Source organism: Emys orbicularis, chromosome 5, assembly GCF_028017835.1.
Source record: "Emys orbicularis isolate rEmyOrb1 chromosome 5, rEmyOrb1.hap1, whole genome shotgun sequence".
NCBI lineage: Eukaryota > Metazoa > Chordata > Testudines > Emydidae > Emys > Emys orbicularis.
In genome coordinates, this window is record NC_088687.1 from 11,144,083 (window position 1) to 11,286,736 (window position 142,654).

At 50.7% G+C, this 142,654-nt stretch overlaps 3 protein-coding genes across 3 annotated transcripts; 1 reads left to right on the forward strand and 2 right to left on the reverse strand.

The window, feature by feature from the left end:
- Nucleotides 1–2,645: 2,645 nt before the first annotated feature.
- DCTN6 (dynactin subunit 6) lies at nucleotides 2,646–12,525 on the reverse strand. Its single transcript, XM_065405123.1, has 7 exons — nucleotides 12,478–12,525; nucleotides 10,360–10,424; nucleotides 8,545–8,650; nucleotides 7,128–7,216; nucleotides 6,177–6,224; nucleotides 3,973–4,115; nucleotides 2,646–3,109 (listed from the first exon to the last, which is right to left on the reverse strand). The coding sequence occupies exons 1-7, from the start codon at nucleotides 12,498–12,500 to the stop codon at nucleotides 3,011–3,013; spliced, it is 573 nt and encodes a 190-aa protein (XP_065261195.1). The 5' UTR covers nucleotides 12,501–12,525; the 3' UTR covers nucleotides 2,646–3,010.
- A 6,905-nt stretch (nucleotides 12,526–19,430) lies between these two features.
- MBOAT4 (membrane bound O-acyltransferase domain containing 4) lies at nucleotides 19,431–25,071 on the forward strand. The gene is made up of 3 exons (XM_065405805.1): nucleotides 19,431–19,549; nucleotides 22,433–22,657; nucleotides 24,108–25,071. Exons 1-3 carry the CDS (start codon nucleotides 19,431–19,433, stop codon nucleotides 25,069–25,071), a joined length of 1,308 nt encoding a protein of 435 aa, XP_065261877.1.
- Nucleotides 25,072–42,872: 17,801 nt separating this feature from the next.
- Nucleotides 42,873–86,269, reverse strand: PRAG1 (PEAK1 related, kinase-activating pseudokinase 1). The gene is made up of 6 exons (XM_065405626.1): nucleotides 85,904–86,269; nucleotides 82,271–82,811; nucleotides 80,944–81,967; nucleotides 62,163–62,320; nucleotides 53,667–54,331; nucleotides 42,873–43,913 (listed from the first exon to the last, which is right to left on the reverse strand). The coding sequence occupies exons 1-6, from the start codon at nucleotides 86,267–86,269 to the stop codon at nucleotides 42,873–42,875; spliced, it is 3,795 nt and encodes a 1,264-aa protein (XP_065261698.1).
- Between the last annotated feature and the right edge of the window lie 56,385 nt (nucleotides 86,270–142,654).

A 142,654-nucleotide genomic window follows, 5' to 3' on the forward strand; every position in this document is an offset into this window, starting at 1 on the left:
TTGGAAGCTCTAACTGGCTTCGGACTTGGCTCTCCCCTTCCCGTGCCTGGCTGGGCCCCACTCTGTAACGAAGGTGCCACCCCTCAGTCATTCCCTCACCCCGCTCTGTACCAGCTCGGCAGGCTGCCGGGCTGGGACAGTTAAAGACAAAGCCACTGCCCTCTGAGGAGCGATGCCCAGGAAAGGTGGGGGAGAGTGATTTATGCCGCAGGTTACGTGGGGAATCTAGCACTTGGGGGGGCTGGGATTTTTAAACACCCACCAGCGGCCTAGAGTTCAAGAGAAATGCCTTGTTTTATAAACCCCAATTAGTCAACGAGGGCCTGGTGAGGGGTAATGCATCATGGACCTCAGACTCTCTCTCCTGCTGTTGCTCCCTTGGTACAGCTCCAAGGATCATTCAGTCTCATGCCCTGTGCGAGGGGAAGCCCTTTGGGCTGGATGTTGTCTAGGTTAGGACATCAGTGAGTTGGGGTACACTGACCTGGTGAACAGCTAGGACTCACTACCAGATAGCGCCTTGTCCTCTCGCACTGAGATGCTGTTAGGGTGACAGAGTGATTGGTGTGTGGCCCATCCCCTGTGGGTCTCCCCCCCGCCCCAATGGTTCTGCTGCCCCTCCCCAACGAGCAGGTCACTCGGTGACCTGCCACTGCCCTCTGAGGAGCGATGCCCAGGAAAGGTGGGGGAGAGTGATTTATGCCGCAGGTTACGTGGGGAATCTAGCACTTGGGGGGGCTGGGATTTTTAAACACCCGCCAGCGGCCTAGAGTTCAAGAGAAATGCCTTGTTTTATAAACCCCAATTAGTCAACGAGGGCCTGGTGAGGGGTAATGCATCATGGACCTCAGACTCTCTCTCCTGCTGTTGCTCCCTTGGTACAGCTCCAAGGATCATTCAGTCTCATGCCCTGTGCGAGGGGAAGCCCTTTGGGCTGGATGTTGTCTAGGAAAGGGCTAATCAAGAGACCGCTGACTGGGGTAACGAGCCCTGGATCCCTGATCTCAAGACAGTCTGCAGGTGAGATGTGAGCAATAGCTCGTGGGAGAACCATACAGATCCTGTACGGCTGTGTACGAATGTGAGCTCAGTGCAAGAAACCCATAGGCACATGGCTTTGCTAGCTCCTGTACCTGGAGCCAACAGCACCCTCCCGCCGTGACAATGGGACGCACTAGCGAGGAGCAGCGGTGGGAGGCGGTGAACATGAAGGACTGCAGCATTAGGACCGTCTCTGGGCTAGGCCAACTCCAAAAAACCCCTGGCTGCTGGGATCCACTTGCCTGGCACAGCTGGGATATGAGAAAGGGGTTTCTCAGCCCAGCCGTTCGCCCCATGGCAGCCAAGAGTGAATGCTGTTCTGCTGCTGATTAGCAGAGGGGCAAACTGCTGAGGAGTTGGCCCATGTGAAGTGTCCTGACACTGACTTTGGGTCTCCTCACACCATCTGCTTTAATGGCACTTGGGAAGCTTAGCCAGCCCCACTGACTCATGAGCGAGTTTGCTGAGAGGGGTCCACACTGGAACGTTGTACTGGTGTAACAGGGCAGTTCGGGGTGTGATTATTTACCTATGGAGTTATAGGAGTACAGCTCCTAGTATGCCTAACCCATCCCCAAAATGTCATTGACAAGGTGGCACTCCCTAAAGCATTCAGGTTGATAATTTCAGAACTGATTTAGGGTCTCAGACCCACAAATCCCATTAGAATTAACGTCCAGCTCCCCTAGGCAGCTCTCACCCTCTCTACTATTTTTAAATAAAGACAACTTTTCACCAAGAAAATGAATTCTGGTTTGAAGGATTGGTAAATGTCTGCAGGTCTCGGCTAAGGTTCTGTTCCAGGCTTTGGGCACTTTTCAATATTCACTCCTGAGGTCCTTCCTCTGAAGACTCCATTGTTCTACAACTCCCTGTGAGTGCTGACACGGTTCAGTACACACACAGGACAGGGCTCCTTTTGTTTTAGAAACAGTGTCAGAACAACTCATTGATTATCGAATACACCATTTCCTGAACTAACTTCTTTCCAGTGTTCTAACACACCGTTTAACACAAAGGTATTAAATCGTCAATCAGAAAGGATCGGAGATGGGGCTTTGGTTCAGAAAGACTGAACATTGAATGATGTTTTTGAAATTTCTGAAGTCTATTTAAAACAAACAGCAGAAACCTTTCGCCAGCCATTCTCTCCCCGCCACTAGAAGAGGAGACGTCCTCGAGGTTCTGCCAGGCCATAAGAGTCAGGGCAGCATCACAGTAAATAAATGGAGGAGCTGCCTCAAACACTATACCTGCCTCTGGAAATTTCCACCACGTGCGTCTGACGAAGTGGGTATTCACCCACGAAAGCTCATGCTCCAATACGTCTGTTAGTCTATAAGGTGCCACAGGACTCTCTGTCGCTTTAGGCAAACCAAGTGTCTTTTCCACCACCACCACCCAGGCGGCAATGTCAGAGCTGAGATAAGAGCACAGGAGTTAATCTATTTAGACTACAAACTGTGAGCCCCTGGATGTGCTAACATAACACCAGTAAATAAGAACTGGTATTATTGGCTCTCCCTGCGAGGCCAGGATGCCTCTAGTCATTTTGACATTCATCTTGAAGACTTTCAGCCAATAGGACCATTAAAATGAAAAAGTTGGGAGGGTAACACCTTTATTAATAGCATAAAATAAGCTGTGAAATATTTTCTAATCATCTGCCACTTTTGTGCCCCTTTGAAAGACAATTTCTGTCCTACATCACCAGAGTAACTGGTGACATTATTATCCAGAAGGAATTGTGTACAATATTATACCAAGGCAACCGCCAATCAGACTTCAGATCCAGATATTTTACTAAATATAAATAGTAAAAAACAAAAAACAAAAACCGTTTTCTCCCAATGGAACGCATGAGGAAGATCAGCTACTTCCTGTGTGTATGGAGTGCTAGAAATGGAGGGGAAATTCCCAAATCAACTCCTTTTGCAGATGAGGGAATGGTACCTTGGGGAGAAAATGCTCAGCTCTTTGCAGGAGTAGATGTCATCTTCATGGTCTTCTTTAGATGGTGATAATTTGGCAGGATTTTCATCAAGAAATCCAGCTGCAGTGTTTGTGGCTAGAAGGAACAACATATAATTAGACAAGCACTGGCAAGGGGTAAGAAACAAAGGCATGTTAAACACAGTGGAGTTGGCTCTGTAAGCAAGGCACCTAATTTAGACCCCAATCCTGCCCCAAGATGTGTATGGGCAGACTCCACTGATGCCACAGCACTCCAACCCAATGCAGGAGTCTGACAGTGCAGAGCCAACTGTGGGACTGGCACCCATCTGTGTAAAGCCAAGGCACCCGGACACTAACATGCTTTAGAGAGGTCCTGGGCCAAGGCACTTGGATTACTGTAACAGCACTGCAAGTTATGGAGACAAAAGGCTGGACGGTTAAACACAGACAAGTAAAGGGGCATATGCACAGAAGCTTAACCTGAGTGCAGAAGGCATATGTCTATGCTGTATTGGGCAGCTAGGGGGAGACACACTCCAGATATTTTCTAGGTGACAGGCTTTCAAAGTCCGGCCCAGTGAATTCTGACATACTGCAAACCAACTGTATGGAAGGAAATTAAATTGAAGCTCCCAGGGAAGGACCAGAGTATAGTTGGTTAAGAAGCTGTCAAGACTAAATGTGCTCCTGGAAGAGCAGAATAGTGAACCTCAAAGGGGGCCACTGGCTGCTGCCCCAGAGGGACTATGCAGGGTTGCTGAGGAGGGCCATTCTTTGGAGTGACACAGTGTGTATTCCTGCTGGAAGGAAGTTCTGCAAATCTGGCTCCCAGCCTTTGCTTCCCCCTCCTGGTTCCCATGTTTAGCAGCTCGTCTCTGCCCTGGAGTAGTGTGCCTGCTTCAGCTGAATGGAAATGAACTGCGTGGCTCAGTGAGGAGCGGCAGACCGCATGCCCTGGCAGTACAGGACACCCACCTGTGGCCGTTCGGTCTGCACTCGGCGAAGGCACTTCGCGTCATAGATCACGGTGTTCTCCGGGATCACTTCATGCGTGTTGATGTTGCAGCAGGCCCCGATGACGCAGCCACTGGTCAGAATCACATTCCGACCAACAACGGCTGCAAAACAGAGAAAAACACCCTTGCCGTGGCTGGAAAGGGGAGGCAGAGACAATCAAAGCAACCGGAGTGCTGCGAGCCAGGACGGGCAATAGTCACACACATTCGAACTGCCATCCTGGTCTCAAACACTCCTTTCGCTTGCCCAGCCCTCTCTATCCTGACTTCTACCAGCCTTCACGCCTGCTCCAATAGACCTGCCTCCACCCCGTTCCCTTCATGTAACTGCACAGTGCTCGCACTTCCATGCCCTGGTCTCTCAGGGCAACTCAGCCGCTTCCTCATCCGATTGTGCAGGAAAACCTTCCCTGCGCTGCGACCCTGGCACAGATCCTCTATACAACATGCAAATCAAATCTAATGTATATCACTTCAGTCTCACAGGGAGGAAGCTGCATTCACAGTTACCGAGTGTGCACACAGCTGCTCTGGAGTGAGTCAATAATCCTGTGAGGTGCACTCACTGCAGCACCCAAGGGGGGGGGGGTGCCACACAGCTGGCTTCATGCCATCTTTGAGCCCCTTCCCAATCCTGGGCACCGCCCAACTTAGTCTTCATTTCACTCCCACGTCTCCCTTGGTTACCAATCTCCGTTTCATATCTGTGCAAGTATCAGGAGATGGCCTGCAGGCAACAGAAGTTTAGCTTTCATAGACTAGCATCCAAAAGGCAAAGTCATTAGAAAATTCACTTGAAACTCTTTTGATCCCAATTCAGTAGCTCTGCGGCAGGAACAGAAGCCACCGCTGCATTCGGTCCCTCTTCACCACTTTGAAGGCCAATTAAACGTTGCTTTCAAATTGCTGGGCTCTGTGCTTTCAAATGGGAACGCTGCTAATGGACTGGCATCACAGGGGTTAGAGATGGCACAAGCCATTCAATAATGTAGTCCACCCCCCTGCAAGGGTAGGGAATAGTCCACTGGGAAAAAAGGTGTGGTGTTAACACCGGCATGTTACAATTCTAGTGCAGACAAAGGCAGTTGTAGTTTTAACACATGCTGCTTGGGCAGCTTCCTGACCAGGGTTTACCTTGACCAGCTACCATGTTAAAAAGCACACCTTTGCCCCTTTCCCTCCTACTGTACACATGGCCTGAGAGAAGACTTAACAGATGCCAAAGCAATGCTGCACTAGATCAGGGGTCTCAAACTCAAATCACCACGAGGGCCACATGAGGACTAGTACATTGGCCCGAGGGCCGCATCACTGAAACCTTTTCATACGATACAAACGTATAGTCAAAAATGAAAAAAAAATGAAGAGTAATATGGTATGCTATTAAAAGTCAATATATTAGCTTCTTTAAAACGGTAATACGAAGAGGGGTTTCAATACGATATAAACACCTGTAACTATTCCTTATGTGATCAGTAACACTGATGATGATCTACACTAACAATCTATCAACATAATGGCAGGAACTTTTTAAAGTAACTATTCATACAAAATACGTTGCCACTTTTAACAAACATTCTTCCCAACTGCTCACAGCAAAGAATCATACATGCTGAACTTCATACCTCAGACTGCTCGTCTAGTCCATGAGGCCCCGCCTCTTCCCACCCCTTCCCCACCCCCATTCCAACCCCTTCCCCAAAGTCCCCGCCCCAACTCCACCCCCTCCCTGCCCCTATTCCAACCCCTTCCCCAAATCCCCGCCCCTGCCTCTTCTCCGCCTCCTCCCTTGAGAGTACCGCATCCCCGCTCCCTCCTGGAAAGTCCTAAGCGCCGCCAAACAGCTGTTTGGCAGCGGCAAGTGCTGAGAGGTAGGCGGAAGAGCAGGGATGTGGTGTGCTCAGGGGGGGCCACGGCGCGCTCGTGGAGGGGGGCGGGGGGAGAGGAGCTTGGCTGCCGGTGGAGTCGGCGTCTATGGCGGGCCGCAGGAAATAAATGTGGCCTGCAGGCTGCATGTTGGAGACCCCTGTACTAGATCTTACGCAACAGGCAAGTACATAAACCCCCTGGCTTTAACAGAACACAACATAATGAAACAGGCATCTAACCTGCCAAAGAAGTGTTTGATGATTTCAGCATGAAGACACAATTAGTAACACTTACCTTTTGATTCAATTACGTTGTTATCTCCCATTTTCATTGCTTGTGAACCTACAAGTTATAGTTAAAGAAAATATATAATTCTAAGCCCATATCTCAAATTCCCACCAACAAATACCCACATAATCCCTCCTTCAAAAACATAAACCCACAACTCAGGAAGCAAGGAAGGTGCTCATGGACCTACGCGTGTGTGTCCTGCACTGATTTTCATTGCTTAGGGAGGACACTGAAGTTATGGCTATTGTATTCCAACAAGACACGCAGAAAGGCCTATAGTTTGACAACGTGTGGGAAATTACTGCTGCCTAATATTTCACCTTTTTCTTTTTAGTCACATTGAATCCAGAAAGATCTTGTACTTCCTGTGTCCTGAAAGCTATAAAGCCCCCATGTTATTTCATACAAAGATGTGTGTTTTCAAATGACTAACTTGAGTTTCAAATTCAAACCACAAGAGTCGCCCTCTTCTGACTGAACACAAATTGTCTCCAGATCCTTCAACACTGCAAACGAGAGCAGGTTGCGGCCAGTGCACATATTTGTTTTCCTTGTGGTTCTTCCTTCTAGCTCCCAAGCTGGTGTAAAAAAAAGATATGTAAGGACTTACACGGAATACAAACAAAACCCTTGGGACTGACACGAAATACAAACAAAATCCTTGGATACAAGTCCCAGATAGGTAGCTCATCATGAGATGCTACATGAGCTAATGGACTAAGGAAGGGACTTCAAAGCCCCAAATTCTAATCTTTGTTCTCCCATTGACTTGTTGTGTTAACTTGGGCAAATCACTTAACTCTTCTGCGTCCTTTTTTCCCCTCTGTAAAAGGGGAATAAAAGTTAACTGCCTCACAGGAATGGAATGACAGTTAACGTTTGTACAGTGCTTTGAAAATATAGAATACTAACGTTTTCAAGTTTGCGTTTTACATCACTGCTTAGCAAGGATACAACAGCCAACTTCAAAAACATTATAGGTGCCAATGACCATTGGTTTTGCTTCCACCTCCTCCATGTCTGGTGAAATATTTTCAGGATATCTGCAAGAGGATTGAAGAATACATTTAGAACTCGACATTCAAAGGGTAGTGTCTCCTTAGAGATCAAGTGAAAGGACAAAGGGTCCTTCCCTGGAATCTCTACAGCATTTTAGATTATTAAATCCTACCCATTTAAACAATCTCATTTAATTTTAAACATACAGTTGCTGGTTTACTTGTGCATTTCTCCCAGCCTGGACAATGAAGAGAGACTAGTCAGTTTCTAGATTCCCATGCAGTCACTGAATGCTGCAGCGTTTAAGATACAAACAGAGCAGAGGAAGGGGTTAGTCTGAAGGAGAGCTGGAAAAACTGGAACTTTAGATAACCATGGAAACATTTCTAATGAGCTTTGAAACTTTTGTAAAATGTTGTCTTGACCTCAAGCCTGCTGTGAGGGTTGAGATGAACCTCAAATTCAGCACAGCAAGCTTAAAGCCAGGTTTTGAATCTCAGTAGTGATGACATACTGAGGACACAAAGAGGGATGAAGAGGACTGTTTCCTAAATCATAACATCCTTATACGGCCTCTCCGAGAGGCCATTTCAGAGGGAAACACAAAGCAGGCAATAGTAACTTACAGACCCCAGCTTTGTGGTGTGACTGCTGCTCCACCATACTGCTATGAAGGCAAAAGCTGCTCAAGCCCCGGCCCTACCTACACTCCAGACAAATCTCAAGGAACGTGCTGCAACGTTTAAAGCTAGCTATTTCAAAAGGGCTGACCGTCTGGTTTTTGCGGCGTATCTCCCATTTTTATCATGAAGCTGAGGGAAGAATTTTGCAGGCAAATTTTTTTTTCTAGACAAAGTGACAAAGGTATTTTACAAGCACAAATGGGAATAATTTGTGTTTCTAACATGGTGATGAAGGTTTCTCTCCCTCTCAGGCCGTGTAAACATGACCTTGTGGTTGAGGAGGTGGGCAGACCAGAGTCTACAATGATAGCAGTACTGGGCTGAGAGAGTTTTAGGGCCCAATGTTGCATTGAAACCTGGGCCAGCTCTCTCCTGCCCCCAAAGATTATAACTGGTTCCAGACAGCTAATACTGTGCAGCTGTGGCAAGTGTCACCACTTTTGGTAAATGAATTAGAGTGACAGCTCAGGAGACTCCAGTCCTCTGCTTAACCCAGAACAGGTACAACACAGGGAGCCACAGCTGAGGTTTCCCACTCACTGCCCCAATCTGGAGGGACAAATTCTAGGGCTGAGAGATAATCTATCTTCTATGTTCTTTCAGTCCTGAGCCGCCTGCTGAGCCTGCCAGCGATGGTATTAAACATAGATATTTGTGTCTTCAGCAGCATTGGAAAGATTCTTACTAACCCATTTATGATCAGTGTCTGCTCTTCTATGAGATTGCCTTCACCAATCACTATTGGTCCTGCTTCTGCAATGATTCGCGCTTTAGGGTGAATCACTGTCCTAGGTCCTGTGGAAACAAGACAAGCTTGTTACTAGCAGAATCTAAACAACTGATATTACTAAAATCAGAGAGAAGGCTCCAAGCGGGGAAATCATTTGAAGATGTGTCATGTGTGTTTCAACACCACAAGAATTCCACAAACAAAGGAAAGGGACATGGACATGATTACCCGAAACATAGGAAAAATACATTTTAACTCAACTGAGAGGCAGGATGGACTTGTGGTTAAGGCACTGGCCTGGAACCAGATCTGCCAGTCTCCCTGTATGTCCTTGGACAATGAGTATGACCATTCAAGAATGTCAGAATTCAAAACAAAATCTAAATGTTAGAAACAGTTCAGGCTGTGCTTCTCAAATAAGAATGCCAAGCAATCTTAGCCCTGTTCCTATAGCTATGGCCTGAATAAATATGCGCACACCCCTATCTCCATCCACAACAGTTTCATTTTATCAGTGACCCCAGGAAAGCTAGACTACTACAACCTGAACTGGGTAGTGGGTGGGCTATGTGAAACTCTTTATGGTCAGACAAATACAAGATTCCTTCCTCAGCCCAAGTTTCTGATTGGCAAAAAGCACACTGAAGGCAATAACTGCTCACTCTGTATTAGAGGCCTAATCCTGCCAAGCGACATACATAGAGAACTGAACCCTACAATTCCAATGGCCATTACACACAGAGATGGCATGTCTCCATATACAGGATTCATGTGCCCAGTCCAGAAATTAAAGAACATGAGAAAAGCAAAGGCCAGGCACTGATCCTGCTTGCTGTTCTGCACATGCACAGGAATCTGCCTGCAGAAAAGCTGGGTGGATTGGGGGTTTAGGACTAGAGATGTATATACATGAATCAAATGATAAAAGCAATGTTCTGTGATGCGCATTTTTGATACTCTGCAAGAAGAGGTGTTAGGCTGACATCTCGACAGGGCCAGAGTTCGAGTTCTTGTTTGACAGCGCAAGCTTAATTCAGCATTTCTTGGGTTTCCAATTTAAAACACAACAGGACCCCACTAATTCTTGAAAGGCAGACTTCATGCAGATATGTGCATGCACCCTGAACTTTCAGTAAACAAAGGTTTTCTGTGGGGAATTATACTATGCGAACTGTGGTACCATAATATAAAGAACAAAAAAAGAAAGAATTTAACTCTCACTCCTAAAAATGCTTACATAAGTAGCTTTATGCATGTGACTAGTCCAATGGATTTCAATAGGACTGTGTGTAAATTATGCACGTGTGTATGAAAGCGGAGCCAGTTTGAAACCTACCACTTTTCTTCAAAATTGCCCTCTAGTCTAAACTATATATTCATGACTCGTGAGCAGCGCAGACGGTGAGGGCACTGCAAGTGGGTGCTCTGTGACAAGATGTCTAATGCATTTCACAGTGAGTCAGATTGCATGTGCCACTCCCGAGGTCTTCACTGTGTCAAAGGAAATATTGATAGCTGTGACACCAAGACAGAATTTACTGCACTAGTCTTCACTTTGCCCTAGATTTCCACCACAGAGGCCCAAGCATTCCACAGATAACTTACTGGGAAAACACATGGTCTTCTGTCACTAAATCCTGGGTAGTTACTGTCTACCAGAGACCTGGGGCTCCATACACTCCCTTCCGTTTTCAGAAGTACTGATTCAAATTCAATAGAGCAGTGCTTCTGGGGAAGAACAAGACAAAAGAAGCAGCACTGTAATCTCTCTTACCGATAGTTACATCTCCCCTGATTTCACTTTCCACGCAGACAACAGCTCCAGGAGCAATCTTCACACTGCAACCAAAAATTAATATTAAAAGAAATAAACATAATGCTTTTTAAGGCCAAGAAAGAAGCCTAAGAAAGCTGGGTAGATTTGTTCTAACGCAGGGGTCGGCAACCTTTCAGAAGTGATGTGCCGAGTCTTCATTTATTCACTCTAATTTAAGGTTTCGCGTGCCAGTAATACATTTTAATGTTTTTAGAAGGGCTCTTTCTATAAGTCTATAATATATAACTAAACTATGGTTGTATGTAAAGTAAATAAGGTTTTTAAAATGTTTAAGAAGCTTCATTTAAAATTAAATTAAAATGCAGAGCCCCCCAGACCAGTGGCCAGGACCCAGGCAGTGTGAGTGCCACTGAAAATCAGCTCTCGTGCCGCCTTCGCGTGCCATAGGTTGCCTACCCGTTCTAACGGATTCCATCCAACTTGCACCTATACGCTCAACATTTTCAGAGTTCCACAGTTCACAAGATCATACATACATTTAAAAAGACACTTGAGCATCCCAATTTATAACTGTATAAACCAATGAGAAAAAACTTCGGGGCTCTAAATGTGAATTTTTTAAATCTATCCTCTGCCAAGAAATGAAAGATAAAAATAGCCACTCTTTCTAGATTCATAAACACCTGTTTTGCATTTCCTCTCATCTCTGCAGCACTAACTAAATAGAGATGAGCCAAAAAGTCTGAGTCACGTGATTACAGGGAACATTTCATTCACACACAAAGAAAGGAGACACTGAACTGCATTGAGATGGCATGGGAGACAGTAGTAGTATTTAATATTGATCAGACTCAGGTCTTGAGGCTGTGTGATAATGCAGCACTTCAGCATCCACAGATAGGATGGGATTAGAAAGAAAGTGAACAAGACAAGAAATGGACCTGAAACAAGTTCACATCTGCAGGCAGGACTGTGACCAGCCAAACAAAAGTATATGTACACAGTGTGTCAGGGCATGCAGTGGCACATCTCTGGATTCCCCATCCCAATTTCTACCAAGATGGAGAATCTATATATACCGTTGGGGGTGGGTGGGGGGGAGGTTCAGGTGCTGACTAACCTGTGGAATTTTAGAAAACCCAATGGAATTTCCTACAGGATGGATGTCTAAGGACATTTAAAGACAGCGTTTATGCAATAGCTGTGAAGTCTCTCTCTTCCCCACACCCTATATGGGAGAGATAGTGAGGTGCGGGGGTCTCTTTCCTCCCCCCTTTTCCTGGCAGGGGAAGGGAACTGTAGTGGGACAGCTCTTTCGTTAGAGAAAGAGAAGCAAATGGGGTGCTCCCTGGCTAGGGCGCTTCTTCCTCCATCAACAGGAAAGGCTTGAAGCCCCACAGTTTCTTCCACCAACCACCCCCTCTCTTTGACCTGCTTGCATTTCAGACACCCCTAACTCACAGGGCCAGCACTCCCCCTTACCGAGAACTTTTCCCAAAAGACATTGGAAACATCTTTCATTACAAGGCACGTTTCCCAGTCCTTTAATCATTCTCAGGGGTCTTCTCCGAACCCCCCTGGACGGAGGAACAGCTTTCTTGAATGACGGACACCAGGGCCGGACCCAAGGAAGTCCCCGAACCCAGTGGGTCTCAGCCTTTCCAGACAGACTGCTGTGCCCCTTTCAGGAGCTGGATGGGTCTTGCGTCTCCCCCAGGGCCGCCTCCATCCAACCCGGCCGGCTCACAGACCCAGCGCCCGGCCCCTGACCCGCTGCTGTCTCCTGCCCCCCACGGAAACACGGGTCTGCCATTGCCCACAGCCCGAGCCCCGCTGCCCCGGCCTGGCGCCTGGCACCGTGCGGCCCCTGGGACGTGCGGCCGGGCCCCGGGCCCGCACTTGTGACCCCCCGTCCCGGGGGTGGCGAGGCTGAGAGACGCGGAACTAGGCCAAGCTCCGGGGACCCGCGCAGGCCCGGGGGAGACCCGGGGAGCGGGGCGCGGCGGCCGGGGCGTTACACTGGCAGGGCCGAGCTCGGGCCAGCGGCGGGTGTTTGCCCAGTGACCGCTCGCTCGCCCGGGCCGGGCCGGGCCGGGGTGTCAGCGGCCCCCTCACCTGCTCTGCGTCCTCTCCGCCATCTTCCCCGATCGGCCAGCGACTGCTCGGCCTGCGCTCCGGGCGGGGGGGGCGGCTCTCGGCGTCAGCGCTCGATTGGCCTTCCTGGCCGGGAGAGGGGCGGGGCCGGGGCGGCTCAGGGCGTCGCTCTGCGCGCTCGCCCTTGTGTGGGCGCGGTCCCGCCCCTGGGCGGTGTGGGGATTGGGGCGGGGCCTGCCTGCCGCGTGGCCTGGCGGGGGGCAGGCTGGGTGTCCCCAGCAGAGAGGGACCGCGAGGTGCCCAGGATGGGGGGGGGGCAGGCTGGGGGTCCCCGGCAGAGAGGGACTGTGGGGGTTCCCGTGAGGGGGGCAGGGTGGGGGTCCCAAGCAGGGAGGGGCTGCGCAGGGGGTCAGGCTGGGGGCCCCTGGCAGGGAGGGACTGTGTGGGGGTGCCCAGGAGGGGGACAGGCTGGGGGTCCCCAGCAGGGAGGGACTGTGGGGGTTCCCGTGAGGGGGGCAGGGTGGGGGTCCCAAGCAGGGAGGGGCTGCGCAGGGGGTCAGGCTGGGGGCCCCTGGCAGGGAGGGACTGTGTGGGGGTGCCCGGGAGGGGTTGAGCAGGGGGGCAGGCTGGGGGTCCCTAACAGGGAGGGGCTGCGCAGGGTGGCAGGTTGGGGGCCCCTGGCAGGGAGGGACTGTGGGGGTGCCCGGGAGGGGGGCAGGGTGGGGGTCCCAAGTAGGGAGGGGCTGCGCAGGGGGGCAGGCTGGGGGCCCCTGGCAGGGAGGGGCTGTGCAGGGGGGCAGGCTGGGGGCCCCTGGCAGGGAGGGACTGTGTGGGGGTGCCCAGGAGGGGACAGGCTGGGGGTCCCTGGCAGGGAGGGACTGTGGGGGTTCCCATGAGGGGGGCAGGGTGGGGGTCCCAAGCAGGGAGGGGCTGCGCAGGGGGTCAGGCTGGGGGCCCCTGGCAGGGAGGGACTGTGTGGGGGGCAGGCTGGGGGCCCCTGGCAGGGAGGGACTGTGTGGGGGTGCCTAGGAGGGGGACAGGCTGGGGGTCCCCAGCAGGGAGGGACTGTGGGGGTTCCCGTGAGGGGGGCAGGGTGGGGGTCCCAAGCAGGGAGGGGCTGCGCAGGGGGTCAGGCTGGGGGCCCCTGGCAGGGAGGGACTGTGTGGGGGTGCCCAGCATGCTGCTCTGCAGCACCCCCTCTGTCCTTCCCAGTCCCTGCCATGGTGCCCCTCTCACTTTCTCACAAACGGGGTATTCCCACGTGAGCCCCATGGCTCAGTGCTGCCCTGGGCTGCTCCGCCCTGTCTGCACCAGGCGACTAATTCTCAGACTCCCAATGCTGGCCAGGGAGGTGGACACTGCACACAGTACCGCCATGTGCTAACAGTCCTGGGGGGGATGACAATAGGAACTGGGGCTGGAGCTATTCAGGGGAAGTCTATACTGCACCTGGCAGCAAGCCTCCCGCAGACTTGTGCTTGTGCTGTTCAAGCCAGCATGCGAAAAATAGTGGGGATGTGGCAGCTTGGGCTCTCAAGCCCTCTGGGTCTGAGGTCAGTGGCTAGCCGAGCCTCTATTTCTGGCATGCTAGCGGGAGTCTGTCTGTCTGGGCTGGGGACCCAATCCCAGCCAAGGGCTCAGGTGTTGCAGTGCTGGATATAGAAACATCTAACTAAGCACCCTGCATCCCAGCAGACTCCTCAGTCCCAAGTTAAGTGCTCAGTGCCCTGTACAGTGCATGGGGAGAGAAAGGGATTTCCAAAGGCCAGGACATTAACTGGGGAGCAGCCTAAACTGGTCATTAGGAAATGCCAAGGAGGGGGTGGGGCCTGAGCCCTGCCTCTCAAGGAGAGTTGGTGCTGTACCTGCCCGGAGTCACAGCTGTGAACCCTCTCCTGGAGTTAGGTGTGTCAGGTCAGCCCTTTCTCTCACACACACAAAAAAAAAAGGGGGGGGGGGAGGTGGTGTCCTCTCTTATAACCTGTAGCTCAGTGGTTATTGCACTCACCTGGACTGTCAGAGAGACAGGGTAAGTCCCTGCTCTGCCATTCTCTTGCATGCCAGGTGGGTGCCATAACCGCCAGGCTATTGGGTATTATGGGCTGGGACTCTCTAAATCTCTCCTGTTGGTCATAGAATCTGAAATGTAGGGCTGGAAGGGACCTTGAGAGGTCATCGCTGTCAGCTCCCTGTGCTGGGGTAGGACCAAGTAAACCCAGATTGTCTCTGACAGGTGTTTGTTTAATCTGTTCTTAAAACCCTCCAGTGATGGGATTCCACAATCTCCCTTGGAAGCCTGTTCCAGAGCTTAATTTGTAGCCCACGAAAGCTTATGCTCTAATAAATTTGTTAGTCTCTAAGGTGCCACAAGTACTCCTGTTACTCTTAGAGTTAGGAAGTTTTTCCTAACATCTAACCTAAATCTCCTTCCATTGAGTCAACAATGTGATGCAGTTGTTGAAAAGGCTAATATCATTCTCTGGTGTATTATTAACAGGAGTGTCAGACACGGGAGGTGATTGTCCTGTTCTAGTTGGCACTGGTGAGGCCTCAGCTGGAGTACCGCATCCAATTCTGGGTGCCACGCTTCAGGAAATAGGTGGACAAATTGGAAAGAGTCCAGAGGAGAGCAACAAAAATGATAAAGGTTTAGAAAACCTGACCTATGTGGAAAGATTTAAAAAGTTGGGCCTGTTTAGTCTTGAGAAAAGACGACTGAAGGGGAACTGAAAACAGTTTTCAGCTATGTTAAGGGCTGTTATAAAGAGGAAGCCATCAGTTGTTCTCCATATTGACTGAAGGTAAGCCTACCTATTTCCTGAAGCGTGGCACCCAGAATTGGATGCAGTACTCCAGCTGAGGCCTCACCAGTGCCAACTAGAGTGGGACAATCACCTCCCGTGTCTGACACTCCTGTTAATACACCAGAGAATGATATTAGCCTTTTCAACAACTGCATCACATTGTTGACTCATTCATATGTGATCCAGTATATCCCCTAGATCATCCTTTTGAGCAGTCCTACCACCTAGCCAGTTATTCTTCATTTTGTAGTTGTGCATTTGATTTTTCCTTCTTAAGTACTTTACATTTGTCTTTATTTAATTTTATCTTGTTGATTTCAGATCAATTCTCTAATTTGTCAGTTGTTTTGAATTCTAAATCTGTCTTCAAAGTGCTCGCAACCTCTCCCAGCTTTGTGTTATCTGCGTATTTTATAAGCAGATTCTCCACTCCATTATCCAAGTAATTAATGAAAATATTAAATAGTATTCAACCCAGGACTGGCCCCTGTAGGACCCCACTAGATACACCCTCTTAGTTTGACAGTGAACCACTGATAATTGCTCTTTCACCAGTTGCGCACTCATAGTAATATTGTTAATAAACCCGTACTTCCTCGATAGGAACATTTAGAAACGGCGGCATTTCTAAAGCCTCCCTTTCACCCGAGTCTTCTTTTGGAATCACCTTTTGTGGCAGCCTAGACGACACTGGCATTCACATGAATTCTGTGCAGTCGGTTGTTCTGATAGTGAAGTTATAATTTGCCAGACAGGAAGCCCATGGTTGCTCCAATGCCCCTAGTTTGCGGTTTGCAAATATGTCAATGGGGTGTTCTCTGTAAAGACTGCAAAGGAGGCTGCGTAAGATAATGCTGAAACTTTTCTGTTACTGCCCAGACGAACGCTAGGAATTCCAATTGGAACAAATTGTATTTCCCGTCTTTTTTTTTTTTTTTTTTTCAGATCTCTTTAAGCCCTGACTTGCATAAGCAGTAACTCACTCCCTGCCATCTTGCTCCTGGGCAAGAATAGCTCCCAATCCTTTGTGGCTGGCATCAATGTACACTCCAAAGGGTAGTTCATAATCTGGATATACCAGGATAGGTGGTTGCACTAGGGGAGATTTCAGTTCTTCAAATGCTGCACTATGCCCTCCATTTTACCGGGGCAGCTTTAGAAATGTTCTTACCTCCGGTGTTTCTCTTAGCGGTTCACTCAATGGCAGAGCAACTTTAGCAAAGTGCTTAAGAAATCAACGGTGATAACTGACAAATCCCAAGAACGTCTTGTACTGTAGCAGCAGGTATTGGCCACTCCTCTACCACTTTCAGTTTCTCTGGATCAGTAGCCACCATATGTCCCAGATAGGTCAAATACCACATGCAAGTATTGCAAATGTTTCTCAAAGGATTTTGAATATATAGTGATGTCGTCTAGATACAATAAAACAGTATCAAAGTTCTCAGAGCCCAGGCAACGCTCTACCAATCTCTGAAACGTCCCTGGAGCATTACATAACCCAATGACATTCTTGTAAATTCATAAAGTACCACGGGTGTTACAAAGGCAGTTTTTTCTTGGTCTTCTGGCACCATGGGAATTTGCCAGTACACTTGCTACATCGATAGTAGGGAAGAAACTTGCTGACATTCATGCCAGTAAGGAATCATCAGTTCTAGGTAAGGGATAGGCATTTTATGGGTGACTTGGTTCACTTTTCAGGAATCTACACAAAAGTGCAGTTTCCTGTCTTTTGTCTTAACCAGCACAGTGGGCACAGCCCATAGACCGTGACCCTCTTTTGTTACATTAGCTTCCAACACCTCTTTTATCCTTTCCTACAGTAGCTGATCCAAAGCAGGAGCAATTGCTAACTGGAGGATGTACTGTGGTGGGTGTGGTGTCCAGTATCTGGGTGGCACACCTGAAATCCACAGGATGTTGTGAGAAAGCTTTTTCATGTTTCTTAATCAACTGTACTACTCTGCAGATGCTGAAGGCATTCCCAAGTCTATTTTCTTGGTCCAGGCTTATGGGTCTATCCCACCATCCTGGATCACTGTCTGCAGGTGTCCCACTTCCCCAATCTGTTCCTCAGGCACCAAGGTGTCATCCCAACCTATGCACATCAGATGCCTGGCCACATCCCAGGCAAATCCCCGCACTGTTGGGCATAATCAATAGCAGATCAGGCAGTTAGGTGTCTAAATCCTGTTGTGGAGCTAACCCTGGGAATATAACATCACCCTTCCCTAATACCACCTGCCATTGTCTATGCCAATCACCCTTCTGGTTCATCTCCTGCAATGGACCACTGCTGGGCCCCTGTGCAGCACCGCTGATCCAGGGAGTGCGTGTTGCTGCAGCTGGACAGCAGGGGAAATGCACTGTGATCAGCCTGAGGGACTGTGTAGTGCTCCAAGGGGGCACGCGGCTATGACACCTTAACTGTACGTTGCCTGGTTTGCTGATGTCTGTGTTTTGTTTGCTCTTGGAACGCTCACTTTTATCTTTGGGGGTCTTTCCTCTGCATGCCCTGGTTTGCCAGCCTTTGAGAGGGGTAATAAACTGTCCTGCTGTGGGAGGAGCACAGGGCAGTGCTGAGTGCCAATTACCTCCCCTCCATGGGGACAAAGTGATCTGTAAGTGAATGTGTAACCACTGTTAAACTGACCCTTAACTTACTGCAGATGTAGGGTGACCAGAGAGCAAGGGTGAAAAATCGGGACACTGTTTTCAGGGTAGGGGGTACAGGTGCCTATACAAGACAAGGCCCCTAATACTGGGACGTCTGGTCACCCTATGTATATGTGCACCTGGGGTTAGTGTTGGTGCAGGGTCCAGCTTTCAGAAATGCCTAATGGTTGCCCTGAAATTCCCAGTCCCGCAGTTGTGTTACCACCCAGGGATGGGAGCACCAGCACGTTTATTGCCCTGAAATGGCCTTTGGGGACCTCGCAGAGGGGAAGGCTCCTGTTCCATATTCTCATTTCTCACCTGTAGCTGCCAACAGCTTCCTGCCATCCCTGCGTGCTGTGAATCCCCCATGGAAATAAAGGCCTGGCCTGGACGAGGGAAGCCGGGAACAGCCAGCTCCACTGGCATGTCCCCTCACCCCCTTCGAAGGCATAGTCATCGCCACCACTTGGAGCTGAGGGATTCGGATGAAGCAGGACATCCACTATCCTTCTGTTACATGCAACAAAGCCAGCTGGCTAAAGGCGTGTCCAGGCCTCAGACGTTCCCTGGAGCGAGGGACTCTCAGGACGGCACTCGTGGGGAGCAGAACTACAGAACTGGCTGCACCATGGCTCCTGGGTGTGTGGCTCTTGCCTGCACATTTTGGAGCTCTCTGCTATACATTTAGGCCAATGTTTTAAAGCCTAAAGTTACACACCTGACACCATATTGAAGGTAAACTGGCCAGGGACACACCCAAGGCTGCTGTGACTGACCCTGAGATCGTGGGAAGGGAAAACCTGAGCCTGACGCATCTCAGGGTGCATGCAAGGAGCTGTTGTGTCTCTGTATTGCTTCTGAACTCCTCCTGCAGCCTTGGCAGCAGGCCTAGCTCATTTGCTGTCTTTCCACTGGCTCCTCCATGCCCTTCCAACGGCTTGAATGTGACGCCATCCAGCTGCAGGGCGGGGGTATGAGAACCCAGAGACAAAGCAAACGCGACTGCCCTGCTTTAGCCCTCGGATAATTGCTGAAGTCATTTCGCCCATCGTCAAGGTGTTCCAATAGCTTGGTATTTAAGCTGCCTGTTGGAAAAGAACGCTCGCTTATCTCTGCGTGTAACGCTCCCTGGGATCGGAAAGCAGGAGGTTGCTCAGGAACTTAGCAGCCCAAATATGAAGCAGCATGTTTTCCATGTGAGCTCAAGCCCTGGGACGAAGGCACTTAGCAGAAATAGCATTTATGAAAACAGAGAGAATATTTTCCTTTTCTTCTTGCATGTATCGCGGTGTGCCAGGCTCCCCAGTTCAGATAACCTTGTTTCCTGAGCACGCTGGCTTTGCTCTCTGACAGACACATTTACACTGCTTATCTGGGGTTTGGCTTTAACCCCGCCTTCCTGCCCCATATAAACAGAAGAGGGAAAGACGGGAGTTTCAGTTCTTCATCCAGGTGCCCCAGGAACTGAAGACCATTGCAGAATTAACTCTCTTGAAAAGCAGGCTCTCAATGGATTGGGCAAGTCCGCTTGCTCTTCACCCTATAGCTTTCTACCAGCTGGTTGCGTTTCCATTTGCCGTTTCCTTTCACTATCTCTGCACCTCTGGGTCTCTCTCGCTAAATGCCAGGTATGCTTTCATGTTTGCTTTAATTCCATGCTCATGAGCTTTGGTGGTGAATTCTAGTCTAAGTGCAGGTTTCACAGGTGAGGCAATTTTGCTAACCTCTTTCCTAGGGAAGGGGAATGGGCACAGCAAGGGTCTGGGAATCAAAACTCTCTGTATCTACTCATGATTGACCTTATCACAACCTCTGTGTGCCTCGGTTTCACCCCATGTAATTAATGTTTGTCAGGTATTTTGAGATATGTAGATGAACAGCCCTGGAGAATCACAAAGTATCATTAAATGCCTAAAGACCTGCGAGCTACAGCAGATCCAGCTTGAAGATGCAGAGATTATATGAATCCGAATCACAGGTCATGTTCCAAGGAATCAGTGAAGAACTTGTGACCCTCAGGTGGGATTTTCAAAGGCACCTAAGTGACTCAGAAGCACAAGTCTCCCTGACGTGCAGAGGGACTAGTGTTCCTGTTAGGTGATTTATAAAACCTCACCTCTGCAGTTGGGCATGAAGGCAGCAGTCACGGGTTATAATCTGAGGAAAGAGTGGGGAGAGGAAATCAACGCACCAAGTTCACTCAGGTCTTTTGGAGTTAACGGGACTTGCAGGTCAGTCAAGTGATACAGTAACTCCTCGCTTAACGTTGTTCCTGAAAAATGTGACTTTAAGCGAAACGATGTTAAGCGAATCCAATTTCCCCATAAGAATTAATGTAAATAGGGGGGGTTAGGTTCCAGGGAAATGTTTTTCACCAGACAAAAAACTATATATTATATAGATATACACACAATATACGTTTTAAACAAACAATTTAATACTGTTCACAGCTATGACAATTGTGAAGCTTGGTTGAGGTGGTGAAGTCAGAGGGTGGAAGGGGGAGGGATATTTCCCAGGGAATGCCTTGCTGCTAAATGATGAACTAGCATTTGGCTGAGCCATCAACGGTTAACACATTGTTGTTAATATAGCCTCTCACACAAGGCAGCACAAACACAGAGGGGAGACAGCATAGCAGACAGAGACAGACACACACCAGAGATGCACACTGCCCCTTTAAGTAAGCTGACCCACTCTTAAGTGCATTGTCTTTTTAAGTGGATCAGGAAGTTGAGACAGCAGCTGCTGCCCCAAGCTCTCTCTGTCTCTCTCCCTCCGTGTCCCCTCCCTGCTCTATATGGAGAAGGGGTAAGCGGGGTGCAGGAGCAGGGGGGAGGGGGACACCTTAACATTAGCCACCCCCTTCCCCCCCTGCACAGCAAGCAGGAGTCTCGGGGAGCAGCTCCAAGGCAGAGGGCAGCACATGGCGGGGGGGGAGGGACAGCTGAACTGCCGGCAATTGGTAGCCTGCTGGGTGGCTGCAGCACCGGGGAGCTGGTAGGGGGAGCTGATAGGGGGGCTGCCGGTCCACCCTGGTTCCAAGCCCCCACCAGCTAGTTGTAACGGGCTGCTCTTCCTGCAAGCAGTGGACAAGGCAGGCAGCTGCCAAACGACGTTAGAAGGGAGCATGGCACAACTTTAAACGAGCATGTTCCCTAATTGATCAGCAACGTAACAACGTTAACCGGGATGACTTTAAGTGAGGAATTACTGTACAATGAACCAAACAGAAAGCCAGCCGCTGGATTCAATGCACAAGCCTACATTTTCAGAGATGCCAAGCACCCCCTCTCCCACCAGCATGTGAGGGCTCTGCAGGTCACCGGTACTTTTAGAAATGAAGTCACTTTGGGTTGGACTCCCCGGTTGGACAGTTTGGGCCAAAGCCTCCACTGAGGATTTGCCAGCCTGGAGAACACATACAAAGTTCAAATCAGAGCGAGGACTTCACCGGAGCCCTTTCTGTGTATCTACCATGGACTACAGTCCTCTGGAATCTACCTGGCTGGCTAGCAGGGCAAACTCACAAGTGGCACCTGTCTCATTGGGAGGTTAGAATGTGGCATCCTCCACCCTGTCAGTCACAGCAGCGATCAGGTTAGATGCGTATCTAGGCTGCACAGGTACCCGGCCTCTAAAGGGTGGAGGGACAGGAAAAGATGGGCAGCTAACGCAGAGAAAAGCATAAGACGATCCTGGTGGTAGGTGAGTCCCTGGAGATCAGAGAGCTGGCAATGCTCAGCGCCTTCGTGCTTGTGACGATCAGCAGCATGGTGCTCTGTTAGGGTTAGGAAACTACCTAGGGAGGCACAGCTTCAAGTGCCCTGATGGGTTCCCTCTGCCCCTGGGTGAGTGCCAAGCTCTGCCAGGAAGAACGGAGCACAGCAGTGTGGGGAATGTCTCGCCTGCTGCCCAGGAGACATTGTCGGGTTCAGAGAAGAGTGTGTGGCCAAGAGGGGTGATGTCAAACACAGCCGCACTGGTGTGGGGAACTAAGCCTCCATTGGCCCAGGGACGATGTGGCAGGGCTGGCTAAAGAGCAGGGCTACGCTGGTGAGTTTGTGATGATTTAGAGACAAAATGTACTTAACCCTGAGAGTCACCAGCTATTGCTGGCATTGAAGAGCCTCCAAGGAGGGAATCCAGCAGGGCTTGGGTGGAGGCAGGGGAGAGGGCCTGGAGAAAATTCAGCACTTGGCCAGGTCTGCTTTGGGGTTGGTGGAGGGATGAGTCTGGAAATGAAGCAAGAGGAAGGCAGTGCCATGAGCTGTCTGGTCCTCAGGGACCCTTTGTTAGACCACGGAAGTGGCACTGATGAGGGAGGAGTGAGGGCAGTGGGAGGGGCAATCCGTACAAAGGCAAGAAGCTACAAGGGATGGCAAAGCCAGCCCAGGAGAGAATCGAGAGCCCCACCAAACCTGCAGGCTGTCTTAGTGCTGGGCAATGCCAAACCCACTGAACCTCCGCGGCCTCAGAAAGCCTTTGCAAACATTTCTGATTTCTTCTAGGTACGTCTTGCTCCTGGTGGGAGGCTGCCTTCTCGCGTGTGCTGCCATGGGATGGTACGCCCTGCTGCTCTTCATCCCCACCTTCTGCTCCGTGGCCATTTTCCACTCAGTCGGCCCACTGCAGGTCCACACGTGGGCATTCGTGCTCCAGATGTCCTGGCAGACTCTCTGCCACATGGGCCTGCACTACAGAGAACATTATCTGCAAGGAGCCCCGTGCATCAGGTATCAGGCAGCAATGCACAAGCCCACCTGTTTCCTCAAATGATACAGCCTGGGCCAGATTTTGCATCAAGACTTGTCCAGATTTTTCTGGGCATAACTGAGAGCAGAATCTGCGTGGTCCCTAGAGGCAGTCATACTCCCCTGAGGACAGTCCGTGTCCCTTAACACCATGCCCTCTCTTCTCACCTGAAATGCTATAGCAAGCTGTCCCGGTATTTCACAAAGCTTGTCTTCAGCATTCTAGGGAGAAGATTTCCCCCACCGTTTAACAGCCTGGTTCTTGCCTTTTCCGTCTCATGCTCAGCACCTTCCAGAGTCATTAAGGGCTAAAATCAGGTGGCCCCAACTTTTCCATATACCGGATGTGAAATGTTCATGACCTTTCCAGCATTCGCTCGCCAGGCCGGGCGCTCAGCCTCCCCCCAGGGCAGCACTGGAATCACTTCTCGTCCACCAGGATGCCAGTCTGCTCCCAGCCCTGTCCTGACTCAGCTGTCCCACTTGGGCATCCCACGCTCTGACTGCGCACTGGGTCCGGCCGGCTCCTCCTGGCAAGATGCAGGGACGGTGCCAGGCACGTTCAGGGGAACAGACGGAAGCAGAGCAGGCCCACCGCAAATAACCAGGCAGTCACTAAGCATGCTGAGGCTTCAAGGTCCGGGTGTGTGGCGTGGGTATTGAGGTTGGTGCCACATGGCTCGCGGAGTCCACTGGTTTTTGCAGACAGGCAGGAGCGGCGCCAGGGTTTTTGCCACCCTAGGCGGCAGCGCTCCTCCTCTGTGCATTCGGCGGCGGGGGGTCCTTCCGCTCCGCGTCTTCGGGGCACTTCGGCGGCGGGTCCCGGAGCGAGTGAAGGACCCGCTGCCGAATTTCCGCCAAAGACCCGGAGCGGAAGGACCCCCCGCCGCCGAATTTCCGCCAAGGGCGGCAAAATGCCACCCCCCAAATCCTGCCGCCCTAGGTGACCGCCTACGGTTGCCTAGTGGAAGCGCCGGCCCTGCAGACATGTAGCAGGCTTGGCTCAGCCATCCGTACAGCTGCATAAGGCAGGAAAATGGGAGGGGCAGGGCAGTGGTTAGTGGCTGCGTATTAAGTCGTGTTTGCAGCACAGAGAGGGAGGCCGAGGCAGAGCTCCGCCCGCTATGACCTGATGTTTATACAGGCCGAGTCCAGCCCCATGCAGCCAGTATGCGCCTCAATCCATGCCAGCACAGAAGGGGCTGATGCTGCAGCTGCCCCCTGGCAGTAGCGGAGCTGGAACGGAACCATGTTCCGGCACTTTCCCAAGGTCATGTCGCATGGAGGAGGCCATGTCGCTCTCGGGCGCCCTCCGCACAGCGTGACCTCGCACGCAGCACCGCTACGTGTCCATTCAGGGCGACACCAGCCCTGGTGTGCACTACGGGACCCCGTTCACCGCCACTCCGCTTGCTCTCCCCCCCCCTTGCAGGTTGACAATCGCCCTCTCGTCGCTCATGCTGCAGACGCAGAAGGTCACATCGCTGGCTCTGGATATCCACGAAGGGAAGGTGACTATGGCAGCTGAGTGGGGGGATGGGAGGGAGCCACTGCTGCGGGCGCTGCCTCTATGCAGCTACCTGCTGTTTTTCCCTGCCTTGCTGGGAGGCCCGCTATGCTCCTTTCGGAGATTTCAGGACCAGATCCAGGGCTCATGTGCTTCACGCCCCACACCTCCCTGGAGGGCTGCAGGCCAGAAATGCCTTCGTGCCCTGGCTCTGCACCTGCTGAGAACGGCTGTGAGGAGCTGCGTGGCCCCGCTGGCCTGCATGACGGACTGCACCGGCTTTGGCTGCGTGTACGTCATGTGGCATTCCGCCCTGCTCTTCAAACTGGCTTATTACTCCCAGTGGGTGCTCGACGAGGCTCTCCTCAGCGCAGCGGGCTTTGGGCTGGAGCTTGGCCACGCCCCCGGTGCAGAGGCTGCCTGCGGCGACCTCTCTGATGCAGACATATGGACCTTGGAGACCACCAACAGAATAGCCCTCTTCACCAGGACCTGGAACAAGAGCACTTCCCGGTGGCTGAGGAGACTCGTCTTCCAGCGCAGCCCGGCCCAGCCCCTCTTGGCCACTTTTGCCTTCTCGGCCTGGTGGCACGGGCTCCACCCAGGGCAAGTGTTTGGCTTCTTGTGCTGGGCAGCGATGGTGGAGGCCGATTACCGGATTCACCCTTTTCTCCGTTCACTTGCAAAGTCCTGGCACACCAAGGTGCTGTATCAGGCCCTGACCTGGGTCCAGACCCAGCTGATTATTGCGTACATCACGGCTGTGGTGGAGATGAGGAGCTTCTCTGCGCTCTGGCTGCTGGGCGCCTCCTACAACAGCTTCTTCCCTCTCCTGTACGGTGCTTCACTGCTGTGGCTGGTCATGAGAGCCAAAGAAAAATGTGTCTGACCCACACTATTCTCTCTCTCCTCCCCCCCCCCCCACTATTCACCAGGAGCCATAGAGCGTAGGAGAGATGGAGATTGCCCCCTTGGTAGGGAGAGGTTTTCTCTAGGTCTAGGTATGCCCCTAGTCCCCCCTAAACCCATCATCTCATCACATAAGATAGACTCTCACATTCTAAGGCCAGGAGGGACCATTAGATCATCCAGTCTGACCTGCTCCATAGCACACACCAGAGAACCTCACCCAGTGATTCCCACATCCGGCAAATAACCCAGGGTTGGATCAGAGCGTATCTTTTAGAAGAAGACATCCTGTCTTGACTTAAAGGGTCCAAGTGATGAAGAATTTAGCATAGAATCATAGAATCTCAGGGTTGGAAGGGACCTCAGGAGGTCATCTAGTCCAACCCCCTGCTCAAAGCAGGACCAATCCCCAACTAAATCAAAGCATGTCCCTAGGTAATCTGTGACGTTGATCAGACACCCTGACTGTTAAACATTTGCGTCTTATTTCCATTTTGAACTTTGTCGTCTTCACCTTCCAGCCACTGGCCCTTGCTAGAGGGGACAGATGGGGATTGGGGGAGGAGTGTCCATATTGTCCTTTCATTTGAACCAGTCCTCATATGGCAGGATTCAGTTTCATTTATGTGAGTGGAGCAGGTCTGCTAAATAGTTCGTGAAGAATGAAGGACCCCCAGGCCCGGGGTGTCTGAGCAAGGGGGCGTTATTAGCAGATAGGCCCCCCGAAAAAGCCCCGCTGATAACTTTGGGCACATCTATACTGCAAAAAACCACCCATGGCAGCGAGCCTCAGAAGCCAGGTCTCCAGACTTAGGCCTGGTCTACACTAACCCCCAAATTCGAACTAAGGTACGCAACTTCAGCTACGTGAATAACGTAGCTGAAGTCGACATACCTTAGTTCGAACTTACCGCGGTTCAGACGCGGTCCACACGCGGCAGGCAGGCTCCCCGTCGACTCCGCGGTACTCCTCTCGCCGAGCTGGAGTACCGCAGTCGACGGCGAGCGCTTCCGGGATCGATTTATCGCGTCCAGACCAGACGCGATAAATCGAACCCGGAACTTCGATTGCCAGCCGTCGAACTACCGCGGTAGTGTAGACCTGGCCTCAGGTTCACGGGGCTTGCGCTATGGTGCTAAAAATAGCAGCGTAGCCATTTCTGCTTGGGCTGGTGCCTGGGCTCTGAAACCGGGCAAAAGGGGTGGGTCTCAGACCCCGAGCTCCAGCCTGCGTGGGAACATCTACACAGTTATATTTACCACTGTAGCCTGATGCTGAGTCTGTATCCCCTGGCTCTGAGACTTATGCTGCTGTTGGGCTTTTCTTGCAGCACAGACATGCCCTTTATTTCTAGCTCCTGCCTAACTCGCCATGTGACCAGCAGAGCCCGCCCTTTTCAGCAAGAGATTCCAGTGTGGAGAAGTCCACATTCTGTCCTGGGCGCTAGCCATGAGTTCCCTGGGGCTGCACAACGTAACTGAGGGTGCAGGATGGCTGAGTGTCCAACGGCACCCCTTTTAGGGGTTCCTCTTAACAATACAAAACAGAACCTGCTCAAGTCCCAACCCAATAAACTGGGAAAATTAAACTAGGGTGACAGATGTCCTGATTTTATAGGGACAGTCCTGATTTTTGGGTCTTTTTCTTATATAGGCTCCTAATACCCTCCCACCCCCGTCCCGATTTTTCACATTTGCTGTCTGGTCACCCTAAATTAAGCACCACCCCAGGGTGACACTAAGAGGCGATATTTTCCCCCTCACAAGCACTGAGTCTGTGTATTGCAAAGAAAACGTTTAATAAAAAGGGGAAAGGAATCCAGCATTCATTTGGGAAAACATCACAACCATGATTCGAAAGTATGTGACCACGAATTAAGACCCACCCCAGAGTACATTGGGCCGTGTCCTTTGCCACAGTGTCTCCCCCTTGCAGTGTGAAAGTCAGAGGTACAAATGCTCCTTTAACCTGCCATTCCCCTCCCCCCCACGGCACCCCACTCACAGGTGCTGTCCTTGGTCAGCGAAGACCCAGAGTTCAGAGGTATGTTCACATGAATTCACCGCCCACCCCAGGCCAGGTAGGAGTTGAGCAAAGTCTCAGCTGCTGCAGTCACCACTACAACTGGCTCACAGCTGCCACTGTTCACGGAGCTGCCACTGTTATTAAACTCTGCCGCCGTTGGCCACGGCGCTATGCGTTGCTCCGCTGCCGTCATCCCTCTGCCACCATAGTCTCTCTGCTGCTGCCCTCTGCCACCACAGCGTCTCTGCTGCAACGTTACATTCTGAGGTTCCACCACTTAACCCCACTCTCAGAGATTTCAGAGGGCAGCGGGGAACCGCACTGCTACTGCAGGCTGCACAGTCTCTTTCACTGCAACACCATCCAACAGCAGGTGTAAGGCTCAGCACCTGGTTGTCAGTGATCCCAGCTCTAGTGATCATTGAACAAAACAAGGAATTTCAGTTGAACCTACTTAGTTGTCTTTAAACAGTGGAGAGGAGAGAATCAAATGGTGTCCTGGCTTCCTTAAATCAAAGCCCACCTCACCAGACAGGAACATCTGTTGTTCCTACCTTCTCTTTCCTTTACTGGCACTTGGCATCCTGCTTAGTGAGCGAGATTCAAGTCAGGGTGATCCCTTCAATCAGGGCAGGCGAAGTACAGTTCTGTCCCCCTTTACTCATACAATAAGGACAACAACATTTCATTACCCCTGCACTCGAGTGACTTGTAAAACCCAACACCAGCCAAAAGTGATCACTTTGGCAAAGCAGCCCCATCGTGCTGCGCGCCTAGGTAGTGTAAGTGTGTCTATGCAAACATGGGCTGTTCCTGAAGTCTTGTCCCTCAGCTCATCACTAGAGGTCAGGGGAGAGCTCATGCAGCCCCTGCTTACATTTAGATAAAGCAACGCTTTCTACTGCCATGTACCTGGTGTTACCCATACTGTTTGATGACAATAAAGCCATTCTGGGGCAAGTGAAGGCTATTGATAAGAAACCCATGAACCATCAGATCCCACCTTCAGACGCCCCTTGCCATGATGCCTGTGGAGCCCAGCCAGCCAGGGCTGACCCCCCACCCTCCTGTACCTCAGTAACTCCCCATTCCTGACACTCGCTCACCCCACCTCAGTCCCCATTACACATGTGCTCATGTGCATTCCAGCCCCAGCCCTACACCTGCGTGTGTGTTTTGACAGGAGCTAGAGGACTCCTTAGCTGTCTGGCACAGGTGGCTCCAAGTCCCCGCTTGTCATGCTAGAGTTAAGGCCTAAATTAACAAGAGTAAGCAGCAATTTTGGGGCCCCAACTTGAGTTACATTAAAGGGCCTGAGTTTCAGGAAGTGCTGAGCCCCCACCCTCTGAAAACCAGACCCCCAAACTTGAGGTACCCAAATCATCAGTCACTTGGTCACTTAGACATAGACACATATAGTGCCGGTCCTGCCATTGACCTGTTTGCCTGGTGCTAGGCCTGCTGTTGGCCCAGTTGACCCACGCTGGTCCTGACGTTGGCCTGTTTGCCCAGCGTTGGTCCTGACGTCAACCCAGTCTCCCCATGCTCGTCCTGCCATCAGCCCATTCATCCCTGCTGCTGGTCCTGTCATCGGCCTGTTTGCCAGGCACGGGTCCTGCTGTCGGCCCCATCGCCTCGTGCTGGTCCTGCCGTCAGCCCAGTCATCCCATGCTGGTCCTGCTGTTGGCCTAATAGACCCCTGCTGGTTCTACTGTCAGCCTAATTGCCTCCCTCCTCACAGGATTTTAGCCCCTTGTCTCTAGGTGGTACCCCTCTGCTATGGTTGCTGGTCTAGGGACCCTAAGCCAACGGGGAGCAATGTACTCTAACCCCACAACTGCCCGGCTTCACAGGCCCACGTCGGTGGTGTTTGGGCCTTCTCCCCAGCAGTCGCCCAAGGAGCCCGCCCTGGCTCCCTCCTTCTCCACAGGGAGCCACCACTGGCCCCTCACAAGCTGCCTAGCCAGGGGTGGCAGGTTTGTAGAAATTTTGGTGGTGCCCAGAACCCGCCCCCCCCCCCCAAACTCCGCCCCCCCCACCTGCCTAAGGCTCTGGGAGGGAGTTTGGGTGGAGGGAGGAGGTCTGGGGTGCAGACCCTGGGCTGGGGCAGGGGATTGGGGTGTAGGCTCTGGGAGGGAGTTTGGGTGCAGAAGGGGTGAGAGGTTGGGCTCTGGGAGGGGATCTGGGGTGCAGGCTCTGGGATGGAGTTTGGGTGCTGGATGCAGGCTCTGGGCTGGGGCAAGGGGTGGGAGTGCAGGAGGGGGTGAGGGGTGCAGGCTCTGGGAGGAAGTTTGGGTTCAGGCTCTGGGCTGGAGCAGGGTGTGTGTGTGGGTGTGCAGGAGGGGGTGAGGGGTGCAGGCTCTCGGAGGAAGTTTGGGTTCAGGCTCTGGGCTGGGGCAGGGTGTGTGTGTGTGCAGGAGGGGGTGAGGGGTGCAGGCTCTGGGATGGAATTTGGGGATGGGAGGAGGTGCAGGGGTGAGGGCTGTGGGGTGGGGCTGGGGATGAGGGGTTCATGATGCAGGAGGGGGTGCAGGGCTGGGGCAGAGGGTTAGGGTGTGGGGGGGTGAAGGCTCTGTCTGGGGCTCGGGATGAGGGGTTTGTGGTGTTGGAGGGGCTCAGGACTAGGGCAGAGGGTTGAGGGTGCGGTGGGGGGGTGAAAGCTCTGGCTGGAGGTGCAGGCTCTGGGGTGGGGCAGGGCTGGGGATGAGTTTGGGGTGCAGGCAGGCTGCCCCGGGGCTGGGACCAGAGAGGAGGACTCCCCCAAGCCCTTTCCCTGCCGGCAGCAGCAAGCTCTGGGGGAGGGGTCCTCCTCTTCCCTCGGCAGCACACTCACCCCCACCACTGTCACTGCATGTGCTCCTAGGGCCCCTCTCAGGTACAGGAAGCCCCCTTGTCTCCCCTGCGGTGGGTGCCGGGGAGGAGGGGCTGCCATCACATGTCCGCCTCCTCCCCTGCTGCTGCCCCTCACTGTAGCCTCACTGGGGGTGGGGCTGTCCCTTGCCCAGCAGGCGGGGGGGGGGGGAACCTGTGCTGGTGGAGGGTCCCGCCGGAAAAGGGAAGGGTCCGAGGCGGAAGGGCAGGGCCCTGGCATTAGGAGATGGGGGGCACTAGGACCCTGCAGCGGCAGTTGATACCAGCAGAGCGGAGTCAGCGTGGAGCTGCAGGGAGGGACCCGGGAGGGTGACCAGACAGCATGTGTGAAAAATCGGGACAGAGGGGAGGTGTGGGGGGGGGTAACAGGAGCCTATATAAGAAAAAGACCGAAAAATCGGGACTGTCCCTATAGAATTGGGACATCTGGGCAGCGGCGGCTCCGGGCACCAGCACAGCAAGCGCCTGCCTGGGGCGGCAAGCCGCGGGGGGCGCCCTGCCGGTCCCTGCGAGGGCGGCAGTCCGGCAGCCTTCGGCAGCTTGCCTGCGGGAGGTCCGCCAGTCCTGCGGATTCAGCGGCAATTCAGCACTGGGGACGCCGAAGCCGCGGGACCGGGGACCTCCCGCAGGCGTGCCGCCGAAGGCAGCCTGCCTGCCGTGCTTGGGGCGGCAAAAAAGCTAGAGCCGCTCCTGCATCTGGTCACCCTAGGGCCCGGGGAGGTGCGTGGGGGCAGCAAGTGGGGGTCAGGGGACACTCGGGGAAGGTGCGGGGTGGGGGGGCTGGCAGGTGGGGCTGGCGGGAGAGACCTGGCCCCAAACATTGGTGGAGCCGGGCCCCCGCGCCCTGAATATTGCTGGAGCCTGGGCACCACGGGCCCTTACAACTCGCCGCCCCTAGCCTCAGCAACCTACTGCCCTTTGGCAGGTTTCCCTGGCTTCTCCCATCAGGGGCCACTGCTGGCCCCCTCCAGTAACTGCAAGTCCCCCCCCAACTGCTGCTCCTGCCAGCTCTCCCCCCACTGCACCCCTCCCAACATTCAAGTGGCTAAAGCCGGCTGCAGCACCACTCTGGTTTGGCTTGTCTGCCGCTCCGCGACGGAGGGGTGGCCGGGCCGAAGCTGAGCGGCCCTGTGACCCCGCACGCCCGCTCTCAATGGTAACAGTGTGAATCTGTGTCACACCGTTCAGCGGCGAGGTGACGGTGTGTGTAACCAACCTTATTTAAAGCTAACCTCGGCCATAGCAGGCAGAGCGTGAAAGGATCTGCTGATGAAGACACCTGGTGTGTATAAGCGAGCTCTGTCACCAGGCCATATCTGCTACAGAAGCACGTGACATCACCATCGCTTGGTTTGGGTCCCGGGGCAAACCCCCCACCTCTAGGCAGCCCAGGTGCAGCGCTGTGTGGGCACCTTAGGAAAGGCACAGATGGGCTTTTGCCCCGGATCGCCCAGCAGATGGCAGCATGGACCTGCCTGCAGACTCGTCCCAGCACTGCGGCAAGCCACAGGCGCTGGGCAGGGGAAGTTAGAGCCCAAGCAGTCAGGCCCCTTGCAAGTGATGTGTGGGGCAGCCAGGGAGAGGAAAGCTACCCCTCAACGCATGGCCAGGGGTCAGGGCTAATGCACACCTCTCCTCTCCTCCCACAAATGGCTGCCAGTCTAAGGGCTGTATTGGTGACCGTAACCCCTCTGCCCTGGCTCTCGGGGGCCACATAAATATGACTGCCCATTGCTGAGAGTGGTTTCCTGCACCAGCCTGTATGGGGCTGAGCAGGACCAGTCCAAGGGGCAAGGGGCAAGCAGTATCCCTGTGTGGGGCGGGGCGGGAGCAGTCCACCCTGCCACGGACTGCCAGTCCGGTGTTTACCTGTTCCTGCCTTCTGATCCTGCCCTCCTGATGGCCTGACTCTTGGTCACTGCCGCCTGGTTCCTGCCCTCTGGTTTGGGTCTTGATTCTGATCTCCTGGCGCTCCACCCTGGCCCGGTTCCTGGTAACTGGCCTCTCGCCCCGTGCCCAACGCTAACCTTTAGGCCAGGCTGCCCACGCCTTGGCCCTGACAGCTCGTATGGACTATTGTAACCCACAGGAGCAGGCCTGGCGTGAGAGGAATGGATCCAGCAGCCCAGCCGCTGTCACTGGAAGCACCAGACTCACTCAAATGGACCACCCACCTTTCGGTGGTTAACCAAGTCCTGCAGGACTGATCATGCAGCTGACCATGGAGAACTAGCTCCTCCAGGAACAGGTAGGCCAGCTGTGTGCAGAGAATGCCACTTTCCAGGCACGCCTTGCAGGGTCTACCGGAACGTTTTCATGGGTCCTGCCAGCAGTTCCGGGGCTTTATGAATCAGTTTCTCCTCCTGTTCCTGACATGCCTCGAGGGCCCAGGTGAGCCTGGACGTCAGCGTGCTGACGGGAGAAGCGCTAGACTGGGCCTGCCCCCTGCTGGAGACGGACAGCCCTATACTGTTGAACGGGAATGGTTTCCGCCAGTCCATGGCGGTGACATGCCACGGCCTGTGCTGGGCTCGAATGGCTGAGGCTGCTCTGAGGAGACTCCAACAGGGGCAGGAGACGGCGGCCCCCTACGCGGCGCACTTCCACCAGCTCACAGCCGACACCGAAGTCAATGAGGCAGAGCAGCTGGGTCATCGTTTGTGCAGACAACCGGCTGTGTGGAAGAAGAGAATTAAAAGGGGGCTCCCTGCAACCTCCCTCAACACCTGCACTTCCCCCGGTGGCTACGTCCCGTTGGCGGCTCCCCCGAGGAAAGGGAACATCACCGTCAGCACCATCTGTGCTCCGATTTCAGGGAGTCGGGCCCCTCTATTTCTGTCGGTCCCAAGCGAGCCCCAAGGGGCCTGGGAAGAGGCAGCCCACACAGGCTAAGGGGGGCGGGCCAGGACAGAAAGGAGTTTCCCCACACCTCAGTCCTAACTAGCACACAGCCTGCGCCCCATCAGGAGGCATTTTAAGCCTCCTGCCCCGATTTGGCTGGGCAGTGTCCATGAAGGATGCTGATGCTGTTAGTGATGCAGAGCAGACAGTTCTGCGGGAGGGGCAGCGTTACTGTTTGTTAATCATGTGGGGCGCCATTGTGCTAGGTGCTGTCCTATGCCAGAGACAGTCCCTGCCCCCAAGAGCTCACAGAGAGCTGTGTGGCACTGGCTGTCCTGGGGAATCAGGAACTTCGTATGGAGAGAGGCTCGGGTGGAGGCTGGCACCCCAGGGGGACAGCTGCAAAGCTCCCTGCCTCACGTGATGATGTCAGCAGATGCACGAGGGGAGCCTCAGGGCATGTCCCGGCTTCCTGGGCGTGGTCCTGGGCAGGTGCCATGTGGCCCGCAGGCCTGGGCAGAACTCTGCCAAGCACTGGTGTGAACAGCACTGACTGCCTTCCCCCCAGCCATGGCAGGAGGGCGTGCCACAGCCAGGCTCCCTCCGCTCCACGCTCAGCGACGGCTTGGACTTTGGCCAGGAGCAGACCAGACACATTTCTAGCTTTTGTATCTCAGCCAAATATTCCCCACGTCGCTCCTTTCCCAACAATAACCCACCCACGTTTCCTTACCTTGTGGTCTGGCTCGGTGAGCAAACACCTCACCCGACCCCACCTTACCAGCTCTCAACACACAGCGAGCGTCAGAACCCCCGCACCCGCCCCCAGGCATGGAATATTGCGCAATGTTTGCCCTGGGGACGAGCTCCCGCACAGCCAGACCATGGGGACTGATGGACGTGCCTTTCAGTGCACACCCAAAGGTGTGCCCTTGGGTACTAGGCACTTATGCCAGTGCAAAGCGAGAGCAAAGCGGGGTGGGGGGACACTACCAAGTTAGAGGGGGGCAGGAGGCCTTGGGATCCCGCTGATTAAAGTCTAGGCAGCTGAGGCAACCTATGTCTTTCTGTGAACAATTTAGCATGTGGTAAGCGGTCGGGTTACAGTCTGAGCTAACATCACACCCTTTATTCTAGTCCAGACAAGGCCCAGCACGTGCTATAGCAACTTGTCTGAGCAGCCTTTCAGAAGGTGTTTGTTAGATCCCAGGGCAGGGCTCAAACAGGGGGTAGAGTAGGGGTGCATCTACCCTAGGCAAAAAGTGCTTATCTACCATGTGAGTGACCCCTGCCCGCCCCGCCCCCTTTCCGAGTGCAGACAAGGCCTCGGGGCAGAAACAGATGGCAATGAGTGACCTGTGAACCCCCAGGCACCCCCTAGACAAAGGTGCACGTGACAAATGACCAAACCAAGACAGCACAATAGAACCTGCCTCTTGCTAGGCCTCATCACCAATAAGTTGCTCATAGTAACGGGTGTAGAAGCACTTGAAGCTTTGCTCTCTGTGCTGTTTATGCCACACATCAGCGGTCTGACAGAGGGCATTGTTCAGTGACTTCCTTCCCCTTGGCACTTTCCCGGACTCACTTCTGGCCAGGCCGTTCTCTCCATCAATCCGATAAACGAAGTGCAAGGCCTGGGCTGCCAAGCGTGGACGATGTGGTGGGAAGAAGAGACCCTGACCGTTTCTGTTCCCCAGTCCGGCCACGAGACAGGACAGTCTCTCAGCCCAGCCGATGAAGGGCGAGTGCTTCTTTAAAGTCACCCTTTTAGCTGCAGTCATGTGTCATAAGAACATAGGACTTGCCAGACTGGAGCAGACCCGCCGACCACCTAATCCACCATCCTGCCTCTGGCAACGACTCGTGTCAGTTCAGGGCAACTGCTCCAGGCGTTCCCCGGCAGTGGTTCAGTAAGGGCCCCCACTCTTGGCTTTCCACCCCCCAGCTGGTGCCTCCCTTCGGTGGAGACGTGCGACTCTGTCTCCCTTCTGATCGGGCCATTTCCAGGCTGGACACTTCTCTTGCCTTCACTGAGTCATTCCCAGCACACACCGGTTGCTTTGCTTCTCTTCTCTTCTCTTCAGAGATGGGTCATAATGTAATTGCTCCACATATAAAGTTACCACACTGCTCTTTTTAAGCGACCCTACTTTAGTCAAAGTACAAAGCATTACAGAGAAAACATATTAAACAATAAAAGAACCAGATATAGTTTTGGCCTTCACAACATCCCCTGGCAACGAGTTCCACAGGTTGACCATGAGTCATCATACTTCATGTTTGTTTTAAACCTGCTCCCTTTTAATTTCATTGGGTGACCTCTGGCTCTTGTGTTATGTGAAGGGATAAATAACACTTCCTTATTCACGTTCTCCACACCAGTCATGATTTTATAGACCTCTAGCATATCCCCCCTTAGGCATCTCTTTTCCAATCTGAATAGTCCCAGTCTTTTTAATCTCTCCTCACATGGAAGCAGTTCCATACCCCCTAATTATTTTATTGCCCTTCTCTGTACCCTTTCCAATCCTAATACATCTTTTGTGAGATGGGGCAGCCAGAACTGCACGCAATATTCCAGGAGTGAGCATGCCATGGATTTATATAGTGGCATTATGATATTTTCTGTCTTATTATCTATCCTTTTCCTAATGGCTCCTCACATTCTGTTAGCTTTTTTGACAGGGGGTGAGGTTTTTCCAGCACCCCAGACGTAAGCACGGAATGAAATACTCCTCCCAAGCCCCAGAGTACAGTCAGACAGCCCTACATGTAGCTCAGAACAAGCCCACTCATACCGTGTTCAGATTCCTTTTTATACAGTTGAGGGGTCTTTGAACTGGAGTTTCCAGACACATGCAGTTAATATACAGAGGGTCTCTTTTTCTCTCCCCCCAGAGTGTATCATCAAAGAATTGTCTTCAGAGGGCGAGAATTTGCATTCCCCTCACCTCAAGGTATTTCCTAAGGAAATCCACCTCACACCTATTGTTCCAAAAGACCTTTGAACTTCCTCATACCTTCCAGATATTGCCTTAATCTTGTTTTCCTTCTGAAGAAGTTCCATACAATCTCTGAATGTACTTAAACATTTGCGTTTGTAATACAATGAATGCCAAGGGTGTTAACCCTAATTGGATAAGGTTTAATTAAATTCAGTAAAGTGAATCTTAATTCCATAAGGTTTGTTCAGGACATTACACGATATTGTTAGTCTGACACAACTGGCCCAGATGCTTCAGCGGAAGGTGTAAGTGGGTAGCTTTCCATCTCTGATAGTCAAAGGTCAGCTTAAGTCCTGAAGCAGGAGATTTAATCTCTCTTCCAGAATGTAGCGCCCCCTCTCCACCAGGTTACCTCCTTTAATGTCAATCTGCTTATGGGTTTTGATGGACAGGCCTGGGTTCTTCTGGATCCTGCCACCCACTTAGCAGGGTGTAACTTCTTTATTTTCTTTCTATACAAAATTATTTGGCAGTGCTCCACCCCCTTGCTCCTTCCCGGCAGGGTCACCAGGGCAGCTTGGGAGGAAAATTCTAACCACAGGGTAACCACCACTTACTTTCCAGATAGTGCGAGACTCCCAAGAAATAACCCAAACAAACACAGTAATGATGTTAAACAGGAGATCAATATAACATAACAGGGTAAAACACTATTCTCAGGGTGACTGGTGCCCACGCAGATAATACATGTGACCCGATACAGCACACGTAAAATTAGCATCCCATTGGTATGCGTACCTTGTAGGGGCCCTTGGTGACCTGTGACCACAATATCTTCTGTGCAGCAGTTAGCAACTTGGCTGACTGGGTTCAGTACAGCCCAAAAGACTCACAAGTGGGATAAGGGGGTCAGGTTTAGTAGGCAGCAGGTAATACAATCCCCAAACCCTGACCCCCTGGCTTGAGGACACAGTTCAGGGAGGAAGGGGTCTCCCAAACAATTCCCTGACTGGCTAACTAAAAGATGGCGCATTTACAACTCCGTGATGAATCCTCAGGTTTAGAGATGGCTCTGGACTCCTCAGTCACTGCAGAGGGCTGATTATCGCTGCTGGCAGGCGACCTCTTCATTCAGGAGTCAGGCTGCTTCTGGTCACCACCAAGGGATGCAGGGCTCAAGGGCTACCACTCTGAAACCAGAACCCTACTAAAATCCCAACTTTAGTCTCCGACCCCAGTGCCCAGACACACTCCCAGCAGCCCAGACACACTCAGGAGGCCCCTGCACGCAGGCCTGGGACTCGCCAGCCCCCCACGCAGCCAGTCCTGCCCTTTCCCTGGCTGGCTCCAGACTGCTCCAAAATCATTCCCCCCCCCCTCCTGAGTGCCCAGGGAAGGGCATCTCACTCCCTATTGGTTGCTGAGCAGACTGAGTCTGCCTTTGGCTTTGCCTTCTTACCAGGGCCAGCGTCACCTCCCTGAGCTACCAGCACCCAGAGCCCCAGGGACCTAGCTCAGCTCCTTGGGGGTTACTGGAATATTCGGCATTCGTTATGACAGGACCAGAAATGACTACAGGAACATTGGGATTATCATCCCTTTTTATGCGTTAGGGTCTTGTAACATGGAACATCAAATGCCCTTTTGAATTGTAAATTTGGCTCCAGCCACACGCTTACTCCTAAAAATAAAGGCCAAGATTTAAAAAAATAAAATAAAATGGGAGCCTAAAAGTAGGCTGCTGAGTTGGGTGATCTGATTTTCAAAAGAGCCGCGCACCCAACAGCGCCCGTTGGCCTCCCCCATCCGAGGTGCATGGAAGAGAGGGAGGACGTCCAAGTCAGCCATGATGAATGGAGCAGATGCTATAGCCCGGCTGCGTGGGGATTCCATTGTTCCACACCTTCCTCCTTGAGCAGATTGGCCCGATAGGTGTTTGAGGATTTCCTTCTTTCCGGTCACAGCTAGTTTACAAAGGACTCTCTTAATTGACAGGATGTGCACTCATTGCTGAGTAATGCTCTTGGCCGGGCCCGGCAAGTTTATTTTTGCTGCTGCAAACAGTTCTTGGGCGAGTTCATTCACTGCTGTGCCGGCACATGCAGCTCTGCGGAGTGAGCCCGCCAGAGAACAACGTGCTGAAAAGCGGCCAGCAAGCCAGCTAGGGGGGGATTTTCGTTAGCTTGGGGTTGCGCTTCGTCTACATGTAGATTTAAGGTATTTGAAAGATCAAATGCTTTTCAAACTGATACCATCTGTTCTAGCCCAACCAGATGTTATTGGCTTGACGCAGGAATCACGGGGGTTAGGTTCTCCTGTCTCCTGCAAGCAAGCACTGAATGCAACACTCCTCCAAGCACCCCCATTTCCCTAAGTGTCACAGACGCCCCTGCTTAGCCTCCGAGGGCATCAGCTGGCACAACACGCTTCAGGCTCTGGGCACTCCCGCTCGGGCTGCTCCTGCTGCAGGGCACAAGCCCATTACTCCATGGTGCCAGGGAGGAAGTGCCAGCCCCTAGACCCCAATGGCAGGCCCCTTATAGCTCTGTTCACCTTCCTCTGAAGGGCGTGGAGGGGGGCTTTGGGGGAGCTGAGTGAACAATGGCCTGGGGCAGCAGGGAGGGCATTTTGCACAGGCATCTCCCCAGCTGGAACTGGGCTGCAGGGAGGCCCCCTTGCTCCTGGCTGTAGCAGAGGCCTGATTCTGGTCTCGCTCTCACCAGGCCGGTACTGGATCAGTTCCTCTGCCTTGCCCGGAGTTCCTCCTGATCTAGAGCAGCGTCAGCGCGATCACAAGCGCGCCCAGACTGCGGGGTTTAGCTGTTCTATTTATACTGTAAAGCAATTCTCCCCTCTCCATGAAATTCCCCTGCTGCTTCCCAGAGAACAAGCAATCTCCACAATGCGCCGCTCTGTGACATCAATCATTATGTCCAGCGCTTGCAATGAGACCCCGGGGGCTGCCTGGGCGTGTACAGCTGAGGGGACGATGCTACAGGGATGGAGCCACGTACACGGTCACAAAACAAGGCATCGTGTGGTATAAATCGTCACACTGTATAAAGCTGGCTCCTCCCATAAATATGGCCTTAGATTGGAAGTAGGGAGCTGGCCTGTCTGCGTTTGCGTTAAAGAGGGTTCATTTTGGCATTCCCTTACCCAACACACCCCCAGCTTTGTTCATCCAATTTCCTTCCCCTGCTGCAGCCTGGCATGGCAATCGTGAGTTCTCTGGGGGTAAGGGCCATCTCGTTTGCTATATGTCTGTACAGCACCTAGCACCACGTGTCCCTGACCCACGGCTGGCTCCTTAGGCACTACCGTAGTACAAATGGTAATAAAGATCTCCAGTGAACCAGAAGGTGCCAGAGGGGGGTGGGAAAGTTCAGAGTTTTGTTAAAATTCACATTTGTGCCAAGTAGTCCCCACGGCCTGATTGCCAGGAGCTTTCAGCACTGAAATCTGGGCGTATTTCATTGTCACACAAGGCTTAAGTGCAGCAAGCCTGGCCATTAACAATGATCCTGAACTGCCTCCTTGTGCCTCGACCTTGTAGCACATCGGAGAGCGTACGCGAGATCGCTCTGGGCTCCGAAACGCCGGCAGCACTTGGGCAAAGCACACCACAGAGTGGAAGCTTTCCTGCCGAAGTTCCTTGGGGCTCACGATTTCAGACCGACAGAATTTTAATAACTGCTACGTTTTCATTCAAAGCGTCGCCGATTTAACTGGGCGGTTTCACGAGGCTCACTTGAAGGAATTTCGCAACAGCAGCAGAAATGTTGAGAAAACCAACGATTCTTTTGCATTGTTCTTTCATCACTCAGGAAGAGCTACAGGGCTGTGGGGAAGATGGGAACAAGTTGATGCACAGAGGAAAAAGCAACTCTTAAAAAAAAAAAAAGTGAGCAGTTGATGCAGAGAAGGTAAAAAGGTGCTGCCCAGCTATAAAAAAAAGTGTCAAATATCCCTGCACTAACCCTCGTTGTTTAAAAGCTGCTGGGTTTGGATACAAATGAAGGCAGACAGGAAATATATGGGAATTTCCTTAGAATTGTTTCCAGTGACGCAACATGGTCAAAGAGTTCCAGGCCAGAAAGGATCTAGTCTGCCCTCCCGCATGGCATAAGACACCACCAACCAGCGCCCGCACGCTAAACCCAACAACAGAGAGCGAGGTATCCCAGCCCACAGCTGACTGGACTAGGATGGGTGACGGGCAGAGAACAGGAGGGACTGAGGTGCCCAGTGCATGGCAGGGAAATGAGTAAGTCAGTGAGCTGCACCCCCATGCAGCAGAGGAGGGTGAAAAGCTGAACGGGTTTCTATCCGAGCCCTCTCTCCAAAGTAAAGTCTGACACTGGACTGCGGCATCTCTGTGTGTGCTGGATTCTGCTGCCCACTGCAACTCGTTCCACTGAAATCAGTGGGGCTGCTCACCCGTTATTCACCCATTTTACAGATGGCAGAATCTGGTGCTGGAGGAGGAATGACGAAGGGGGCCAACTCCTGCCCTGCATTTACCCCAGTGAGGCTGTAGAGGAGGGTAGGGGACAGCCCCCCGGTTTTATGAAACTCAGTCACCCAAGTCCTGGCATGGAAACACACTGATTTCGAGCCGCCTCGGTTCTTCATTTAAACAAAATACTATGTCTCGAGCATATGGCATGTTCGGCAGGGTTAAGCTGCAGCCCATCCTGTCTGAATGCACCGCACACAACCCAACCCTGAGGTCCCTGCGCTGGTCAGGAGCGTAAGCATGTGCCAATGAGGAGACACTGCCCAAAGGACAAAACGAAAATGTAGAGGGAGCGGCTGACAGACGAGAGAAGCCCTTTGTTCCTATCCACGTCTACACGTGGAAACGGAGCTCAGACAGAGTGTTGCTGTGAATGGCCTGCAGGAGTCCGCTGGCTCCCCACTTTGCAACGTACACTTCAATTGTCCCTTGTTCCCTCGGATACATTCAATCATGTGTGCGTCCAATGGGGGTTACAGCACCAACCCTAACCCTGCTCCCGGATTGGAGCCTCTCGCTGCGACCACAAAACAAAAACATAAATAATACTCAGCTCTTTCCAAGGGCATCTCAGCCACAGGTCTCCACAAGCAGGTATCATTCTTGAGGCATGCTAAACCCGGAGCACAGAGAGCAGTGACTTGCCAAAGGCCCCAGAGTCGTCCGTGGCAGAGCTGGGAACAGACGCCAGTTCACAGAGTCATAGAACCAGGGTTAGAAGGGACTGCAAGGGTCATCTAGTCTAACCTGGTGCCAAGATGCAGGATCTGTTGTGTCTAAACCAGCCAAGACAGATGGCTCTGTGCAGCCTCCTTTTGAAAACCTCCAGTGAAGGAGCTTCCCCGACCTCCCTAGGCGCCTGTCCCATTGTCCTACTTGATGCTCTGCACCACACAGTTCCCCAAATGAAAATTCTCCAGCTTTCCAGCCAGGGAATATTAGGAGCCGAGCTCCATCCACCCACACAGGCATTTCCAATGAGTATTATTTAGTATGCTAACTGCAGCAGCTCCTGGGGACCCCAAAATCAGGGCGCCATTGTACTAAGCACAGTAAGCCAACACCACAAAGAGAGCTTCTACCCCAGAGACAAACAGAGGGCGGTGGAAGGAGAAGGTTGTCGTGGAGACAGGCATATAAGCATTAGTCACAAGGGTGAGTCTATAGTGGCCAGGATGGGTAAGGAATGGTGTCCCATGCCTCTGTTTGTCAGAGGGTGGAGATGGATGGCAGGAGAGAGATCACTTGATCATTGCCTGTTGGTCCATTCCCTCTGGGGCACCTGACATTGGCCACTGTCAGTAGACAGGATACTGGGCTGGATGGACCTTTGGTCTGACCCAGTACGGCCGTTCTTATGGCTGGTGCTACAGCTCTGGGACATGTCACTATAGCTAGCCAAGTCCATTCAAACAGTTTTTAAACTCAGGCCAGTGAAAACAGAGCCATAGGAAAGTAAGATTCTGGCTAGGACCCCACTTTCCCAAGCCACTGGAGGTGGAGTTCCAGTCTCGTTAACTTTAAAAGGCTCACTGGCACTCAGTGAGAGCCCCCTTGCAGCCTGAGCATTAATCCACACTAACAGCCCATTGCCGGATGTTCCCCACTCTCACCAGGCGGATTAAAAAGCCGCGTGCGGCCTTGGCTTGGTTCTGGTATCAGATGGAGCCGAGCTGGTCTGGGATTTTGGTAACCCTTCAGAACGTGTAGTCAGATCCCAGACTTTATAAACAGCAGCACACCTCAGTGCCTAGCTGATGGGACTCCCTCATCACCCCCCCCAATGAACCTGACCTGGTGGTGGGAACACTGGGAAATTCTGGGCACGCCCCTCCTTCCCTGGGGTATGCAAAGATTAGCCTATGTATGACAACTCTGTGCTTGCTGGTTTACAGAAATGGGGGCTTGAAAAGGTTAGCAAAAAGAACTGTTCCTAAACGTACACACATCTGGGTGTTGAGGTCTGCTGCTCCGGAAACAGTCCTTTTAAAATCTGCAGCTTCTCTAGTCCCAGTCCCTGCTGGGGATGAGGAGCGTCCCATCCTCCCTGCTCCCGCGTAAAGCCTGAAAACCCACACACTGAGTCTGGCGCTTTTCTGCTGGCATTTTGCACTGCTGCGAGTTTGGTCGCATGGCCAAGAGAACCGTGTTGCAAACCTGGAGATCATTTAATAAGCAAATTCCCTCAAACATTCCATCTTTTATGGGGAATAAAGTTTGGTTCCAACGGGGATCGAGGTCTGCCATGAAATTCAACACAAACTCGTTCTGCTCGTTAGGAAACATACACACGCACAAGTTTTTATTTGCCCAAAGAGTTACCATACCAAAATAGCAGGCATCCCGGTTTTGTTTGTTTGCAGTTTACAGTATTCAAAACAATGCAATTAACCTGAAATGTACACAGATTTCACACCCCCCCCCGGGGGAGAAAAAGATTGCATCCTATTCTTAGTAAGTGATCTGCCATCAGTGTGAAAGTGATTGGTACCATTATCCGTGAGTGAACGTCCGCCTTAGAAACATCTTTCCTTTTCCTTGCTGCTGCTGCTGCTGGGTTTGCAATGCTTTTGAGATCAGAGCAGCTGAAGGAGTTTCAGTGTGTTAAAGAGGGAAGCTGGGTCTGCAGACGCTAAATACTGACAACAGAGCCAGTCCTCCAGTTCAACGCTCCGCTCAGTGTCCACTGCCCTCTCGGCAAATTTCATCATCAGCAGCGCCCGTTTCATGTCGATCCAGTTCTGGAGAGCACCATAGAGGGCTTCTTCGTGGTTAAGAGGCTGGTCTGTTAAATCTTTCCTGGGACCCCAGAGCAGACACTGCAGGATCCGTTTTGCCTCTGTGATGCGGACGCGTTTGATGGGGTCGGCTTCCAGCAACAGGTGAGCGAGCTGCTGGAGCCCGCGGGAGTAAATGGACAGGCTGGGGAGCGGGGGGAGGTCATCCTGGCTGTACTCCTGTTCCCTGAGATGGGCCCTCACCTCAAAAGGGTTGGGCTGGTGGAGAAGTTCATAGATGAGGATGCCCGTCTGAAATTCATCAAACTTTTTGTACTGAGAGGCCGACACAATCTCTGGGGCCAGCCGGGCCTGGCTCTTTTTCAGTTTGGAGTCCCCGGCACCCGGCTTTTGCTTGGCCTTCAAAAAGTTGCTCACAATGAGCCTGGGCAAGTGCTTTTCATCTTTGGTTTTACTGCAGCCAGTCAGAGGCTTGCAGTGAACTAGCAGCAAGTTTTCCAGACAAAGATCTCTGTGTATGATGCCGTGCTCCTTGAGATGCTCCAGGCCATGGCAGAGCTGGAGGAGCAGGAAGCACACGCGCCGCTCGTACACCTCCGGCTTGGTTTGATGGCAAGTTGCCGCATCCCTCATGAAGTCGGCTGCAGTTTGGTGGGGCACTTCGCGGGTGATGACGACCACACAATCCCGTTCGCTAGCAGAGCAGGAGAGGCTGGGGCCATCCGGAGGAGAAGTGCTTTTTGCTACGTCGGAGGAGAGCAACATGCTGAAGGGTACAGAGGCTACAAAGTGCCCACAGTCCTGCTGGATGTTGAAGTGAACTGGCACTGAGGGGCTGTGGTACGAAGCAGACACTTTGGATTCTTGAGTTTTACAAATCTGTGAAGAGAAAACAAGAGATAACAGGGTGGGTTAGGACGGTCACTCACCCAGTCTCCGACTGCTTGGCAAAATGTGCTCCAACAGCAGTGCCTCCAGCTTATCAGGAAATTGTTCCTTCAGAGCATAACAGATGGACATTAGAACGGCCATACGGGGGCAGACCCAGGGTCCATCCAGCCCAGCATCCCGTCTTCCAACAATGGCCAATGCCAGATGCCCCAGGGGGGATGAACAGAACAGGGCAATTATCACATGATCCTTCCCCTGTTGCCAAGTCCCAGCATCTGGCAGTCAGAGGTTTACGGACACCCAGAGCATGGGGTTGCATCCCTGACCTTCTTGGCTAACAGCCATTGATGGACCTATCCTCCATGAACTTATCTAATTCTTTTTTTTAACTCAATAACATTTGTGGCCTTCACAACTTCCCCTGGCAATGAGTTCCACAGATTGATTGTTCATTGTGTGAAGTAGTACTTCCTTTTGTTTGTTTTAAACCTGCTGCCCATTAATTTAATCAGGAGACCCCTGGTTCTTGTGTTATGAGAAGGAGTAAATAACACTTCCTTATTTACTTTCTCCACACCAGTCATGATTTTCTAGATCTCTATCATATCCCCCCTTAGTCATCTCTTTTCCAAGCTGAACAGTCCCAGTCTTACTAATCTCTCCTCAGAAGGAAGCTGTTCCATACCCCTAATCATTTTTGTTCCCCTTCTCTGTACTTTTTCCAATTCTAATATATCTTTTTTGAGATGGGGTGACCAGAACTGCATTCAGTACTCAAGGTGTGGGTGTACCATGGATTTATATAGTGGCATTGTGATATTTACTGTCTTATCTACTCCTTTCCTAATGGTTCCTCACATTCTGTTCGCTTTTTTGACTGCCGCTGCACGTGGAGCAGATGTTTTCCGAGAACTATCTGTGATGACTCCAAGAGCTCTCTCTCGAGTGGTACCAGCTAATTTAGGGCAGAGGAGTCCAGGGCTGTATGTACAACATGAAGATGGGCAATAGCCTGTTGTCCCTGCTCAGAACGTGTTTTCAGTTCAGAGCATTCACCCATCTTTCCCTGCCCCTCCTCATCTTTTGTGCTCACCATCCTTCTGGCCAGCAGCTGGATCCAGCTCCAGTTGGCTCCTGCTGGCCAAAGGGGCAGAAACAGGAGATGGGAAAAGCACGCTGAGTTTCCATAGCTGATAGAACACAATGGCTTCACCGGGTAATTGTAAGGAAAGTCAGAGACAAAATACGCAGCTTAAAAAGGGGGTCTACGAACAGTTTGTTCTATCGGTCACTAAACCGATCGTAATACCTAGTGCTTTACAGACAGTAGCTAATCCTCAGAACACTCCGGAGGGATGGCAATATGTAGCATTATCCCCATTTCACAGACAGGGAAACAAAGGCTAAAAAGTTGATGACGCAGTGATGTCATGGGACCTGGGTACATACACACTTCTCCTCGGACATGCTTAAAACCCCGTTTTGTCTTGCAAAAGAGGCAGGGCTTTAGCTATATTGAACCCGGATCCTCAGACAGGATTGATTTTGTAGTGAAGACAGGATCAGAGCGACCTGTTTAAAGACCACAGAGGGACTTGAGGCCAGTTTTTCAAAGGTACTTATGTCCTGAAGATATAGACAGGTGCCACTATCTGGCCAACCAGGATTAATCTCAAGGAGTTCCTGCCCCCAGAAATACATCTCTCTCCCATAAGCCCTAGAACTATTTTCACTGTTCCTTCTCCCACCACTTGTTTCACGTCTGCCTTGCACGTACTAGTGAAGCACTGAAATGGTGGCCAGAAAAGCCGGCGAAAGGCTCTGGTATTGGCACGATGACGAATCTAAGCAGCTAGCAGTACAAAGGCAGCTCAAGTCAATGGCCCAGCCTCACGACAATACTCGTGACAAAAAGAAAAATGAGGACTCTAAAGAGAAAATAAACGGCAATGGAGGACTAGGAATGATTGGCAAAGAGATGAACAAAAGACCCAACATAAAATGAAAAGGGAGAGCATTATGTAGGTTCCTGGCCCACCACCCCGGTCAAAGTTCACATAAATCTACACTCAACTTATTTTTTTAAATTTTAAACTTTCCCATTGTGACAGCATGAATAACTACAGAAAAATAGGTTTATCGTAGCAACATCCATTAGCTCCGCAACAATTACAGGCCTCTCAGCGTTTCCATTGTAAGCCCTTTTATGTAGGGATTTATTTAGACTTCAGCCTCGTGAATTTGCTCTGGGTTGGAACTTAGTACAGGAGGTTTCAAACCCTGGAGCAAATCTCTCTCTCTTGTAAAATGGGTGCAAACCTGGACACGACGACATCAGTTTACAGTGAGGGCAAAAATAACGAAGTAGGACTTAGAGGACTGAGATTCTCTCGTGCTCCTGGCAAAATACTTTCAAACTCAAATTCTGCAGGGCATTAACTCTAGTGACCGAGTACTGTGGGGAAGAGCTATTTAAAAATCAATTGTTTTCTTTCACTTTTCTAAGTAAAAAGGGTCTGACGTGCCTGCCCATTTATGCTGTTAAAGGATGGTTTCAAGGAAACTAGCCCATGGATATATTACAAATTAACACACGACCCTATAGAGCTTTAGCATCAAAGATCTATAAAGGAAGGACAGGGCTTTCAGTTTTCTATTCAATCAGTTTGCTACTGTAGGTGTACGTATGCCTTTTGCTATTCCTTTGTTATGTATTCTGTATAGCAGGGGTGGGCAAACTATGGGCCACAGGCCGGATCCGGCCCGCCAGCCGTTATAATCCGGCCCTCGAGCTCCCCTTGGGAACGGGGTCTGGAACTTGCCCAACTCCAGTGCTCCAGCCTGGGAGCAGGGTCAGGGGCCACGCTGCACAGCTCCCGGAAGCAGCAGCATGTCCCCCTCTCCAGCTCCTATGTGTAGGGGCAGCCAGGGGGCTCTGCTCTGCACGCTGCCCCCGCCCCAAGTGCCGCCCCCACAGCTCCCATTGGTTGGGAACCACGGCCAATGGAAGCTGCAGGGGCGGCGTCTGCGGATGGGGCAGCATGCAGCAGAGTCGCCTGGCTGCGCCTCCGCGTAGGAGCCGGAGAAGGGACATGCCGCTGCTTTCGGGAGCCACTTGAGGTAAGCACTGCCTAGAGCCTGCATCCCTGAGCCACCTCCACCCTGATCCCCCTCCCGCCCTCTGAACCCCTCAGTCCCAGCCTGGATCACCCTCCTACCCCCAAACTCCTTATCCCCAGCCCCACCCCAGAGCCTGAACTCCCAGCCGGAGCCCTCCCCCACACCACACACCCCGTGCCCCAGCCCAGAGCCCCCTCCTGCACCCTGAACTCCTCATTTCTGGCCCCGCCCCAGAGCCCTCACCCCCTCCCACACCCCAACCCCCAATTTTGTGAGCATTCATGGTGCGCCATACAATTTCCATACCCAGATGTGGCCTCGGGCCAAAAAGTTTGCCCACCCCTGCTGTATAGTTTAATAACTGTTATAAATAGCATACAGAAAAATGATATGGGCATTTCTTTTTTTATTGCAAGCACCTGCCTATCTGCTCAGGAACTAGACAACAACTTTTCCTACATGGAACTGCAAACCCAGGCACATTTTGCACAGACAACCAAGATTAGGCTCCGATCCGGTCACCTTTACTCCCACTGGAAGGGGTTATAGGACTGCTTACTGGAGTGAATGGAGGCAGCAAAATCAAGCCTCAATTTGGAGAATGTGTTAGGGTTTCTCCTGTGTCAATCAGGCCAGTTGTGCATAGACAGATCACAGCAGGGCCATCCCTAGCTATTTTGGTGCCCTACGCAGCCCCCCCACGAGGGGGGGGGGCTGGGTGGGGCCCCAGGCCTCCGTGGGGGAGGAGCTGGGGGGGCTGGTCCCAGGCCTCCACGGGGGGCTGTGTGGGGGCCCCCCTCCCAGGCCCCCACGGGATGGGGGGGGGCTGGCCCCAGGCCTCTGTGGGGGACGGGAGGGAGGGGGGCTGGCCACTTTGTGCGGGAAGTGGAGTGACCCAGCCCCAGCCTGCTCTGCTCTGCTCCCCGGCTTGGGGGGAAGGGGGAACTGCCCCCCAGCACTCGCCGGCGGCGCGGCTGGGAGCCAGGGGAGCAGAGCAGGCTGGGGGCGGGTCGCTCCACTTACCGGTGAGTGCAGGCCCGACCTTCTGGAGTCCTCAGGGGAGTGGGGGCCCTGGGGAAGAGCCGGAGCAGGGGCTGGAGCAGGTGGTACCCCAAATTTCCTGGTGCCCTACGCAGCTGCATACTTTGCGTATGGGTAACGACGGCCCTGGATCACAGAACTGTGTGTACGCCTGGTACGTTTCAGAGACACGGTGAGCAGGACATGAAAGATCGAGATGAGATCCTGTCTCTGGATTAGCACGGTGTGCCTGAACAAAAGCATAAGCCAAGGCAGGGAGCATATTCTGGCGTGATTTCCCAGCAGTCAGTGTGACCCCAGATGAGTGTGTGCACACAAGTGCTCGCACATGTGCGCTATAATCAATGCCAAGAGCTCTGCGCAAAGTTTTGGCTCTGACTGCTCGGCAGACACTTGGCTCCGCTAAACCTTTCAAACTGTCTGGCTTGTCCAGGTCTAATTTTAACTGCAGGTCTGTAGCCTCTTTCCTGTTTGAAACCCTGTGCAATACCACAATAGGCATGGGAAGGAACCAGCCAGCGGCTAAGCCTCCCTTCCTGTCTATCCGTCATATCCTAAGAATGAAAACGAAAGGACGCTGGGAAATTGCTGATACACACGTTGCTCTAGTGCACAGCATGGCTACCTCTGTCTGCTCTGGCCCAATCACAGCACCGTACTGTCTGCCAGGAGCACAGAATAAATGCACATTCGAGATGGGGACACAAGCACAGGCCTGTTATTCATAGATTCATAGATTCTAGGACTGGAAGGGACCTCGAGAGGTCATCGAGTCCAGTCCCCTGCTCGCATGGCAGGACCAAATACTGTCTAGACCATCCCTGATAGACATTTATCTAACCTACTCTTAAATATCTCCAGAGACGGAGATTCCACAACCTCCCTAGGCAATTTATTCCAGTGTTTAACCACCCTGACAGTTAGGAACTTTTTCCTAATGTCCAACCTAGACCTCCCTTGCTGCAGTTTAAGCCCATTGCTTCTTGTTCTATCCTTAGAGGCTAAGGTGAACAAGTTTTCTCCCTCCTCCTTATGACACCCTTTTAGATACCTGAAAACTGCTATCATGTCCCCTCTCAGTCTTCTCTTTTCCAAACTAAACAAACCCAATTCTTTCAGCCTTCCTTCATAGGTCATGTTCTCAAGACCTTTAATCATTCTTGTTGCTCTTCTCTGGACCCTTTCCAATTTCTCCACATCTTTCTTGAAATGCGGTGCCCAGAACTGGACGCAATACTCCAGCTGAGGCCTAACCAGAGCAGAGTAGAGCGGAAGAATGACTTCTCGTGTCTTGCTCACAACACACCTGTTAATACATCCCAGAATCACGTTTGCTTTTTTTGCAACAGCATCACACTGTTGACTCATATTTAGCTTGTGGTCCACTATAACCCCTAGATCCCTTTCTGCCATACTCCTTCCTAGACAGTCTCTTCCCATTCTGTATGTGTGAAACTGATTTTTTCTTCCTAAGTGGAGCACTTTGCATTTGTCTTTGTTAAATTTCATCCTGTTTAACTCAGACCATTTCTCCAATTTGTCCAGATCATTTTGAATTATGACCCTGTCCTCCAAAGCAGTTGCAATCCCTCCCAGTTTGGTATCATCCGCAAACTTAATAAGCGTCCTTTCTATGCCAATATCTAAGTCGTTAATGAAGATATTGAACAGAGCCGGTCCCAAAACAGACCCCTGCGGAACCCCACTCGTTATGCCTTTCCAGCAGGATTGGGAACCATTAATAACAACTCTCTGAGTACGGTTATCCAGCCAGTTATGCACCCACCTTATAGTAGCCCCATCTAAATTGTATTTGCCTAGTTTATCGATAAGAATATCATGCGAGACCGTATCAAATGCCTTACTAAAGTCTAGGTATACCACATCCACAGCTTCTCCCTTATCCACAAGACTCGTTATCCTATCGAAGAAAGCTATCAGATTGGTTTGACATGATTTGTTCTTTACAAATCCATGCTGGCTGTTCCCTATCACCTTACCACCTTCCAAGTGTTTGCAGATGATTTCCTTAATTACTTGCTCCATTATCTTCCCTGGCACAGAAGTTAAACTAACTGGTCTGTAGTTTCCTGGGTTGTTTTTATTTCCCTTTTTATAGATGGGCATTATATTTGCCCTTTTCCAGTCTTCTGGAATCTCTCCCGTCTCCCATGATTTTCCAAAGATAATAGCTAGAGGCTCAGATACCTCCTCTATTAGCTCCTTGAGTATTCTAGGATGCATTTCATCAGGCCCTGGTGACTTGCAGGCATCTAACTTTTCTAAGTGATTTTTAACTTGTTCTTTTTTTATTTTATCTGCTAAACCTACCCCCTTCCCATTAGCATTCATTACGTTAGGCATTCCTTCAGACTTCTCGGTGAAGACCGAAACAAAGAAGTCATTAAGCATCTCTGCCATTTCCAAGTTTCCTGTTACTGTTTCTCCCTCTTCACTAAGCAGTGGGCCTACCCTGTCTTTGGTCTTCCTCTTGCTTCTAATGTATTGATAAAAGTCTTCTTGTTTCCCTTTATTCCCGTAGCTAGTTTGAGCTCATTTTGTGCCTTTGCCTTTCTAATCTTGCCCCTGCATTCCTGTGTTGTTTGCCTATATTCATCCTTTGTAATCTGTCCTAGTTTCCATTTTTTATATGACTCCTTTTTATTTTTTAGATCATGCAAGATCTCGTGGTTAAGCCAAGGTGGTCTTTTGCCACATTTTCTATCCTTCCTAACCAGCGGAATAGCTTGCTTTTGGGCCCTTAATAGTGTCCCTTTGAAAAACTGCCAACTCTCCTCAGTTGTTTTTCCCCTCAGTCTTGATTCCCATGGGACCTTACCTATCAGCTCTCTGAGCTTACCAAAATCTGCTTTCCTGAAATCCATGGTCTCTATTTTGCTGTTCTCCCTTCTACCCTTCCTTAGAATTGCAAACTCTATGATTTCATGATCACTTTCACCCACTTATGTAAAACAAAGAGTTGTTTCCTTCTTTTACAACAACTCCCCCCATGCTAAGCACACACTGGGACTAAGAATCAAGTCAAACAACAGAAAGGTCTAAATTCTTCTTAGTAAATCAGCCCAGGGTGACCCCACTCTGTGCTATGCAATGAAAGGGGCTATTCCAATTCGCTGGACAGACTTTCCTTTAGGGGGAAAGGTACAAATGAACCTGGACTTATGCACGGTACAGTCAAACCTGCACGTTTCCACTGTAAGCATTGATCTAGGGGTAGTATGACTAGCATTCAGTCTATAACTATATTCTGCCTACTTAAAATCCTCCGGTTAAATTAGGTGATGAATGTTTGATTTGTTTGGAATGTTAAGTGCAAATGTATCTTTGCCCTTTTCAACTAAAACGTCCTCGGAGGTGTTTTCAGTCTGGGTAACTCTAGTGTGACACTCTTTTTTGGTCTGAGCATTATTTTCCCTTTTAAAAATAATGGTAGCAGAACAGTGTGTCGCTGGAGTTAAGGGCTCTATGGTTACGCTGTAACCCTGTCAGGTCAAATTTTAAGGCTGCTCGAGTGATCTTACACGTGTCGCGAGCTGGGGATTACTTTATATACTTCCCGAGAGTCTGAGCCACTGGAAAGACTCCCAATTGGCTGCTACGAGCTTTGGACCAGGCCTTACATTATGTTACCTTAACCGTGCCTTGAACGCTGCAGGGCTGTGAGCATCAAAGAAGCCTAAGGGAGTTAGACACCTCGTGTTCCTTTGAAAATCCCGGCCTAGGAGACCAGTAGAAGGACTGTTACCCAGAGCTCAGCAAGCTTGCAGGCTTGCGACAGGCAGAGGCCCTCAGGATCTGGGCTCCCTTTCTGAAGGCCTTAGGGACTGTGCAGCAGGGGCCAAATATCAAGATTATACAAGGAGAAAATTCAGTCCCCCTCCCCCACCACTTGAGTGCTTTGGGATGGGTGGGCCGCATCAGGCCGCATCTGTCTCGGATTAAGAAAGCCGAACTTTCTAGTCTAAAATCTGTCTCTCAAACAGGCACACTAGGATATGTGAAAAGAGACCGGCCAGTTTTTATGTTACGTGCGTAAACTTTTTATTTAGATGGTAAGTAAAGATCCCTCTATCAATTCCTGTGGTTCATAAGGTCTTAATACAGATGGTGCTGAGATAACATACGGACTCAAAGGTGTCTCGGACAGACGCTGTCAGCCAGAAAGGAAACAGCCTGTCTTTTATGGGACTTTTAATCAGCTTGTGTATGTTGGAGGCAGACAGGCCTAGCACAGAGTGAAAACTGATCCTCATCACTATGCAATAAACAGCGGTGGCTCCGGGCACCAGTGTTCCAAGTGCGTGCCTGGGGCGGCAAGCCGCGGGGGGCGCCCTGCCGGTCCCTCTGAGGGCGGCAGTCAAGCAGTCTTCGGCCACGTGCCCGCGGGAGGCCTGCCGGTCCCGCGGCTTCGGCGGCGGGTACACCGAAACCGCGGGACCGGCAGACCTCCCGCAGGCAGGCCGCCGAAGGCAGCCTGCCTGCCGTGCTTGGGGCGGCAAAAAAGCTAGAGCCGCCCCTGGCAATAAAGAGAAAATATCCTGCTAATTGAAGACCAAACTACTGCTACTATTTCATTTCAAGTCCCTACCAACGAATGTGTGACTGGCCTTTGTTACAACCACATGAAGCATGATTTCTCTGATATGAACTTAGCAAGGGAGATAATGTTGATGATGTATGAAGGGATTACTTAAACACTACACCCATTTGTGTAGTGTCACCCTGGTTAACTTTGACACCGACAAAGCCAACAATTCATAAAACGGGGGGAGGGATAGCTCAGTGGTTTGAGCATTGGCCTGCTAAACCCAGGGCTGTGAGTTCAATCCTTGAGGGGGCCACTTAGGGATCTGGGATAAAATCAGTACTTGGTCCTGCTAGTGAAGGCAGGGGGCTGGACTCGATGACCTTTCAAGGTCCCTTCCAGTTCTAGGAGATAGGATATCTCCATTAATTTTTATTTTATTTTATGACACCGTAGTCTGAGGGCAATTTACTAAGGTTTTACCATCTATTCTAACGTCCAGTCTTCGCTTACATCCAGAAATAGCCTCAGCATTCTAAACAGACAGCATGCTCTGGAGGACAGGCATGGAGAGGAGAATTCAGGAACTCCTGCATTCCAACCTAGCTCTGCTACTGACTTCCTCTGTGGCTGTGGATTGCCTCAGTTTCCCCACATATAAAATAGGTATATTATCACCTACCTCACAAGGGTGCTACGGTTGTAAAGAACTTGCAAGTGCGAAGTATTATTCGTGAACAGCAATGGAACTCTCTGAGGAACACTCCGTTATGCTATAGCTGTCCAGAAACGAATACAGCAACGAACCCTCCCGGAATTGCCTATTGGAAGGATTACTGTCTGGAAGTTAAAGCTATTGGCTTATACAGCTCTGCTTCACATGCTGTCAAGGCCTGGAATAATTTCCCAGAAATGGACTTCAATGGACCAGTGCCCAATTTAGTCCACAGTGTCCAGGGGGTATATTCCTGTTCACTACCACGTAAGTGATCAGAGAGACAGCAAAAAAGCCAACGCCAATAAAGTAAACGTACCTTCACTGCATAGGTGCTGGAAGGGTCCTTTGAACAGGTGGCACAGTAATAGATGGCATCTCCAGAAACACAGCAGGGCGTGTTGCATGCCAGCTTAAAGAGAGACCAGTTGTTCTCATTGAAATGCAGTTCATTTTTCTGATCACGCATAAAACAGTCTTCGCATTTTGCAACGAGGCGGCGCAAGGATTCGGCATAAAGCCCCCCTAATTTGGCGTACACCCCCTCCTTGCTGTCAAGATTGCTGAGCAGATTGTGGAGCTGAAGGGTGGAGACTGAGGAAACCTGGCTGGACACACTGAGCTGAGAGGATGAAAATGGCGGCAGGTTTCTGTTCTGGACGCAGGCGCTACTGCTCTTGTTTGAAGTCGGACCCCAATGGCTGTTTCCTTTGCAGGCGTTTTCCAGAGATTCCGAGGAGGAGAACGTGTGGTGGTTGCTTCCCACGTGAGAGGAGTAGCCGAACGGGGATTCCCTTCGGACACAGACGTTGCTTTCGGAGTGACTGATGTTCAGTCTGGGGCTGGTGGAATTCGCTGTTCTACCCAGAGAGGCTTGGCCCCAGCAAAAGCCATCAGGTGATGAAACCGTTCGGCTTACTGTTTTCTTCTGTGGCAGAGGAGGTGGCTGTAGCAGTGTGCCCTGAGACCTGTCCTGACTGGAGCCTGCAGGGAAAGGAACGGAAGAAAAGATTGGCTTTTCGGTGCAAAAGAGCGAGTGGCTCTGGTCAGATGATTGTCCCAGAAGACACAATAACAATAACTGGCTTTATGAACCAGTGCCCCCAGCTTGTCCCTTATTAGCATGGATGCTCCTGCTGTAAAACACAAGATGAGTTAGGCACCGTTACAAATCAATCAATGGGAGTTAGGGGGTCTTAGTATATAATTTACCACCCAAACGCAGAGTAATGAAACCAAAACGCTAGACGTTATGAGACGCATCACACGTCCTCAATCCACGCCATTATAAGCCTCCTCCAGTTCCTAGGAGTTGTCTTGTGTCCCTCATTTGGAACGCAGTAGGTCGAAAGCGCCTCTGTGTTTGCTGCAGGAGATCTGCTGTACAGTAAGTAGCCAGAGCGGAGGCTCAGTGCATGAGCAGCTCCAAATAGGGAGGTTCCTAAGAGAACAGGAAAGGTGGCTGTACAGGGAGCTTTGTACCAGAGCCAACAGCCATCGCCAGGAGGCGCAGGCTACCCTCGTGGAGTGATAATCAGTTCAGCGTGGCGCACGTGGACTCAGACTGTTCCTATGAGTGGCAGTGGCAGGGCTGGCCTGACCGAGGCCTGATGTGGCCAGCTCTTCACAGCATGTCACCAGGGTTACAAGCTTCGGCCTGAGCCTCTACTCTGGTTGGTACAGGCAGCCCCCTGCTCCCATACCCAGTACCACTCACTTCAACGGAGCTCTGAACAGACATGGGCGGCTTTCCGCACACAGCAGGGCTGTGGACTACATACGCACCCCGATGCATGCCTGGGGCAAGTAGGAGAGGAGAGGTGGGTCCACGGCTCTCACCCATCTTGCATGGTCCATGGAGCCAGCTCTGTTGTGGGCAGCTCTGGGACTGATTACGCCTTCCTTGTAGGAGGGAATAACTGACTGGGCAGCTGGGAAACACGCACGGGCCATGTGGCTTACAGAGAGCCAAAAGGAAACACACCATCCCCGTCTCCCCACAGCCTTCCCGAAGGCAATATACTGCTGTAACCACATACCCGGTTCCTCCCGCCAATCCGCAAATGCATGCGGTCACCTCCACCGGCACCAGGCAAGGAGAAATTCCCCATGGCGTTCTGTCCCCAACCAGCATAATCAGGGCTGGTCAGCATAATCAGGGCTGGTCAGCCTAGAGCAGAGCTGGCTTGTGCCAGCATCAGGGGCTCACATGCCTCTCAGCTATGAACAAATATGAGGCAAAGTTTGGCCCACTGTTGTCAAAAGACCTTGATAGCGCACATGGTATTGTAATGGAGAGTACAGAGGTGTAGCGGAGATAATGTAGCATGTGTTTCTCTATGTAATGTGAGATACTGCGCCACAGGGAGCCGACTTTTACAGCAGTATTTGTGTTTTACAGTGGGACAGTGTATTGTACCCACCAGCAATATACTGTTCATATAGAAACATTTAATATACGACAGTCCAGGAGCCACAGCTCAAAACTGCAGTTTGAAACGTGAAATCTCAATTGCTGGAGCAAAATGCCCTCCCGAGTACCTAGACTGGCTACCCCTTTTCAAATCTAGCCTTCTAATTGAACTGAAAAGAAATTTGCATCTGTCTTTGTTGCAAGCCGGCTAGTTAAATCATAATTACATCCCTTGTGGAGACCGTTTCTCAGATTTCTTGAAAGTCAGGTTAAAACAGCCCCAACAATACGTAAGCATCATTTGCATGGGTCACTATATATTGTCATTAAAACCCCAGAGGAAAATACAGGGCTGCAGAGTACAGCAGGCTCAGTTGATGTATTTTTCCCCTTATCTGCATCCCCCCACCCCCTGCAAGAAATGGGAACCAAAGATTGCTGTCAGGAAGGGGTTAATAATTTAATTGATCTGAAACAGTATTTTCTCTCTGCGTTTGTGTTACAGGCATCTGTTCCCCTATGACGTCCCAAAGAGAGTCCCAGCTCATACCCCATGTCTTTGCATGGAGAAAGCCTTCCATGTGCAGCTCTCCTTCCCTGTGCAGCTCTCCTTCCCTTTGCCTGCAAAGGGGGCTCTGCTGCGTATGCAGCAGCATTTCTTGCCCCTTAGTCCGGGGTCTAAGCTGGGGGAAGGGGGTGGAGACAGGACGGGTTGGAGGAGGAGTGGGCCGGGAAGTTACTCAGAGGATAATGCAGCCTGAAGCTTTATCATCTTTCCCATAGGGCACTTCACCCCACCACAGGGAGGCCCTGGTAGCATGGCACCACCTGAGCTGCACTGCTACGGACCCTGGGGTGGGCAGGGAGCCCGGTGCAGATACAGAACCTCCAAGCCTGGCTTCCCACAGGACCCGAGGGCCTTTCTACGGGAGGTGTTCATAGACGCTGGGACCATGCGGGATGGAGGTAGTGATTATCTCTGCCTGAGTCCCATGGACTTTGTTGTGGTGGGCATAGGTGCTCTGGGAACTCTCCTTGGGGCACGAATGGTAAATCTACACTGTGGAAAAAAAACCCAAACCACACACCACACCCTGCAGCAGTGAGACTCAAAGCCCAGGCTACACTCCTACATTTATCCCCATAGCAGGAGCCCCACGAGCCTGAGTTAGCTGACCCACCTCTGAGACTCACTGCCGTGGGGTTTTGTTTTGCAGTGTAGACGTACCGTAAGGGGTTTCTTAACCCGCTGTGGTTACGATGACTCGGGAGGTTTTTAAAACCTCAAGAAGTCCTACAAGATAGCTGGCTTTGAAACCCAGATGTGAACAATACGATTACACCCAAATCCAATGCACGTTGCCAATTAGTTAATTATTGCAAATCATGCATAATGGGATACCTACGGTGTAAGTGATTTTATCAGATTTAGTCAATGGTGTTTGAAAGGAAGAGGCTGATGTTCGACGGTAGTTTGAAGAAACACTGTGGCACTTTCCCCTGTGCTAGCTGCCAAGACAGTAGTAAAGCTGGTCGCTGGGAAATAGCTAACCTGTGAAGTCACTTGTGAGGAGTTCAGAATGAAATACTGAAGGATACTTGTTCAGCAACCACCATTCAAACAAAGCCGGTTTAGTTTTTACGCGACAGTGGCTCAGTAATTAAACAGGCTAGGCAAGGCAGAAGAAAGGAGAGCCTCACCCGTGTTACCCACAGTTCTGCACTGTGGATTAAGCATTGTCAGAGTAGCGCGAAAGAGATGACACACTGAACTCCACGGCTTGCCCCATGCAGGACAAGGTTCAAGTTTGGAGGGGGGGCCACATGATTCAGCCGACTCCACCCTGCTGCAAAGTCCTCCACTGACTCAGTCCGCACAGTCTCAAACCTATTTGCTTTAAGAATGGAGTTCTGTTCACATGCCGCCGCTGAACCATGTGCGCGCGCCAGATTGTGGATCTTGGCACGCGGCTCATTTCAGTCAGCTGTACTTGATGAATGTTTTCCCATCTCATTAAAACTGGCCAGGAGTAAGGCTGCTCGTTTGTCATGGGGAAAAAAGGGAAAAGTGTTTTATCATAGCAAAAAAATGTACGAGTAATAATGATCGTTTAGAAAAGATGAAAAATTATGGCACAGGATATTTGAATATTAAAATGTCGTGGGGAATTAGGAGAATAAATATCTGTACTGACAATATAAATATTTTGAAATAATTTAATACTAGGTTAAAAACTTCCTAAACCGCATAGCCCTCTACAATGTGTGTACACAGAGGCAGCTCTGTGAAACCTCATGGCAGAGTTTTGCTCACTGTGAGCTGGGCAGCAGTAAAACCTGTTTCCTCTTGGAACCTGGTTCCCGGGTTCCAATGCTGACATTAACAGATCATTTGCAGATTATCAAAGTGAAACACTGGGCACCTATTCATCACTGGCCTTTTCTATAAACAGCAATTCATGCAACTGGTGACACAGGAGACTGGTAATGAGATAGAGCACCTTTCACCTGTAACAGAGTAGCAGCCGTGTTAGTCTGTATCCGCAAAAAGAACAGGAGTACTTGTGGCACCTTAGAGACCACAAGTACTCCTGTTCTTTTCACCTGTAAGTTGCTGATTCAAGTGCAGCTAGTGACAGAGCGGTTACCTTTGATAGCCTTTTGGTGGCCTGTATGAAGTAAATTTAGCAGTCCCAGTTGTCTACTTTGCAGGTGCATCCCCCACCATAAGTGCTCACGGGTACTGGAACGATCATTGCAGGCCTGGAGATGGTACTGCTAGGTCCCAGGGAAGGCACATTGGGGGGGCACTGTGAACATTCATTCACAAGGCTGTAAATCCAGCAGCTTTCTGGACTCTCCGGAGGGAGTACAAATAGGCCAACACTTTTCCGGAGGAAAATCCATTTCCGTATTGATGATTTTAAAACGGCTAACCAACATGAGGCATGTTGACCTACACTCTCACATGTGTATGGGAAGCCAAACTTCAGAAAGAGAAGGCTTCCCGTTCACTTCCTTTGTGAAATGCAGGAACAGGTTTCCCTACCAGGGAGCGTTTGTGTCACCAGCCCCCCACATCACTTCTATAGGGACTAAACTCTGGCCTGTGTTATACAGGATGTCAGACCAGATGATCACAACAGGCCTGTCTGGCCTTGGAATCTATGCTGCCCTCCAGCTAATCTTGGCTACTAGATGGCTACTAGATGGTCTCATGGGTGCTGCTGCGGCCAAATGTAGTTTAGATTATTATCGTGGGTTATTAGTTATGTGGCAGTATTTCCTAGAAGCCCTGACCAGTGCTAGGTTCTGGACAAAGACGTCCCAGAGAGCTTACAATGTCAGTAGGGTAGAACAGGCCTGAGGCTGCTCTAAACTGAGCCAGGGGCTGGCTGGGAACCCAAATAGCCCAATAATCCGGGGAGCCAGAACCTGCTTAATGCTACCTTTGCCTCACCCTGTTGGGGCCTGTGGTGGACAAAGCTTGGCCGCACCCAGGAATCTGGCCCTAGGTTTCTTGCCCTTCTGATTGCAAAGAAATCCTTCAAATAGAGTAAACCAATGCAGTTAGGTCTGCCTGAGTCTGCAGACAGCCCGAAATCAGAGTTCTGAGAGGTGTGACCTGCCTCATTCACCATAAAGGGAGCTGTTCACTTTGAAAGCTAATGATGCAAATTTCAATGTCCACATGGTTTCCTATTTCACTGTAAAGTATTTTAACATCCAAATAACACACTGTGTCCACAACCACAAACTGCCTCTTAGACCTATCCCACGTGCCATAAAGGTCCATCTGGGCACTGCCTAACCACCCAAATCTCCAGCGTTCCCTTGACTACTTCCTTAACAGTCTTTAGTGCAAAATTCAACCACACACTGAAAATTCAACATGCAGAGGGAGTGTAAAATAAATCAAATTTAATACAGTAACTCCTCACTTAAAGTCGTCCCCGTTAACGTTGTTTCATTGTTACGTTGCTGATCAATTAGGGAACATGCTCGTTTAAAGTTGCGCAATGCTCCCTTATAATGTCGTTTGGCAGCCGCCTGCTTTGTCCACTGCTTGCAGGAAGAGCAGCCTGTTGCAGATAGCTGGTGGGGGCTTGGAACCAGGGTGGACCGGCAGCCCCCTATCAGCTCCCTGCTCCCCTAAGTTCCCTGTGCAGCAGCCGCCCAACAGGCTATCCATTGCTGGCAGTTCAGCCGTCCCTCCCCACCACTGCCATGTGCTGCTCCTGCCCTCTGCCTTGGAGCTGCTCCCCGAGGCTCCTGCTTGCTGTGCTGGGGGGAGGGAAGGAAGAGGGGGGCTAATGTCAGGGTGGTCCCTCTCCCCCCTGCTCCTCACTTACCCCATTCCCATAGAGCGGGGCGTGGAGGGGAAACCACAACAGGGCTCAGGACGGAGGGAGCTTGCTGGCAACAGGAGCTGTCTCAACTTGCTGATCTACTTAAAAAGGCAATGTACTCAGAGTGGGATCAGCGTAAAGGGGAAATGCGCATCTCTCTCTCTCACACAGGGTGTGTGTCTCTGTCTGCCCTGCTGTCTCCCTTCCCTCCATTCCTGCTGCCTTGTAGAGTGCGAGGCTACAATGTGTTAACCCTTGAGGGCTCAGCTGTTCTAGTTCATCATTTAGCAGTAAGGCATTCCCTGGGAAATATCCCACCCTCTGACTCCTCCACCTCAACCAAGCTTCACAATCATCATCGCTGTGTACAGTATTAAATTGTTTAAAACTTATACTGTGTGTGTGTATAGATAGATGGATAGATAGTCTTTTGTCTGGTGAAAAAAATTTCCCTGGAACCTAACCCCCCATTTACATTAATTCTTATGGGGAAATTGGATTCGCTTAACATCGTTTCGCTTAAAGTCGCATTTTTCAGGAACAGAACTACAACGTTGAGCGAGGAATTCCTGTATCCGGTAAATGGCACAGAGTATACTACACTGACTGGATTGTACACTTCAAAATGTTCTTTAATAAATACCTCATTCTTTTAATTTATCTGAAGCTGGGGCAGAGCCTCCGATTGATTGCACCGGACCACTGCAGAATGCATGGCTCTTGCCACTGAATTTTTGGTCAAGCGTGCCTGGAAATCAACTGGATGTTGATTATTCCTGCTCTGGCCAATGAGCCCTGCTCCTCATTTATATTAGCAAAAAAAAAAAAAAAAAAATCAAACATTTATTTTAAATTTCTTAAGAAAATTAAGATTCCTTGTGTCACTGGAGCGAACAAGGAAACCTCTTCCCCCTTCTGTTCACATCTGACAACTATAGGTCGGGGAAGCACAAGTCTGACATGCAAGACGATTTTTTTTCTTTTACAATTTCCTGGCACACTCTCCCTCTTAAATCCTGAGCTAGGACTGGAAAAATGTCATTTCCAGACAACTAGGTCTGAATTTTATTGCTATGAAATTGTTGCTTCTGGAGAGGCAGAACTTCCATTATATGAAGATGGCGATTTGGAAAGGAAATAGTTGCTGGACTGTGTAATGTGTCAGTACATGTCTAAGTTAAATATACTTAGGGAAAAAATGACTTGGTAGAATATCTACTTTTCAAAGAAAATCCAAACTAATGAAAGAGGGCATTTCCCCCCCCCCTCAAGAAATACTTGTGCGCTCCATGTCATGCTAACCCCTTTCCCTCTCCGTACATTTGGTCTCCTTTAGTAGAGCTACAGGAGGTACTCTGTTACCCCGGCAACCCACTGAGGAAATCACATGTCAAAGATTAACGACCCTCTGTACCTTTGGGAGGAGGTGTGGGATTGGCTGGTCTCGAATCTAAGAAAAACAGCAGCAAGAATGATTTTGGCATTGGTCAAACAGATTATAAAAACTGGTGCCGCTCTGACTCTGCCCAAGTTGTCTAGAGAGAATCAGTAAGAGAGTTAGGAGAATTGGACAGCGCAGAGGCTGGTAACGGGACACATCATCTTTCACCTGAGATCACCAGCTGCAAACCCAGCACTAGTCTGCTGTGCCAGAGCGTCATGGCTGCCTGGCGGGCCGGGACTGTGAAGACAGCAGGTGGCCTTCCTCCCAGACCATCGCAAGCAGCTTGGTCACCCTTGCCAGCAGGCTCAGCAGAGAGGGCACAGGCCAGATCCTGCTCGCACTGACATCAAGGGAAGCATTGCCACGGACTACAGTAGAAGCAGCATTGGGTCCCACATAGGTATGGAAGCTGAACTCTCTAAAGCTGGTTCCTCCAGGTCAGGGCTGAGCTATACAGACAGACAGCAGTGTAGGGGAAGCTTGTGCTGCCGATGTCGTACTTGTTCTATGGTCTAGACACTGCACGAACAAGGGATTTCAGCTTTCGAGCTGTGGAGAGCCCCCTCCATGAGCCCCCCCCACACCCACACCGGAGCAAGGTTTAATTACCTCCATCACTGGCAGTCCTTGTGTCAGAGTTGAGGCTGTCTGTGGAGCCAGCCACGAAGCTGACGTGGATCCCTCGGAAAGGTGGGCCGAGGCTCTCTGCGGAGCCATTGCTAACCTTCTCCAGCTCAGAGCTACTCTTGTTCATTTTCAAAGCGTGCCTAGAAAGTTAAACAACAAACGGAATCATTGCTTGTCTGGGGAAGACGCATCGCTGCACTGTTCGCAGACAAACATCAGCCCGGTTTGGTCTGACCTCTTGTTCCTGCAGTAAAACCGGGGAGGCAGGGTTGTCCTGTTCATTACTGTAGAAGCCATACTTGGGCACCTACACACGCACATTCCACATGTATTAGCTCCCCAATATAGAACGGACACGCTTCCCCTGCGGTGGGGATCTCTCTTTGGGGAGGATCTCTCCAGCATGACCACACTGCCGGGGAGGAGGTCAGAGCTGGCCTGCAGGCACAAGGCCCATGTGCGGAAGGCCCTGGACCCAGTGAGTACACCTGGCTAACATGGGCCCTTGTGCACATTGGAAAAAAACTAATTTTGTTATTGCCCTGGTGTGACGGAATGCAACCCCTGTATTCACACCCTACACACTATTGTAATAAACTTTGTGCAAAATAGGTCTTGTGAGCTATCATTTGAAAACTAGCAACATTCTATGTAAAGTTATGAATTCCCCCTGAATGGTTGTTGGTAGCACATGTTCAAATCCATGCAGCCCTGATTAGGCGGAACTGGTCAAGAAGGTCTTAAACAAAGGAATGTGTGTTTACCTCCATTTACATATATGTAATAAACAAGGTCCTTGAGCCAGCAAGGGGGAAACAAGGCAAATCTACATTTTAGCAAACAGCAGCATGAAACCTCTTTCACCACCAAACTCCTTGACTCCAACCTCACAGCGGGAATGAACTTTATCTAGGGGTAACCCTCAGGAAAAAGCATTTCAAAGGGTGACTGGACTATAAAAGTGAGGGGCAAAACCACCCCAAGTTCTCTCTCCCGATCCATCTCTCCCCTTTTCACCTAAGAAAACAAACGAAACAGCTGTTGGACATTGGGAGGGGATCTTGACCTCAAACTTTGTCAGCAATGTTACTGGGAATTTGCAAGAATTCCACCTTGAACCAAGTCTAGTTTAAGATTAGAAAGTGTCTTCTCTTGATTTCTCTTGTAACCATTTCTGATTGTAATGCCTTATACTTGTACTCACTTAAAACCTGTCTCCTTGTAGTTAAATAAACTTGTTTTATTCTTTAATTAAAATGAACCTAGTGTCGTGAATTATTTGGGTAATTCCATTTAAGGTAGCAGGCTGTCCTATACTGATCCCCGCAGAGGGGCAAGGGACCCAATATATCTGGATTATCCAGGAGGGGGCTGGACAGTGCAGAATACACGATTTGGGCAGAAAATCCAGGACTGGGAATGTGTCGGGGTCTCCCTGTAAGCAGTCACCAAAGGCTGCTGGAAGCCAGTGTGTGGTTGGTGACAACACCTCACTGCTCTGGATTGCACCCCGGAATGTCATGCTTTGCACAGCAAAATGGAAAGATTTACAGGCTCAGACCTGAGCCCACGGGTAGCTGCACACACATCAAGGCATAGGGGAGTTTGTTTAAAAAAATAAAATAAAAATGAGTTGTATCAAAACCCACTCGCTGTCAGTAAAATCTCTATCCCAGTCCTGGAAGCTGGTGTCAAAAAGCCTTTCAGTGTCAACACTCTGACATGGCAAACCTTTCATTGTCAACATAGCGCTACAGGGAAAGCTTCCAGCTTCCCAGCTCTGGCCCAAGAAACGCACTGTGCCAGCAGGTCAGTGCAAGGAGTCAACACAGACATGAGCCAACTCCAACACACACTGTGGTCCAGCACACAGAAACCAACGCACCGGACAACTAACACCACCCTCGCTCTAGTCTGCTTTTCCTTCCACCAGCTAAAACCAAGTCTGGGCTCCACGACCACATTGCATCACAGCTGACTAAGCCCTGGCAGTGTCTCTAAGGTCAGTGTCAGTCCACACTCAGAGTTCAAGTACTGGATGGACAGAGCAGATGGCACGAGTCTGGACCTTAAACCTGGCACTTGCCTTTCACAATGTTTTTGATGTGCAAGTCAAGAAATAATAATATCTAGTGCTTTTAATCAGGAGATCTCAAAGCACTTTACAAAGGAGGTGACTATCGTTAACCCCATTCTACAAATGGGGAAACAGACACTGAGCTAAAACACTGTCTGTTACTGATTCCATATTTCCATAACTGCGACTGGCTCTTGGGTCTGGCACTGAAAGCAGCCATGGTACTGATACTACTTAGCAGGAAGTGGAGTCTTCTCACCTGTTTTGAGACAAAGGAAATACTGCACAGAAAATGAAAGCATGAAAAAGATGAAGACTTAAAAAAAGTATTTTAAAGCAAGTTCCATTATTTTCTAGACACATTTTTATCTAGAAACATAAAAGCGCTGTTTACAGTATACCAAAGTTATAGTTTAGATGAATAATTTGTAGTAAGGCACAAACTATTATCTATTAACTTTTGTTTAAGATAAGCAACACCCATGCCTTTTCTACATTTTTTCCCCTGGCAAATAATAGAACAGACTTGAAAGTTGCTCATTTTACAATGGTGCAAATGCATCCGGCTCTGTTACAGTTCATACTTTCTGACTGTATCCACACAGACTGGTGAAGGTTAGATTATTTGTAAGTAATTGTCAAATGAAGTTAAAATGTAATTGTTTGATAAAATTCAATAGAATATTTCTTAAAATCAAAATTGGATAACAAGTCATTTACAAAAGGAGAACTGATTTCCATGGTGCCTGCTGTCTGACTAGTTAAAACCCCCTAAATAGTCTACCTTTCCTACTCAGAAAGCCGAATAGCTATTAAGAAACCCACAAAAGACAGATGTTTTCCTACCACCCTGAAACAGCCTAGTTCCATAGAATTTCTCTTCTGCATTGTACCAATGAGGCACTCTGAGGGAATGCAGGGACTGTTTTTTATATGGTTACTTTTTCTTTAGAAAAACTCTGAGCACAAGAAATGCTGTAAGCTGTCTAATTTTTTCATGCTTTTTAGAGAAGGAGAGGGAGAGAGGGAATGCTTACTACAGTCTTCTTCTAGCTATGCTGACCGGAAAATTAAAGAAAAGGACAGGAAGAAACCGTTGTCAGACTTCTCCTTTTGTAGGAGCATGCTTGATCTAAAAATATTAATGGGAAGTTAAGAGCTGAGTTCACCCTGGGCATAATTCCTCTGAAGACAACGACTATATGTCCAGGATGAATTTGGCACATACAGTTTGTCATTGCAGTAGGCTTCCTCTAGACAATTTAGGAAACTTCAGGGGTACCTTATAATTCACAATTAATAATTACACTTACAAATTTAAGTTAATTTACAATAAAACATGTAAAAATATCCACACACAATAAGTGTATTTTTACAGTCACTGTAAAATACCCCCTCCCCATACCTAGCAAAACTTAGCTGGGCGTTTCTGTCAACAGCATGATACTCATTCACTCATGCATACCCGTGACTCAACCTGTTTGGAAGTCTAAGTGATATTTTGGAAAAGCTCCAAAGGAAAAAAAATTTAAAGTGTAAAATTAGACTGAATTTCTTAATTTGTATAGAAGATAAATAAATGTCTTATTGTAACACAATCATGCTTTTAAAAACAAATTAGAAAACAAAGCTATTTAAAATCCTTCCTTAGATTTTTTTCAGTCAGCAAAACCAAAATATGCATAGGTATCTTACCATCCCGGTACAGAATATGAGATCAAACTTTGTTCAGCAGGGTCCAATGTCCTTGCATACAGCCACACCTATTCCTTCAGCATACTACAGGGACACCACAGAGTGTTCTGAGCCACCATTTTGGAACGGAGTGGTCCTGATGCAAAGGCAGTTGCATTCGCCCAACCCAGCACTGCGGTGAAGTCAGATGTACAGAGAGCTTTCTATTTCCTCTCGGTACCTCAGTGACCTATGTAAAATGCACTTCCTGAGTAGGCACAAAACTGAAATAGAAATTGCTGCTTCCTACATGGCATGCAACTCTCAGTCTCAGATGTGACTGCTAGGGCAGCAAATTATCTCCAATATGGTCTAGATGTCTCTGCTCCACATCCCCCTCTTCTGTAACCAGGGTTTGAAGAACAGCTCACCAGGCCAGTAGGGTCAGAGTGAAATAATGAAGGCTTATACAGACTATTGCAGAAAAACATAGGGCCAAATCCCTTCACTCAGGTACAATTTCCATTGAAGTTTTGCCCAGTTGAACTGGTCTGAATAACTCCCTGTTCTTTTAGGATATGTTCATGACACACACACAACCACAAGGGTGTCTGTTGCTGTTCCCTGGATGCTATTCCCATGGAAGGAAAATGATGTTGACAATAGTTAGTATCCACAGAAGGAACAATTACGACCATCTAGTGTGTCTCACCATAGCACAGCCGACAGAACGTCACTCAGGGCTACATCGGATTTACAAAGTGATTTAGGTGCGTAACTGATACTTTCAGCACCTAAATCCAAAACTTAGGTCCTCAAAATCCCAGCTCAGCTGCTGCCTAATCCTGTAGGTGCTTACGTTTCTGCCAATAAAGTTCCTGCGGTACCCAACAAATCTGCCACTGGGCGTGTGCACAACTGTCTTGGTCCTGATACCCATGCACCTATCTCACCCTAAGCCCCAGCGGGATCCTCAAACAAGGTCCCCCCCCCATCTATCTTACCTGTGGGGCTGCTCCAGCAGGAGTGCGCTGAGGCCACCCAGCAGTTCAGGCCTCGTACAAAATGGAGGAGTCTCCCCCTCGTCCCTCGTTTATAACTTTTAGCCCCCGGGTTGAGCAATTCCCCCCCTGCCACATCTCCCACCTCTCAGGAGTGCCCTAACCCGGATGAGGTATTCCGGGGCGGGTGTCTTTCAATCTCTCTCCTTGAAATCGTTCCACTGCGTATAAATAACGATTCACCGAGCCACTAGAAGGGAGAGCATGGCTGTCGCCCACTGATTACGGCACTCGCCGGGGAGGTGAGAGACCCACGTTCAAGTACCTGTTCCAAAGGCTATTTCTTTATATGTAGTAGAACAGTTTCGACGGGATAGATGGAGAGAGCCATAACCCAGTGTCAGGGCACTCTCCTGAGAGCTAGGCAATGAGGAATCAAAACCCTGCCCCACATCAGGCAGAGGCGGGAATTGTACCCCCGTCTCCCACATCCTGACTGAGTGCTCCAACCACGGGCGCCTCCTCTTCATATTTTTTCTTTTTATTGCAAGAAAGGGCTTAGGTGTGGTGCCTAATATCAGGACTACGGGTTCATTGCTGCGAATCCCAGGCAGAGACGTGCGCCTGCCTCTCACCTAGACTTAGGGCCACACCCCTCTCCTTGGTATCTCCCATTGCCTGGTTTAGGCAGCTCCCCGCTCAGCTTGCTGGCTTTTGGGGATCCCATTATCAGGTGCCAAACTCTCCCTGTGCACTGTGCCAGGAGCCTGGCCCCCCAACTTGGGCTTCTGGATTCCATCCCATGGCAGGGTGCCTAAAAGTTGTGCGCTGCAACACAGGCCTCAGCTCCCTTTGTGGGTCTCACCCTCAACGACTAAGCCCAGGAGCCGAACTTTGACAAAGATATCCATCTTCATTTAGACTCCCAGGGATGGAGAACACCATTTCCCCAGGCAAACTGCTCCAATGGCTAATTACCTTCACTCTAGACAAATTCAAACTGGAAATAAGGTGGACATTTTCAAGTTTCAACTTCCAGCCACTGAATCTCGTTATACCTTTGCCTGCTAGATTGCAGAGCCCTCTATAACCAGGTACAGGTGCTTACAGATTAAGAGGTGACCCAATCACAACCTTAAACACACTGTAAGGCAGGTTTTCCAGACCCTGAATCCTAAGAACAGATTGTGTGGTGTTGATCATTGTAGCAGTGGCGCTATGTCTGCAGGTTTTTCATCTGGTTCTGGCCGGGTCTGGTGCCGCTCTGAGTTGATGAGTACTGGTCTGTGGCAGTACAGGTGCTGGGGAGCTGCTGCACCCCTCGGCTTGAAGTGATTTCTATAATATACAGGGTTTACAGTTTGGGTCGATGGCTCTCAGCACCCGTGGGTGAGGAGCCTGCTTCTGATGATGAGCTTGGAGAGGTTGGAGGGTTGTTTGAAGGCCAGAAAAGGGGGTTCAGGAAAGATTTCTTTCAGGATGGGGTCCCCATCGAATGTGGGTTATAGCTGTTTGTGATACCCTGTATGCGTTCCAGTGTGGGGTGCTAGGTGACAATTAGGGGTGTGTGGTCGGATGAGGTTTTATTTCTGTATTGAAGCAGGTTCTTTCGGGGCATTTGAGAGGCCCATTCCATGATGCGATTTACTTCCCCGGTGGAATGTCCTTGTTTGGTAAAAGCGGTTTTGAGTGTGTTAAGGTGTGTATCCTGGACTCTCTCCTTGGAGCAGGTTCTGTGGTATCTGAGTGCCTGGCTGTAGGTAACAGATTTCTTGGTGTGTTTGAGGTGGTTATTGGATCTGTGAAGGTAGGTGTGGTGATCCATGGGTTTCTTATGTATAGTTGTCTGTAGGGTTCCATTGTTGAAGCTGATCGTGGTGTCTAGGAAGTTGATGCTAGCGTGGGAATGCTCCACAGAGAGTTTAATGGACGGTTGGTGTTTGCTGAAGCTGTGGTGGAAATCTATGAGGGAGTTTAAGTCATCCGTCCAGAGGATGAAAATATCATCAGTTTGTGGTGCGTCTGTCCAGACATTCTTCTTCAAGGCAGCCCATGAAGAGGTTGGCATACTGGGGAGCCGTCCTAGCACCCACAGCTGTTCTCACGGTTTGGACAAAGTGTTTGTTGTTGAATGTAAAATTGTTGTGGGTGAAGATGAAATGGATGAATCTGGCGATGTGTTTGGGGTGGATCTCAGAGGGCTGTCCATTGTCCTGTAAATATTAGAGTCAGGCAGCTATGCTGTCACTGTGAGGGCTGTTGGTGTATAGAGAAGTGACATCCATGATGGCAAGGACGGTGTTCTGAGGGAGGCTGTTAATGTTGTGGAGGAAGTCGGTTATGCCCTGGAGGAAGCTGGCCCTTTGGGTGGTCAGTGGTTTGAGGATGGTTTCTCTGAGTCCCAATAGTCCTTCTGTAAGAGTGCCACAGCCAGATACAATGGGTCTGCCTGGGTTCCTTACTTTGTGTATCTAGGGAAGCACGTGTGGATGTTGCGGCTCCAATGGTGGGTAAGGCGAGCTGCTTAAGTCCAAGCCCCTGGTCTGAGCTTGGGGGCTCGCCTAAGCTGCCACGTCCACACTGCTATTTTTAGCACACTAGCTCGAGCTGAGCTAGCACAAGTCTGTCTTCCGGCTCTGGGAATCACACTTCCCAGCTGCAGCACAGGCATTCCCTAAGGGTTTTGCACTGGTTTATTTAATCTGGTTTCAGAACCCACCTTTACTGAAACAGGTGCAGCTTTGAATATAGAGAAGGCCTCAGTTAGTGGCCTGCAATGTTAACATGATAGAAGGACACATTTCATTATACTAAGAGACAAATCCTTTTTGGTCTCTGTTTCTTCAACTTGTGGACATTTACTTTACCCCAAAGGGGATTTTGCAGGACTTTTTCTTAAAGAGCTGCTTTAAAGATTGGACCTAGAGTGATCAAGACAATGTTGATAAATAACACAGTAAGAAATGGAAAGAAAGAAAAACAAACAAAATCCCAGGACAAAACTGGTAGATATTTGTGCAAGGCATTCTCTTGAAAAAGGGGGGGAAATGAGCTGTACACGACAAAAGGGAAGAAGCAACCCGAATAAATTAGCCAGCACTATTACTCCAGTGCAGACCAGCACAGCCGTGGTGCAATCATTACATGAAAGGAAGCATTGTGCTGGTGAATGTTTGTCCACCTTGAAACATTCATACTTATTAACCTCCACCCCCTTAGCTGCTGCAGCTGCTGCTTTCCGTTTCGGTCAAGGTGTGCAACCCACTAAAAATCCATCAACCCACAATAGATAAGACAAAGAATATTGCAATCTATTTTCTACTAATATTGCAGTTTCACACATGTAGCCCAGAATGCAGGCACTGTGCAAAGGTCAAGAGACACGAGCACACTCGAATACAGGGCTGTCTGCAGTTCTGGGGTATGCAGCTGGGGGCCTGCTCCCCAGAGCAGGTAGACAGACATGCACTAGCGCTACACGAGCTAGCATGCTAAAAATCGCAGTGTGGCCACTGTGGCATGGGTGATGGCTCAGGCTACCAAGGGGGTTGGGTGAGTGTGCGTCAGACAGCAAGACCACAGCAACACTGCTATTTTAAGCCCACTAGCTCGAGCTGAGCTACTACATCTTGTTCGACCCGCGCTGGGAAGCACACCCCCCTGCAGCTGTGTAGACGTACCCTTGGAGACAAAAGGAGCGGATCGCAACTCTCAGGAATGGAATATGCAAGTTTTAAAGTATTTATAGTTCAGTCCTAAATTCTCTCCTTCTGCATAAATACACACAGAACTTGCACTGCACTTTCCTTCCGTTTGGAAGGGATTTACTGTAGTGTGGAAGAAGATACGAGGCGCACCAAGTGTATGGAGCATGAAGATCTAAGACACTTGCAAAACCTAGAAATATTGCAAAAATTAAATCCGTCTGCTTTCCAAAGGATGCAAAAACCACCACTCCCCAATGAGGCCAACAATTAGCAATTTCAAGCCACACTACTTTTTAAATGGCAAAAAAAGGATGGGAAACTTGAAGAAAAAGAAAAAAAGGCATAGCCTTCATTTACAAAGAAGTCATCTTTCCCAAATGACCTGTCTGATAAATCACAGATTTAAAACATAATCCTCTGGCAGAAACACGCACATGAAATCCCAGACTGAAATCAAAAGAGGAATCCAAAGAGTGGTTTAAACAGAAACCTAATCGCTACCTCCACTCTGGAAAGACAGTTAGCTCTCCATAACGGAGTGCAGCGCTCCCTTCTGGTTTGTTCATTTTGCCTAAACAGGGCCATACCGTTCTGCTGCTGTTCCTTTCTTCCGACAGACTGCATTGTGACACTGGGGCTCGGTTTTTAAAAGGGTCATAGCTTTAGGTGCTGTACATAAGAAATAATTGTCCGCCATCCCTGACAGGCTATTTTTTAGTGCTGTCTGCAGCACTCTGCTGTGTAATGCAGAACTGAACTGCAAAGGCCCATCTATTCAGCATAATACAAAGCCTCCAAGCTGGGAAGAAGGGGCTGGATGGTTACATTGTATAGTGCTATTGATTCATACGCTTAATATAACTGCTTGACAGTTCAGAATCGTAAGAGCTATACATATGTAATCTATGAAGCCAGGGAATGATTTTATTTTTCCATTTGCAGACAACTGAATTCAAGTTAGATGCAGACACTGTTACTGGTGAATACACTTTTCATGACCGCTACTTAATCTGAGGGCTTGTCTACGCCACACAGCTTTTAGCCACAGGGCTGTGTCGACCCAGCCTTGTCGCTAAAAGTCGGCATGTGTAAACGCTCTTTGTCGGCACTTTTGCCGACAAAATACTTCCACCCCCGCGAGCGGCGTTCAGTTTGTCGGCAGGAAAGCACTCCTGCCGACAAAGCCGTGTTCACACTGCCACTTGCTGCGGCAAAACTTGTGTCTTTCGTGGGGAGGGGGGAGCTTTTTTAAGCATTCGTGAAAGACAAAAGTTTTGTCGAGAACTTGGCAGTGTAGACAAAGCCTCAGCGTCAATATAAGTTGCAACAACATTTTAGGAAACATCTCCAATTTGACTATTACAAAATAAAACTCAAGCACAAACCTGACAGCAACATTAAAACTGAGTTAAACTGGCAAGAAAACACCATACAATTCAGAGGTCTCATTGGTTATCTAAACTTAACCTAGCCTATTGTAACTAGGAATAACAATAATGGAGCTATACTGTTAAAACACATGGCCAGCATTCAAATTCAAACAAGCTGCCTCATATCTGGGGTTTGATTTCAAAGGAACACCATCAACTTTAACAATTCATTTTTTACTGAGTTCTATTATTAATTATATCTTAGCACCTTTGATGCTTAGTCCATACCACAAACGACAATGATCCTAGCTACAAGCGTATACAGGGACCAATCACATTCAGCACGTTCCAGAAACCTGGTCAAATCATTACAAATCTTGATGGCTTGGAGCAGCTATAAGGATTTTCAGGCTGTGTTTGTGGAGGGGCACAGAGTGCACACTTGTGTGGGCACCATCTTTGCAGATGGGTCCTGCTCTCCTCCCGTTCACTCTCCAGGAATCGTATGTTATGGGGTGCCCCTGGTTTCCAGCACGGTGGAAAAGCAGGAGGTTATCGTTGTCCTGGGGCAGCCAGGACAAGGGTATATGAACAAACTCCCTCCACTTGCACAGGAACGAACATTTGAAAACAAGCTTTAAAACAGAGAATTACAAGTCTGCAGAAACCCCTTTCTGACACGGTGCTGAACACGGCTTGTGCTTGACTACATTCGTAGCATTAGCACGTTGAGCCCCAATTCAGCAGTACCCAGCGCTCAGCCTAGTTGTCAGCAATGCATAGTCTCGTTAGTGTAAATCAGGGGGAAGTGAAATTTGTATTCTCATCAGACGTGTCATTTTTGTGTTAACACCATGCTATTTCGCTGCTCTGGAAGCCACGGACATGCCCCGTTACCCAGCTCCTACAGAGGGCACGGAAGTAGAGCAGCTATTCAAACTAGGTCTGAGAGACAAGAACAGGGTGGCCCCATGTATCCCTTCTTTGCTGACTAGTAGCCCAAGTCAATAAAGGATGCATCTTTGTCCAGCATGCCAAGCAATAATCACGTGAAGAATCATACACAGAGATATCAACATATGATTTTCTATCGCACAGAAAACGTTGTGGGATGCTGAGCCTGAGAAGCGAGTTCTGTCCTGTGTCTGTCTGAGTTGTGCTTTCCTTTCTTGCACATGCCTGGCCACCATAGACACGAACGGAAGTAAAGTCATTCAATCGCTATTTCAATATGGGACTATTTTTAAAAGTAAGCATGTTTCCTGTTTCCATTTATTCTGATCTACGTTTGACACTACCCCAGCCCCCGCCAACAATCATCATTTTCCTTTAAACAAAAACCAAGATACTACTTGGATTTCTCCCCCCATCCAATCCCCTACCCGCAAACACACCATAGACACTGGTTTGCACTCTAACTCGACCCACAAACACGCACCCAGGGGCCGACTCTGCCAAGCGCTTATTTTTATGGGACTAAAATTCTCCAGTGTCCCAAATCCCCATCAAGTGACTGAGGGTTAATGTTCACCTTTATGATCAGTACATATGGATTCTTATTTGTATTTCTGTAGTGTCTCCATCTATCTAGTGACACCACATCCACAGAGACTACTGCAAATCAGCTATTTCACTGTCCTAGAACACCACGGATTCCCCTTTGGCCCTTCACGTCAGCAAGCGTCCCGACAAAGAGAATCTGACGACACAGCCACAGTGTCAGAAGCGTTCCTGGTTTTGGCGCTCATTCTGCAAAGCACTTACCCACATGCTGAAATGCACGTTTAACTGCCTGATGCTGCATCTGTGGCGCTCCGTGGCAAATCTTCCAGTGACTTCAGCAGAGCTGGATGAAGTCCTAAATGCTTTGCTGAGCTGGCCTCAGAAGCCACCTTGCCCCATGCAACACTCTCTAGTGCATGAGAAGTGCTTCCAGGTCAGCATCTGCGTGTTCTGTCGATGTATTTTGTTCTCTGCTTTCCTCACTATTACACATTTGCAGTACATTAGTTAAGGCTGTATATCTTAAGACTGCTTTAATGACCCCGGTTACTGTTCATGCATTTACAATGTCCTAGAAATATGAAGTTAAAAATAAAGTCAATTTCTATCATTCTTCCTTCTGACTTGAATAGACTTTGTATGCCTAAAAAAATTCAACAAAAAGGAAATTATAAAGAAAAGTGTACTGTAGCCAGAATAATACTTTATTTCAGCCACTTGATCCACTCACACAAACCCAAATGGCAGAAGCTGGCCCTATGGGGGGTTTGAAATAGATGAGAATTCTGAAAGCTAGCTTAGACACTCATGTAAAATCGTATACCAATTCATAAAAACCAGATCTAGCGTGATCATCCATTTGGCAATCATTTCCAGTTAGAAACAAATCTGATCTCTCTGCATCTTAAGCTTTTTCCTGGTGATTCTGTTTCTACCATCATCACTTTGTACCTCTCACTCCTTTTTTCGTGGTAAGACACTAAAGCCTCTGTCAAAAGCTACAACCCTCAAACAGGCAGCCTTTGTGGGCCCTGATCTCATTTATCTTGTCTGTTTTACAGCACAGACTAACAACAGAATTTGTCGAGCCATACTCGTCTATTACGTACACCATTCACTTTCAAAATATGAGTCATGTTATTAGAATATATGATGAAGATGTATTAATTATGTTGGAAACAATTAGAGAACTAATGCCAAAAATAACCTTAACCTAGAGATTTTGTAATGGCTTATAAAAAAAGATTAAAGAGTCACACATTTTAAGGCCAGAAGGGACCATTATGATCATCTAGTCTGACCCTGGTGCATAACACAGAGCAGAGAATTTCACCCAGGGATTCCTGCATCAGTCCCAATAACTTGTGAATGAAACAGAGCCTATCTTTTAGAAAGAGCTATCCAACGATGATTTAAAGACTCCAAGCGATGGAGAATCCACCACATTGCTTTGTAAACTGTTACAATGGCTAATTAATGTGAAACAGACTAAAAATCCCTTCCCCTTTCAATTAATCAGCTTTCAATCTCTTTTCTTGTGATGTCATAATTCAACTAGTTCTTCGGTTTTCCACAGAGTTCCAGGAGAGACAAGATCTAACAGTCTAGTTTCAAAACAAGCAGTACCCCTCCCCCTTAAACATACACAAGAGGTCCAGGACTTTTTGTATATATCCAAAAATACAAAAAAAGGGACACAACCCCATTATTTAAAACGTGTCTGTAAATGTGCTTGCAGCTACCTTGGAGATAACTCTCATTTCAGACCACAGCCTTATTTGCACCATGAAAATACTGCAGATAAGTTGTTGGTTTGTTTTTTAAACTGTTATAGCTGAGGGTGAACAACCTTAACACATTACATGTTTGGTCTTTGTTTCTCCGCTTTGAAATTAATATGAAAATATATTCTAGATTGCTTTAAAATAAGTAATTAAGTGTCACTAGAAAAGCCAATCAAATAGGTTTCGTTTTCCCGCACAAAACCACACGTGTTCAGTAAAGCACAAGATGTAAAAGGAAAAACGAATAAATTCAACTCTGGGAAGAGTGCGTGGGGCTTAACTTCAATATATAATGTCTTACTGTGACCCTCTTTTCCTGCACTGTCAGGGCAGATGGTTTACACTTGTTGAGTCTCAAGGTGACTCCTGCTTGAAGGCGCCACAGAAGTTAATGGGAAATTCCTTTTACCTTGAAAAGTCAGACATCTTCAAAGGACCATTCTTGCTTTTTATACCTTCATATTTATCTCTCACTGCTCCCCATTACTTTCCCCACACTTGGATAGATGCGCAAAGCTCCTTTCACCAAGGTACAGTTTAGGGCAACTATTTTCAAGCACTCCTTATCTACTCCCCAAAGAAAAGCCGTTTCCCCACTTGGTTCTATGATGTGCTCTGTCTTCTATTAGCCTAACTACCGAGTGAGAAAGCTCACTAGTCTCCCATGCCAATGTCTGTTTGGTTACTAGTGTGTAGCAAAGATCTGTTTACTATTATAACTAGACATTTAAATGAGCAAGAAATATTAAGGCCCAGATTCTCCCCTACACCGAGTCTGCTTTATACAGCTCTGCTAGCACAAAATGGCCCTAAACCATTTTAGCAGGCCATGGGAGGATCACTCCAATGTGGAAGGACCCTTCAGTGCCACAGAGCTGGCACAATGGCTCCTATGCCACCCTTCCTCCCTCAGGCTGGCGTAGGGGGCGTGGCTGGTGGACAGCGGGCATGCTCTGTGCCTCCCTGCACACAGGCAATGCATGGCTGCTATAGTGCCACTGACAGCGAGCATAACTGAGAGCAGCCTTTAGACAGTTCCAAAGTACGCTAGCCTAGGGCCAGATCTGCACACAGACTGCCCAGGATGAGGAGAGCGCAAAGCTGGCTTAAAGTCACTTTTGCACACACCTCTCCCCTCCCAGGTTGCACTGAGTGTTCCTCAGCCACAGGTAAGAATCTAGCCTCGCACCTCCACGCGAGTCTCAATGGTCATGGAAGCCAAAGAAACGGATTTTCCCATCTTCCATGACTAAGTTTTGACTGTGTTCTGACCATTTCAATCAATAATATTTATTAAGGTTTCATATATTAAGCAAATAAATAGTTTGTATAACTATTGCTTGCAGTATTTGTCACAGATCAAGACGAGTAATAATACACCTCTACCCCGATATAACGCTGTCCTTGGGAGCCAAAAAATCTTACTGCATTATAGGTGAAACCGCGTTATATCGAACTTGCTTTGATCCGCCGGAGTGTGCAGCCCCACCCCCCTGGAGAGCTGCTTTACCGCGTTATATCCAAATTCGTGTTATATCGGGTCGCATTATATCGGGGTAGAGGTGTATATACACCCACCCCGTACATACATCAGTGCACACATACAAATACGTACTGTGCATACCCACAAAGAAGAGTACAGCATCTTGTGCATGAAACATGCTCAAAGAAGTAGAGGTTAAAAGGAAAACGAGGGCACTCAAAAGTACCCCAATCTTTGTGAATTTATCCAACTGGTGCAGCTGTGCCCCTGATCGGGTAGCTTCTTGTGGTGGCTGCAAGAGGTTTGACAGCTGGGCAAGTCTGTGCTCTTTGGGTGATAAGCAGGTAGGTTTGGCAGGTTGGATCAAGGCATTTGCTAGTGAGACATAATACCCAATGCCTACTGTCATCCAGGTACAAGTGGATAGAACCACCCCCGTAATTAGGACTGATTTAAGGCTTGTCTAGGACCCGAGACATGGGAGTCATGCAATAAGAATGTCAGAATCGCAATACTTTTAAGTACTTTCTGGCCCTCAAAGATGTGAAGAAAAGCTTTAAAGGTGACTCAAGAGTAACAACTGCAGTAACCTCTGCCTGAGTGTTCAGAGAGCCTGAGACATTACCTCTACGAGCAGGGAGCTGTCTTCTGCCTCCAGAGGGCTGCTAACTCCAACCCCAGCCCAGCAGGAGGGGAAGAACGCAGCAGGCTTGACTCCCCCACCCAAGCAGATACCCCAGTAGCTGGGGTGTTAGAACTGAGGGGCCCTCCTGCCACCACCCCTGCTGCTCACAGGAGGAAGAGGACCACCCTTGCTGCTGCTTCTGCCTGGGAAAAGGGACTCCATATTTCTGCCTCTCTGGGCGTGGGAGGGAGCACCTTGCCACTCCAAATGGTCAGTGGGGCCACAATGGAGGGGCAGGGCCAGGGGGACTGATGGTGTTGAGGGACGCAGATTGCCTTCATCCGGCCCTGCTAGGGACTTCTGTTTCTCTCTCATAGGAGCCATTTCCTGTATGAATTCCAGCATGCTCAAGTGAGACTCAGGGAGGTCCTAAACTGTCCTTTCCCAACAGCAACCGGCCACCACAACCGTCTCTGCTTCTTAGGTCTGAACAAGACCAAATCGCAATCACAAACCACAGTTCAATGCAAGATACAGAGCGGGAACAGCCCTGAAAGGAAATTCATGGGCTCACAGCTAAACATGTCTCAGCTGAGATCTTGAAATGTTCAAAACAAAGCATGAACGCTCATTCTCTCTGTAGCCCCGTTCTTGCCTGTGCCTGCAACCTGGAGGTGCCCCAATTCACAGTCAGAGCGTTTGAACTTGGCTTTGCTTGGGGGCCACGTAAGGTTCAGAAAAGCTGCCATGCCAGGAACGCACTCTTGTCCCTCGGCCTGGGATGAGTTTTAAAGCTTTTTGTTCTTTGCACCATTCCTTCCCCCCCCGCCACACACACAAATGTCATTTGTTCACTATTAAACCATTTCAAAAAGCTCATTTCTTCTCTTCGTTACGCTGTAAGAAACCTTCGCAAACCCACATGAGCGAGGGAACCGGAGTCTGGCTCACAGCTTGTTCTCCGAGCCGCAGGACACCCCCTGACTCCGGCCACACTGTGAATCTATCATCTCGCACGCAGCCAGGCGGCTCAAACGTTACCACCCCCAAGCCAATTCTCAGGTGTGGCGGTGACCCTCACTCACATCCACTGATCGAAGTGCTTACATGGCCCGTGGCACTGCAGGGACCGAGCACCTGGCTGGCAGAGCTTTCAGTCTGTGCAATCGTACTGAGAGAGCTGGCATTGGGCTGAGTTGTTTCAAGTTGCTCTGACAAAGTGCTGACAGCCCTCCTCCACGGACATTTATCCCCAGAACAAGTACAGGGAGGGCACAGGCAGCAGGCCTGCAAGCTTCCCCGCTCTCTTCGGCCAATAAATATACCTGGGAGGGCAGCTCAGCCTCCATGCACTTGCAATACTTAGCTTCTCCGTTAACACTCACTGGGGATGTCCAGGTCTGGGTCTGGGTTTTGAGATGGGGTCACCTAGGCACTGAGATGGGACAGAGCCCACCAAAGGCATTTCCCAGGTCACCAGACAGCAATCAGGTGTTAGTACTTCAGTCGTTACTGACCTGGGCTGAATTCAACCAGTGACTGGAAAGAGAAAGTCACTACCCCTCATTACTTGATCTCCTGACTGGATTTCAATTTTGAGGGACACTCAGCTGCAGATAAAGAATTTAACGCATTTTGAGAGTGCCAGTTATATAGTGGAAGTCTAGTGTTATTTAATGCCTGGCACAACTATATCCTTCCCAGGTGGACAGTTTTCACTCATATTATTATCTATCCATATATACGTTTTTTTGGATATAGATATATATACACCTCTACCCCGATATAACGCTGTCCTCGGGAGCCAAAAAATCTTATCGCGTTATAGTGAAACCGCGTTATATCGAACTTGCTTTGATCCGCCGGAGTGCGCAGCTCACCCCCCCCCCCCCCCCGCCCAGCACTGCTTTACCGCCTTATATCCGAATTCGTGTTATATCGGGTCGCGTTATATCGGGGTAGAGGTGTGTGTGTGTATATATATATATATATATATATATACACACACACACACACACACACACACACACACACACACACACACACACACACACACACACACAAAAACCTATGTTAAAAAGAAATTTAAGGTCGCAAAGTCAAGCACTCAAAAGTTAGAATATGCCAGAATTAAGGTGGCTCGTGCAATCTTAATTCTCCCTTCTTGTGCATATACATCATGATACAGTCTTTAGTTACGTGATCACATACTGTACCACCAAATTTCAAGTCCCTGTTTCACAGCAGGGAGGTGCTAGAGCTTCTCAACCAGATGACTGCAATGCACTCACAAAACAAGGTATTTTCCCCTAACTTTGTTCTTGGGAACGTCTGAACCATTTTAGCTGAAAATTTCTAAACCAATTCAACTGAGGCAGACGCCCAACATGGAAAATGTCAGTGCAGATGGTTGAAGTGTGGCAAAGTTACAAGCAACTGAACATAGGGTCTTATTATGGAAAGAGTTGGGCAACCTTATCGACAGGCAGTGCTATAAGCTCCCTCATAACAGAGACAGATAAATCATCTAGGATCTTGTACCACGTTCATCAGTTTGTACCCGAGTATACCTGCACATGAGAGGGCTTCTCTGCCCATGTCAGACGTGGGAAATGCTCAATTTCCTGGATCTTTATGTGATTGGCATAGGAATACAATGATCAAAGGAGAAACAAAACAGGGGTTATTTCTTCATATGAGCCCTGACTCATTGCCATAACTAATCACAGCATTTGCACAGGGCTTACAAGCAATCTGGTATGCTGAGAAAGCAATTATACCACTACACAGCAATTCCCGGTGTTCCTGAAAGTCAGTTTTTATTGGGCTGTTTAGATTTTAAATAAGGACAAAAGGGGGAAGCTTCCTTCTAATCCAGGGGTGGCCAACCTGTGGCTCCGGAGCCACATGCGGCTCTTCAGAGGTTAATATGCGGCTCCTTGTACAGACACCGACTCCGGGGCTGGAGCTACAGGCGCCAACTTTCCAATGTACCGGGGGGTGCTCACTGCTCAGCCCCTGGCTCTGCCACAGGCCCTGCCCCCAACTCCACCCCTTCCTGCACCCTCCCCTGAGCCTGCAGTGTCCTCGCTCCTCTCCCCCCCCCCCCCCCCCGAGCCTCCTGCACGCCACAAAACAGCTGATTGGGAGGTGCGGGGAGAGAGGGGGAGGCGCTGATCGGCAGGGCTGCTGACACATTACTGCGGCTCTTTGGCAATGTACACTGGTAAATTCTGGCTCCTTCTCAGGCTCAGGTTGGCCGCCCCTGTTCTAATCTATCCCTGCAGCAGACACTTCTGCGGTGAGCATTTAGAACAGCGATTCTCAACTTGCAGCCCAATCAGCTCACAGCTGCGGCTCATGTGACAGCCACAGGGCCCTACAGGTAATGTTGGACACGGCCCACATAACCCATCGTTGGCCTCGTCTAGGGCCCACAATGGTAACTAGGTAGAGACCCACTGATTTAGAACATATAATTTGCGACTATCTACAGTATGTAAATTAGCACGTGCACACTCAGACACATCGGTCTATACCTGGGCTGTTTCTTTGGAGGTGGAGGTGGAGGTGCAAATTCCTCAGTTTCACTGCTGTCTTTAGGGAAATCAAAAGCAAAAGATGCTGATTTGCTCATCCCAGTCTTTTTTTCCTGCCCAGAGCAGTCTTCCACGGGATGGGGACAAGCTGTTCCATTCTCCACTTCCCTGGCCTGTGTGCAGGTTAAAAAGCCCTGTTCTTCCTCCTCTTCCTCCTCTATCCGGCACTGCCTGCTCCATCCTGCACCGTAGTATTTATGCCTCCTCTCATAGGACGAGGCTGGAGGACCCCTGTTGGGGTCCTCTGCAGAGACCCTGTTACTATGAGAGCAGAGAGAAGGCAGTGTCCCTAAGGCACTAGGATCTGTACAGTTCCTTGATGAGAATTGGCTGCTGGGGTCACCGTGGCCATTACTGTCACAGAGTTCTGCCCCGGGAGGCTTGACTGAAGGCATGGGAGTCCCCTCGCTGTCAGGCGGGCTGCTTGTGGACATCTTTGGGGGAACAGCGGGACTCTCATTAACGATGCCCTTGCTGTGCGTTTGCTGGTGAAACCTCGGGCTGCTTTCACCCGAACCCATCTCACTGCCGGCTTGAGAGCCCTCTCTGTGCCCAAAGGAAGGCGAAGGGATCGCAAAGTCTGGATGAGAGGTGGGGCTAGCGCAGGGCCATTGGACTCCAACAGCTGAGTCCGGGCTGCTCAGAAATATTGTCCTGTTATCCTCCTCTGTGTGCGCTGCCATAATGGTAATCCTTGCTGCTACCTGTGTGGCTGAATCCTGGTACTCCCTTTCGCTGCTCAGGTACCGCACCCCATCTCGCCACGGGCCATGGGCCTGCTCTTTGAGAGGGCTGCGGGCCGGCCCCTCTCGCTTTGTTTGCGCGCCAGAATGATTTAGCTGCGCCTTCTTTCTCTTGGTGCTCTCGGCATAAATGGGCTCACCGTGGGCAGGCTGTGTGTGAGGGGCATGGTGGGGTGCCGGGACGGTGCTTCGAGGGTCACCTGAGTTTTCCCCGGGGTGGTCTCGGACGAGACTCGATTGCTCAAGGAGAGGACAGCAATCGTCCTCCTGGGGCAAAGCCAGGGGACTGCTGCTACTGCTGCTGCTCAAGACACTGTCTGACAGGGTGGTAGTGCCAGAGAGAAGTGCTAATGTTTTTCGCTCCGAACGCGTCTTATTTTGTATAGAGTCCTGCAAACAGTGTTCCCTCAAGTCTAAGTTCAACAGCCTGCACGCATCTTCACAAAACTTGACTGCCCTCGTCTTTGCCCGTGGATTCACCGCAGCCTCCTGCTGCCCCCAGCACCTCGGGGCTGGCTTTTCACTGTCACGCCATGCCACCTGGCTCTCTGGACACGGCGCGTCTGGTGGGACAGGACTCTCTCTACAGTAGTCTGTGATCGAACAGTACTCCCCGCTCTCGCTCTCAAAGCCTGGAGAACAGCAGTTGTCACTGCTCTCCGAGGACAGCGTTGCTGTGCCTTCTCTTTGCCGAAAGGCTGGACGCCCAGTAGAGTCCGGGGTGGAATCAGTGCTTCGGTCAGCAAAGATGGAGGGTTGGTGGCAGAACCCTCTCTGTGGACAGGCGAACTTCTCCTTGTTACGAAGCATAGCTCTGTCCTCCCATCCACCCATCTCGCCCTCCAACACCAAACGGTTGAAGGGGATATTTTTTTCCCCTCTGCTTTCCAGGCCGGGCAGGCCCCCCCTGGAGCAGCCTTGGAGATACTGAGGAGCACAGTCATTCGGTGTATCATGAATGAAGGGCTTTCGCCCAGCACTGGTGCTGAAATGGTCGAGGCATGTCCTTTGTGCTTCTCCTGGCTTCACAATGAGGTGGCTTTCAGAGGCCATTCTCCAGCTGACCTACGTGGGCCAACGATAAAAACACATGTTCAGGATGTGCATTAAAAGAAAGAAAAAAGCAAATGCTGTTTTGTTGCCGACTCCCCTCAGGTGTGTGGTTAGTTCTGCTCTGCACCTGTGTACTCACCACACATGTGATTACTGCCACCTTGTCTGCTGAAGCTACACTTGTCCTACTTTCTGCACCCTTTGCAGTCCTTGCATTATTAATTATGTCAATCTAGTGAATAAGGTATCCCCTTTCCTTCCTAGTCAGGACAGGGAATAACATTTTCAACCTGTCGTACTGTATGTGTGTATTCTATTAGAGCAATCAACATAGAATTAAAGAGGCATAGATTACAAAGAGTATATCTTCCATGTGGCATTATTTTCCCTTTCCATTTTATAAACCAGCTTTACAGCTGTACATCTTACAGACTGGAACCCTCTTAAAATGAAGGGTTCCCCACGGGAAAAACACTGCATTATATGTAGAATTTCCACTGTAACAGGAAAGGGCCTACTTGGCAAAAGATCTCTTCTTCCATCTGGTTCCTTCCTGCCCTTGCCAGAGGCACTAGTAGCTACAGTAGAACCTCAGAGTTACGAACACCAGAGTTACAAACCGACCGGTCAACCACATACCTAATTTGGACCCAGAAGCATGCAAGCAGGCAGCAGCAGAAACAAACAAACAAAAAAGTAAATACAGTACAGTGCTGTGTTAAATGTGAACTACTAAAAAAATAAAGGGAAAGGTTTTAAAAAAAGATTTCACAAAGTTAGGGAACTATTTCTGTTTGTTTCATTTAAGGTGGTTAAAAACTGCATTTTACTTCTGCATAGTAAAGTTTCAAAGCTGTATTAAGTCAATGTTCAGTTGTAAACTTTTAAAAGAACCACCATAACATTTTGTTCAGAGTTCCGAACATTTCAGAGTTCCAAACAACCTCCATTCCCAAAGTGTTCGTAACTCTGAGGTTCTCCTGTACGTATCTGGGGGCATGCCCACCGCATTCGGGAAGACCTTATCTTTACTCCCATTGGAGAGCAGCTGTAGCAAGACCAGGGAATCAAGGATTCTTCCTTGCCACCTCCCTCCCCCATGAGATAGTGATAAATCTTCTTGTCCTCTGTTCAATAAGGGAAGAGAAGTGAGAATCCCATGGAATGCAGAGTGCAACCCATGCCTGTTAAATGCTAAGTTGTCGCATTCCTAGGGATTGGACATGGTAGAATCCGCTCATAAGGAACGGACGCTCCACCATCGGCCAAATTCTGCCGTCACTAACAGGAGGAAAACCAGTGTAACTCCATTGGCTTCAATGAAGTTTAAGCTGCGTTTACCTGAATGAGAATTTGGCCCTAAAAAGAAGCAAAGTAGAGTACTGAAACTCGAATAAAACGCATTGGAGCACTTTTATTCCACTTCACTCTAAAATGGTTCCCTATAGCCGAGTCTATTATTAGCAGCTCCCACTGTAGGTGGGGAGAAGGGCACACATCAGGAAATCCTCTGGCTTTCTGCCTGGGTGGGAGCAGTCTTTGTATCAAAGAAAGGGCTGGCTGGTGCAGGATGAATTCAACACAGCTATAATGATCAGCCCCCAGAGGAAGACCTTGTAATGCAGTTGTATCACTGACACACCTCCTCTGCTCACTGGTTAGTCAGTGGGGGTTAGCACGTAGGCAGGGATTTCAAGGATATCAGAGAAGCGGGTAGGATCGGGCAAAGATAAAACACACAGTATTCAAGCTACTAAGCAAGTATTTATCTGCCATAGCTAGAAAGGCTGTGAATCAAAACTCCAGAGCTGAACGCCCCCAGATTTTGGGAGAAATGCTGAGCTCAACTCTGCTGCTTGGTCTCATCTCTGGATGTAACCATAGCTTAATACACCGTTCTCCCTTCAGCCATCGGATTTAGGAAGATATTAAGGGGGACTGAATGGTTCAGGAGATTTACAATGGAACAAAGGCCTGGTCTACACTACGACTTTAATTCGGATTTAGCTGCTTTAATTCGAATTAACGCTTGACCCGTCCACACAACGAAGCCATTTAATTCGAATTAAAGAGCCCTTTAATTCGATTTCTGTACTCCTCCTCGACGAGAGGAGTAGCGTCAAAATCGGTATTGTTAATCCGAATTAAGGTTAGTGTGGCCGCAATTCGATGTTATTGGCAATTAGATGTTATTGGCTACCCACAATGCAACGCTCTGGAAATCGATGCTACTACGGTAGCTTGGACGCACACCACCGAATTAATGGTGCCTAGTGTGGCCGAATACATTCGAATTTATAAAATCGGTTTCCTAAATTCGAATTATATAAATTCGGATTAATCCTGTAGTGTAGACATACCCAAAGAAACACTCACTAGGCTGCCAGGTTATAAGCCCACTCTGACAGTGAACCATTAACAGCTGATGGTGGTTTGATGGTCTGTGTGAAATAAGTTGTTCAGTTACTAGTGAGCAGGTATCTACACCACAGCAATGGCTACATTTGGCAAACTTGCTCTCAGTCTCAGCAGAGAGGCCAAGGACTATCTGGGCATGAAGATCCTCTCACCACTACGGGTGGTCCCTCCCAATCAGGAACGAGGGACACACGGCGGGGCTGTGAGGGGAAGCAGGCCCTGTTTGCCCCATGCAGCATATAAACAGAGAATTTCAGTCCTCAGGTTGTCAAGCAGAAAATTTTCACCAGGAAAAAAAAACAATTAAAAACGTAACAAGATACTGAGCGACTAACATTATTTTAAAGTATCAGATTTATACATGATTCTTCAAGAATTGTTTGTGATCTTGGTCAGTATTATCTAATTTACACAAGGTCCCACTAGATTTAACGAGTAGCGTCGCAGGAAGCCAAGCATTTTGCATCGGAAACACAAACCTCTGGTGTCGAGGGGTTTAAAACCCAGCGGAAAGCAGATGAGGCAGGAAAGAAAGATCTTGGCTTACACCCCCCCAGAAATAAAAAGTAATGGAGGCAGACGCACAGTAGTCTTGTCATGGCAAATATCCTTATTGCGCCCCACCAAAAACAAATATTATAACGGGCGCAGCACCGTACAATACCACACCCCTTATTAATCATTACCTGCGAGATCTCTGCATTCATATTCACATCCGCCCAGACGTCAGAAACATCTGGGTTGATCATTGTTGGCTTCACTGCAATCGTTGGCTTCGAGTAAGGTGCGGCAATCACACACTCATCCTCCAGAGGCGTATCCTCAGCTTTGGCTCGAATTCCATTCAGGGTGCGTGAGGGCAAGCTACTAGCTTCCAGCTCCAGGGATGCCTGCAGCCTGTGGGAACGTTTGGGGTAGAAACAATTTTTGCAGGAGCCAGGCTTCCAAATGTGCTCCACAAAGTTACTGCACACAGACATTTTCAAGTCCTCCTGGTTCAGACAGATGGCCCTCTGCATCTTGTGTACTGAGCTCCGCTGTTCATTTTGCATTCACCCTTTGAAGATGGTCTTAAAGATTTAGACTGTCCTGCAGCTGAGCTACCTGGAAAGGCAGAACATTTTAGACATGACAATTGGAAGATTTTCATTTAAATTGGGGGGGGGGGGAGGTTATAATTACACTTACTCTACTTTCACTACAAAGACTCACTATTTCTAAGGCTTCTTTCACTGTTTAGGTAAAGGCTGTACAATCACCTAAAAAGCCTCAACTTCTACCCATAACTCTACAAGGACGGAGCATACATCAAACAAGCAACATTCCTTCGAGAATTAATTCATTGTTTACCAAGCACATGTAACCAGACTCATGCTGGGTCTAGACCAAGGGTAAGGGCAACTGATACAGAGGGTGTGTCTTGTAAATATCCATTCATGGTTGTGAAAGTGGGATTGGGGGGAGGAATTCCCTTTAAAAACAAAATTACTGCTGGAAGAAACAGGACTAGTGAAGCAAAGTCTAGAGCTCAGAGTTCTGTAACCCAGTGCTTTGGCAACCACCACATCCCCCTGAAATTTAACAGTAATTGCACCCTAAATCAGGATTATATGGGAAAGTAATAGAAACCATTTCCAAGAAAAGGGTGACACAGAAAGAAAGGCTGTTCATCTGCTGCTGGATCTGATAGGAGAGAAAAATCTGTGTTAACTTAAACTATTATTTGTAACTGCAGGTAACTGAAATAGCCTATTGTCTGCACGGTTGAAATGGAACACACAGATTAACCACTCTCTGCTCCTGGATTACTTGCAGTCGAGGAATCCAGTCCCTCTTTCCTCTCCAGTAATGGAAAGAGAAAATTCCCCAGGGACCGTTTTTCTATTTTGAGTCATTCTCCTTTCTTTACTGCCTAGTTTAACCAAATTCTCACAACAGCTACCTGAAACTAACCCCTTAGGGAAATCTTTAGGGACTGGAGTCCCAGAAAGCAGGGACAATTTAGCTGACCCCAGGAAAACCATGGGGTTGCTGAGAAGGGAAGATGTGCAGATAAAACATGTCTCTCAATGAAAATCCTTCCATACCGCGTTCTCCCTTAGCCCTTTTATTCCTAAAACTTTCCTTCGGTCAACAGATGCTAATGTAAAGCAACATGAAGCAACTCTTTTCCCTAGGAACTCTCATTAGTTTGGGGCATTCCAAGAATCAGGGCTCTAGGGAGCGAGAGAGAAATTCTGGGGTTTGAACCAATTCTCTGGATAGCAGTACCCCCAGGCCTCAGTACTGAATTCTGAATAAGAGCTTTTGTATACATCAGGGTAGGCAACCTATGGCACACGTGCCAAAGGCAGCACGCGAGCTGATTTTCAGTGGCACTCACACTGCCCGGGTCCTGCCCACCGGTCCGGGGGGGCTCTGCATTTTAATTTCATTTTAAATGGAGCTTCTTAACATTTTAAAAACCTTATTTACTTTACATACAACAATAGTTTAGTTATATAATAGACTTATAGAAAGAGACCTTCTAAAAATGTTAAAATGTATTACTGGCACGCGAAACCTTAAATCAGAGTGAATAAATGAAGACTCGGCACAGCACTTCTGAAAGGTTGCCGACCCCTGGTATACATTGTCCTCTGTGTTACAGTGTATTAACCCATCGCAACAGCTAGGTGTTATCAACAAAATCCCCTAAAGCAAAGAGCACTAGCTTTACCAGCCTTAGGCTGCAAATTGAGGCTCCAGTATCCTTTGGTGGCACTACAAAGACATCGTATTCTAGGTCTCAACCACACAAAAACATTATTAAAATGAAATGTTGTAGGCGCATATCGACATGGCCCTCCTGAGTGCTGAAGGAATCATCAGTCCCGTGCAAGCCTTAGGAGACTTGGCAGCTCCTGGGTTGTTTGGTTGAAAACCGATCCTTTTTACACTGACAAGACTCCCTAATAATCGGTTTGCATCCTGAAGTCTATCTCTGCAAGGAAAAGGGGCTAAAGATTGAGGGGTTTTTAAATAAAAGCTCAGCAGTCATTTGATGCATTATACTAAGCTCAGAAGAGTCAACAATTTTTAGCTGTGGTCCAAATTTAAAAGTTCACTTTTGAAATTAGACTTTGATCAACTAAACTTTGGTGCTCTGCACTAGTTCTGAGAGAGAGAGAGAGAAAGTCCAACAAACTATGTTCTATTTCTCTGCTGTAAAGTGGCAACAACATTTCGAATGTTAGGATATTATAATTCAGGAACCTCTTGTCTGATCTACTTCATTTGTTTTTAAAAAAGTCTACCTCAGCTCCAGGCCTAAGTTTACCAATTTTAAGTCAAATGTTACTTTTTGTGGATTCCAGGAGGCGGCAAAATATGGTATTAATGGAAATTCAATTGCAACATTAACTATGGGGTGAATGCCAGAGCTCCACAATTCAGTATAAGTAACACATTACTGTAGCCTATACATTTTTAAAAATAATATATTCCTGCTTTATTTTCCCTTCAGCTTTTTCAAATTGCTTTTGATTTATAACGCAGTAGTTAACTTCTTTAGAACTTTGAACGTCAGTACAGTCGGAGGGCAGAATTTCCCTTTTATACCAGTAGTGGGATCAAAAAGTAGGTAAAAGGATTATAATGGGAAACATGTTTAATACCATGACAAAAATTGCTAAATTTGCCAAACAAGGACTATTGTGTCATGTGACACTTAACTTAAAGACAAACTGTTACCACCATAAAAATAATTGGAGGGGAGGGCAGTAACAGTGAAATTAACTTAAATCCACATCAAAGTAGCTAGAAATTGCTTCTTTTCTAATTTTCATTTTAATGTTATTTAATTAAAATTCATTAATAACCACACTAAAGAATATACTAAGCTGAGGGATCCCTACCTTTTTTCACCTGATACACAAACCATCCACCTTTGTTCCTCTATATCCCCAAACCCTTTGCAGTGGGTTAGGCAAAAAGAAATTCTGCAATAGATGATAATTTGTTAATTTTTTAGCTCATTGTGTCACATATGGCCAAAGAGATCATTTAAGTGACTGCATGCACCTTTTATAATTTCACATTTGAAAATACAAGTGTGCATTCGTCTCAGAAATTTAATTAACTGCACATTCTGCAGCATTAAATGCTCAAAAGGTAAAGCTCTTTGCATCCATAAAGTTATCTGTGGCGCCAAAAGGACTAGAATGGACGATCACATTCTGATTTTGTTAGTTTGTGTGAAAAAAGCTTTCTGAATTGCTGCAGGTTTGTAACATCAACAATGAGAACAACTATTACTATATACAGCCACACTGCAGTAATTAAATTGTTAGCAAAACTTTACCTTGTGTCTACATTATGTAGTATATAATGACTATTTTTTCAAATCAATGGAAATTTACACCGTAAATTTTGATACTATCACAGGTCCAGAAGAGCAAAGATGGAAGTATCCCAATCACGCAGATTCTGCAAAAGGGTGACACCAGTCACAGACTTCGCTGTACTCCTTTTTTCCCCCCATGCAAAATCCACCTTATTCAACAGAAATCTCTCTATGAAAATTTGTTCATACCAGTTCCACTGATGACAAATCAAGTCACACCGAGCTGTGAAGCCAATACAATGCTAGAGGCTTTCCACAAATATAGATTTGCAATGTAATTTTAAATGTATACTTCTACCGTAAAATACACAAAAATTCCCAATACTGCAAAATACAGGAAATGAAATTCAAGCGACAGGTTGAAACTTGCTAAACCCAATGTTCCTGGAATCACTCAGTTCAAAGAATCAGAATTTTCAGTGAAATAAAAAGCCATTAAAAGACATCACACGCTTCTGGGTGATAGCAAATAGAGGATAGCTGGTTGTAAAGTATGTTAAACTAATGCCAAGGTGATAAGGGTCTGACTTCAGGCACCGCATAACCAAGGAAATTTTAACTCAGCCTAGCCATGTTTAGATATTTCGGAGGTAAGAAGCACATGTTGGCAAAGAGGAAGTGGCAGCCTTAGACTGGCTAAATCAAGTCCGGGAGTTAAGAGTCGAATCACGATTTTAAGACTCTTTGACACGTACTGGAATCCAATCAGTGGCAGGAATGCACTTTGAAACCAAGCTCAGTTTAAACAAACGGAGACCACATTTGTTTCACGGTTTCCAATGACACTAAAAGTGCTCTGGCCTTCGACAACTTGATGCAAAACTCCCGGTCTCCGTTTGCAAAGAGTTTGCATTTGCAAACCCTTCATTGTGTGTGTTTTAAACCGGGTTGTAAACACCGGGGGCTGGCCAGCTCGTCCCAGCCAGACCTTCGGGCTGTGCTCTCCGGTTGCTTTGTGGGAGCCATGTGCTGGAGGAGACTTACCTGCGCCGAGGGGAACATTCGCAATCAAGTCACTGACTTGCAAGGCAGGGCCGGATCTATCCCCCGGTAACCTGCGTGGAGATAACAGGAGCGCGGCTGGAGTGAATGAAATCCCTTTGTAAGCCTCGGGCAGCCCAGGCGCTCCCCCGCGAGCCGGACAAACCCTTGGCTGGCTGCAGATCGAGGCCCGCCACTGGAGAGGAACGGCAGGAAAACCCCCGGACAAGGGAGCCCGGGTGGCTGTTGAGTCCAAAGCAGAGCCCCAGGGGGGTGGGAGTCCCGGGCAGACCAGCCACCAGCCAAGCCCGCGCCCCGCCCGCCCCCGGCCTCCCGCCCCGGCTGTGCGGCACCAGCGCCCGGCTAGAGACGTGCCCGGGGCCCGGCCCCTACCCCGGGGCACACAAACCTCGCAGCCCGGCTCCGCGCAGCGCCCGCCCGCCCGGAGAGCGCCGCCGTGCGAGCCCGGGACAGCGGCACTGCGGGGCGGGGGCCGGGCTCCCAGCTCCTCCTCCTGGCACAGCGCTGCCGGCGGGCGGGCACTGAGCCCCCTCCCAGCGGCACCCCCCATAACCCTCCCCTACAGCCTCCCCCAGCGGCACCCCCGAGCCCCAAATCCTCCCCAGCCCCCCATAACCCTCCCCTACAGCCTCCCCCAGCGACACCCCCTGAGCCCCAAATCCTCCCGCAGCAGCCCCCCCAACCCCCCATAATCCTCCCGCAGCAGCACCCCCAGCCCCCCATAATCCTCCCCCAGCGGCATCCCCCGAGCCCCAAATCCTCCCCCAGCAGCTCCCCATAACCCTCCCCTACAGCCTCCCCCAGCGGCACCCCCTGAGCCCCAAATCCTCCCCAGCCCCCCATAACCCTCCCCTACAGCCTCCCCCAGCGGCACCCTCTGAGCCCCAAATCCTCCCCAGCCCCCCATAACCCTCCCCTACAGCCTCCCCCAGCGGCACCCCCTGAGCCCCAAATCCTCCCCAGCCCCCCATAACCCTCCCCTACAGCCTCCCCCAGCGGCACCCTCTGAGCCCCAAATCCTCCCCAGCTCCCCATAACCCTCCCCTACAGCCTCCCCCAGCGGCACCCCCTGAGCCCCAAATCCTCCCCAGCCCCCCATAACCCTCCCCTACAGCCTCCCCCAGCGGCACCCTCTGAGCCCCAAATCCTCCCCAGCCCCCCATAACCCTCCCCTACAGCCTCCCCCAGCGGCACCCCCTGAGCCCCAAATCCTCCCCAGCCCCCCATAACCCTCCCCTACAGCCTCCCCCAGCGGCACCCTCTGAGCCCCAAATCCTCCCCAGCCCCCCATAACCCTCCCCTACAGCCTCCCCCAGCGGCACCCCCGAGCCCCAAATCCTCCCCAGCCCCCCATAACCCTCCCCTACAGCCTCCCCCAGCGACACCCCCTGAGCCCCAAATCCTCCCGCAGCAGCCCCCCCAACCCCCCATAATCCTCCCGCAGCAGCACCCCCAGCCCCCCATAATCCTCCCCCAGCGGCATCCCCCGAGCCCCAAATCCTCCCCCAGCAGCTCCCCATAACCCTCCCCTACAGCCTCCCCCAGCGGCACCCCCTGAGCCCCAAATCCTCCCCAGCCCCCCATAACCCTCCCCTACAGCCTCCCCCAGCGGCACCCTCTGAGCCCCAAATCCTCCCCAGCCCCCCATAACCCTCCCCTACAGCCTCCCCCAGCGGCACCCCCTGAGCCCCAAATCCTCCCCAGCCCCCCATAACCCTCCCCTACAGCCTCCCCCAGCGGCACCCTCTGAGCCCCAAATCCTCCCCAGCTCCCCATAACCCTCCCCTACAGCCTCCCCCAGCGGCACCCCCTGAGCCCCAAATCCTCCCCAGCCCCCCATAACCCTCCCCTACAGCCTCCCCCAGCGGCACCCTCTGAGCCCCAAATCCTCCCCAGCCCCCCATAACCCTCCCCTACAGCCTCCCCCAGCGGCACCCCCTGAGCCCCAAATCCTCCCCAGCCCCCCATAACCCTCCCCTACAGCCTCCCCCAGCGGCACCCTCTGAGCCCCAAATCCTCCCCAGCCCCCCATAACCCTCCCCTACAGCCTCCCCCAGCGGCACCCCCGAGCCCCAAATCCTCCCCAGCCCCCCATAACCCTCCCCTACAGCCTCCCCCAGCGACACCCCCGAGCCCCAAATCCTCCCCCAGCCCCCCATAACCCTCCCCTACAGCCTCCCCCAGCGGCACCCCCTGAGCCCCAAATCCTCCCCAGCTCCCCATAACCCTCCCCTACAGCCTCCCCCAGCGGCACCCCCGAGCCCCAAATCCTCCCCAGCCCCCCATAACCCTCCCCTACAGCCTCCCCCAGCGGCACCCCCGAGCCCCAAATCCTCCCCAGCCCCCCATAACCCTCCCCTACAGCCTCCCCCAGCGACACCCCCTGAGCCCCAAATCCTCCCCAGCCCCCCATAACCTTCCCCTACAGCCTCCCCCAGCGGCACCCCCGAGCCCCAAATCCTCCCCAGCTCCCCATAACCCTCCCCTACAGCCTCCCCCAGCGGCACCCCCTGAGCCCCAAATCCTCCCCAGCCCCCCATAACCCTCCCCTACAGCCTCCCCCAGCGGCACCCTCTGAGCCCCAAATCCTCCCCAGCCCCCCATAACCCTCCCCTACAGCCTCCCCCAGCGACACCCCCTGAGCCCCAAATCCTCCCGCAGCAGCCCCCCCAGCCCCCCCAGCCCCCCATAATCCTCCCGCAGCAGCACCCCCAGCCCCCCATAATCCTCCCCTAGCGGCATCCCCCGAGCCCCAAATCCTCCCCCAGCAGCCCCCCATAACCCTCCCCTACAGCCTCCCCCAGCGGCACCCCCCAAGCCCCAAATCCTCCCGCAGCAGCCCCCCCAGCCCCCCCTAATCCTCCCCCAGCGGTACCCCCGAGCCCCAAATCCTCCCCCAGCGCCTCTCCCAGCAGCACCCCCATAACCCTCCCCTACAGTCTCCCCCAGCGGCACCCCCCGAGCCCCAAATCCTCCCCCAGCAGCACCTCCAGCCCCCCATAACCCCTCCCCTCCACCCCTCTCCCAGCAGCACCCCGAGCCCCAAATCCTCCCCCAGCAGCACCTCCAGCCCCCCATAACCCTCCCCTACAGCCCCCTCCCAGCGGCACCCCCCCAAGCCCCAAATCCTCCCCAGCCCCCCATAACCCTCCCCTACAGCCCCCTCCCAGCGGCACCCCCCAAGCCCCAAATCCTCCCCAGCCCCCCAAAACCCTCCCCTACAGCCCCCTCCCAGAGGCACCCCCTGAGCCCCAAATCCTCCCCCATGGCCTCCCCAGCCCCCCATAACCCTCCCCTACAGCCCCCTCCCAGCGGCACCCCCCACGGGCCTCCCCCAGCAGCACCCCCCACCCCCAATGGCCTCCCCTAGCAGCACCCCCACAGCCCCATCCCCAAATCCTTTCACAGCAGCACCCCCACGGCCCTGACCCAGAACCTCCCCAGCCCCCCACAGCCCTCCCCTACAGCCTCCCCCAGCAGCACACCCCATCCCCAATGGCCTCCCCTAGCACTCCCCCAACCCCTCCCCCAAGCACCCCCAATCTTCCCCCAGCCCCCCATGGCCCTTCCCTAGCAGCATCCCGCAACCACCTCCCTCAGCACCCCCACAGCCCGCCCCTAGCGCCTCTTACAGCAATTTAGTACATTATTTATTAAATACATAATTTAATAAAAATAAAATGTAAAGACAAGTTCAAAGTACTACACTGAGGAAGTTAAAAATCAAATCACAACTACAAACTGGGGAATAATTAGCGAGGCAGTAGTAGTGCTGAAAAGGAGGATCCTGGGGTTATAGTGGATCACAAATTGAATTTGAGTCAACAATGGGGGGGAAAAGGCTAATATCGTTCTGGGGTGTATTGATAGGAGTGTTGTACGTAAGACACGGGCAGTAATTGTCTAAAGTGGTGAGGCCTCCACTGGAGAGCAGTGTCCCATTTTAGCTACCACCTTTTAGGCCAGATATGGACAAATCAGGGAGACTGCAGAGGAAAGCAGCAAAAATGAGCAAAGGTTTAGAAAACCTGACCTCTGAGTAAAGGTTAAAAAATCTGGGCATGTTTTGTCTTGAGAACATAAGATTGAAGGGGGACCTGATAATAATCTTCCAATATGTTAGGGGCTGTTATAAAGAGGACTGTTATCAATTATTCTGCATGTCCAGTGAAGGTAGGTCAAGAAATAATGGGCTTAATCTGTAGCCAGGGAGATTTAGATTAGATATTAGGAAAAACATATAATGATAATGGTAGTTAAGCTCTGGAAAGGCTTCCAAGGGAGGTTGTGGAATCCCATCACTGGAGGTTTTTAAGAACAGGTTGGACCAAGACCTGTCAGGGATGATCTAGGTTTATTTGGCCCTGCCTTGGTGCAGGAGGCGGGACTAAATGAGCTCTCAAGGTCCCTATGACTCTGTTCTGTGATTCTATGAAAGCTGCTGATTCCCTCCCCCCCCGTAAAATATAAACATATAATAATGATAAAATGAGATTATAGCACCTCTGGTAACCCTGTCAGGTTCTCGTCTGATGCGTCATTTTCCTGAGTGCTGAATTAACAGTCTATCATAGGACCTAAAGCAATCCCAGAGACACTTTGTGTATGAAAACTCCAATATTCCGAGCACTTCACTTTTTACAAAAGGAGAGTTGATCACAAACTCTTTTTAGAGTATCAGAGGGGTAGCCGTGTTAGTCTGAGGCTACGTCTTCACTACAGGGGGGGTCGATTTAAGATACGCAAATTCAGCTACGCGAATAGCGTAGCTGAATTCGACGTATCGCAGCCGACTTACCCCGCTGTATGGACGGTGGCAAAATCGACCTCTGCGGCTTCCTGTCGACGGCGCTTACTCCCACCTTCGCTGGTGGAGTAAGAGCGTCGATTCGGGGATCGATTGTCGCGTCCCGACGGGACGCGATAAATCGATCCCCGAGAGGTCGATTTCTACCCGCCGATTCAGGCGGGTAGTGTAGACCTAGCCTGAATCTGTAAAAAGCAACAGAGGATCCTGTGGCACCTTTAAGACTAACAGAAGTATTGGGAGCATAAGCTTTCGTGGGTGAATGCCCACTTCATCAGACGCAAGTAATGGAAATCTCCAGAGGCAGGTATAAATCAGTATGGAGATAACGAGGTTAGTTCAATCAGGGAGGGTGAGGTGCTCTGCTAGCAGTAGAGGTGTGAACACCAAGGGAGGAGAAACTGCTTCTGTAGTTGGATAGCCATTCACAGTCTTTGTTTAATCCTGATCTGATGGTGTCAAATTTGCAAATGAACTGGTGCTCAGCAGTTTCTCTTTGGAGTCTGGTCCTGAAGTTTTTTTGCTGTAAGATGGCTATCTTTACATCTGCTATTGTGTGGCCAGGGAGGTTGAAGTGTTCTCCTACAGGTTTTTGTATATTGCCATTCCTGATATCTGACTTGTGTCCATTTATCCTCTTGTGTAGTGACTGTCCAGTTTGGCCAATGTATATAGCAGAGGGGCATTGCTGGCATATGATGGCATATATAACATTGGTGGACGTGCAGGTGAATGAGCCGGTGATGTTGTAGCTGATCTGGTTAGGTCCTGTGATGGTGTTGCTGGTGTAGATATGTGGGCAGAGTTGTCATCGAGGTTTGTTGCATGGGTTGGTTTCTGAGTTAGAGTTGTTATGGTGCGGTGCGTGGTTGCTGGTGAGAATATGCTTAAGGTTGGCGGGTTGTCTGTGGGCGAGGACTGGCCTGCCTCCCAAGGTCTGTGAAAGCGAGGGATCATTGTCCAGGATGGGTTGTAGATCACTGATGATGCGTTGGAGAGGTTTAAGCTGAGGACTGTAGGTGATGGCCAGTGGAGTTCTGTTGGTTTCTTTTTGGGGCCTGTCTTGTAGCAGGAGGCTTCTGGGTACACGTCTGGCTCTGTTGATTTGTTTCTTTATTTCCTTGTGTGGGTATCGTAGTTTTGAGAATGCTTGGTGAAGATCTTGTAGGTGTTGGTCTCTGTCTGAGGGGTTGGAGCAGATGCGATTGTACCTCAGTGCTTGGCTGTAGACGATGGATCGTGTGGTGTGTCTGGGGTGGAAGCTGGAGGCATGAAGGTAGGCGTAGCGGTCGGTGGGTTTTCGGTATAGGGTGGTGTTAACGTGGCCATCACTTATTTGTACGGTGGTGTCTAGGAAGTGGACTTCCCGTGTAGATTGGTCCAGGCTGAGGTTGATGGTGGGGTGGAAGCTGTTGAAATCATGGTGGAATTCTTCCAGGGTCTCCTTCCCATGGGTCCAGATGATGAAGATGTCATCAATGTAGTGTAGGTAGAGAAGGGGCGTGAGTGGACGAGAGCTGAGGAAGCGTTGTTCCAGGTCAGCCATAAAAATGTTGGCATATTGTGGGGCCATGCGGGTGCCCATAGCGGTGCCACTGGTCTGGAGGTATATATTTGTCACCAAATTTGAAATAATTGTGCGTGAGGATAAAGTCACAGAGCTCAGCAATAAGTTGTGCTGTGTCATCATCAGGGATACTGTTCCTGACAGCTTGTATTCCATCTGTGTGTGGGATGTTTGTGTAGAGAGCCTCTACATCCATGGTGGCTAGGATGGTGTTTTCTGGGAGGTCACCAATGCATTGTAGTTTTCTCAGGAAATCTGTGGTGTCACGGAGATAGCTGGGAGTGCTGGTGGAGTAGGGTCTGAGTAGGGAGTCCACATATCCAGACAGTCCTTCAGTGAGAGTGCCAATGCCCGAGATGATGGGGCGTCCAGGATTTCCAGGTTTGTGGATCTTGGGTAGTAGATAGAATAACCCCGGTCGGGGCTCTAAGGGTATGTTGATTTGTTCCTGTGTTAGTGTAGGGAGAGTCCTGAGTAGATGGTGCAGTTTCTTAGGGTACGTCTTCACTTACATCCGGGTCCGGATGTAAGCAATCGGTTTTCTGAGTTCGATTTATCGCGTCTGGTTAAGACGCGATAAATCGATCCCGGATCGATCCCGGAAGTGCCCCGGATCGATCCCGGAAGTGCTCGCCTTCGACGCTGGTACTCCAGCTCGGCGAGCGGAGTACGCAGCATCGACGGGGGAGCCTTCCTGCCGCGTCTGGACCGCGGTAACTTCGGACTAAGGTACTTCGAATTCAGCTACGTTATTAACGTAGCTGAATTTGCGTACCTTAGTCCGAAGTGGGGGGGTTAGTGTAGACCTGGCCTTAGTGTATTCCTCAGTGGGATCTGAGGAAAGTGGCCTGTAGAATTTGGTATTGGAGAGTTGTCTGGCAGCCTCCTTCTGGTAGTCAGACCTGTTCATGATGACAACAGCACCTCCTTTATCAGCCTCTTTGATGATAATGTCAGGGTGGTTTCTGAGGCTGTGGATGGCATTGCGTTCTGCACGACTTAGGTTATGAGGCAAGCGATGTTGTTTTTCCACAATTTCTGCCTGTGCACGTCGGTGGAAGCATTCTATGTATAGGTCCAGACTGTCATTTTGACTCTCAGGAGGAGTCCATGTGGAGTTCTTCTTCCTGTGTTGTTGGTGGGAGGGTATCTGTGTATCAGTGCGCTGTTCAGTGTTATCTTGAAAGTATTCTTTGAGTCGGAGGCGGCGAAAGTAGGCTTCCAGATCACCGCAATGGCAATATACAGGAATGGCAATATACAAAAACCTGTAGGAGAACACTTCAACCTCCCTGGACACACAATAGCAGATGTAAAGGTAGCCATCTTACAGCAAAAAAACTTCAGGACCAGACTCCAAAGAGAAACTGCTGAGCTCCAGTTCATTTGCAAATTTGACACCATCAGATCAGGATTAAACAAAGACTGTGAATGGCTATCCAACTACAGAAGCAGTTTCTTCTCCCTTGGTGTTCACACCTCAACTGCTAGCAGAGCACCTCACCCTCCCTGATTGAACTAACCTCGTTATCTCCATACTGATTTATACCTGCCTCTGGAGATTTCCATTACTTGCATCTGAAGAAGTGAGGTTCTTACCCACGAAAGCTTATGCTCCCAATACTTCTGTTAGTCTTAAAGGTGCCACAGGACCCTCTTTTTAGAGTGTCAGATATAACAAAGCTGAAAAATTAATGAGCAAACCAGGAGTTCCCAGCTGGCCAGGTTGGAGAATTAGAAAGCACTGATGAAGATCAGTTTCAAGGATGTTTGTTATCAGGTATTCTAACTCCCCTCCTTCCCCGAGAAGTATAAATCTATTACTAGTTAAACCAACTGTCCTATTAGCCCCCAAATGTGCAGGTTGGAACTCCCTGATTTCCAGTGCTTTTAGATGGTGAAGGTGATTTTTACAGTCCATCTTTTGCATTACAAAACTGAACCCCTGACAGAAAGTAGCATTAAAATGGCTGTCTCCATCCCAAGAGTCCCAACCTCTGAATGGAGATTTGGAGAGAGTGACAGATATTTAAATCTCTCTTAAAATTCCTTTTTAAATGCTCTCTCTACATTCTTATTTAGCAAATCCAGGATTTATTTACCTGTCAATGGTCAGTGGAGGGTGCCGAACACCACACAGCCATGGGCCTTAATGTAGTACAGCTCGACATGGGAAAAAAGCTCTGGCTGACCCTACACAGTGGCACTGGTCCATGCATCTGTGCTGTGTCTTCCCATGTCAGCTGAGAGCTTTGGGGTGAAAGTTCACTGGTGGGGCCGGTGCTAAGACGCAGTTTGCCTGAGCCACATCCCAGTCATAAAAATGTTATTGCGATTAAGTCAGAGGTAACAAAGTAGTGAAAGAACCTCCACCCACCAGCCTTATATAATAAGTGAGTAAATAACGGTAGCAGAATAATTAAGAATCTAAAAACGTCAGGCAATTTATCCTATGGGACTAGTTCCTTTGACGTCAATGGGCTTTGGATCAGATCCCTGGAGTGCTGTACGTTGACTGACAATTAAGGTCCCCTTTCACCTAAAATCATCGTGTGGGCAGTCACCCCAGTTCTCAGTTCATTCCTATTACATGCAAGTGGATCCTCACCATACCCGCAGAGCTCTTATCCTATCGCTTTCCCCCTCTCCGCAGGCTGGCTGCAGGAGCTGCACCCCAAGAACCGATAAGCAGCCCTCATGACTTCTCTCCAAGGCAGACAGGTCAGACCCGCCCAAATCTCACACACTTCCCCTCTTCCTGATTCCCAAGGGATTAGAACCTTGCTAACAAACTCCACATTTCTGAGCTGAGATTACTAAAATAAGACCTAAAAAGGGAAATCTTCAGTGGGTCTCTGAATCATCCCCCAACAAAGTTAACTCCCTATTAACATCTGCGGGCTCAAAGCATCAGCACTGTCGTTATCGATGCTTTGTATTTATGTAGCAAGTCCACGTAGTGAGTCACCAGGAGAGTTGGGATTAGAAACCAAAGCTCCTGACTGCCAGACCCACATCCAGTCCATCAGACCATGCTGCTTCTCAAACAGCGTTAACAAATTTGTCCCTGAAAATCCAAATTTCTCTCTATATCTGGCATTGGTTTAGTTTGCTTTGGGCACTGCTGCAACCTGTCCTTCACAGGACCTGGGCAGCATTACCGTTCAAAGAGTTGTGAGACTTCAGTTAAAATTTGGAGCTGGCTTGATGCAGCAACACTAGGAAGCCTGTTAGTTTAGATGAACTGAAGAGAAGAAGTAACAGCACTGATGGTCATAGTGGGTCATCTTACCAGTAACAAAGCCACTGCTTAATCCTTTGCCCAGATGACAATCCTATGAATTCCCATCTCTGCACAGAGTGTTGAGAATGAAGAAGTCGATCAGTGACCAATGCAGCAATTTCTTGGCTCGGGGGGACAGTATCCAAGAGGGACCTCTGCTCTGCTTGCTTAAGAAATTCTAGGATAATAGCTCTTTTGACTGGGTGTCCAGTTTTTGCTTGAGGTGGTGGCTGTGGGGGAGGGCACTAAACCACATACGATGGAGCTGACTAACAAGGGGTCTTTGTCAGCTGTTGGACACCTGCAGCTGTTTCGGCATGCCTCTCCCAGGAGGGGTGGTTTTGTTGGAGAATAGTCTACAAAAGATCGGGCAAATTGAGCATAAAAGAAAAGCCTTTACTGATTAAGTCACTGGATCTCCTTAAAATAAAGCTGTGTCATCTAATATGTTCCCTAGGGCCATGTGGTAACTCCTAAAACGCTGGAGAGGCCAGCCAGGTCATCCTAGATCAGCTGTCATTGGTAGATATCCTCTTGGAAAGGAATTTGCTGTTTTTAAACCCTGATAATTTTTGTTTATTTTTAACCGGCATTCTCTTCCAGTACATAACTGGCAAATAGTTACTCACCATGACAGGCAGCCACTCTTGACTGAATGCTACCAAGGAACAGGTGCCCAGAATGAAACATGGCTTTTAAAATCACTGCACAGTGCTGCTCTTGTCTGCTGGTCAATGACAAAAGCGACAATACTATTGTAACACAGAAAGAGCCAGCCACTGTCCTCAGAAGCACCAGCTCAGCATGTATTGTTCTCTTGTTGTCATGTTGATTTCAAGTGGTTATAATGCCCTCGAAAACCGCCGGGAGGATGGCACTGGAGACTGAGTCACTCAGCAGTGTACTGACGGCAATGCACTCAGCCAAGGCTTTACTGACACTATACTCAAAATGTCATCACTTGCGTGGCCTGATGTTCAGAGGTGTGGAGCACCCACAGCTCCCGCTGAAAATCAAAGGGAGCTGCTGTGTGCTCAGCACTTCTGATCCCTATTTAGATTTATCAGTAGATTGATTTGTGTGCCACTGCTTGGCACCTGCTTTGGGAAATGTTGGCCTGTTTCTGTAGACAAATTGTTACAGTTATCGGCATCTAGATATACTGTACTCTGCTGAGCCGCACATTGGAGACAGACAGATTAGATTCAGCTAGGCAAGCCATCAAATCACTTTCAGGGTGTGGTCAGCCACAGATACCTAGCACGTTCTGAGAGCTGATCAGCCCATTGTTGTGTCTTTTGCTCTGTATAAAACCAAGACAACATGAGGAACCACATGGGCACAGTGAGGAGGGCGGAGGGCAAATAACCATGTTTATTAAATATATAAAACGTGCAAGGCCTAGTTACATACTGCTGCTCCACCTGGCTTCTAAAACAGAGGGCATGTCCACAATGCAATTAGGGTGTGTGACATTCCCCAGGATACTATCTAGACAGATGGACAACTGTGTCCCCTCAATTCTCCAACCTGAGGTGCCTTTTACACTGCTTCGCTGCGAGAACTACCACTCCTGGTCTGCCCACACACAGCCTCCAGCATGTAAATCACTCCCAGCTATACTGTATGAGTGCTTGAGCCAGCCAGCCATGAATTACACTGCGGGCAACACCAGCAAATTCCCAGTCTTCCCCCCCAGAAATGTGTGTCTTGTATTACCCAGCATCCTCTGAGACAACGCAAGCTCATAGAAAGTCTGTCATTTTATTAATAGGAAATGATATGCACAAATCTTGTTATCTCAAATGGAGTTCCCCAAATACTTCAATCCAATCAAACTGGTTTAAATAAAACAAGGTTATTAACTACAGAAAGATAGATTTTAAGTGATTACAAGTAATGAGGCATAAAAATCAGAATTGGTTACTAAGAAATAAAAAGGTTAAATGCAATTAACGCCTAACTTAACAAGCGAAGTGATTCCAAAGCAAAAGTCTCTCTTACTACATGTTCTAGGAGTCTTACTGGCTGAATTCCATCTGCCAAGATGCCTTCCCAGTCCAAAGATGCTTCCTTTGTCCTTCAAGTGTGGTTGATGCCCTAAGTAGAGATGAAGGGAGAAATATTTTGGGGCGTCTGTTGCCCTTTCTTATAGTTCTCTTTTCCTTTGAAAATCATCTCCAACTGAGGCTCAGGAGACAGCAAGTCTGTGGGGATGGGAACCTTCAGCTGTTTCTTTGCCAAAATGTAGATTTCTCACTCACACCCTTTTTCCTGTCAAAGAATGGCCACTTAACCAGGTGATAGACCATTTGATTTTGTTGACATCTGGCTGAGGCATCAGTTTGCCTTTTGTCTCTGAGGAACTGGTTTGTGGCTGCTATTCTAAACTTGGAACATGTCTCAGTAATGTTATATAATAGAATCTTATAACTGCACATACAATGTTGCCAAATATATTTTACCAGGACAATAATGATCAGCGAACTATGAATTTTCAAATAACACCTCACAAGGAATACTTTGTACAAAATTTATCACAGACTTGGAAAAAGGGATGAACATAGGGGTACAGACTATCATTGTGTGTGATTGCAGCAGTAGCTTTAATCTAACCAGCACCAATAGCAGTGAAGCCACTCCAGCACAGACTTCAACGCAAGCTTTCCCTGGGACCCTGGTACATACTTGAGCAGCGAGCCTGTGCTGAAGTCCATGCTGCTATGGCCTCATTGCTATTGATACCTGAGCTACCTTGGGTATTCTACACATGCTGCAATCACACTTCCAGAAGCAGTGAACGCATACCAATGCAACACAGGGAGCACCACAAGAGGGGCTCACAAACTATTTAAAGCAGTTGTTTTCAACCTTTTTTCATGTGTGGACTCCTAAAAAGTTTTGAATGGTGGTGCAGCCCCCTTTGGAAATTTGGTCAGCGGACCCCCACTGTGGTCAGCGGACCCCCACTGATTTAAATAGTTTGTAGGCCCTCATATGGCGGCTTTTCATGGGCATGGGATGGGTGGTCACCAGCAGGAACTGGATGGAGACCACTCATCTAATGCCCACGAAAAGCCATCATATGGCAATCTATTTCTGGTCACCCCTGACGTAGGAGAGCTTCATCATACTGGTGACACAGAAGTGTATTGAACCAATGCCCCAGCTTGGCATTAGCGGACACCGTATTGCTGGGGTAATCGTCTTTCAACTATTATCCTGACCACCTGTGGTACTTTCTACAAGAGATGGCTCTGAACCCAGGCATCCTGGCTGGTTCTAAATCCCCCTGGGCAAAGGTACCTCCTTTACTTCCTGCTCAAAGCTGTGTGGAGTGTGGCAGAACATTGCTACTTTACACTCGAAAGGTGGCTGCATTTCAGCGATGGAGGAAGTGAAGTGACAGGCCCCGATTGTGATCTCAAAGTGTAGCTCCATCTACATCCATGGCGTTACTGCAGATTTATGCCACGAGGCGAGGGCAGAACCAGTCCCACAGTTGTGTATGAGTTATAGTTTGGAAAGTGCTTTGCAATCCTCTGGTGAAGGTATTGTATGAATGTTAGACAATCAGATTGTTTGTTATGAACAAAGAATAAATGTGGAGCCATGCTGAAGAAACCTTGCACACAAAATGGTCTTGTTGAAGGATTTTTCACACACCCCGTAACAGGACGTCTGACTACCTGGGTGGTGCTGTCTGCAAGCAACAATGATCCCTTTATCTGAGCCAGATCAGAACCACTCTGTCAGCAGCCCTTCTCCATTAAAAAAAAAAAAGAAAAAAAACCTCTCTGTGGTCAGCAGTTTCCTTATCTACCTATCTTTCCATATTACTAGACAATGTGGTTGTGTTTCTATATGGTAATGGTACAATCATTTGAACGGTCGCACTTTTAAAATTCTAACGTGAAAAAGGTTCATTGCCCCGAATTACTTACCCAGTCAATGAATAATAGGGACGTTGTGGAGGCTAACAACCCCCACCAGAATAACTGCCATGTACTGGAATTAGGAGCGGGGGAGGGGGAAATCCCCCACACAGAACAGCGGCGACTATTTCCCAGAGTTCAAAGGGAATAATAAAAAAGGCCTTTCAATCCCTCGACTTATAGTGACCATGTGTCAGCACGGAGATTTGATGGTGCCCTTTCCCCTCTTCGCATAATGCCCTCTTGTGTACAGAAATACAAATTGCATTCATATTAAGTGGGATAAAACAGTAATGATCAGGAGAATTGGTTGAGTAATAGGGATGACCAAGATATTTGGGACAAGCTCTGGCACTTCCTCACATCAGCACAATGGTGGTTTTCTTTTCCCAAGCATGTGGGGAGACAAGCTCTAACACAGTATGATTTTACAGCTACCATTTGATATATAGACTAGCGACACACATATACCCCCCCAAGTGACCCCCACACACAGCTATCTGCGCTCGCGCGCACACACACACACACACACACACACACACACACACACACACACTCAGTTGGAAAAGCCTTGTAATGAGAATTGCTGACCTTCCTGCTGGCAACGGACAACGCTAATTTGACACATTTGCTTGAGGAACATTCCCCCCTCACCGCGTGCCAAGGGAACAGACTCCAGACCGTTTCCCTCCTGTGGTCACATCCCGAGGGGAACGACCGGCTCCCTGTCCAGACATGGGAGCCAGGAAACACACAAATATCTGACCGAATTGGCTGCTGTGCGCACGTTTGGGGGGAGAGGCACAGAGATAGCAGCATCCTGCTGCCTAACTCGGTCCTCTCTGGGGGTTTGTGGCTCTGCTGACTCAGGGAGGTTTGTTTGGCGGGGGAATGGCCGTACTCCATGGCACCATCCACAAAGGACATTTGCCAGAGTCGTACAGTTTAAGACCAGAAGGACTCACCAGCCATCTAGTCTAAGCCCCTGTACACCACAGGCCATGAACACCACCAGCAACCCGCACACTAAACCCAACAACGGAAATGAGACCAAAACATTACAGCCCACAGGACATTGGACTGTGGCGTGCCACAGGCAGAAATCAGGAGGGAGTGACCGGTGCCTGTGGCCCCCCCCAAGGGCAGAGAAATGATTAAAGTGAGAGATACATGGATAACCCTGGCCAGTCACCCGCACGCTGCAGAGGAAAGTGAAAACCCCCCAAGGTCACTGCCAATCTGACCTGGGGGGAAATTCCTTCCCCACCCCACACATGGCGATCATGAGCATGTGAGCTAGAAGTGCCAGCCAAGCACCTGAGAGAGAGAGGATGCTTGGTGCCACCTCAGAGCTTCCCACCCCATACACCCATCCAGTGTCCTGTCTCCAGCCATGGCCATCCCTGATGCTTAAGAGGAAGGAGGCCAAAAAACCAAAAAGACATCAGAATACATTTGACACCAGAAGACACCCTGACCCCTGCAGGTGACTGGCTGAAGTACTGAAACATGAGATTTAGGAACATAAGAGAAACCAGAGAGGTTCCTCAGGGATGCCAAGCCCCATCCCCCACCATCACAAGCAACCCCAGAAGACAATGTCCTCAGAAATTTGTCCAGCTCGTTCTTAAAACTAATCAAGTTGTTTGCCCTCTACAACTCCTGCTGGGAGGCTGTTCCAGAGCCTCACCCCTCTGACAGTTAGAAACCATCTTCTATCTGCCAGCCGGAGTTTGTTCATGGCCAGTTGATATCCATTTGTTCTTGTGCCAACACTGTCCTTCAGCTTAAATAGCTCTTCACCTCCCTGGTGTTTACCCCAATGTATTTATAGAGAGAAATCATATCCCCCCTCAGCCTTTGTTTTGCTCTTCGAGTCTCCACCGTAAGACAGGCCTCCCTTCCCCCAATCATCCTAGTAGCTCTCCTCTGCACCCATTCCAGTCTGAATTCATCTTTCTTAAACATGGGAGACCAGCATTGTACCCATATTCCAAACGAGGTCTTACCAGGTCCTTGTACAATTTCATCATTACTTTGCTCTCTCTACTGGACATGCCTCATCTGATACATCTTAGGATCATATTTGCCTTTTTCACAGCTGAATCACAAAGGTGGCTCATAGTCGTCCTGTGACTGACCCACACGCCCAGGTCTCTCTCCTCCGCTGTCACTTCCAACTGATGAGACCCCAGCTTGTAGCAGAAATTCTTGTTAATGGACCCTATGTGCATAACCTTATACTTTGTACTATTGAATTTCATCCTATTTCCATTACTCCAGGCTCCAAGGCCATCCAGATCTTCCTGTATAATGTTCCGATCCTCGTCTGTACTGATGGTACTTTGTATATCAGCAAATTTCATTCACACACTCTTATTTTTTGCATCAAGGTCATGAATGAAAATGTCGAATAGGATTGGTCCCAAGACTGACCCTTGAGGAACTCCACTCCAGTCCAATCGTTCACCTGTCCTGTAAGATAGGAATGGCCCTGATGCAGTGGAAGCCCCCAGGTGGGTATGACCATACCTGACGGCAGAGGTCCCGATGCCCAACTCCTAAGGGAACGGTTGGGGGGGTGAATCCTTCCTCTGATTCCCTCTTGCCCAGCTCCACTGGTTTGTGGTGAGCGCTCAGGGACATCTTCCTCCATCTCTCCAACAACCTCCTGAGGCCAGGCCTCTGCTAGCTGCGGTGGGGAGGAGGGGATTGTTTCTGCAGAGAGGATGACTTGGGCCCTGTCATTAACACAGTGACCCTCTAACACCAGACAGCAAGTTGATGTCTCAAAGAGAAGCACTCAAAAGGCAGGAAATGCCAAAGTTCTGGGGCCCCACCCAGCCGAAATCTAACTCATTCCAAAATAAGGTACAAGTAGCTCCAGGCCCCGCCTCCCCCTGCGTCCCACTTGCCAATCTTTGTTACTGACAGTCACACATTCCTTCTCTGTTGCTATGTGAAAGACCACACGAACAACGGGGGAACTAGTGAGAGGGAACCGTCAGAGTGACTATAGGGTACATCAATGCACAAAACAAACTGACAAAACACTGTGACGTATTGTTGCCCTCCAATCTTTCAGCAAATGTTCGCTGTTACCTACACCATTAGAAGATCATGTATTCTCAGAGAGTTTCAGAAGGTCCCAGTCACATAGAAAGGGATTGAAAAAAAGAAAGATTAAAGAAAAACTGCTCCACCTCCTGATGTCAACGTTTCGATTCCCTTGCGTACGTGCAGCTGAATTGCAAGTTAAATCTGTGGTGCCTCTTGGGCGTTTCCATGTAAACTTGATACTATTTTGACATACCCAGGATGAGTCTCTCCCCTGCACGGCTACAAGCTTGGGGTTAACTGTGGTTCTCCAGGCAATCCAGCCTTACAGTGAAGAGATTTACCGTTGCATCTTAAAACATGCAAAAGACTTTCTCTTGCAAATCAGAGTCTGGGCTGAGTCCCAGGGCTCCTGGCAAAGGCAGAGTTTCTCTGGGGAGGATGAAGGTGACTGTTTTTTAAAACGACAAGAACTGGACCCCCCAAGCACAAGTATTTTACAATACTTGTAATTCTCCATCATCAACCAAACCTCCATCATCAACCTAACGGAACCAAACCACTAGATCCCACATCTTGGCTAATCATGAGGGCCAAAAAGGGGTAACTATTATAGCAAGGGGAGAGAGGTCAGCTTCTGTTGCCTTCCCAGGGCCCCCGGGGGCTCAGCGGCTACACTTTCATTAGGGTCTGGGTCTACACTCGAAGGTGTTGCCAGTCTAGCTACATCAGCTTTTGAGTGTAGAGGAGGCCCTGTGGGCCCATGTGTTTGGTCCTCTGTCTAGCTGCATGTCGAAACGCACACAGCAGCGCAGCTGTACAGGCTGAATGGCTCACGCTGGCCGAATGCAGAGAAGGAGGAGCACAGAACTGGGGCTCTGCTCTGCACACCTCGGCTGCTGCATGGGTCCGTAGGGATAGCTCAGTGGTTTGAGCATTGGCCTGCTAAACTCAAGGTTGTGAGTTCAATCCTTGAGGGGGCCATTTAGGGATCTGGGGAAAAAATCTGTCTGGGGATTGGTCCTGCTTTGAGCAGGGGGTTGGACTAGATGACCTCCTGAGGTCCCTTCCAACCCTGATATTCTATGAAGTACTCTGAAAGATTATTTCCCCCACCCACAAGCCACCTCTCTTAGGTGAGTTCCCTCCCCTAGCCAGCCCGATAAGGGCTCCACAGCCCATCTGCAGCTGTCACGTCCTTCCAGCGCCCCAGCCAGCTCTGCAAACTGGTGCTGGAGCTGTCAAACGCTCACGTCGTGCCGTGAGACATGCAGCCTTGCCAAGGCCAGCAGCAGCAGGCAGAGCTCGGCCCACGTTTGGACGCCGGGCGTGTCTGCGGGAGTGAGCGTTCGGTGCACCCAGTAGCTACTTTCACCGACTGCGGCCTCAGAGGCCGCACACCGGCCAAGCAGGAGTCTCTCTAGCGCCCAAAGGGGCTGTATGGGGTGAGCCAGGCCCAGCATTGTCAGGAATACAAAGATGGTGGGGGAACAGAGTGGGGAAGCACAAGGACAGTGGGAAACAGACACCTACCGGGGGGCTTTCTGCTAACACTGGACAAGGAACGCTATTAGGATCAGGGCTACAGTATCATGCCAAGGCCGCTCTCGCTGCGCCACGCAGGGATTCTGGCTTGACCCTTCCTTGCCCCAGCCGCCTGGCTTCCTGATACGTGTTTAGGACTCAGATCCTCCTAGGCAGGGGGCCAACAGTGAGACCCTCACCCCCACAGACGGGTTTGCACATGCGGGTGCATCCCGGGAGACTCTAGGGCTACCCCTCCCAGCATTCAGTGCTGCAGCTCATCCCCCTCATTGTCCCCGCCAGTCAATGCAGCGCCAGCCGCCCCCCGTCACACAGAATCCCTCTGTTGCCTTGCTCCCCTTTGCATTCCTAGCACAACCCCGCCCCCGGCCTGCATCTTTCTCCCCCTCCCTCTCAGGCAAGCGGCATGCAAATGTATGTAAATTTCACACGGATCCATTCTAATTCTATGCACATTCAAAACCCGACTCGTTTTCTCTTTGTTAGAGGACTAGCGGCGTGGAAATAAGGGAAGACGTGCAGCGCTTTAGAGACATGCTCTTCCTTCCTGTGCCTACAGCAACTGGCTTCCCTGCTGGACAGGGGGCTGAAGTGAGGCCAGAGCCTCTGGCAAGCACCATGCTAGTCACGCCGCTGGTGTGTTTGTTCAGCACCCGTCACCGGGGCACACAGGCTGCAACGGGTGGGCCCCTCTTGTTTCGATTTGAATGTCTAGCGCGTCTGATTGACGGATGAAACCTGCGCTCAATTTGTAAAGGAAACAAGCAGGCAGGTCCGTGTTCCGCAGCGGTTCGAGCCTCCGGCGTTCTGCGACGGACGTGGTCAGAGCGCTCCGGTGTTAATCAACAGGCAGTAGGTGCACCATCGGCATGGCTGGTAGCAGCTTTCCTTCCTAGCCCACCACAAACGGCGCATCCTCTTCCCCCGCCGTCTGCTACAGACACGCATAGCAAAGGGGGTGGGGTGCCTGCAGCCAGAGCCAGACACAATGGCGCTGAATGCCTGGCTGGTGGATTGTTAATGATGGGAGCAAACAGCTACATCACTGCACAGAAATAGATGTAAGTGTCGTACCCACCGGCCGGGAGAGGGAGGGAAGCAGGTGCAGAAGGTTGGGATCCCACCAAAGAAAGATTAATTAGGCAGCTCCGAGCACAGCAGGACAGAGGTGATGCCTGGTGCTGTGATCCAGAAGGAGTGAGCTAGATGGAAGAGGCAGAGAGAGAGGAACAAGAAGGGAGTGTTGCTGACTGGTTGGAAGAAGGGACAAGGTACAGTGAACAGGGCACCACAGCTGCTCAGTGCTGAGAACGCTGTCTGGGGTCTTTGCTGTGACTGAAAGAAGGATTTCCACTCATCGGTACAAACAGAGGGGTTATTTAGACATAACGGGCCAGGATTTCAAATGTGCGCAGCAGCACTGGTGGCCAGCGCTACAGACACAGGACCACTGCGCCAGCCAGAGTGACGACGGGTGACGGGGTTGCACCCGGCATCGTGTCGTGAAGTTCCCAGATCTGGCTCAGTTCTATGAATCCACAGATCTCTGGGGCAGCCCTGCGGGGGGTGCCGGGTCTGGTCAGGCGTGCACCCCTTTGCACGTCGATGGAGAGCTTGAGAGCGTGGTGGCTGGGATGGTTTTGTCCACCCTAGTGACGTGGCCAAGGAGCATGCAATGCTGCTCTTAGATCTGATGGGCGACTGAAGGGGGCCCAGATCTCTGCGAGATCGTAACGTTTTGCACAGTCCTAGAACCACAGGGTTAAAAGGGACCCCAAGGACCATGTAGTCTAACCCCCTGCCAAGATGCAGGACTTTTGTGTCTAAACCAGCCAAGCCAGAGGCTATGCAGCTGTATAAAGTCAAACCCCTTTCTGCTCGGGACGTGGTGCTGCCAGCGCTGCAGCTCGCACCCAGTGCTTTGAGCTCTTCTGGAAGTCTGGTCCGTTATATAATAATAATATATGGAGATATACTTATCACATAGAGCTGGAAGGGACCCTGAAAAGTCATTGAGTCCAGCCCCCTGCCTTCACTAGCAGGACCAAGTACTGATTTTGCCCCAGATCTCTAAGTGGCCCCCTCAAGGGTTGAACTCACAACCCTGGGTTTAGCAGGCCAATGCTCAAACCACTGAGCTATCCCAGAAGCCAGAGCATCTAAAGCCAGACCGCTTCAGGAAATTGCATGGGGGCGAATGTACGTGTCCCACAGAAACCCACAGCCCAGAAGAGCCCTTGGGGAGCACATGTGTGCAGACCCCCCCTTCAAGATCCCATCTTGCCGGGTGCATTTGACAACATTCTGCACATTTTGTTTTCATTTAAAAACAAGTAAAATAAAAGGCCGGCTCCTCAGCTGCTGTAAATCCCCAGAGCGCCACTGACCTCAGTGGGGTGACGGCCCCTGAAACCAGCCGAGCAGCTGGTCCCAACTTGGGAACTTTCCTCCTGGGAAAAGTTGCACTGGCCTCAATGGGACACGTCCCATCAGCAGAGTCCCCCGTGTGCGTAGTGGTTTGCAGGGTTGGGGCATAGAGTCTAAAGCCGCCTCACTGTGTAAACTAACAAAATGGGCCCATGACAACCAGGGCCGGCTCTGGCTTTTTTGCCGCCCCAAGCAAAAAACGCCCGGCCGGCCGGAGCAGTAAAGGGGAGGGGAGGAGGAAAACAAACCCGCCCCCGGCCGGAGCGGCGAAGGGGCGGGGAGAGAACAAACCGGCCAGCCGGAGTGGTGAAGGAGAGGAGAGGGGAGGGGATGGGGGGGAACAAACCCGCCGGCCGGAGCAGCGAAGGGGGTGGGGGAACAAACTGGCCAGCCAGAGCGGCGAGGGGGGGGGCGGGAAACAAACCTGCCCCCGGCCGGAGCGGTGAAGGGGGGGGGGGGGGCCGGGAAACAAACCTGCCCCCGGCCAGAGCGGCGAGGGGGGGGAACAAACTGGCTGGCCGGCCGGAGCGGCGAAGGAAAGAAAAAACAAAAACAAAAACAAAATACCTGCGGGGTGGCGGGAGTGTGGGTGCAGGGGGACTCCCGGCCCTGCAGACCCTGGGCAGCGAAGTGCGCACCCCGGCTAGCAGGGGGGGAGAATGAGAAGGGGGGCGGCCAGGGCTTCCTTAAGCGGGGTGCTTGCCACGCAGCCCCTCCAGCTGCGCCGCCTGCCGGGAGGGCTCCTCGCCGCTCCGGTCGGCAGGCAGGGAAGGACGCGGGCTGCCCTGCCAGGCTTGCTGCAGGGCGCTCCCCTCCTCCGCCCCCTACAGGGCAGCAGGAGCAGCAAACCAAAAAGAAAAAACCTGCAGGGGCGGCCAAAGCGGTGAAGTGCAAAACAAAACAAAAAAGGATTAGATGGAATGCCGCCCCTTGGAATCTGCCGCCCCAAGCACGAGCTTGCTCGGCTGGTGCCTGGAGCCGGCCCTGATGGCAACGCCTGGCAGCAGGAGCAGGGAGGACTCGCACTCAGGCATGGCGGTTCACACCTGCTGGGGCCAAGGGTGTGCTAACATGGCTAGGAATTCCGAAACCAATGGGATTTAGGCACAGTTGTAAGCCACACGTATCTGCCTTGTTAGGCACCTCAATACCATTCCGAATCTGGCCCGGACTCACTTATGAAAATGGGATTTAGGCTCTTAAGTTCCAGAGCGTCTGTCTGCACCGGAGCTGGAGGTGTGATTCGCTCTGATCAAGCCAGCGTGCTAAAAACAGTGGCACAGCCTTAGCTGCATGGAGGATGGGAAAGGCTAGAACATTCCTAGGGGCTGGAACGGGATTGTATCGGGGCAGCTAGCCCTTCCTGCTGCTCGTGTCGCCATGACTACACTTTTATTTTCCATAGATTCATAGACTTCAAGGCCAGAAGGGCCGACTGCAACCATCCCGTCTGACCTCCTGGAGAGCACAGGCCAGAGAACTGCCCCAACATAGTTCCTAGAGCTGATCTGTTAGAGACAAATCAGACAAATGGCCAGTGATGGAGAATCCACCAGGACCCTTGGCAAGTTGTTCCCCTGGTTAATTCCCCTCACTGTTCAAAATGTATCTTATTTCCAGTCTGAATTTACCTAGCTTCAATTCCCGGCCATTGGATCGTGGTATATCATTCTCTGCTAGACTGCAGAGCCCCTTATTGAGTGTGTGTTTGTAGCGGGCTCGCTCCATCAGAGCAGCGCAGAGATGTCTGCTCGAGTCGGGAATTACTCCTCCACCTTTGGCAGCGGGGAGCCTTCGGCATGCTTGACCATGCTATTTTATGTTGCCTTGTATCCACGCCAGCCTATGAGTTCTTTGCAGCAGGGACTCTGTCTCTGCCTGGCTCTGGGGACCTAACGGATAGTGCGGGGACCGACAGCCCAGATCAGGTTTCTACTGAAGTGACATGTGGGAAGCTGACCTTGAACCTTTGCTGTCCTTTGGCTTTTGAATGAAGACTAAAGCCAAGACCAGATTGAAGTCAGAGGCACTTTCCTGTGACGCTAGATCAGGGGTAGGCAACCTATGGCACGCGTGCCAAAGGCAGCACGCGAGCTGATTTTCAGTGGCACTCACACTGCCCGGGTCCTGCCCACCGGTCCGGGGGGCTCTGCATTTTAATTTAATTTTAAATGAAGCTTCTTAAACATTTTTAAAACCTTAATTACTTTACATACAACAATAGTTTAGCTATATATTATAGACTTATAGAAAGAGACCTTCTAAAAAATTACTGGCACGCAAAACCTTAAATTAGAGTGAATCAATGAAGACTCGGCACACCACTTCTGAAAGGTTGCCGACCCCCGCGCTAGATTGTAACCAACAACATTTCATAGGCTTTGGGCTCGCAAGCCCCTGAAGGCCTGATGAAAGTCAAGGGACAAGTCAGGGGGCAGGATCTCTGCCTGATTACAAGGAGGAAGCTGCTTCTTTCACTTCCTCAGGAAACAGGATGATCCAATAATGTTTCCTCAGCCTTCCTTGCCAGCAGCAGTGTGGGCCTGGGCAGGGTTTGCTCCTGTTCCCAGCTAGTGATGTGAATGGCAGACTAACAATGGAGTTGTCTAGCAGCCAGGCTCTCCCCGGGGTGCTGATTACATCTCTCCTGCTCTTCCCTTCGAAGCTGCCCAGCAAGGAGCTCACGCCAGTTTTGTCAGGGGTCCAACCAACACTGCAGAGAGTGTTTTAGGGCAGCTTTACTGATGAGCAGGGCATGAAACCCTCTCCTCCCCCTTACCGAGGACTCAGGAATTATTGAGTCCCTTTTTTATGAAGACAGCAGAATTCTGAAATAAAATTAGCTTTCAAGTGACCATCCATCTGTGTCGAGGAGAGGGGAACTTGAGGGGTCAGGTTGCAAATGCGTCCTTGTCAGGGCCTGAGCCGCACCACAAACATCCCCCGAAGTTCCCAGGTAACAGCCTATGGGGAGGGTGTCACTGTTGCTTGTGCAGATGAAGCAGTGTTTGTTCTGAAGATGTTTATTTGCTTCCTGCTGCATTCCTGTTCGGAGGCACCAGCAGGGTCCGTTTGTCCTGTCACCCTCCCTGGTGGAGTGCTGTGAACAATTCTCACCAGCAGAGAAAGGGGGGCAAAGCAACCTGGCATGTCTTCATTTCAAGTGACAAGTGAAAAGCATTTTCCCTCGGGATCTGGAAATGGCAAATTGTATCAAATGTTGCCAACTGAGTGATGACAGGCAGGGGTTCGGAGCACAGTCTGGGCCAACTCAACACACCCTAGTTCACAGACATGTTCTGCCACACTCGTCTCCTATGGTGCTGGCCAAGGCGCTCTGAGTCTCTACTCCGAATCCCACATACACTTGTCTAACTGGGAGCGAGGCCATTCAGGTCAGTGGCATAAGACTACCATGAATGATATCAGACTCGGGCCCAATCCACCGATGCCCTGGGCCAAGTGCAGCCACTTACACCAATGTAAAGTGGGGTGAAATGCTACACTTCCATGCCTATCTGGCACTGACGTAAATGCACAAAGTCCAAGGCAGTGGTGACCTGGACCTTCTGGATCTGAGTTCCCTCACCTTTACAACAAGGACAGCGATATGGACCTGCTGGATGGGGTTGTTGTGAGACTAAGGCTCTGACCCTGTTGGTTTTGCTCCCAGGAGGAAGCCGAGCCCGCTCTGGCTCTAAACTCCTGAAAGTTTGTGCAATGCTCTGAGCTCCCGGGAGTGCGGGGGGGGGGGGGGGGAGAGGGGGAGGCTTTTGATTCAGAATAAATATTTGTGTCCAACGCTACTAGTTTTTCACAGCCCAGTTCTCCAGTTTCCTCATTCTTGCTCAGAATTAAACATAAAGAAGAAAGGAAAAGCATTCTGAACAAATTCTGCACGGCCCTGTCCTCACTTGTTCGCTCCTGAGCACAGCAGGAGGCGCGGGTTGCTTAGTACTCCCGGGCAAGTGAAAGGGGAAAGGCAAGGACTTGCTCAGCCCTTTACAACCAGCACCCAAGCGCCTGTCTCCAGTGAGGCTGCATACCACATCAAAGAGCGGGGATCCACAAAGACGTAGAACCACATTCTTAGGGAAATGGCACTCGCCAAGAGGTAGAGCTGCAAGAGGTTCGCGAATGACTAAGAAAGGAGCTGGGAATCCAGCAGCCCGGGCCACTAAAACAACTTTGAATGCATGAGCATGCGGGACAAATAGGTGGCAGTGCTTGGCCGCTCCTTCACACACAGCTACTGGCAGGGACGCTTCTGCGCCGCGCGGGCTTCGCACTTCCTCGCTTCCGAATGCGGCGAAATAGCGCGCATCCTCCCCTCTCGCTCATCCTCAGCCTGCATCACTTGCTCTTGGGGCTCGGCTCTGCACCCAGGCGGTGACCCCATGGGGCCTTTCACCCAGGGAAGTACTCCGCCATGGGACACTGTGAAAACGCCATTGTGGGGATGTAGCTAGTTTTCACAGTCACCCATCATTCGGGTAGCTGAGCTATGTCGTCTGTGCCAGTGACTCCAACTAACAAGTAAAATGATGGGTTTTTTACCACCAGCACAACGTGGGATCTGAGAGTTAAGCTGGGTTCTTCCCTTCTCACACGTCTCCACCAGCAGTAATGACTGTGCAGGCCCATCTGTGACTTGCAAGAAGCCCCGTGTAGCCAGCAGGCCTTCCAGGGAGTGGTGCAGGTACAATCAGTAGCATAATCTGGAGTCACTGCAGAACTGTTACTACTGGTGAGGATGCCCGAGAAGGAGCTTGATGGATGCTGCAGCCCCTGCTGCTTCTGCGCCTGCTCCTGCCAACTTTAAAGATTTGGTCGTATGCTAGCTCCTAACACTCCTATGTCCACCTGCTCACAGGCAGAACTGAGAAAAAAAGCTATGTCGCTGACAGGAGGATACAGGGATCCTCCCAAAGGCCACTGCTAAGCAGCCTGGGCTACTATTAACTGCATTTCCCCAGCTTTTCCTTCCGTCCCTCCATCTCTAGAGGCATGTTTTCCTGTGACCCTGGGGTTCGCCTTTCTCAGCCATGCTCAGGAAGGGGGTAGGGCCCAGGAATCACTCCCATCCTGATTTCTTTGGAAAGCTGCCAGCAGGCTCCAAGTGGCACGTCTCACGACGCAGCTCTCCTCGTGAGAAAGCAGGCCCTGGAAACTCGCCAAGCTGGGCAGAGTCTGAGAAGCGCTAGTAGCGTTGAGCCGCTCCCTCTGGGACGCGGGAGTGCCACACACGCTTTCTGCGGGGAGCTCCCCTCCTGGGCTTGCGACAAGCAGGGCTGGCAGGAGGAAGTGGGAACAGCCATGCAGAGCATCAAGTGTGCTGTTCACAGAACGGGTCTGAAACCCTTCCGCATGCAGGGTATCACACTCAGCAAGGATAAAACGCGTCTTCAAGCAAGGGCACCCTGCTAAGATGCAAGATCTCTGTATCGCCCTGCCTGAGAGAGCAGGGAAGAGGCAGAGTGCGGGCCGATGTGAAGGAAATCCTAGCCTCAGACACATGGGAGCTTTGAATCCACAGGCAGCCTCAGCGGAATGGGAGTGGCTCCTGGGCTCTGAAGACAGACCTGGGCCCTCTGTCTCAGAAAGGGCCACGCTGACCAGGAGGTGATCCGAGAGTCTCTCCAATACGTATCTTGAAGAACAAGTCGCATTCTCTTACCCTATCTCATGGAGGGTCATTAAGCCCTGCACTGGGGTTCCCAGTCCCCTAACAGGGAAAGGGGCTTTTCCAGGAAGACAGTAAATGTTAATTTCCTGGCTGGTGGCCTCTCACTTCCCGGAATTCCCAGGGTTCAGCAGCACTCAGCTGGGGCATTTCCCCGGAGAGGTTGGGTTCTCATGCCCTTAAAGCATCCTAATCTTGGGTAACGTAACACACCTCCAATCCCACCAAGCTTCAGCATCCAACCCGTCGCCATACAACCTCGGGAGATTCAGGTGGGGAGGAGGGATGGGGGGAGCTCACTCACCGTAATTCCGGCGATGGAAATGGAGCAAGCACAGGTCCCACGGTGGCAGCTGTTCAGGGATGCTGCACATAGGCAACCCCAGGAAACGCCTGCAGAGCTGACGGGATAGCAGGGTCAAAGGAGGCAGGAGGTGTGCAGTGCATGGAGGGGGAAAACTGGCTGGCAGGGGGCCGCAGAGCATGTTTGGGTTCCCCAGGGATTCCCCTATCTCCTCCAGCCCCGCCTCTTCCCTGACACCACTACCCGACCCATCTCCCTAGTACCATAACCTTCCACTCATTCCCTGCCCCCAGTCATGTATGAGCAATTCCTTTTAATGCCTCTGCTTTGCCGTTCATTCCTCCCAGGGGCCTGACACAGTCCAAGTGGATTGTCTTTCTGGGCATACAGGAAGGCCTTCTACCCACATGGGCCTCGCCTGAGGAGGTAGGGAGGGTTCCACTGGGCTGGGGAATTCGGCTAGTTTATTTCCTGCATCCATGATGGTTACGTTGACCGTTACTGTGAAACGTGCCTTGGCGTAACCCTGTCTGTACTCTTAGAGGATGGCCGGATGGATCACGTAAACCGAGGAAACGCATTTCCCAAACATGCCACACAGCACCCAGGGCCCCCTGCTATTGCCCCAGGAACGGTCCGCTCGTTACAACACTCCCGTCAGCCTCTGGGTAGTGAGGGCACAGCTGTTTATTAGCACCATAGCAGGTAGGCGCCAGGGCCACGGACCAGGAGCCCACTGTGCTCGGTGCTGCACAAACATGGAATAAAAAGATGGCCCCTCCTACACTCAGTTTACAATCTGGGTATCAGACAAGAGACAACAGCTGGCTATTGCCAGACAGCTGGGGGAGTACAATGGTCAGCATGACAGGCGGTGGTCTAAACCTGGGCACCCGTGACATTATTTTCCCGTGTGAATTTCCTACATAAATGAGCCTTCAATGAGAGGCTAAAATATGCCTCAAGAACGTCATCGATTCAAACAGGACGGAGGTCTTTGCTCTCCCCCCATCTCTTTGCACTTCTCTAGCAGCCTCCATTCCCAGCCGTGCCTGGAACTGACCCAGGTTTCCTGCCTCCTAAAGAGCCCCTCGCCGACTGCTAAAAACAAAGCAGGAAAACTGGAAGAGGCCGTGGCCTGTGGCCAAGCGAGAGCCAATCCCCGCATCGCTGGCTCGGAATGGACCCGCAAAACACGGCGACATTCCAGAGAGTTTCCTCTGCTCCAGCCGGGGAAGAGGGGCCCAGAGCTTAGACGCTGGCTGTTGTCTCGCCATACGGCAGCACTCTGGTTCAGAGGCTAGTTTCTCACACAGCCCACCCCGGAGAATACCTTTCAGAAGTGCCTCCGCTTCAGTTTGGCAGAGAGAGATTGGTAAGGTTTGCAGCGGGCGCGTGAGAGAGCCGCGCTTCTTTGAACCAAGCCCCCCCATCCCTCCCCCACGCCTCCAGTGGCTCCTTTGAAGGCGAGTTGTTTTTAACACTGCAGGCAGACTTCAAAGGGAAGATTGGGGATTGAGTGAGGCGGGGAAGCAGTAACCTTTGGGACCACCTCTCCCAGAACACAGCCACCCAGGGAAGAGCAGTCACTGGGAGCCCCATTCCTGGCTGCGGGCGGGGCGGGAGAGGGACTGAAGGAGAACAGGCGTGTGAATGGTTTATCTCCTGGTTCCCACCCTTTCCCAGGCTCTGTCACAGAGGGAGCTGGCCCTTTGATGGGGGCTTAGCCCTCCTCCCTGGGTGGAGGGAGTGAAGACCATGGGATGGGGAACATGGGACTAACTGGGCGCAGCATGAGGTCAGTCAGGGGAGAGATTCTAGGGAACACAGACCTGGGGGTGAGCAGCTATTGACGAGTGAGATGAGCAGGTAGGGGCAGGCCAGCGAGATGGCCTAGGCTGAGAAACTCTCCAAAGCACCTAGGGACAGAGCCCTGCGAGGAGGAAAGTGGCAGCCGGGGCAGGACAGAGGTGTGAGCCACCTAGGAAGGCTGGGGGAAGATGTGCTGTGAGCTGTGCCAATGCAGCAGACTCCCAGAAAGGGGAAAGTTAGTGACAGGACGCCAGCAGAATAAGGGCTGATTGACTGGGGAAAGGGGAAACTGAGGCAGCAGCCCAGCCCAGCACCAGAGTGGATAAGTTCTGCTCCAGGATCCTCCTGGCACCCCTTGGCATGGCCCAGGCTCTGTGCTGGGGTGCGGGGTGGGGGTGGGGGGAGGCCAGGGGGAGGGGCTTGTGCTGCCTTCCCTCACCAGCCCTGCAGAAACTGACAGCAATTGATAACACAGAGCCACTCCTGTGGAGCCCGGGTTCTGGGTCACGGCTCACAGCCAGGGGAGGCCCTGAGGTCCAGCAGCTATGGGGCAAGTCCCAGGGCTCTTCCTGCAGGGGGCAGAAATCCCACCGCCTGACAGGAGGATACAGGGGTCCTCCCAAAGGCCATTGCATTTAGTGTGAGCGGTACAGCCTGCCAGGCTAGCCCTGCAACAGGCTGGGGGGGTGAGTGGCCCACAGACAATACCGGGACTCAGCCCTCTATGATACTGAGGCAGCTCATCTAACTAATGAACAACCCATCTCTGCCCCACACATCGTGCACGAGCCCAGCCTGCCTTCCAGTGCAAAACAAAAAGGGAGCCCTGCTCCCAGGAGATGCTGCTAGCCAGACCTGCGGGTCACCAGGTGGGGTGAGAAGTTATTCACACTGAGGAGAATACCTGAGACGCACGTACCACAGCACCACGTGCTAGCAGCAGCTGTTCGGCACCTACAGATCTCAGAGGGGAAGAGCCCTGCGCCCAGCAGGAGCAAAGCAAAAGAAATCCAACACCCCCCTTTGCATCCCTGTGTGGGGAGCCCAGCTAACAGCCCCTCCCTCGGAAAAAGACCATCTCTGCCTTTCAGCAGGCTCCCTTTGCTCACCTGACTGCAGCCTGGCTGCTGGTGTGTGGCTCTGACATGCTCCAGATTCAGGAAATACCGTTTCCAAATGGCCTGAGAGATCTTTAAACAGCTTCAGAGGGCGGGGAGGGGTTTGGTAAGTGAGGACAGCTGATCCCACAAGGCCACAAGAACTCAGCCAGCTCCTGACGCTTAGGCAGGGAACTGCAGCATACCCTGCCGCCTCTGTATTTATTCTCAAAGATAAAGCAGTACAGAGGAGTGTGGAACGAGGGCCGCCGAGAGCGGGTTCGGGCCCCGGTGAAATTTTTTTTTCGGGCCCCCCATCATGAGACTGCACTGTCATACTGTCAAAGCGCAGAAGCGAATGTTCGTATAGAGTTGGAAATACTCGGAAAACAATAGACAAATAATGATACTACCGAGAAAGTCAAAAACATATGCAACATAGTCGGGCCCTGGGCCCCCTTCTGGACTGCCAGGCCCCGGTAATTTGTACCGGCTTCCCCCCCCCCATTGGCCCTGTGTGGAACACGGATATGCTGCAACTACAGCCTGGCCAGAGTGATTGTTTCCTTCTCCCCACCCCTTCAGATGGCACCTGGCTTGGGACACAAAGCAATGCAACCAGCGAGGCGGGGGCTTGTCCTCACCACGCTCACGTTGCTTTTCGGGGCTTGTCTTCGCCGCTGTGTTAGCTCAAGGGATGACTTGACTGCCTCCCCTCCAGCCACCCGCCCATCTCTAGCTCACGTTAGGCAGGGCTTTAAAGTCAAGTCAGATGCCCACGGTGGGGCAGGTGCTGCTGGAGTCAGGAATGCCGTGGGGATGCAGCCCAAGCAGTGTTATTGTGCAACGTGGCCTCTCTCCCTGAGCTAGGCTGACCGGAGAGGGGTTAATGAGCGTAGCTAGATAACTCCACAGTGACAGACCATAAGGCCTGCCCTGCTCCCCCTCCCTCTACAGAGCTATGCGTGCTCCAGGACCGGAGGGACTGTCTCTCACTAGGTGTACGTGCAGGGCCCTGATCCTGCTTGGAGCATTGGGAACTAGCCCCGTCCCAGTAGTAACTGGCAGTAATAATTCCCTGGTGGAATTGTCCTTCCTGCGCCAGGCTAATCCTGGGGCTCTTCGTTCCTCCTTTCCACAGCTCCGGCCAGACCAGAGCGCTACGGAGCGACACGTGTCTTGCCTGCCCCTGGAGAAGGTTTCTCTGCTTTCTCAGCTGGTTGGTCTGCTCAGTGCTTTAATCAGTTTTCCTCGTAAGGAAGCACAAGGGAAAGTGAGCCCCGGGCAGCCAGCGTCGGCTTTTCTTTGCCCCTCTCAAGTTCTAATTAAAACTTCAGGAATGTTTCTGAGAGAGAAGTGAAAACCCAAGCGTCAGCTTGGTGAGTAACGTCTCTCATGGGGAAGGACACGTAGGCAAGTGCTGAACTGGGCAGACCAGTGGGTTGGCAGCAGTGTCATGTTCTCCTTCCTTACCCACACTGATCCCTAGCATTCACGTGTTTCTGTCTGGGCAGTGCCAGCCCCTGCCTGGCTCTCAGGGCTGCTGGGTCTCACACACGGCGGGGCTGGTGGTACCTCCCTTAGGACTGTCAGCCCAGTGGTTAAAGCACTCACCCAGGATGGGGGAGACCCAGGGTCAATATCCCTGCAGGGGAGAAAGGTGGGAGACCTCTGTTCAAATCCTCTCTGGAAAGTGTGCTAACCACTAGGCCAGAGAGAGAGAGAGAATGACTTTGTAGCCTGTGGTTAGAGCACTCACCTGGCAGGTGGGAGACCCAGTCCCTAGTTAGTCATTTAGCCAAAGTGGAACAGCTTCTTCAGGAGAGACTGAGGGAGCCTGCGTCAGAAGGTCCCCTCACTCGGTGGCTGCAAAGCGGGTGATTTGGTGTTAATACAGGCTGGGGTGGAAGATACAGGACACCTTCCGGCGAGAGGGGGCTGAGTGGTAGCCAGTACTCCAGTCCCACTCACTTCCCTGCAGCACCTCTGCTCTCTAACGGCAGCCCCTTGGCCTGGATGAGGCCAGGCTCTCAGCCCCTCAAGCCTGGCTTCACCACTCACTTGTTTAACCCTTTCTTCCCTCACAGAACATTTCACGTCGCAAACCCTAACAGCGGAGCTGGCAAGCGCCCGGCGGGAGGGCAAACCTTCCCAACGAATGCTGAGCGCTCTCAGGGCTGCACCCGTGCAAAGCCCCAGCTATCTGGGAGGGCTTGGGGACAGGGCGGATTTAAGAACCTTGAACCTGGCTGTCACAGGAGACAACCGAAAACATGAAAGCCCAAGGAATGCAGCCGAAGCCTGGTAAGTGCAGGCTCTGGGACTGCCCCTGTCCTGCCTCTGTGGAATTATTAGCATTAGCCCCAGCGTCACCAGGAAGCACACATGTGACTTTGTTTCCAGATGGTGCTGGTCAGAGACCCCAGCCCGTTAGTGTCTGTGCTCCAGCCTGACCTGCCTTCCCCAGCGATTCCTTTGGCCCTAGGAGAGATCCCTGGAAGATCCAAGCAGCCCTCCCTCCCCAGGATTCAAACACGTGCGCTCACACAGGGAGAGAGCCCGCTTTCTTCACAAGGCTGGAGCCCTTCAGCAAGGAAACAGCCCCGAGGGAATCACTCGACTCCACATTTATCCTCTGGCAACAGCTGTTGATCCAGCCACCCTGGACCAAAAAGCGGCTCCCAGACGAGGGGACAGCGCTGTGAACAGGACACCCGGTGGTGCCACACGCGAACCACTCAGTGCTTTCCTCCCCTCCTCCAGAGCTGGGAGGAGAGCAGCCTGCTAGCCGCAGAGCTGGGTCAGCCATGCTAGCCAGAGCCTTCCCTCACTCAGAAGGGGCTCTGGGCGCTCTGCCCTCCCAGCCCCCAGCAGCTTCTCCCTCCCCCAGCAGCGTTTGCTGACTCCTGCAGTACACTGGCACTCAGCTGTCCCAGAGCAAAGACGGAGTCATTTTGCACCCTTGACACTTCCCCTGCCCAGCCCAGGGCCAAACGCTGTGCACGAGCCAAGTCCTCTTAGTAAGCAAAAACCTGGAGCCCTTCCCCTGTGCCCCCTTCCCCTCCACAGGGCTTCCCAGAGTGGGGAAGAGATGTCTCATGTCTTCCAAGTGCTCCTCGGCCTCCTCCACCCCCGCCATGCCCCACCCTGCACTACGCCAGGAGGGACAGCAGGATGTCTTGCAGCCTTCACACAGATGGGGAAGGCCACTGCTAGAAGGGTGGTTTAGTGCCGTGTTTCCCAACCTTTCTGAGACCAGGGACCAGCTTGCTGCCTTCCTAAGCTGTGTCAGGGAAAACTCAGCGACCGGCGCCAGTCCACGCACCAGGCATTGAGAAACACTGGATTTAGTGACCCAAGCATCAGTGCTGATGCACCTAGACAGCCCAAAACCACACAGCATGTCCCAAAACAGTGGCTGAAAAACATGTCTATACTAGAGCTTCTGGGGTCGCTGCTGAACTGGTAGCAGGGGTGGGAAATTCTGGAGAAGGCTACCCACCTAACTTAGGTTCCTATATCCATAATTAGGCTTCGAAAAAACTGTCCTGATTTTCAGCGGTGCCGAGCCCCTGCAACCCCCACCTGAAGTCAGTAGATTTGGGAGCTTAGCTGTAGGCCCCCAGGTTTAGAGTTTCGCTTAAATTCTTATTAGAAGCATTTGTCTGAACTCAAAGAAATCTCCCTGGCAGAAAGGCAGTGGCACTGAAATTCTGGGATATAGAATATTAAGGAAGGGGGAAAAAAGGAGGTTGGAAGAATTACCTTCCTAACGCTATGTAATTCAGCACACACCTCACTGACAGAAGTTGAGCTCCGCTGAGTCAGCAGAAAAAGTGATCTTTGACTTCACCGCAGCAAAGGTCATGCTGTTTAAACCCAGCCCTCTGTGATCTGGCGTTTAGTGACGCGCTCATCTAACACTGCACCAGGCCTAGGAGCTGCAGGGAATTTGACACACCCAGATTGTGCTCAGGATTTCTCTGGAGGAATCAAGCCCCAAACGTAGTGAAAAACAAGAAGAGTTACCTGTTTACTCAGTCCCCATTGTTCTCAACACCTACCGTCTACCTACCCTTATATGTGCTCGGAGGGAATCAAATGCAAACTGCGTCTTCAGTGGCAAATAGTGAGGCTTACTTAGCTAGCGGGCATGCTTTTCGTCCGGGGTGACACACCTATCCATGCGTGCCCAGGAGGAAACGTCAGATTTTCCATGCTCTAACACTCATTTTTATAATTGCCTTCAAGTTAGTGGAGTTCCACCCCTTACACCAGGGATAGATTTGCCCCACTCGGTGCGTGGGTGTGACTGCGCAATGATAGTCTGCTGAGCCCTTGCGCTGCCCAGCCTGGCTATCCCAGAGCGGCACCATTCAATGCCCCTCCCACGCGTGTGGATTGGCAGGTGTTTTGCAATAGTCTCTCATGGTATCATTGTAGAAAGACAGGGTCCCGCCTTGCTGTCTGCTGAACTGGGGCTCTGGGTGGGAGCTGGAGGGGCCTTCCTCCCCACATACAGCAGTGTGTAGGCTCTCTTGCAGGAGCGGGCGAAGAGATGCACTTGGCTAGCACACCAGCCTGCACACCTTGCCCAAGGAGGTGTGTTCTAGGGCGTAGGCGATGTCTCCCATACCCCATGCCAACGGGGAGGGTAGAATCATAGAATCATAGAATATCAGGGTTGGAAGGGACCTCAGGAGGTCATCTAGTCCAACCCCCTGCTCAAAGCAGGACCTAATCCCAACTAAATCATCCCAGCCAGGGCTTTGTCAAGCCTGCCCTTAAAAACCTCTAAGGAAGGAGATTCCACCACCTCGCTAGGTAACCCATTCCAGTGCTTCACCACCCTCCTAGTGAAAAAGTTTTTCCTAATATCCAACCTAAACCTCCCCCACTGCAACTTGAGACCATTACTCCTTGTTCTGTCATCTGGTACCACTGAGAACAGTCTAGATCCATCCTCTTTGGAACCCCCTTTCAGGTAGTTGAAAGCAGCTATCAAATCCCCCCTCATTCTTCTCTTCTGCAGACTAAACAATCCCAGTTCCCTCAGCCTCTCCTCATAACTCATGTGCTCCAGCCCCCTAATCATTTTTGTTGCCCTCCGCTGGACTCTTTCCAATTTTTCCACATTCTTCTTGTAGCGTGGGGCCCAAAACTGGACACAGTACGTCCCTGTTCTGGGGAGCTGCTGCGTTTGCCCCTTACACACCTGGCCCTGCCTGGCGCTTTCTCTGCTCGTCCCCATGGGGCGGGGCAGGTAATAGTGCTGCACGCGCTCTGGAGGCTCAGGTGCTAGGTGAGTGTAAGACATGATCACAGACAGCATTTCTTTACACAACGTTTACCCGCGTCCTGCAGGAACGATCCATGCAATGCAATGACTGGCAGACAGGCTGGTGCATGGGATACGGAGCCATTTATCTGGGAGGCCAAAGTCAACCCCCTTTCAGTAGTGAGCAAAAGGCATTGCCTAGGTTCATGGGCCTACATGCCATCAGTTTGGTGACCAAGCCACAAAACCATCCGCCACTTGGCCCCTTTGCTGGAAGTCCGAGCAGAAAGGCAAAGAACTGGACAGACCTGGAGAGGGGCCCCCTCTCTTGGAGGGCAAGATGTCTGGGCTGTCTCTGTTTTGTGACTAACTAAAGTGTTGAAGTCCCCAGGGCTGTCCCCGGACCCCTCTCCCACGCACGGCATTCATGGGAACACAAGCTTATGCACCACATGTCACTAGGGCACCGAAACACACACACACACGCACACACAGAGGCTTTGTTAAGCTAGGAGTATGAGCGAGACGTGATGGCAGCTTTCTCCCTTCCAGAGGCCATCCGTCTGGGTTTTGTACTGTACGTCTTCCGCCTCCAGCAGCTTATAGTCAATAGGCCAAATACAGAACGGGGGTAAGCTGGTGCAACCCCGCTGACTTCCGTGGACTTGCAACTGCTTACACCAGGTCTGAATTTGGCCCGGGATTTTGCAAAAGAAGAAGGCCAGAACCCCGAAAACAGAGGGCCTGGTGTCTTTGGAAAGGCTCGAAATCCTCTGGGCTAGATTGGGCCCCCCTTACTCCCCCAGGGGAGCACACTAATTGAGCGAGTGCGCCCTGACATGTTCCAGGCTCGCCAAAGACGTGTGGGCAAGGAGAGGGCACATGCTCTGAGCGTCAGCAGTGACATACAGTAAATAACAGCAGCTCTCTGGCCTGCTGGGTGTAACATGTGCAGAGCCTGATGCCCCGTTAGAATCCTGGCTCGCAGTTGGCATGCCGTAGGCAGGAGTCGGAATATGGCCCTTAAATGCCTGTGTAGAATCATAGAATATCAGGGTTAGAAGGGACCGCAGGAGGTCATCTAGTCCAACCCCCTGCTCAAAGCAGGACCACTCCCCAGACAGATTTTTACCCTAGTTCCCTAAATGGCCCCCTCAAGGATTGAACTCACAACCCTGGGTTTAGGGGGCCAATGCTCAAACCACTGAGCTATCCCTCCATCCCTCCCTAGCCAGCAACTACTCTGTACACCACTGGAAAGAGGTGGTGTTTGCCAATGAGCAGATTTAGAGACATAGGAAGTATCAAGTTTGCACGGTGACTGCAAGGGTGGATACACGAGTGCACTAGATCACACGAGAGCTCACAGTGAATCGTGTCACATAAGCAGGAACAAACCCCTCGGAGAGGCCGGGGATGGGCCAGAGGTTGGGGAATTCAACTGTCAAGCACCGTGAGAACTCCTGCTGTGTGAGACACCGACACAGAGGTGGCCGGTCATAACATGCTCACTGGCCTGTTTGTCATCACCAGCATTGTGAGGAAAACCAGCATGCCAGAGAAACCTCACCAAGCTGTAACATGTAATAAGCACCTGGGGCAGAGCCCTGAGGACAGCGCTAGAAACACCAGGAGGGATAAAGCGGCATGGTCCCTTGCTATCTCCCTGCCCTGGAGCGATAGATAAGATTTGAAGCAGGCAAGAACGGTTCAGACAAACCGAGTCCCACTCCACAGCTTATCGCTGCTCCATGATTTACTCCAGCCAAGCTTAAAAAAAAGGCAATAACTCATTGCACAGGTCTAAGCTGTTCGTTTTCGCAACCACGGCTGTCAACAGTTGGGTGTCGGTTTTGAAAAGTTCTGTTCTAGCTCAGCCACAGGTTACTGGAATTGCTGGGTGAGGTTCTCTGCCCCGTGCTGGGCAGGAGATCCGAGAGGATGTTCTGGACAGTCCCTTAACACCTCTGACTCTCTGCTGCTGTGAAATAACTATTGATCTTTAATGAACTGTTCGGAACTAAACTTAACGGCGAATCTGGCATCTTAGCCTCATACCACCAAACCGTGGAATTTTTTGTTGTGTAAAATGCTCCTATTGCAAAATCACCACCTTCCCGTGTAATCACTAAAACAAACACTCAATTTACTAACGCACCCGACCTGCAAAGGACTCCCATCCCAAAGGGGGGAGGATAAAACCTTCCAAAACGGTGTCAATATTCACATGCAATCATGCTTTCCAAAAAGAAAAGAAGTTTGCCTCTGATGGAGAAAACTGTGGGATGCCAAGGAAATCTGGTCTCTAGACGAGTCGTCTCCCCACAGCCATGAGGCAAAACCTGCCACCAGATTTGGAAAGAGATGTTCTGTCACAGGTATTAATTATTATTTATGTTACTGTAGGGTCTAGGAGCCTCAGGTTTGGACCAGGATCCCATTGTCCTAGGCACTGTAGAACAAAAAGATGGACGCTCCTTGGGGCAGGAACCAGTTTCAATATGAGAGAAGAGACAATGGATGGATACAGGCAGCCAGGGTAGTACAAGAAAATGCAACAATACCAGTATCGACAGTGGTCTCAGCCCACTAGCAGCCTAACTGTTCATTACACTCTGATGGACCCCAGAACAGCAGCCCAAAACCACAGAAAACCCAAAGCAGGTAGGTTCAAGAAACAGGGTGGATGAGGTAACATCTTTTATTGGACCAACTTCTGTTGGTGAGGGAGACAAGCTTTTGCGCCACACAGAGCTCTCCTTCAGGTCTGGGAAAAGTACTCTCAGAGTCACAGCTCAATACAAGGGGGAACAGATTATTTAGCATAAGTAGTTAGCACATATTCTAAGGGACCATTCAAGGCAAAGTTAACACCCCTCCAGTCCTCGGAGGAGGGGTGGGGGGAGGAAGGAAGTGGGGGAGGGAGGATTGTTAGTGGGTTACAGATTGTTGTAATAAGCCATAAATCCAGTGTTTCTATTCAGTCCATGATTTTTAGGGTCTAGCAAAGTTATGAGCCTGGGAGCTTAAATTCATCTTTTGAAAGTGTTGTGCAGGTTTCCTTTGAGGATGAGGCCTGATAGGTCAGATAGGTTGTCAATCAAACCATGTACTAACCCTGAACGGGGCAGGTCAGCAACCGTCTGACCAAAACATGGTAACGGTCCAAATGGCTGATACGGAGCAGCGGGCCCTGAGTGACACCTAACACACCCACCCACCGCCTTGAACAGGAACCAACACACTGAGTTCAGGGAGCAGGAGCCAGGAACCAAAACAGGAGCAGGAAAGCAACAAACCCACCAGTCACCACACTGGTGTCAAGGGTTTTGTAGGCATCATGGCAGAGGAGGGTTTAGAGGTGGATAATGAGGTCGCTCTTGAGATGTTTGCGGGCGCTAGTCCCAGGAGCGAGGAGACAGGACAAAGAGGCTTGTTTGAAAATGTAACAAGTGGGTGCTGGAGGTATCCCGGGCTGGTTGAAAGCAGGAGCCACCACCTGAAATAGGTGGGGATTGGCTGTGAGGGGCCTTGCAAGTGAAGGCAAGTAGCTTATGTTCAACACAATAGAGAAGGGGGAGCCAGTGGAGGGAGGCAAAGAGAGGGGTGACGTGGTCTAAGAGCCAGCCTAGGAACCGGCTCTTTGCAACAGCGTTCTGAATGGACGTGAGCGGGGCAAGCCTGCGTTTGTCAAGGCCGGAGAGAAGAATGCGGCAGTAAACAAGATACAAGGCCACGTCGTAGAGCTGTTATGCAGAAAGAATTGGCAAGATTTAAATGTAGGCAGGTCTGAGTCACAGATGATGCCCCGGTTACAGGCCTGAGTGACAGGCAGGACAGCAGTGGTGTCCATGCTGATGAGAAAGGGGGGCATGGGGTGTGTGACAATGAAGAGCTCTCGTTTAGCCATGTTGAGCATGACATCCACAAGGAGATGACGAGACATCCACAAGGAGATGCCAGACAGACAGGCCTGCCAAGATTTTTGAAGCTACACCACAAATAGAACGATCTCCACGTTACACTGAATTCTAATGTTGCTCCTGGCAGACATTTGAGCCCCAATTTAGTAAGGTACTTAAACATATGCCCAATTTGAAGCACATTAATAGACTCACTGAAGCAGGGGTCAGCACCGCCATGTTACGCAACGGACACCTGACAAAATTACCAGACTTAGTGACGGACATTGGCAGGGGGCGGGAGGGGGCTCCGGGCTGAAGCAGGGGGTTGGGGTGCGGGAGGGGGTGAGGGCTCTGGGCTGGGGGTGCGGGTTCTGGGGTGGGGCCAGAAATGAGGGGTTCAGGGTGCAGGAGGGGGCTCCGGGCTGAAGCAGGGGGTTGGGGTGCGGGAGGGGGTGAGGGCTCTGGGCTGGGGGTGCGGGTTCTGGGGTGGGGCCAGAAATGAGGGGTTCAGGGTGCAGGAGGGGGCTCTGGGCTGAAGCAGGGGGTTGGGGTGCGGGAGGGGGTGAGGGCTCTGGGCTGGGGGTGCGGGCTCTGGGGTGGGGCTGAGGGGTTTGGGGTTTGGGAGGGTGCTCCCGGCTGGGACCAAGGGGTTCGGAGTGTGGGAGGAGGATCAGGGCTGGGGCAGTGGGGTGACGATTTATTCCTACCCTTTGTTTCCTATCTTTTAACCAGTTACCAATCCATGAGAGAATCTTCCCTCTTATCCCATGACAGCTTACTTTGCTTAAGAGCCTTTGGTGAGGGATCTTGTCAAAGGCTTTCTGAAAATCTAAATACACTATATCCACTGGATCCCGCTTGTCCACATGCTTGTTGACCCCCTCAAAGAATTCTAGTAGATTGGTGAGGCATGATTTCCCTTTACAAAAACCATACTGACTATTCACCCAACAAATTATGTTCATCTATGTGTCTGACAATTTTGTTCTTTACTATACTGTAATTTCAACCAGTTTGCCTGGTACTAAAGTCAGGCTTACCGGCCTGGAATTGCCAGGGTCACCTCTGGAGTCCTTTTTAAAAACTGGCGTCATCTGGTACAGAAGCTGATTTAAATGATAGGTTACAGACAACAGTTAGTAGTTCTGCAATTTCACCTTTGAGTCCTTCAGAACTCTTGGGTGAATCCCATCTGGTCCTGGTGACTTATTACTGTTTAGTTTATCAATTTGCTCCAAAACCTCCTCTAATGACACCTCAACCTAGGACAGTTCCTCAGATTTGTCATCTAAAAGACAGACATAAGCCCACAGCCTCAAAGACAGTCAGGCGCCGTGACGTTCCCCAGGGTGCAGTCTGGACTGTAGAACAGCTGTGTCACTTCTGTTCTCCAACTGGGAGTGCCTCTTATACTGTGAGAACCACTCCTGGCCTGTTCACACACAGCCTCTAGCATGTAAAATCACTCCTAGCTACACCGTATTGAGTGCTACTAGCTAGCCATTAATGAATTAAACTACAGAGCTACCCCAGCAAGCTCTCTGTCCCAGACCTTCCCCCCGAAATGTGTGCCTTGTATATTGCTGAGTACCCTTCTGGCTGGAGAGGTTCCTGCTCGGCCGCCAGTGCTGGCTGTCCTGGGCTTTGGTGCAGGGAGGGCGACTGGGCTCCGGGGATAGCCCCAGCAGAGAGAAGTGGGTGCCGTGTAGCAGAGAGCAACCCAGGTGCTGGGTCCTCTGCAGCTGCTCTAACACCGTGCAACTTGCCCTCCTGGCCCCTGCCAGGCTCATCTCCAGGGCTGGTGCAACCACTAGGCGAACTAGGCGGCTGCCTAGGGTGCCATGTGGTTGGGGGCGCCAAAAAGCACGCTCAGGGGAGGCGGTGGAGTGGAGGTTTGCTGGGGCAGGGAGGCGTGGGGAGGGCTGCCTGCAGCAAGTAACGGGGGGGGGGGGGGAGAGGGCGTGCAGCTCACAAGGCCAACCTTGTGCAGGCTCTCTGAGGCCTGCCATTGGTCACCCTGCTTGGCACTCGGGCTCCTGTCCTGCCCCTTTTGGAGTAGCCCCATTGAGACAAAGAAGGTAAAACAACAAAACCCGAATCCAAGCCTGTGCCAGGCCCAGACACCGTAACTAGAAAGTATACGAGTGTTCCCAGCTCCCCTTATTAAACACCACAACCTGGCACGAGGCGAGCCCAGCAATAAGGCTGCACGTCCAGACATTTCAGTCTGAATATGTCCAATGTAACAGCTATTCCAGGAGTGTAAACTCAGCTACTCTGCTGCCGTGTGGTACGCCTGAGCAATACGGCGTAATACAGTCAGGGGTTCGCCTTACCAACGGAAATACTATTGTGGCCAAGTTCCTGATGCCAGAGTAACCTTCACTTTCGGGATGTCTGGGCTTCTGGATAGTGCATCTTGCAACCGTAACATTGTAGGATAATGACACTGACCTCCTTTGTGAAGTGCTTTGAAATCTACTGGTGGAAAGTGCCGGTTCTTGTTATTTGCATTTCGTTTCCCAGGGTTTCACACTCCGAGAAAAGGAAACTAGAAGAACAAAAGAAAGTCTGGCAATAAATATCTTGCACCATTTAGACACGCTTAGGCAGCCTTCCAAGCAGAGCAGGCTAATTCCTTGCTCCAAGTGTGCACCGAACCTGCTGTGCACACACGCACAATGTTTAATGTTCGCATTGGTAGACCAGAGGCCATTTTCTCCTGTGCATATTCAATTTTCAGTTTTCCAATCGGCAAACTGTTAAATCCAAACCAGTTGCGTTCAAGCCAAGAAAAGGGTCTAGCCCTCAATGAGGACTCTGTCCCAGCTAAGTTTCAAATGTTGGCCATCCCGGCTGCTTCCCTCTCTTTCAGAAGTGTGCTAAGAATTTATTTCAGTGGAAGAGAAGTACGGTATATATTTTTTTCAGACAGGCCAGAGCCAAAACCAGCTGATGGGAGTTTGCACAAACGTTCGGAAGCAATTCACTCTTGTAGGCAGAGGGGAATTCCAGCCTGGGAAGTGAAGTAGCCAAGATGAGCGTGGCAGGTTCGAGCTTGGTGAGCCTTGCGGTTGGCTGGCAGCTTGACTCTGGCCACTCCTATACCACAGGACAAAGAAAGTCCCCTGAGGAGAATTATAAAGCAGCACAAATCCACAGGGTTGCCGGGGCTTTTAGCGTGGCTTGGCAGCAGTTAACAACTCTGCTATCCCCAGCAGTGATAGCTGAACAATGCAAAGAAGCTGCTATATGTCAGGAGTCCCGCTGAATGCTATAGTGTAGAAGCATCTCCCGCAAGTCAGTCAGATACCGGGATCCTGACTGGTTATTTCAATGATTTACATTAAAGCCACAATGAGCATTTTAGCAGCCAACAAGAATGTGAGCACCGGGATCAATGCAAAGTGCCCCCTCCCCATCTGCCACTTTCCCAGATCCAGCTGTCTCCTGCCTTCCCTTTACCCCACCCCAATCCCTAGAGTCTCCGCCCCTCTCTGGGCCCCTCCCTGGTGGCCCCTTTGCTCAGCATCTCTCAGTGGCTGGCAGAAATGGCGGATGCCACTTGCCTGGGCAGAGACTGCTTCCCTCACACACTGCTCCGGGGCTGCGGTGAGAGCTGGGAGTGGATGAGCAGGCAAGGTGTGGGCAAGCAGTGTCAAAGGAGCAGTGGGCCCCTTTCCCCCGTCCGGCAGCTCCCCTACCCCCTGATGACCCACAGCTCTGCCCTTTTGAGCCCCTTGCTGCCTCTGTCCTGCCCCCAACTCTGAAGACCAGTCAGGTAGCCGGAAAGCTGGGTTCCTCCCCAAGGCAGCAGTGCTGCCTGCAGGCCCCAAGGCCTTCTGGGAATGCCAGGACAGGGCTAATGCCCATGGTGCACCCTATACATAATCCAGAGTGGAAAATAGCACTGTGGGGCCAAATCCATCCCTACTGACTGGAATGGAGCCACCCGAGGCAGAGGTCTGGGCTGGAACCAGATATTCACCTTTGGCCCAAATCAGTTGCCTTAAGGAAATACGACGTGTGCTTTGTCATGGCGCTCTGGAAGGGCGGGCTGCACTCGGAGCCATAGGCGCCAATTTTCCCCGGCGCCAGTGGGTGCTCATGCCCCCAGCCCCGCCCCGACTCCACCCTTTCCCTGCCCCTGCCCCGCCCCCATTCCAACCCCTTCCCCAAAGTCCCTGCCCCAACTCCGCCCCCCTCCCCGCCCCTATTGGACCCCTTCCCCAAATCCCCGCCCCGGCCCCGCCTCTTCCCCGAGCGTGACACGTTCCCCCTCCTCCCCCTTCCCCTCCCTCCCAGCGCTTGCCGCGCGAAACAGCTGTTTCGCGGCGCAAGTGCTGGGAGCTATGGGGGGAAATGGGCACGCGGTGCGCCCAGGGGAGGAGGCGGAGGCACAGCGGAGCTGGAGGTGAGATGAGGTGTGGGGGCAGGGTGGGGAGCTGCCAGTGGGTGCTTAGCACCCACCAATTTTTCCCCATGGGTGCTTCAGCCCCGGAGCACCCACGGAGTCAGCGCCTATGCTCGGAGCTCCTCTCTTTCTGCTGCACCTCCACTGGCCGCAACTTTCCTTAAAATCCAACATTCCTGCAGACAACACCCTGCAGCCCTAGTGACGAGGGCTCTAGCCTAGGTTTGGGAGCCCAGGCTCAATTTCCTGCGCGCTACGAGCGTGTCTACACTGCAATGAGACACCCATGGCTGGCCCGGGCCAGCGGACTGGGCCGCAGGGGGCTCGCCCTAAGGGGCTGGTTAATTGCAGTGTAGATGCTGGGGCTTGGGCTGCACCCTGGGCTCTAAGACCCTGCAAGGAGGGAGGGTCCAGAGCTCAGGCTGAATGTCTGCACCATGATTAAACAGCCCCTTGGCCTGAGCCCTGCGAGCCCGAGTCAGCTGGCCCGGGCCAGCCGTGGTGTAGACATATCCTTAGTCTCGCCGCGCCTCAGTCCACCATCTGCCCAGCGGGGATAGTCACGCTGCTCTGCCTCACAGGGTGTGGGAGGGGAAATATGCTGAAGATTGGGAGGGGCTCTGACACTGTGGTGATGGGGGGCCATGTAAAGAGATGAGCTGGAAGTAGGGGGACCAGACAGCAGCAAGTATGAAAAATCGGGACAGAGTGTGTGTGTGTGGGGGGTAATAGGTGCCCATATAAGAAAAAGCCCCGAATATCAGGACTGTTCCTATAAAATCGGGACATCTGGTCACCCTAGCTAGAAGTGTTCAAAATCATGAGACCGGCCTGAAAAGCAGAGCTGCTGAATTGGATCGAAGGCGGGTTGTGCTTCCTGCCACGTGCCCAAGGGCTAGAAACCCACCCGTTCTTAATGAAAGCCAAGATTCGGACACTCACACACCCCCAGCGGCCAGGCAGGGTGTTACAACCCCCCAACACACCGGGAGCCGGGCCGTGGCCTTGGTCTCCATGCAGCGCTGGGCGTTCTGCTCATGCTGAGCGGGGAAGGGCCCAGTTGACAAGTATTTTTATTTTGTTCCCACCGTTAAAATGTTCTTTTATTTTGATTTGAAAATGGCTCTGTTGGAATCTCGGTTGTCAGATTGTGCCTGGGCACTGACTCCGGGGAACAGGGCCTACGCCCAGGAGAAGAGCTTGCAGGGTCGGCCCGGAGAAGGCAAACCAGCATTATCACAGTATAAAGAAGTGGCCTGTTTCCAGCTCCTGCCCGTAACACTGATGATGGGAAAGGAGGGCGGCATCTCAGGCAGTCAGCACCTTGGCAGGCTGAGAAAGACAACGAGTAACCCACACACCTCCTGGGTGTGGTGTTCTGTCCCCTCTAGTGGCACTGAGACCACTTAGCGAGAGAGATTAATGAGTCTGATCTGTACCTTAGCTAACAGCCAATTGGCTTTTAGCTCATGCTGTAGAGGCTCATGCACGAAGCTCCAGAGGTGCCCGGTTCAATCCTGCCTGGGGTCTGTTGGTGTTACAAACGCACCCCTGTGCATCAGCCTGATGGACAACAGGGCTGCTTGGTCTTCAGGGAGCTACAGTTACTCCCCTGTGGAAGCCAGTCGGGAGGGGTTTTCCCAGGGAGACCTCGTGCCCTTTTGACTTGTGGCTATTCTGATACCCATCAGGTTGTGAAATATTTATCTCGGCAAAGGTCCAGGGTTGAAGGGTTGCTGCTGTGCATGATAGCGACAGGCCAGGAGGATTTATGAAGCACTTACAGCTCCTGACTGGTGCCAGGCCAACAGCCCTGGGGCTGACACGCTCTGCTTATCCAGAGAACTGGTGCAGCAAACTTCCCGCAGCGACGCTCCCACAGCCTGCTCTGGCCTGCACTCAGAGACTGGGCCTGGGTGAGCAAAATGATTGACAGCAAACATCCTGGGAGGGACAGCGAAACCCTGCTTCGGGGCTTCGGCCGATTTCTGCCGACTGGAGCTCAGGCTGAGACCTGTGGGGCAGGCAGATAACCCCACAGCAGGCAGGCGTGGAGTTCTTGCACCTTCCTCTGAAGGACGGGGCTGGCTGGATCTGGGTCTGATCCATGTTCAGATGTTCCTAGGCCTGGTTGCGGAGGCTACCCACCAAGGGGCAAATCAGTGCCAAATCTGACCGCCGTTGGTGCTGTGGATATGGCAGACTAGGTGGCGGGCACCACCTCATCTCTCACTGACCACAAGCCCCAGCTCGAGGGAAGGGCTCTTAGCTATTCTCCACCCCAGGAGCACTGGGGAAAGGGCCGTGGCCCAGGCACTTGCTGGCCCCTGCGCTCACAATGTGCTTGGGTTGTTCAAAGATCACAGCGACAGACCTACTTCACCCAATAGGGGAAGAGGGTGGTGGGAAGGGGAAAACCTGGAGGTGGCTGCAGACGGGGCTTGAGCGCTGAGCTCCCCCACTGCTGTTCCATCCAGTGCCACAGCCCAAACAGGGGTGAAACCTAGGCAGATGGCCAGACCTGTCCACTCCCCTTGTAGCAGGGACTAGACGGGTCTCCTCCAGGGTGGGAATAGGTTCGCATGCTGGATTTACATGCAGCATGTACCCGGTTATTTAATCCAGGGAGCGCCGCTGGGGATAGCTTCAAAGGAAGCCCTCAGCAACCAGGAGTGTGCATAGGGCACGTCCTAGCCAGTCAAGGCATAGCCAACAGAACTAGGGTGACCAGAGGAGAGGAAGAAAATATCGGGACACGGGGGAGGAGGAACCGAGTGCTGCCAGCAGAACAAAATATGGGGACAAATTGCGTCCTGACCACAGATTGATCAGGACGCGGGACAAACGGCTACAAATCGGGACGTCTGGTCACCCTAAACAGAACACACTGTTGACAAGAAATGATAGTGGCAGCTCTCCAGAAAGGTGGCCTGGCCCCCAGCCAGCTCTCGGGGCTGAATATTAGAGACAATTTGATGATATTGGTGAGTCCCTTCATTTTCAGTTTAAACCGAGTTTTACAGAAAAAATCCCCGGTTTTACAAAAAGCATTATTTGGTTTTTTTCCCGATTTTCACCCTACTTTTGTATCATTCAAATCTATAAAAAATAACTTGTTTTATTAGGAAAATACAATACATTGCATGAGATCTATGTATTACGATACTACATTAGTCTGTGTGTATACGCAAAGCTGCCTGTTGAAGGTAAGGCTATGTATTAGTTTAGAAGATACACACAACAAACACATGCCCACAAGCTCTGAAGTGCGTGCGCATCTGAACGCACTGATGAATCTCATGCCACCACATGCACATTTCAAGCTGTTGGCAGGTAACGGTTTAAAGATCTGACACTAAAATGGGAAGAAAACAAAAATCTGTATCAGAACATGTTTCAGAACACAAGGAAGTATTCAAACGTTTAAAAAACAAAACAAACAAACAAACAGGAGAAAAGGATGAAGTGGAATATATGCGCTGGGGGAGAGGGATAGCTCAGTGGTTTGAGCATTGGCCTGCTAAACCCAAGTTTGTGAGCTCAATCCTTGAGAGGGCCATTTGGGGCAAAAATCTGTCTGGGGATTGGCCCTGCTTTAAGCAGGGGGTTGGACTAGATGACCTCCTGAGGTCCCTTCCAACCCTGATATTCTATGAAAGGGTGTGGCCCAATTGCTCACTATAAATATTTATAGGCTAACAGTTCTAAGTCTACAACAGGGGTCGGCAACCTTTCAGAAGTGGTGTGCCGAGTCTTCATTCATTCACTCTGATTTAAGGTTTCGCGTGCCAGTCATACATTTTAACGTTTTTAGAAGGTCTCTTTCTATAAGTCTATAATATAGAACTAAACTATGGTTGTATGTAAAGTAAAAAAGGTTTTTAAAATGTTTAAGAAGCTTCATTTAAAATTAAATTAAAATGCAGAGTCCCCCGGACCGGTGACCAGGACCCGGGCAGTGTGAGTGCCACTGAAAACCAGCTCGTGTGCCGCCTTCGGCACGCGTGCCATAGGTTGCCTACCCCTGGTCTACAATGAAAAGTTTTATTTGGGGATTAGAGATGTATTGTTTTCTTAAACTCAGAGGTGGCATGGTGTTTTGAGTTCCATTTTAGTTCTGCAGCAAACCACATTGATGAACTGAATTCAAGGCATTAATCTACTGAATACTTCCCCCCATCCTTCCATCCACCCAAATAAACCCCGATATTTATCCAGAAAAAATAACTGTTTTTTCCGCTGATTGTCTCCTGTTTTTGTTGCTGTGGTAATAAACATCGCTAAATGCCCAGGAAAAAATGAAATAAAATAAAAACTGAAAACAAAGAGCCCTAACTCTACTGGATGGTGGGAGTCATGAATGATTTTAAAACCACAGCGATGTAATCCCTTGGGGTATGTTGCTTGGGAAATACAGCAGTTCCCATCCTGCATGGTGCTGTGACAGAGCAGGAATTCCTCATCCCGTACCTCCCTCTTCCTTTGGCCTGTCTGATTCTGCTATGGTCCCCCGGGGACTGTGGACTGGGCTAGACACATTTTGAAAATAACAGATTGTGTTCTGTAATCTCATCATCCCACTCCGGCCCTGCATTATTTACTGCACGATTCGCTGCCTGTCTAAGGCTGCTGAGTTCTTCACGGTGCTTTGAGAAAGCAGCAGAACAAACGTGAAGAGTAACTGCAGCTACAAAGCAGTAATATTCCAGGCGGCCTGGTGGGCCCTGATCCCATTCATGACCTTTTCACTCCTGCTGTAGGGTCAGAGGCCATTCAAGGTCAAATTAAACCGTACAAATGCAGGCAAGGTAAGCGTGTCTGGGTGTCAAAGGGTTCGGATGGTCACGGTTCAAGAAAGAAGAAAAACAGATTTGATCTCAAGTCACATGTGGAAGCGATTAACAGAAAACAAAAGGCCCAGGCAATGCTCCCCAACAGCAATACCTGAGGACGGAGCACACTTTACACAAGATGCATTTAGTTTGCCAAGCAGACCCCATCAGAAACCCTTGTTCAGCGCTTTCTTAGGAACGGGTGTTTTCTCAGCTCAGCCCACTGGGCACAGCAGCTGCTGCTGGGTCAGCGAGTCTGGGGGAAGATTGCAAACGTCTATCAGGAACACAAAATCCTCCAGGAAAGAAACCAGCCTTAACATGAGGGGCATGAAAAGTCCCACAGCTCTGCCAACATTAGGGCCTGTCAGCAGCCTTGACACACCTGCAAGTCGGGTCGCGGATGTCCAGTGAGCTTTCCCTCGAGCCCTAAAATTGGTCGCCTGGAATACCAAGACATGGGCAGGGGATGGAACAATCAAATATGGCCCCACATGTGTAAGGGAAAGGTGTATACAAGAGGTGCACGGCCAGCCCTTAGTTGGAAGTTGGGATGGGTCAGATGGTGGAAACCTTAACACCATGCCCAGGGAAGAGGCGTTCCCCCTTCCATCCTCATTGCAGCTGTTCCCCGTAAAATTTGAGAGTCTGAATAATGCGGGTCATTCGGCTTTTTCTTTTCATGCCTTACTCATGTTGTGATTAATTTTATACTTAATCTGGGTTTTACTGACAAATCTGTCTATCGCAAATCTCAAACCATTCTTTATGTAGTCACCTACGAGATTGAACCTGGCATCGGTAATGGGCCTTTTTTTACCCCAATTAACTCAAAGGCTAGCCTGGCATGCAGGAGGGACCAGCCACCAGAAACGGTGGAAAGCAGTCGTTGGTGACCCTGACCGCTGATCTGGTAAGCAGGGCCGGCTCCAGCTTTTTTGCCGCCCCAAGTGGCGGAAAAAAAAAAAAGAGAAAAAAGAAACACCCGATTGAGCTGCCGCTGAAGTGCCGCCGAATAGGAAGAGAGGGAGTGAAGGACCCGCCGCCGAATTCCCGCTGAAGACTGAAGCGGAGCGATTGAGGTGCCGCCAAAGAGGAAGAGAGGGACAGAAGGACCCGCCGCAGACCCGGATGTGCCGCCCCAATAACGGACGGAGTGCCGCCCCTTTCTATTGGCCGTCCCAGGCACCTGCTTCCTTCGCTGGTGCCTGGAGCCGGCCCTGCTGGTAAGTAAGCAAGCTGTCCTCTGGAATCGCGATGACAGAAAACCACAAGCCGGGGAACTCCCTTAACCCCTCCCTGCTAATCCCCACAGAGTTTAATAAGGTATGGACATGCTGCGTTGCTAGCAAACGAGGTCCATATACATTTTTTTTAAAATATAGTGGAAAAGGAGCATGGAATGGAATCTGTAAGGCCAGGGCAGAGACCGTAGCCAGCTGCTTGTTCTGATTTTCCCTTCCTTGCACCGTTCCCTTCTGGAGGTCTCCTGCATTTGGTAGACAGGGAGGTCTCTCCTGCAGAGCAGAAACCAACATGCTTCCCTTCAGCTGATGGCTCTGCTTTTGCGGCTGGTGTCCGCAGTGCTGAGCACCGCTGTGGGGCTGTCACTAATTAGTGTGGGTGAGAGGTGCCAGCTAGGACAGCTACACCTAGCTCGGGGGGGGGGGGGTGGACGGGGGGGCACAGTTAAGGATGCATGGGCGTTCACCTTAACTCTTCATTTCCTGGTTTTCAGAAGTTTGAGTTTTGCTGCACTCGAGGCTCTGGAAGAGCATGAGAGAGCACACGAGGTAAGGTTGCCCAGGAATAACATTTTTTTGTCAGTGAATTTTTTTAAGCGAAGGTGAAGAAAACAAATGACTGTGGGTAACCCAAGCAGCTACACGTTTCTCGTGGGATGCTTTAAGCCAGTTGTGGGAGCAGTTCAACAAATTCTGCTGCTGAGATGTGCTCTTTGGACCTTCTGGATTTTAATGCATTGAGTGAAATTCTAGCAGACCACTGCTATTTGAACCCCCCTAGGATCACAAGTTCTAGATTTGCAGGCTGGCGCTCTGCTCCAACCCCACGTGCGACTCAAAGCTAACACTCTTTGGCAGAGGCCACTGCACTTTGCATCCCATCCCGCACCTGTTTTCTGTGGACTCATCATCAAATGGAACATGCTTCTGATGCCCTGCAGGAATCCATTCGGAGTCGATGTGCTGCATGGTTGTGAGAGCTTTCTGCTCCAGCCAACTGGACTCCAGCCAAACCTATTGTTTAAGCTTCGGGCTGATATGCAAAAACATTGACAGTTACCTCAGAATTAGGCCGTGCAGTTTGCTTTCTTACGTTGTTCTTTGAAAGGCTAATTTAAAAATCAGACAACGGGCAAAGCTCCTACAGCTGCTGATCTAGGAATTATTTGGGGGTAAGTTCTCTGGCCACACACCAGAGATAGAGATGATCACAATGTTCCCTTCTGGCCTTGGAATCTGTGACTCTACTGCCCCCTGCAGGTTTAGAGGAGAAAGTAACCCTCAACCGAACAGAATCTTGCGGGGTTTCCTAGCCCCGCACCATGGTTTTTTTTCTGTTGAGTCAGCACGTGACTCGGCCACAAGTAGTAACCATGGGGATTAGCAAATAAACTGTAATAGAAACTGTTCCGACCCTTGATTAGGGTTGCCAACTTTCTACTCGCACAAAACCGAACACCCCTGCCCCCTCCCCTGCCCCTTCTCTGAGGCCCCGCCCACTCCATACACACACCCCGTCGCTCACTCACTCACTTTCACCGGGCTGGCTCTGGGGGTTGAGGTGCGGGAGGGGGCTCCGGGCTGAGGCAGTGGGTTGGGATGCGGGAGAGGGTGAGAGCTCCAGTTAGGGGTGCAGGCTCTGATGTGGGGCTCGGGATGAGGGATTTGGGGTGCAGGAGTGGGCTCCTGGCTGGGGCGGAGGGGTTTGGAGTGCAGGAGGGAGTTCTGGGCTGGGGTAGGGGTGCGGGGTGGTGTGAGGGCCTGGTCAAAAGCAGGACACTTAGCAACTCTAGCCTTGATACAGCAAAGTGTTAAAACACTAATACAGCACTGTGAGGCCTTCTTAAGTACGCAATCATGAATAATAAATAATACTCATGTTACCAAAATATCATTGTTCTCATTCTAGAGATTGTGGACAATTCCAATGTAGATCTTCACAACACCCTATGAGCTGAGGTGGTCTGACCTCCACTGAGGGACCGAGTCACAGACATTAAAGCTAAATGTGTCACAAGTGTCAGCTAATTCCGGGTACCCAATCAGAGAAGCCTAGCGCCTCATTTTTCCGATGACTTAGCATTTTATAGCACTTGCTGTGTTCACAGCTGATTTCCCATTGACCTCAGGTGCAGCTGGGAGCGCTCAGCATCTCAAATTGGACACCCCAAAGTATAATTTCCTACACTTTAAAGAATTCAGGAATTGAAAAAACAAAACAAATCCATCCTGTGGATCTGTATTGACCCCACATGGGTCTAGAGATACCCACAGCACAGTCCTCTATCACTGGAGCTAACAGAGTTACTGGTAGCAGTAGTAGGCTGGTAACTTCTATGTGGACCTGCTACTGGGGGTGGGGAGGACACACACACTTTGCTAGAGGGCTTCCAAGAGATTTGCTGGCAGCAGAGGAATGTTGAGCCTCAGGGATTCCGGGTTCCTTTCCATGCTCTGGAGCTAAGTGGGCATTAGTGGGCACGGATCCTTCTGTCCCTGGCCCCCGCACCCAGCCTCCCGCTGTTCCCTCTGCTCCTGTCACCCCTTCTGCCTCTCTCACCTCCATGGTGCAACCCCCCGACTGTCCCTAGTGTGATCCCACCCTCGTCCCCCCAGACTTCTTCCCCCATCCCCAGCTCCTAACCCCCTCCCCACACCCTGCAACCTTTCATTAGCAGATGGAGGCTGATCCCCCTCTTGGTCCTTTTCCTTGCACACTGAAGGGAAGGGAGAGCTAGAAGTCCATGAGCAGGCTGTGGGGAGGAGGGAACCTGTTTACAGAACTGAGACCCAGTAACCGGAGCTGTGCACAGTCCTGGCTTGCACCACCTGCCAAACCCTAGCCAGCACCTAGGGGGAGT

Bases quoted from the DNA above. Each gene is read 5' to 3' on its own strand.
- DCTN6 (XM_065405123.1), bottom strand. From the start codon at position 12,500: ATGGCGGAGAGGACGCAGAGCAG. The intron at 10,425-12,477 runs GTGAGGGGGCCG...TTTTGGTTGCAG, and splicing joins GCGGAGAGGACGCAGAGCAG to TGTGAAGATTGCTCCTGGAG. The intron at 3,110-3,972 runs GTGGGTGTCCTG...TGTTCCTTCTAG, and splicing joins TGCAGACCGAACGGCCACAG to CCACAAACACTGCAGCTGGA.
- PRAG1 (XM_065405626.1), bottom strand. From the start codon at position 86,269: ATGCAAAATGAACAGCGGAGCTCAGTACACAAGATGCAGAGGGCCATC. The intron at 82,812-85,903 runs GTAATGATTAAT...TGGCCCACGTAG, and splicing joins TGAATGCAGAGATCTCGCAG to GTCAGCTGGAGAATGGCCTC. The intron at 43,914-53,666 runs GTACGTTTACTT...TTCTCTTCACAG, and splicing joins CCAGCACCTATGCAGTGAAG to ATTTGTAAAACTCAAGAATC.
- MBOAT4 (XM_065405805.1), top strand. From the start codon at position 19,431: ATGGATTGGGCAAGTCCGCTTGCTCTTCACCCTATAGCTTTCTACCAG. The intron at 19,550-22,432 runs GTATGCTTTCAT...GATTTCTTCTAG, and splicing joins TCTCTCTCGCTAAATGCCAG to GTACGTCTTGCTCCTGGTGG. The intron at 22,658-24,107 runs GTATCAGGCAGC...CCCCCCTTGCAG, and splicing joins CAAGGAGCCCCGTGCATCAG to GTTGACAATCGCCCTCTCGT.